Source organism: Cetorhinus maximus, chromosome 2 (assembly GCF_964194155.1).
Source record: "Cetorhinus maximus chromosome 2, sCetMax3.hap1.1, whole genome shotgun sequence".
In the NCBI taxonomy this organism is placed as follows: Eukaryota; Metazoa; Chordata; class Chondrichthyes; order Lamniformes; family Cetorhinidae; genus Cetorhinus; species Cetorhinus maximus.
In genome coordinates, this window is record NC_135880.1 from 138,236,522 (window position 1) to 138,380,700 (window position 144,179).

At 44.1% G+C, this 144,179-nt stretch overlaps 1 protein-coding gene across 6 annotated transcripts; it reads left to right on the forward strand.

Moving 5' to 3' along the window:
• The first annotated feature begins 3,064 nt into the window (after positions 1-3,064).
• On the forward strand, positions 3,065-99,805 carry mfhas1 (multifunctional ROCO family signaling regulator 1). Of its 6 annotated transcripts, none has more exons than XR_013580451.1 (5): positions 3,065-6,149; positions 85,448-85,570; positions 91,513-91,548; positions 93,067-93,214; positions 98,299-99,805. XR_013580451.1 is itself a non-coding variant. In XM_078570033.1 (4 exons), the coding sequence occupies exons 1-3, from the start codon at positions 3,308-3,310 to the stop codon at positions 91,524-91,526; spliced, it is 2,979 nt and encodes a 992-aa protein (XP_078426159.1). In that variant the 5' UTR covers positions 3,065-3,307; the 3' UTR covers positions 91,527-91,548; positions 98,299-99,805. The 6 variants fall into 6 exon arrangements, 2 of the variants coding, with proteins under 2 accessions (XP_078426159.1, XP_078426180.1); XR_013580455.1 differs by having other exon boundaries at positions 3,066-6,149; positions 85,448-85,671; XM_078570033.1 differs by lacking the exon at positions 93,067-93,214.
• The last annotated feature ends 44,374 nt before the right edge of the window (positions 99,806-144,179 follow it).

A 144,179-nucleotide genomic window follows, 5' to 3' on the forward strand; every position in this document is an offset into this window, starting at 1 on the left:
TTTAGCCACTTGCCTTTGCTCCCCTGTCAGCACAGCCTCTCGGATCCTCTGTTGTTGGTCTCACTACCTTACCAGCAGCCCCATTTTAACTTAATCCAGGCATAATTGTAATTCAAGATAGCATTGTTACTGAGCACCAAACTTCCTTCTCCCTCCTGTTATCATTGAATTAACTCAATGATCCTGAATTTTCTGCAATAGCGATCTTGGGTACAAGCACTATCAGTTGTGCTCCCCATTCATCCAGTGGCAAATTCTAACTTCAATTTGCTGGAAAAATAATTAGGATACACAGCACTGCACATAGAGGTGGAACAGCATGACTAATGTCTGACAACGCAATCTGAGATAAAAACAGAACTTGCTGGAAATACTCAGCATGTCAGGTAGCTTCCGTGGAGATAGATTCAGAGTTAACATTTTAGGTTAATGACCTTTCATCAGAACTGGAAAAAGTTGGAAACAAAGCAGGTTTTATGAACAAACTGGTGGTCTCACACATATGAGAAATTCCATGGAGCTGATCATAAACCTGTTACCTTTAATAAATATTTTGAAACTCTTTTTAAAAAAGTAATTACATATACTTGGATAACGTTTTGTTTATCCTTTATAATAAAGATATGAAAAGGTTTTGACAGCAATATGTCTGGCAAGTAACTTACATTATTACTATTTCAAACAACCATCATAAATACTACATGCAGAGCACCACATGCAGTCCAACATCTAGAGAGTTGTTAACTTGAAGAATGGTGAGAATGTGGAACATGCTACCACAAGGCACAGTTGAGGCAAAGAACAGATGCATTTAGGAGGAAGCTAGGTAAACACATGAGGGAGAAGTAATAGAAAGGTATGCTATAGTTTGCCTTTGTCACAGCCACATAGGATGTCATTTATGACTTTGATAAAAGCTGTTTCATCACTGTGGCAGGATGGAAACCTGATTGGAAGGATTCAAACATGAAGTTCCGGGTAAGATTGGCATTCATTTTTGGGAGATGACAACATTTCCAAGGAATTCGAAGAGAATAGGAGATTGGAGATAGAGCAGTAGTTTGGAAGGACGATGGGGTCATGGGTATCTTCTTTGAGAAGGGAGTTGATGACAGCAGTTGAAGGAGAGAGAGACAAAACCTGAGGAGAGAGAACCATTAACAATGCCAGCTAACATGGGAGTCAGGAAGAAAAGTTGGGTTGTTAGTAGTTCACTGTGAATAGGATCGGGTGGATAGGAGGTGAGTCTCATGGACAAGATGAGCTTGGAGAGGGCATGAGGGAAGATAGGAGAAAAACTAGAGAAAGATACAAGTTCAGGGCTAGAAGAAGTTTGGCATGGTGGGCTTGGAAAAGGGAGGGAAGTGACAGGGCCAGATGATCATATGGTCTCAGTCTTGGTGAAAAATCCATAGCTCTTTACACCCATTGATGCAGGACGCAAGGGAGAGGGGTTTAAGAGGACAAGTTGTCATACAGGAAAGAAGCCAGTGGTTATCTTTGCATTCCAACAACAATAGAAACTGATGTTTATATAACATCTTTAACATTATAAAATGTCCCAAGGCTCTTTACAGGAGCATTATGAAAACAAAATATGACAACAACAATAACTGATATTTATATAACCCCTTTAATGTAATAAAACATCTGAAGGCACTTAACAGGAGCAATGTAAAACAAACTATGACACTGAGCCATATAGGGAGATATTAGATCAAATGACGAAATACTTGGTCAAAGGGGTACATTTTAAGAAATACCTTAAGGGAGGAAAGTAAGGTAGAGAGACGGAGCGGTATAGGGAGAGAATTCTAGAGCTTGGGGTCTAGCCAACAGAAAGCATCGCCACTGATGCTGGAGCAATTGAATTCCGGAACATTCAAGTGGCCAGAATTAGATGAGCACAGATATCTCAGAGGGCTGTGGGGTTGGAGGAGATTACAAATTTAGGGAGGGGCCAAGGCCATGGAGGGATTGGAAAACAAGGATGAGAATTTTAAAATCAAGACATTGCTTGGGCAGCAGAGTTTTGGGGGGCCTCAAGTTTAAGGAGGGTAGAATGTGGGAGACCAACCAAGAGTGTGTTGGAATAGTCGAGTCTAGAGGTAATAAAAGCACGAGTAACGGTTTCAGCAGCAGATGAGCTGAGACAAGTGTGAAGTTGGGTGATGTAACGGAGGAGGAAATAGGTGGTCATAGTGATGCCGTGAATATGAGTACCTATGCTCATTTTTAAAATTCATTCACGGGTTGTGGGTGTCTCTGGCTGGGCCAGCATTTATTGCCCATCCTTAATTGTCCTCGAGAGGTGGTGGTGAATTGCCTTCTTGAACCGCTGCAGTCCATGTGGCATAGGTACACCCACAGTGCTGTTAGGAATGTAGTTCCAGGATTTTGACCCAGCGACAGTGAAGGAACGGTGATATATTTCCAAGTCAGGATGGTGAGTGGCTTGGAGGGGAACTTCCAAATGGTGGTGTTCCCATGCGTCAGGACGGTCCTGGAACAATGAGCAGTTTTAGTCAGCAAGAACAGGAACAGAAAGTGCTTTATGTGGTCCAGCTAGATCTGGTGTTGAATGACTATATATGTTCAAATCTTCAGTGCTTAGGCTTAAGGGAACGGAAATAAGGGCTGTGCCAGGGTGAAGGGCTAAGGTTAGAGAGAGTAATGGTTTAATGGGGGCAAAGTCATTGAAGGTGGAGGCGAGGTGGAACAGCAAAAGAGTATAATTATAATATGGCAAAGAGGAAATCGGTGTATGAATGATCAGATTATTTGAAAGGGAATTTGCTGTTCTACAGTTGTTCTATTTCACTACAGTCAATTGCAAACCGAGACAGCTATGCTCTCCAGACAGGGCAGGAGGTGTTCCCAGGTTGAGAGAATGCTTATTCCCCAGTCCAGATTGCTCTTTGTTACTGCCGGCTGGCTTTGGCCAAGAGGGGGGTGGGGGCAAAGGAGGCTGAGGAGGGGCGGCGGCTCCTCCCAGGGCCCCGAGGCTGGCCAGACGCGCTGTGTTATTGGCTGCGGCTTTCAGCCGGTGTCAGAGGGAGGAGGAGGAGGAGGAGGCGGTGGTGGGGAAGAGCTGCAGCCTCTGTCTCCGCCCCGGGTAGACGGCGAGAGGGGAACAGAGAGGGCTGCTCCTCTCTCCCCCTCTCACCATCCATGACTCCCGGTGGAAGATGCGGCGGCCGCCGGGGACTCGGTGCTCAGAGCCTCCAGTGGAGAGGGGGAGGGAGCGGCTGAACATGTAGGGAAGCCGGGGGAGGAAAGGAGAAAGGTCTGTGTCCCCCGCCTCAACATGGCTGAGAACCCTGGCAGCGTCAAGACGGCGAAAGTGTGGCGGGAGGCAGCGCTGCGCTGCAGGAAACTCCGCAGCAACTTGCGGCAGCTGACCGTGTCCAGCCAGAGCAGCCAGAGCCTGACCCTGCCGGAGAACATCAGGCAGGTCCACATCCTCAACCTGGCCAACAACTCGCTGCAGGAGCTCCCCGAGGGGCTGGACAGCTCGCTCACCAACCTGCGGGCGCTCATCCTGCGGAGGAACCGCTTCTGCCGCCTGCCGCCGCCCCTCCCGGCCCTCCGGCACCTGGACGAGCTGGACCTGGGCCACAACTGCCTGGCCCAGCTGGCCGGCGAGCTGGGCGGCCTGCAGCGACTCCGCAAGCTCTGCCTGAGCCACAACAAGCTGCAGCTCCTGCCGCCCGAGATCGGCGACCTGGGCGGCCTGGAGGAGCTGGACGTCAGCTTCAACGAGCTGGGCCAGCTGCCCAGCACCTTCGGCCGGCTCCAGCGGCTCCGCACCCTGGACGTGGACCACAACAAGCTGACCCACTTCCCCCCGCAGATCCTGCACCTCGGCGAGCTGGAAGAGCTGGACTTCTCCGGCAACAGCATCCGCGCCCTGCCCCAGGAGATCCTGATGCTGCGCTCGGTGAAGATCCTCTGGCTCAGCGGCCTCAAGCTGTCGTGCCTGCCGGACACCTTCTGCCGGCTCACCGCCCTGGAGAGCCTCATGCTGGACAGCAACGCCTTGCACTCCCTGCCGCCCAGCTTCGGCGACCTGGGGCGCCTCAAGATGATCAACCTGTCCTCCAACCGCTTCGAGGACTTCCCGGCTGTCCTCCTGGAGCTGGCGAATTTGGAGGAGCTGTACCTGAGCCGCAACCGGCTGTCCGCCATCCCGCCCAAGATCTCCAACATCAGCCGGCTGGCCACCCTGTGGCTGGACAACAACAGGGTGAGGTACCTGCCCGACTCCATCGTGGAGCTGGTCCACCTGGAAGAACTGGTCCTGCAGGGGAACCAGATCGCTATCCTCCCCGATTCGTTTGGGAAGCTCTCCAAAGTCAGCCTGTGGAAAATCAAGGACAACCCTTTGATCCAGCCGCCCTATGAAGTCTGTATGAAGGGGATCCCCTACATAGCGGCCTATCAGAAAGAGCTAGCCCTGTCCCAGCCTGCGGTAAAACCCAGGTTGAAACTGGTACTGATGGGCTCTAAATGCGCTGGCAAGACCTCACTCAGACAGTGTCTGGTCGGAAACCTGTCGAGTCTCCCTGCAATCCATGGCAAAGGGATCGAGGTGACTCAGTGGGTGGCTGATGCTGAGAAGAATTTAACCTTCATTGTCTACGATTTGGCTGGGGACCAGAACTATGATCTTATCCAGCCGTTCTTTCTCTCTCCTGGCGCTCTTTATGTCCTTGTAGTTAGTTTGAAAGCTTATGTCTCTGGTCGGTTTTATGAATTGGTTGGGTATTTCTTGCACCTACTTGGGGCCAGGGTCCCTCATGGCGTTGTGTGTGTGGTGGGCGCACATGTGGACCAGTGCAATGAGAAAGAAGTGGAGGAAAAATGCCTGGACATTCATCATCAAATTGCCCTCCAAGAGAAGCGAGACGTTGAGGTCATGCAGGCTGTGGCCGAGAAGGTGGACGGGGCTCTAGGGCAGGAGTTTGACCTGCGAGCTGCTAACCCACATGCACCTTTTTATGGAGTCTCTGATAAGAATCTGAGGAGGAAGAAGGCTCAGGTACAATACCTATTGAACAACCGCCTTCAGATACTATCCCCGGTTATTACCGTGAGCTGTCAGGAAGACCACATTGGAATTAACCGCTTGAAGGACAAGTTGCTTTCGGTGGCTGAGCACCGGGAGATTTTCCCTAATCTGCACCGGATCTTGCCCAAATCCTGGCAAAGGTTGGAAGAGCTGCATTATAAACCCCAGGAGCTCTGGCTTTCCTGGTGGGACTCGGCCAGACTGGGATTACAAGCTGGTCTTACCGAAGACCGACTCCAAAGCGCCCTGTCCTACCTACACGAAAGTGGTAAGCTGCTGTATTTTGAGGACAGTTTGACTCTCAAAGAGTGTGTCTTTCACAACTTGACCAAGCTGATCGACATCCTGAATGTCTTCTTCCAGCGCGATGCCTCAGTTCTGCTCCAGAAGCTCTTGGCAGATGCCAATATTGATGAGCTGAGGGCCACACAACTCCACCATTATGTGGAGGGGTTCCTGCTTCATGGACTGCTCCCTCTGCACATTATTCGACTGCTTCTGAAGCCACACATCAAAACTCAGCAGGATCTCCACCTGATTCTGGAACTACTGGAGAAGATGGGACTCTGTTATTGCCTCAATAAACCCAAAATTACACCTCTAAACGGTGCGGCGGTTTGGTTCAAATTCCCCTGTTATGTGAAAAATGAAGTTCCTCATGCAGAAGCCTGGATCAATGGGTCTAACCTCTCTGGGCAACCGTTTGCAATTGAACAGCTCCAAGTGGAATACAGTTTCCCTTTTTTGTTCCCGCCAGGCCTATTTGCCAGATATAGCGTCCAGATCAACTCTCATGTTGTACAGCGGTCAGATGGCAAGTACCAGATCTTTGCTTACAGGGGCAAGGTTCCAGTGGTGATCAGTTACAGACCAACCCAAAGTAGTTTGCAAGCAGACACCTTATCTATTGCTAGTCATGCTTCATTGCCAAATATTTGGACAGCATGGCAAGCCATAATCCCTCTGGTGGAAGAACTAAACGTGCTCCTCCAGGAATGGCCGGGGTTATACTTCACTGTGCATGTCCTGTGCTCCAAGTGCCTTAAAAGAGGGTCCTCAAATCCTCATACCTTTCCAGGTAAGATAATTAGATGCAACTGTCTCAACACCTCCACATATGTGAGATTGAGTAAGCCTTCACTTGTATGTTTTATTCGTGCTTTAGATTCATTAGATCTTTCAATTTTATGTTCAGAACTGGAAATTCATATTTGAAATTGTGAAAGTTGTAGCTCTTGAACCCCTTGCTGACTTTATAACCACGCAATCATGTTTGCTAATGCTACTGTCAATGATTCTCCATATATGTGGTCTGCGGATCATTGGTGGTCCTGAGGGTCCTACATGTGGTCCACAGACTGGTCCAAAATGCCAGTCACTTTCTAGCAACGCCACAGTTGAGGCCATATGAGGGAGAGCAGAACCCTCAACCCCGCCACCTGGGAGATGACATACAACCAGAGCGACTCCCATGTGTGCAGCATGAGTAGCAATAAGCAAAAGCAACAGCAATGTAGTTTTATATGCAAGATTTATGTCACCGTTACAACATTCAGCTGCAAGATTGGATTTTCAACACTTGTGGAGCTGAAAACAAAAGGAACCAACTGAACATGAAGCCCAACATGAGACTGAAGTTCTCTAGCTTGGAACCAAAACATCGCCTCATTGTCTCATCAAAAGCAGCCTCATTTTTCCCATTAATTCTGATGAGGGTTTTTTGCATTGGGAAGTAAAAGAGGTAGGACCAGTAGGTAATTGCAGATCTTGCCCCACTTAAGGTGGCCCGTGGACAAAAACGTTAGGTGGCACAGAAGGGAGCAGAATGTTTCAAAATGACACTGATAGACTAAGTCAGAGGTTCGCAGTATTTTTGCTTCTGAGGCCTCTCACTCCATTTTATAAAAGTTCCATGGACCACCTATAACCTGACACAAGCATTTTTCTATGTTTTAAAAAAAAAATTCCCTCCGTTCCCACTTGCGCCGTGTTACTACTGCTGCCACTGTTATCCCGATTCCCTCACTGACTGCTCTTTGCACATAGGTCAGTCCTGGTTCTCTGTTTCAGCCAAATGCCCTTCTTCCCCTCCTCTCTCTCTCTCTCTCTCTCTCTCTCTCTCTCTTTCCCCCCCCCCCCCCCCATATCAAATATTTTTACAATAGTAAACAATGAAAGTGAAAAAGACAGTTGCTCACACCAGTGCCCAGAAGGTCATAGGAGGGTTAAGGAGGTTATAGCGGGGCACTTATAAAATTTCAATACAGAGTCAACATGGATTTGTGAAAGGGAAATCATATTTGACTAATTTATTGGAGTTCTTTAAGGAAGTAACAAGCAACGTGGATAAAAGGAAACCTGTGGATGTGCTATACTTGGATTTCCAGAAGGCATTTGACAAGGTGCCACATCAAAGATTACTATGCAAATAGTGTAGGGGTAACACATTAGTATAGCTAGAGGATTGGTTAGCTAACAGAAAATAAAGAGCAGGCATAAATGGATCATTTTCGGGTTGGCAGGATGTGACGAGGGAGCACCAGAGGGATCAACGATGGGACCTCAACTATTTACAATTATATCCATGACTTGAATGAAGGGACCGAATGTACGGTTGCTAAATTTGTTGATGACACAAAGATAGGTAAAATAGTAAGTTGTGAAGAGGACATAAGGAGCTTGCAAAGGGATACAGATAGGTTAAGTGAGTGGGCAAAAATATGACAGATGGAGCATAATGTGGAAAAATGTGAACTTGTCCACTCTGACAGGAAAAATAGAAAAGCTGAATATTATTCAAATGGAGAGAGATTGCAGAACTCTTGAGGGATTTGGATGTCTGGGTACATGAATCGTTAGTCTGCAGGTACAGCAAGTGATTAGGAAGGCAATTGGGAATGTTGTTTATTGCAAGGGGAATGGAACATAAAAGTAGAGATGTTTTGATACAGTTGTACAGGGCTTTGGTGAGACTGCATCTGGACTACTGTGTACGGTTTTGGTCTCTTTCATTAAACTATATAAATGCGTTAGATGCAGTTCAGGGAAGGTTTACTTGACTGATACCTGGAGAAGGAGGGGCGGTTATCTTATGAGGAAAGGTTGAATAGGCTGGGCCTGTATCCATTGGCGTTTAGAAGAATGAGAGAGAACCTTATTGAAACATATAAGATCCTGAGCGGACTTGACAGGGAGGATGCTGAAAGGATGTTACGACTTGTGGGAGAGACTAGAACTAGGAGACACAGCTTAAAATAAGGCGTCTCCCATTTAAGACGGAAATGAGGAGAAATGTTTTCTGAGGGTTGAGTCTTTGGAATTCTCTTGCCCAGTTTTCTAAAAAAGTGTCCTATTTCTCTAAGACTTGTTGAATCCAGGGCACAATTAGTCATTAACATACTTCAATGTTCATTAAATTATTTTTGAATTTTGGGTGAGGTGCAGATTTAATCTATAAACCGGAAACTATCTTCTGTTTGCTCACCTGAACCTGGGGTTTAAACCCCTGGAATCCTGGCGTTTAGCGAGGAGTTTGAAATTATAGGCTGTGATTTTACCAGCCCTTTGGGTATGGGCTGGGTGGTAAGTAAATGGCAGCGGAAGGCATTGGGAGAGATGTGAATGCCAATTAAGGTAACTGGCCCATTAATGGCCATTTTTATGCCTCTGCCAGCTTCCCACTGTGTGGGCAGGTCACCTGGTACATTGAGGCAGCCTCTCAGCGGCTTCCCAGAAGTGTCTTTCTTTAATGATGTATGATGGTCTACAGAGGAGCCGCCCTGCCACCCCCTACCCCAGTGGCAATGGCCTCCCTGCAGCCCCAACGCCACCGCTGAGCCCTTCCAATCACCGGGCCTGCTTGCCTGCCTGGCCCGAGCACATCAAAAAAATTAACCCCAGTCCCCTCTCTTCCCTGCAGCCTTAGCAGTGGCTGCCAAGCTTGGCCCTCCAATTGGGTCAGCAACTCAGAAAGGCAGACCACCATCCTTAACAGGGGTACCAGAGACCTATTACTTGGCTGGCTTTGGTCAGCATATCAGTGAAATTCCAGCCATCGTGATTACAACACAGGAGTTGTGCTAAGTGACAAGTAGCTTGGGAGGTGATGGGGTATTGTTTGTATGGCATCACTTACTTAAGTTACTGATAAAGGGCAGCACTGAGGAGAAGTAATCAATAACCTGGTCTTCAGTTTTATTGAGAAACTGTCCAATAAAACTTAATTTTCACTTCAGCCTGAGGGACATGGTAGTTAAAGTCTGGATGTGGCAGAGGAGAGATGAGCAGAGAATCAAATGTTAGAAGAGATTAAGAAAAATGTTGTGTTGGGTGTGTAGGGAGAGACGACTTGCACTGAGCTAATTGTTGAATGGAACTTTCTGACACTGGTCTGTGATGTTGAAGACCTCTTTGCAGTTAGAATACATTTGTGAGAGCTTTGCACTGGAGGATATCTGCAGCAGTGAGCCATAGATGTCTACAGCACAGAAAGAGACCATTCAGTCCATTTTGCCTGTGCCAGTTGTTACAGCAATCCAAAACGAATCCCAATGCCCTGTTCTCCTGCCATAGCCCAGTGTCCTTTTACACTTCAAATATTTATCCATTTTTTCTTCATTGGACTCTAGCATGCCATGCTCCATGTCTGCATAATTTCCCCTAATCTCACTCCTCTCTCTTGTGGCCATTTTAAATTAATGACTCCTCATCAATGTCACCCCAACCAGGAGAAATTAGTCTTTCTTCTGTCAAAACCTCATTATTTTTATCAAATCAATTCTTATGCTTTGCTGCCCAAGCGGAAATAGTCGCACTGTCTGTTCTGAGGAAGGGTCATTGCAACCTTAACTCGCATTTTCTCTCCACAGATACTGCCTAATCTGCTGAGTATTTTCAGCATTTTATCTTTTTATTCCCACAATCTCAAGCCTCTCTTCATAATTATAGTCTTGCCGCTCTAGCAACAACTATGCTCTAAGCTCCTTTCGCTTTGAAGTCCTTTCTAGCAAATGGGCATCCAGAACTATACCCAGTACTCTGGGTTGGAGTAGTTTTCTGATGGTGTGCACTGTTTCTATAATCTATAGTAAGGGCATAGCTATAGTAACTGTGCACTGTCTGCTTCTAATTAACCTTTTGATGAAAGTGGAGTATGTGATTAGATTCAATAACTTCTTTGCTCTACTAACTGGATTGGATTGCAAGCAACATTAATGGCTCAGATTCTTGATTTCTTTTAGTTACTGTTCATGGTTTAAAGGAGTTTCGAATGTACAGATTAGATTGATTGGCGGTAATTGAGAGCAGATTATCCTTTTGTGTCTTTGTACTGAAAGGAAAGCACTGCATTTATCCCGAGCCCCAAAATTTGATGCAACCTTCAGTAGAATTAGTACCCCCCACCTTGGAGGCTTAATGAGTTTATCCAGATAATTGCTGAAACCTGCTGACCAAAAAGGTTGCAGATTCAATCTTGGCCTGTGCTGGGGAAAGTGATTTCAATTGGTGAAAAGGGTGTTTACAATTAACCTCGGTCCCTATAAAGAGGAGAGTTACCTGAGGTTCTCAGCCCTGACAGCTTTCAAAGTCACTCCCTGTTAAAACTGCGAGATGGAGCTCCATGGTTATCTCCCCTTTAGGAGAGCAAAATCCTGCACACTCATTCCTGTATCTGATGGCCTCTGCTCAACCTGCTGATTGGGGGGAGGGGTAGAATTAAGATTAGCCCCTGTGCTTTTAGGGAAGATGAGGATCAGCCCACCCCACCATTGCTGATCACTATCCAGGCTCACAGATAAAGGGAGATTCAACATGTGCCCGGGGAACCAGTGAAACGACAGACTTTAGAGTGCAGATTGGAAAATTTGGGGTGAGGAAATTTTTCTGTGCTCTTATTTTGTAACTCTCTTTATTTTCATCCCTGCCCAATGCAGAAATTCCTTGGGCTGGGTACAGGAAGAGGATACTTTTCCAGTTCAGTCTGTCACTGCTGATGCATATTCCAGGAAGTGTGGGAGCAGCTCTGATGATTCATCTGCTCTGGGATCTTTTTATACTTCTGTGGAAGAACTGATCTTCTGCTTGGAGCTTTTCTTTACAGCTCCTCTGTTTTATGTGTGTATATGTATGCAATTTTACAACACCTTTCCTATTCTCATGATGTCCCAAAGTGTTTCTCGGCTAATGAATTATTTTGAGCAGCCACTGTACAAAATGAATTAAAGCTACTGCATTAAGATCCTACAAAGTGTAATGAGATGAATGACTGGTTGATCTGTTTAAGATGCTGTTGCTACAGGGAGCAATGGTGACCCAGGAACAACCTGCTGTACATCTACAACTGGTAGGAACCCGTAGACCCATCTGAAGTGGTGGCTGGGACCTTGTTTCAATGTCAAGCAAAAGACAGCACCTCCTGCCAGTACAGCATACCCTCAACACTTCACTGAAGTGTCAGCCTTGATTATGTGACCAAACCCTAGAATGGGGGCTTGAAGCCATGATCTTCTGACTCCGGTGAGTGTGTTGCTGCTGCAGGGACGCTGCTAGGATCTGGAAGGTGCAAGATACAGGTGAATGGGCATAGGGCCTCCTGTATATAAGTTTACTTGCTCGCTGCTCAATCTTTAGAAAATAACCCACAGTTCAATCAGAAGAGCATGAAAAATAAAAGCTGCGTGGAAGAGAGGAGTAGGGAATTGGATGGAGTACAAATTTGCAAGTGCAATACTGAAGGTGGAAGGAGAGAGAGGAAGTGATGTTATTTAAAGGGAGGTGGAGTTTTGCTCATTGAATTTGCAGTGACTTCATCTGAGTTACAGCCTTTCTAGTCCTGATATGTGATGTTGCAGACCTTTTTAAGCTGTAGCACATTTGCAGATAGAACACAACTGAGTGACAGCACCAGCAGAATGGCGTGGATCTCATGCACATTCTATATGATTAAGGAAGGCAGTATATAAAGCCTTATTTAAATTTTGCATTACAGCTAGACCCTAACTTCCTCCTCATTCCCAACACACGCAAACACTGCATTTGGATGGTCCCAATCCTCCTCATCCCAGGACTCTCCCACCATATCTCACACCAAGCCATGAAATGCTCCACTATCCAGCCCTACCTCACCTCAAGGCTGCCTGGCATTTGTGTACATTTACCCAGGACCTTGTGCCCTTCCCATGCTCTAGTATTGTAGGATCCCTCTCCAAGTCATTCCAGGTCCCTGAATTGACTCCATTGCTCCTTTCTTTAAACCCTTGTATAAACTTTCAAGTGTGTGAGTGCCTTAATGGCAGCACAAGCTCAGATTCTTAGCTGCCGTGCACAAACGCTCGTCGCCTGGCCCAGCATAATTATTGCAGGTTGTGAGAAGGGAGCTTGACAGGTCCAAAGTCCCACTTTGGCCAGGCAGAAAGGATGGGCTTATTCCCGTTACGCTGCCTGATGACCTCAGTTTAATGGTTAACTGATCCAGATAGGACACATCTTGTGAAGGTTGATAGTTTCATTTTTAGTTCTAGTGTGTTTCATTGTTCAGCAATGGTGCGTTTTGCAGTTAATGGCCCAAAACAGGTCTATGCTGCAGTGTTTTCCCTTTCACTGTTTAACCTTTGCTGTTGTGAATTGCAATGCACTGGGTGAGTTGTCACTTTACAGAGGCTCCCCAGTGATTTTCAAGTGAAGTGACCATGTTGTTAATACCAAGTAGTATTCAGTAAGTAGCCTTTCTACAAAGTCCTGTCTGTACTACACAATACTAAGTATGTAATTCCTTATACTGCCTCATTGCAAGCATACTTTTCTCTTGAGCTGTGTGGCCAGTTTCCTTTCTTTCCCCTCCCCCACTGCACTGCTGCCAACATCCATTACTTTGCTATATTGTTCTTTTTGGTGTCTGGCTTTGTTTTCTTCTGAGGAATTTATTAGGGAGGCACCGACTGAGCAGACATTCCTGTGGAAAAATTATCAGGGGGTTCGCTGCATTTAATAAGAATCAGAGTTTTCCAGCTAAATGTCGGCCTTTGTTGAAAGCTTTGATCAGGAATTTATTGTTTGTGGTCACTGGGTCAGAACCAGGTGCAAAGTCGCATTAAACAGGCTGTAAATTACAATACAGTGGCATTTCTGAAGGTCGTGGGTTCAAGCCCCATTCCTGAGACTTGAATGAATGGCTTCAGGTTTTACTGAAAAGATAATGATGTCTATAGGATGCAAGCTGTTATTAATACGTAAATTGGGCAGTGAACCATTTTGAGGAAGAGATACTCTGAATTGTGAATTACCACAAGTTGCTGGCACATTTGCACTGCACTGCCATAAGCTTCACAAAAATGGCTTAACCACTTAATGGTTTTCATGAATTTGCAGTTGCTACTAAATTGGCCATTGAACCCGGGTACAAAGTAAAGTCTTGTAATTAACAGCAAGTACTTTGTTGATATGATAATTCTTGATTGTCAATCAATTTCTCTTGCCTAGAAAGTCAACAGTTATAAGTGTGGAGTCTCAGTCTTTCAAGATATGAATGGTTTGTTTTAGATTTTTAAAATATCAAACTTTAAAAAAACTTTTACTTTTCTGTCTTTCTTAACCTCTATTTCTTGTCACCTAATTTGACTTTCACCCTTCTTCTCAGTCCTTCCTCTGTTCGTTTCTCAATCTGTAAAACTCATTAAGCAGATATATTGTTTGTTCCATGGTTCACCAAGATCCCAGATGCCCTGTTCACCTTACTGCATCATTATCAGTTCACCCTTCCAACAACTTTGTTAGCAAAAGATTTATAAAACATAAATATACATTGACAAGTCTAACAGGTAATGGGGGCATGCCACCAGATGCTGTGCTCCAACAACATCTAAGCCAAAATCTTGACAGTTGTATTTTTTGATTCTTTCATGGGATGTGGGCATCACTGGCAAGGCCAGAATTTGTTGCTCATTCCTCATTGCCCTTGAGGAGGTGACAGTGAGCCACCTTCTTGGACCACTGCAGTCCATCTGGTGTAAGTATACCCACTTTGACTATTCTGTAGCAGATTGGGCAACTAAGTGGCTTGCTAGGCCATTCCTGAGGATAGTTGAGGGTCAACCACATTGTGTGTGTGTCTTGAGTCACATGTAGACCAGACAGCAGAGTTCCTTCCCTAAAGGACATTAATAAGCCATAGGATCATAGAATGGTTACAGCACACAAGGAGACCATTCAGCCTGTCATGTCTGTGCTGGCCCTCTGAGCAATTCACCTAGTGCCACTCCACTCCCTTTTCCCCATAGCCCTGCAAATGTTTCCTTTTCAAATAATGATCCAATTCCCTTTTGAAGGCCTCAATTGACCCTGCCTGCACCAGATGAGTTTTTACGCCAATCTTGATAGTTTAATGGAAACCATTACTAATGCTAGCTTTTAATTCCAGATTTATTAATTAATTGAATTCAAATTCCACCAGTGGGATTTGAACCCACGTCCTCAAAATTAGCTAGGCCTGTGGAGTACTAGACCAGTAACATTATCGCCAAGCCACCATCCACCTCCACCTGCCCCCAATATTTAAGCACACAGGGTGTGCTGCACTGGTTAGAGTTGCTCTTTTGGATGAGTTGGTAAACTGCCTACCCTTTCAGGTCGATGTAAAAGATCCCATTTAAATAAGAACATATGAACACGGAGCAGAAGTAGGCCATTCAGCTCCTTGAGCCTGCTCTGCCATTAAAAAGATCATGGCTGATCTGATAGTAACCTGAAACCTGCATCCCCCCCTAGCGCTGATAACCTATCACCCCCTTGCTTACCAAGAATCTGTCTACCTCTGCCTTAAAATATTCAAAGACTCTGCTTCCATCACCTTTTCAGGAAGAGAGTTCCAAAGACACTCAACCCTCAGTGAAAAAATTTCGCCTCATCTCCATTTTAAATGGGCGACCCCTTATTTTTAAACAGTGGCTTTCTCGTTCTAGATTCTTCCACAAGAAGAAACATCCTCTCCACATCCACCCTGTCAAGACCCCGCAGGATCTTATATGTTTTAATCAAGTCACCTCTTACTCTTCTAAACTCCAGTGTATACAAGCCTAGTCTGTCCAACCTTTCCTCAGAAGATCACCCACCCATTCCAGGTATTAGTCTGGTAAACCTCTGAACAGCTTCCAATGTATTTACATCCTTCCTAAGGTGACCAATACTGTACGCAGTACTCCAAATGTGGTCTCACTACTGCCTTGTACAACTGAAGCATTACTTCCCTACTTCTGTATTCAATTCCCCTCGCAATAAATGATAACATTCTATTAGCTTTCCTAATTACTTGCTGTATCTGCATACTAGCCTTTTGTGATTCATGCACTAGGACACCCAGACCCATCTGCACCTCAGAGCTCTGCAATCTCTCACCATTTAGATAATATGCTTCTCTTTTATTCTTCCTGCCAAAATGGACAATTTCACATTTTCCCACATTATACTCTATCTGCCAGATCTTAGCCCACACACTTAACCTATCTATATCTGTTTGTAGCTTCCATATGTCCTTTTCACAACTGACTTTCCTACCTATCTTTGTGTCATCAGCAAATTTGGCAACCATCCCTTCAATCTCTTCACTCAAATCATTTCATATAAATCGCAAACAGTTGAGGCCCCGGCACTGATCCCTGTGGCACGCCACTGGTTACATCTTGCCAACCTGAAAAAAACCCATTTATGGTTTACTCTCTGCTTCCTGTTAGCCAGCCAATCTTCTATCTATGCCAATATGTTACCCCCATACCATGAGCTTTTATTTCCTGCAATAACCTTTGATGTGGCACTTTATCAAATGCCTTCTCGAAATGTAAGTACAGTACATCCGCTGGTTCCCCTTAATCCACAGCACCTGTCACTTTCTCAAAGAATTCCAATAAGTTGGTTAAACACGATTTCCCTGGCAGAAAAAGACTCTGCCTGATGACCTTTGGCTTATCCAACTGCCCTGCTATAACTTTAATAATAGCTTCTAACATTTTCCCTATGACAGATGTTAAGCTAAATGGCCTGTAGTTTCCTGCTTTCTGTCTCCCTTTTTGAATAATGGAGTTACATTTGCTATCTTCCAATCTAATGGGACCCTCCCCGAATATAGGGAGTTTGGAAAATTAAAACCAATGTATCAACTATCTCACTGGCCACTCCTTTTAAGACCCTAGGATGAAGTCCATCAGGACCCAGGGTTTTGTCAGCCCGCAGCTCCAACAATTTACTCAGTATCACTTCTCTGGTGACTGTAATTTTCCTAACTTCCTTACCCACTTCCATTTCCTGGTTTATAGCTGCTTCTGGGATGTTACTTGTATCCTCTATAGTGTGAACTGATGCAAATAACCTGTTCAATTCACCTGCCATCTCCTTGTTTCCATTATCAATTCTCCAGACTCACTTTCTATAGGACCAACACTCACTTTGTTAACATTTTTTTCTTTTTTAAATATTTATAAAAACCCTTACTATCTGTCTTTATATTTCTGGCTAGTTTTCTCTCATACTCTAATTTTTTCTTCCTTGTTAGTCTTTTAGTCATTATCTGTTCTCCTTATATTCTGTTCAACCTTCAGGCCTCCTACCCATCTTTGCACAATTGTGTGCTTTTTCTTTAAGTTTGATACTATCTTTAACCTCCCTAGTTTGCCACGGATAGTGTGTCTGTCCCGTGGACTATTTTTGACTCATTGGAATGTATCTATTTTGTGCATTCTGAAATGTCCCCTTAAATATTAGCCACTGCATCTCTATTAACCTATCCCTTAACCTAATTTGCCAATTCTCTTTAGCCAGCTCAGCTTTCATGTCCTCATAATTGCTCTTATTTAAGTTTAAAAACTTAGTCTCAGACCCACTCCTCTCTCCCTCAAACTGAATGTGAAATTCACTCATATTATGGTCGCTGCTACCTAGGGGCACCTTCACTATGAGATCATTAATTACTCCCAGCTCATTGCACAATACCAGGTCTAGTATAGCCTGTCCTCTGGTTGGCTCCAGGACATGCTGTTTTAAGAAACTATCCTGAAAACATTCAATGTACTCCTCAGCTAGGCTATCTTTGCCCACCTGACTTTTCCAGTCTGTATGTAAATTAAAATCTCCCATGATTATCACCATGCCTTTCTGACAAGCTCCAATTATTTCTTCCTTTATGATCAACCCTACCATGTGGCTACTGTTGGGGGGCCTGTACACAACTCTCACAAGTGACTTCTCGCCTTTACCATTTCTCATCTCTACCCAAACCATTTACACATCCTGGCTTCCTGAACTAAGGTCATCCCTCTCTATCATGCTAATACTATCATTAACTAACAGAGCCACCCCTCCACCTTTTCCTCACTTCCTGTCCTTCCTAAATATCATGTACCTTTCAATATTCAGGTCCCAATCCATGTCCTCCTGCAGCCATGTCTCCATAATGGCTATCAAATTGTCAAATTGTAAGTGTTTATTTCTATGCGCACTCTCAGTTCATCTGATTTGCTTCAGATGCTACGTGCATTCAGATACAGAGCTTTTAGTTTTATCCTTTTATTCTTTTTATATTTATTTATTATCTTTTTATTCTCCTATTAGGGAACCAGATAGGTCAGGTGACAGAAGTATGTGTAGGCGAACATTTTGGGTCCAGTGACCACAATGTCATTAGTTTTAAGCTAATTATGGATAAGGATAGGTCTGGTCCTCGAGTTGAGATTCTAAATTGGAGAAAGGCCAATTTTGTGGAAATGAGAAAGGATCTAGGAAGAGTGGATTGCCATAAGTTGTTTTCTGGCAAGGATGTGTTCAGTAAGTGGAAGGCATTCAAAGGCGAAATTTTGAGAGTGCAGAGTTTGCATGTTCCTGTCAGGATTAAAGGCAAAGTTAACAGGCATAGGGAACCTTGGTTTTCAAGGGATATTGGCGATCTGGTTAAGAAGAAGAGAGAGGTGTATAGCAGGTATAGGCAATAAGGAGCAAATGAGGTACTTGTAGAGTATAGAAAATGTTAGAAAATACTAAAGAAGGAAATCAGGAAGGCAAAAAGAAGACATGAGGTTGCTTTGGCAGATAATGTGAAGGTAAACCCGAAGGGTTTCTACAAGTATATTAAGAGTAAAAGGATAGTAAGGGACACAATTGGTCCCCTTGAGGATCAGAGTGGTCATCTATGTGTGGAGCCTCACGAGATGGGGGAGATCTTAAATAGTTTTTTTGCATCAGTATTTACTCAGGAAACTGGCATTGTGTATAAGGAAGGAAGGGAAACAAGCAGTAGTTTCATGGAACATATAGAGATTAAAGAGGAGGAGGTGCTTGCTGCCTTACAGCGAATAAAGGTAGATAAATCCCCCGGGCCTGACATGATATTCCCTCGGACCTTGAGGGAGACTAGTATAGAAATTGCAGGGGCCCTGGCAGAAATATTTAAAATGTCCTTAGCCACGGGTGAGGTGCCGGAGGATTGGAGGGTAGCTCATGTTGTTCCGTTGTTTAAAAAAGGCTCCAAAAGTAAACCAGGTAATTACAGGCCAGTGAGCCTGGCGTCAGTAGTAGGTAAATTATTGGACGGTGTTCTGAGAGATTGGATGTATAATTATTTGGACAGCCAAGGGCTGATTAAGGATAGTCAGCATGGCTTTGTGCGTGGTAGGTCATGTTTAACGAACCTTGTAGAGTTTTTCGAGGAGGTTACCAAGAAAGTAGATGAAGGAAAGGCTGTGAATGTTGTCTACATGGACTTTAGTAAGGCCTTTGACAAGGTCCCACATGGGAGGTTAGTTCAGAAGGTTCAGACACTTGGTATCCATGGAGAGGTTGTAAACTGGATTCGAAATTGGCTGTGTGGGAGAAGACAGAGAGTGGTAGTGGGTGATTGCTTCTCAGACTGGAGGTCTGTGACTAGTGGTGTGCCTCAGGGATCTGTACTGGGACCATTGTTGTTTGTTGTCTATATCAATGATTTGGATGATAATGTGGTGAATTGGATCAGCAAGTTTGCTGATGACACTAAGATTGGAGGCGTTGTGGACAGCGAGGAAGGCTTTCAAAGCTTGCAGAGAGATCTGGACCAACTGGAAAAATGGGCCAGAAAATGGCAGATGGAATTTAATGCGGAAAAGTGTGAGGTGTTACATTTTGGAAGGTCAAACCAAGGTAGGACATACACAGTAAATGGTAGGGCACTGAGGAGTGCGGAGGAACAAAGGGATCTGGGAGTTCAGATACATAATTCCCTGAAAGTGGCATCACAGGTAGACAAGGTTGTAAAGAAAGTTTTTGGCATACTGGCCTTCATAAATCAAAGTATTGAGTATAGGAGTTGGGATGTTATGGTGAGGTTGTATAAGACATTGGTGAGGCCAACTTTGGAGTATTGTGTGCAGTTCTGGTCGCCTAACTACAGGAAGGATATCAGTAAGATTGAGAGAGTGCAGAGAAGATTTACTAGGATGTTGCCGGGTCTTAAGGAGTTGAGTTACAAGGAAAGATTAAACAGGTTAGAGCTTTGTTCCTTGGAGCGTAGAAGAATGAGGGGTGATTTGATAGAAGTTTACAAAATTGTGAGGGGCATAGACAGAGTAAATGCGAGTAGGCTCTTTCCACTTAGATTAGGAGAAATAAACACGAGAGGACATGGCTTTAGGGTGAAAGGGGAAAGGTTTAGGGGGAACATTAGGGGGAACCTCTTCACTCAGAGAGTGGTGAGAGTGTGGAACGAGCTACCATCTGACGTGGTAAATGCGGGCTCACTCTTAAGTTTTAAGAATAAATTAGATAGATACATGGACGGGAGAGGTCTGGAGGGTTATGGACTAGGTGCAGGTCAATGGGACTAGCTGAATAATATTTTGGCACAGACTAGAAGGGCCGAATGGCCGGTTTTCTGTGCTGTAGTGTTCTATGGTTCTCTTATAACCTCTGGTTTCGTCTGTTGATTTACTGTTATATTTGTACTCTCTATCCCTTCCTGTCACGGTCTGTTTTTCATTTCCCATAATAATACTTCTTTCTTTTGTCTTGTCTCTGCTCTTTGATTTCCCACATCTTCTCAAATTTGATCCCTTGCTCCCACTATTTAGTTTAAAACCCTCTCCACTTCCCTAGTTTTGCAGCTCGCAAGAACACCAGTCCCAGCACGGTTCAGGTGTAGACCATCCCAACTTTCCCCAGTACTGGTGCCACTGCCCCATGAACTGGAACCCGCTTCTCCCACACCAGTCTTTGAGCCATACATTCATCTCCCTAATCTGATTTGTCCTATGCCAATTTGCACATGGCTCAGGTACTAATCCAGAAAAGTAGAACCTTTGAGGTTCTACTTCTTAATTTGGTGCCTAGGTTCTCATACTGACTATGCAGAACCTCCTCCTTTGTCTTGTCTATGTCATTGGTACCTACATGGACCACGACGACTGGGTCTTCCCCCTTCCCACTGCAAGTACCTCTCCAGCCCTGAGCATATGTCCTGCACCCTGGCACCAGGCAGGCAACACAGTCGTCTGGACTCATGCTCTTTGTTGCAGAGAACGGTGTCAATCCCTCTGACAATGCTGTCCCTTACTACCTCTACATTCCTTTTTGTTCTCCCCACTTGAATGCCTTCTTGTACCTTGGTGCCATGGTCAGTTTGCTCATCAACCCTGCAGTCCCCACTCTCATCCAAACAAGCGGAAAAAACCTCAAACCTGTTGGACAGTTGCAGAGGCTCACACTCCTGTCCCCTGAGTCCCCTACCCTGCCTCACTCACAGTCACACACTCCTGTCCCTGACCATTGACCAAATCAGAAGACCTGTCTTAAGAAACAGGACTGCCTCCTGGTATAAAGAATCCAGGTCACTTCCCCCCTCCCTGATGCGTTGCAGTGACAGTAGTTCCGCCTGCAGCTCATAAACTCTGAGCTGAAGCTGCTCAAACTTCAAACACTTACCGCAGATGTGATCGCCCTGGATCAAACTGGCATCCAGGAGCACCCACATGCTGTAGCTGTGACACATCACCTATCCTGACATCCTTAATATGTTCTAATTAACTAATTAATTATTTTGTTTAATTATGTAGAGCAGTTATATAGAGCAATTATTGTAGAGCAGGGGAGTTCTCCCCAACTATCTTGGCCAACATTTATCCCTCAACCAACATCATTAAAACAGATTAACTGGTTATTTACAAAAGCAAAATACAGTATTGCAGACTCATGTTATTTTTCATTGCTGTATGTGGGACCTTGCTGTGCATATATTGATTGCTGTGTTTTCCTACCTTGCAACAGCTTCAAAACACACGTTAAAAAGAATTATTTGGCTGTGAAGTGCTTTAGGACATCCTGAGTATGTGAAAGACTGTCAATGAATGCAAATTTATTTTATCTTGCATTTTAGCTCTTGTAAACTTGGTAGTTGGTAGGCACTTCATTTGAAAAGCACCAGGTTATAAAGGGCACCGATGGAGTAGGCTGGCACAGCAGTGTCAATATTGCCTCCCAAGATGGGTGTGAGTGTGCTCTGTCATACTCAATGGCTGGGTGATGCATCGGAGTTGGCGAAAAAAGAAAGCTGCTGAGGAGAGAAACAATTGCACCTAAAGGTGCCCAACTGTGTTTAAAACATCAGAACTAATCAACACATCTCTTTTTAAAACAATGGTTAGGTGTAATGAAATTTTTAATTGGAATGTTTGTTAAACAAGGTTTGAAGTTACTAACTAATTTTTGTGTTCTTCTAGTCTCCTTGGTGCTTTGCAATGTCTCTAAATTGTACATTCAGTTGCATGGAGACACTCAATGCAACTAGAAATAAAAATTAAACACCATAGCAACTTGCATTTTATAGCATCTTTAACATAGTAAAATATCCCATGGCACTTCACATGAGCTTCACACTTCATTTCAAATAATCAAACCAAATATTACTGAGCCAAAGAAGGAAATATTCAAACAGGTAAAAAGATTGGTCAAAGAGGTAGGCTTTAAGGAGCGTCTTAAAAAGAGGAGGGGGAAGTGAAAAGTTTTAGGGAGCAAATTGCAAGGCTTGCAGCCTAGACAGCTGAAGGCTTGGCCACCAATGGTAGGGTGAAGAGAGAGAGGGATGAACAAGAGGCTGGAATTGGAGGAATGCAGAGTTGCCGGAGGGTTGTAGGGCTGGACGAGACCATGAAGGGATTAGAACACTGAGATTAGAATTTTCAAATTGAGTCGTTGGTCGACTGGAAGCTGATGTAGCGAGGTGATGGGTCAGTGGGATTTGCTTTGAAGTAGAATATGGGCAGCAAAGTTTCAGATGAGCTCACTGGTTTACAACAGTAGCAGAGCAAGTATCCCATTGCTAATAATTGCTCAATTCTACTGATCTTATTGGTTATTGTGTATCAGCCTGGTGCAAAGTTCCAAGGGAGGAGATCCACATTTAAGTCAAATTTACTTTGATTCAGGATGTAGACTAATTTTCATTTCTGTTCATGGCTGAACTCCAAGCTTTTTTTACTCTGTTGCTGAACCCTTGAGGTGTTTTACCGTGTTATGTATGTATATGGAAGTTGTCGTTGCTATTTATTACTTGGGTGACAATGAAGTCTGCAGTCTCATTCCAATTGTAGCAACAGGGCAGAACAGTTCTGTTCCATACCAGCACTACAGATGGGGGAGACGGTGGCGTAGCAGTAATCTAACTAGACTAGTATTCCAGAGGCCCAGGCTGATGCCATGGGGACATGGGTTCAAATCCCATCGTGACAGCTGGTGGAATTTGAATTCAATTGACAAATCTGGAATTGAAAGCTAGCCTCAGTGGTGACCATGGAGCTATCATTGATTGGTTTTTAAGACGATCTAGTTCACTTATGCCCTTTAGGGAAGGAAATCGACCATCATTACCTGGTTTGGTCTATATATCACTCCAGACCCAAAGCAATATGGTTGACTCTTAACTGCCCTCTGAAGTGGTGCAGCAAGCCACTCAATTCGCCAGTGATGCTTACACCCCAGGAAAGAAGAAAAATGCAGTTGCTGTGCAGATGCAGTCCGCAACAGGAACCAGAGCCTGTGGCAAAGTGGAGTGACACTGTCTGGGGAATGAGTCCAGGGTGAAGTGGAATAAGGCTGTAAAGGTGAACTTTACAGTGGACAAATCAATCATTGATGCAAAGCCAAAAACCTGTTTAATGAGAGCACTAAGTACTGAGGTAAAGTTCATACCTCCCCCATACACAGTGTAGTGTTCCAACATTGTGTTCTCCATAAAACTACATCCAACAATAGTGCACCAAAAGCAAGTGTGCTTTGTCTGAAGACCAGAACACTCCTGATGACACTGTAGTTGAATGCATTTTCAGTAGATTGAGTGCTGGCCAATTTCCATTAGTGAATTACCATATTCCAGATGTCCTCTTTTATGCAGCTGGCAACCAGCTGCAGTTCCACAGGTGCAAGCACCAGAAACCAGACTTTGAATCAACACATATGTGAAAGCTGTAGCAAGACAGCAAAGAAAAGCTGTCCCTGAGGGTTGGGAGGGGTCTTGACGCTTTGCTTGTTACTGACATCTTGTTATTGAGGATTAGGATAGGGCAGCAGAACTGGCCTTTCTGTCATGTATTTATAATGGAACGTCCTGCCTGCACAAGCCAACTAAATTGATTCTATGATGTATGGATACTTGGGCCTGGCGGTAGAGGGATGTTAGCAGCCTTTAAAAGAAAACTGTTCTCTTTCCCTACTCCTTCACTCCTGAGTCCAATGACACCGAGGTGAAATGTAGCCTGATTGAGATTAGCTGACTCAGCATGGAGTGTAACAACCTGTGATCTGATTTGTGTGACTCCGTACCATGTGATGCAATTTGCCCATGCACAGTTTCCAATCTCTAGTATAAAAACCACTGACTGTTTCCAGGGGGACTTCCTATTGACAAATACCCAGGATCATCTGTCTTAGTCTCGGCTGAGTCCTTTTCTATTTGCATTAGTCCAAATGGTTTCAGGCAATGCACCAGGCCAGAGCATAGGAATTGCTGGGCCAGAAAAAGACCATGTTCCATATAGTTAGCCTTTTACCATCCTGGTTGTCACATGATACAATGATAATGAAGTTGTTGACTAATTATAACAATCTCTATCTACAGTCTACAACAGACTCAGACATGAGGTGAGGAAAATCCTGATGGTGGAGAGCTTTGGGAACCATATGTCCAAAGTCACCTGCCCCGTGCCACATGTCATGTCTCAGATTACTCAGATACTGTATCCCAAAATATTATTTTCTGAAAGAAATCTATCTAATTTGAATATGAGTGAATCAATGCTAACTGCTTTTGCCATTTCCCTCAGGTGCCTGTTCTGCAGATTGACTATCCGTTCGCTAAAATATTTCTGTATGTTGATTTGAATTTTCCTTGTTTCAAGCACAAGCCATGTCATCTAGGTATTTTTTTTTGTCCTGGACAAGCTGAAACAGCTTAACTGCATTATTGTCCTTTTAGTCTCTTTAGAATCCTAAAATAGCAACCATAAAATCACCTTTCAACATTCTCTTTTCCAGTGAGAACTTGTCAAATTTACATAATCGTTCCCCATAATCCAGTCTCTTCATACCCTCAATCATTTCTGGGTGCTCTCTTATTTTAATCATAGAGTCATAGAGGTCTACAGCACAGGAAAAGGCCCTTCAGCCCATCGAGTCTGCGCTGGTCAAACAAGTACCTAACTATTCTAATCCCATTTTCCAGAACTAGGCCCACAGCCTTGTATGCCATGGCATCACAAGTGATAGAGAAGTAAAGAACTTATCCTTTGCTGCTGCTATTCTGTCCCAAGGTGCCATCTAACCTTAATGTACTGAGTAGTCTACATCTACAACATGTGCTGAGATTGATCTTAAGCCCTCAGTATCAGTCGTACGACAATGGCCTTTCATGTCACAAAGCTCAAAACTTTACCAGCAAAAAGTTAATATTTGTACTAAGTTTGGAAAATCCCTTATGCAATCAATTTCAGAACTGGTTATACAACATACGAGCAAGGAGCAGGAGTAGGCAATTCGGCCTCTCAAACCTGCTCCACCATTTAATAAGATCATGGCTGATCTGATAGTAACCTCAAATCTGCATCCTACCTACCCCAGATAACCCTTCACCCCCTTGCTTATACGAACAGTTATCCCCACTATGACCAGAGCAATTTAATATCCATGTAATCGCGGCAGGTGACTAGAAGTTGCTTATAACCCTTATCCTCGAGGGAAATTCTTTTTGGCTTCTATTCAGTTGCTTCAGGTTGGAGATGGCACTCTTGCTTTCTAAGGTTGCACTTTTTATTGTCTATGTGGCAACTTTGTAAAGTGGTTCTCGTGTGTGAGGGTCTGATCTGCCTCTGGAGTGAAGCGGAGTCAAACTGTGCTTCGGTTTGACACTGCATGAAGTATAAATCTAATTCAGTTTTAAACCAGTTGTATAAAATGCTCAGCTGTCCCTTAGATTCTTGGGTAATGTTCTTAGTCTACCTGACCTCCACATAAATTGTTTATGGGGTTGTTACTCCCCATTGCTAGTGGCTGAGCATTTGCACTTCAGTTTATTGGGAGAGAGACCTGCTTATTGTGGATACAATCTTACACACAGCGCCCTCCAAAACAGGAAGGTTAGTTCAAGCCAACCAGGAGCCACCAAAGTAAACAAGCTCCAACCTAACTGAAACCCAAACTGTAGCTACAGGTTTCAGTTGAATAAATGCAGTGTGAACGCACCTTAACATTCTTCAGTTTACTGGTGCTCAATATCTGATGACTAAAACAGAGTAAGAGTTTTTATAAATATTTAAAAAAGGAAAGAGTTAAAGTGGGCGTTGTTCCTATAGAAAGTGAGTCTGAACTATTGATAATGGAAAACAAGTAGATGGCAGATGAATTGAACAGGTTATTTGCATCAGTTTTTACTATTGAGGATATAAGTAACATCCCAGAAGCAGCTGTAAACCAGGAAATGGAAGTGGGGAAGGAAGTCAGGAAAATTACAGCCACCAGAGAAGTGGTACTGAGTAAATTGTTGGAACTACGGGCTGACAAGAGCCCAGGTCCTGGTGGACTTCATCCTAGAGTCTTAAAAGAGGTGTCCAGTGAGATAGTTGATGCATTGGTTTTAATTTTCCAAACCCTTTAGAATCAGGGAAGGTCCCATTAGATTGGAAGATAGCAAATGTAACTCCATTATTCAAAAAGGGAGGGAGACATAAAGGGAAACTACAGGCCATTTACTTAACATCTGTTGTGGGGAAAATTTTAGAAGCTATTATTAAAGAAGTTAAAGCAGGGCAGTTGGATAAGCTAAAGGTCATTAGACAGAGTCAACATGGTTTTGTGAAAGGGAAATCGTGTTTAACCAACTTATTGGAATTCTTCGAGGAAGTAACATGTACTGTGGATCAAGGGGAACTGGTGGATGTACCATACTTAGATTTCCAGAAGGCATTTGATAAAGTGCCACATCAAAGGTTATTGCAGAAAATAAAAGCTCATGGTATGGGAGTAACATATTGGCATAGATAGAAAATTGGCTGGCTAACAGGAAGCAGAGAGTAAACATAAATGGGTCTTTTTCAGGTTGTTAAGATGTAACGAGTGGCATGCCATAGGGAGCAGTACAGGGACCTCTACTGTTTGCAATTTATATAAAACGACTTGGATGAAGGGATTGAAGGGATGGTTGTCATGAAGCTATTAATGTATAAAATATTATTGGAAATTTTTTTTTTTATAAAGAGGTTTAGTCTGTGGGTGTCATTAACTTCCTTTGATTTAGATGACCTTAAATCCTTGCACACTTGGGACATGCTGAAGAAAGGAGTTAGGGCATCCTTCCATCTGGGATCTGGCATTGAGTCCATCATTGAATAATGCAACAGTAACTTTGTTTTTCAGTCCATTATGGAGTTTTACTTGGAGCTGGTGTACTTGGTCACTGCCTTTGTCCCTTCCAACACGGCGTGCTTGGCCAGTTCCCTGGGCAGCAGCAAGCGCATGGCAGTCTGGATCTCCCGGGAGCTGATGGTGCTGCACTTGTTGTAATGGGCCAGACAGGAAGCCTCACTCACGATGCACTTGAAAATATCATTCATGAACTTGGAGGAGATGCTGGTACCGGGGGTGAACCTGCTTCATCACTTTATAAATGTAGATGGAGTAACTCTCCTTCCTTGACCTTCGCCGCTTCTTGCCGCCCTTTGTTGGCGGTTTCTTTCAGGCTTTCTTGACTCCCTTCTTGGGAGCTGGTTTCTTCTCATCAACCATCTTCAGTTTCAGACACGGGCGCACTCAATCAATTATCTAGAGAAAACAGCGGCCCACAGCACAGTCCAACAAACGCCAATGAGATGAATGACCAGATAATCTGCTCTTGATGTTTTTGTTTGAAGGAGAAACATTGGCCAGGACACTAGGAGAAATTTCCTGTTGTTTGAGTGGTGCCTTGGGATTTTTCATGTCCAACTGAGAAAGCAAATAAGCTTCATTTTACTGTCTTGTTCGAAAGAGAGCACCTCTGACAGTACAGCACTCCCTCAGTATTGCATCGAAATGTCAGCCTGCATTATGTGTTTAAATCTCTGGTGTGGGACTTAAACCCATTGACTCAGAGGCAAGAGAGCTACCACTGAGATAAGAATCATACTGGTGCAGTACACAGTCCCTCAGGTAGTTAGGCTTCAGAGTAAAGAGTAGAGGGATCATGGCTTCCTTTTACTATGCCTGACCTGAGATGGTGATGCTGAGATTCAGTGATACTGGTGGAGGAAGGAGGTTGCTCAGATGGAGGAAGGAGGTTGCTCAGAATTGAAAATCCACAATTTTATTGAGCTCAGAAATGCAGTCACATACATCCTTATTCTTGCATGCAAAACTCCAGCTTAATTTGGTTTCAGGTAATTAGTACTAATATGTCCCTTTGGATGTTTCAGCTTTGAACTGAAGGATAGGAGATATATGAAAGTATACGGCCAATGATGACCCTCTGCTACTGGGATGAACAGGTTGGCAGCAGGAAGAGATTGTGGCGTTTTGCCTTGAGAGAGGTCCTTTTCTGACATTGGTACCACACAGTCCCTTCCATATAGACAGCAATTGCTAGGATTAAGGAGCAATAATGTAATATTGTGGGTCATAGACCAGAAGAGTGTATTTTAAGTGTTTTACAAGGGTTATGTGAACCTGGAAATCCTGCTTCCGCCTGTATTTCCCTCATACTTATTATGTAAAACTTAGAGTGGTTGGGAGCATTACTATTCAGGCTTTGTATTAGCAATGACACTGGGATTGAGATAAAATGATGAACTGCTAGAAGATGATGTGTACATTGTGCACACAGCTAAAATGTTTTGATTAACAGATGCAGCCTCCATCCATCTGGGTCTCTGACACATTATGCAAAAGTTGATGGTTTCTGGCAGTTTGACGTACAGGGAAGGGACATCTCTGCTTTGAGCTGATGCTTGGTAAGATGGCAGGTTAATGGGATGACCACCATTTGTATAACTGTTCATTTTAATATCAGAAACTAGAACTTCTGCTGATGGAAAGCTACTTCCTGAAGTGCCTGAATTGTTGCATCTCAGCTGTGTGGAAATTTTGAGGAATAATGATAAATTTACCAAAATGTTAGACATAACATTCAAGGCTATGGGCCAAGTGCTGGTAAATGGGATTAGGTAGGTAGGTCAGGTGTTTCTCACGTGTCGGTGCAGACTCGATGGGCCGAAGGGCCTCTTCTGCACTGTGAGATTCTGTGATTCTGGTTTGTTATTGCTAGGGTCTTTTAGTTTTGAGTGGTCCTATATTCTATTTTATTTATATCATAGAATCATACAACACAGAAGGAGGCCAGTCAGCCCATCATGCTTGTCCCAGCTCTTTGAAAGAACTATCGAGTTAGTTCCACTCCCTGCGCTTTCCCAGTAGCCCTACAATTTTTTGCCCTTCAAGTATTTATCTTCTCTTACTCTTCCTGTAAGTCACAAATGTCAAAGAGACATAGATTTAGGATGAAGCATAGAATATTTATGATAGAGAGCAAGAGAGGCATTGCTAGAGAAAGTCCGTGGAATGCATTACTGGAGTTATAAAATGGAACAGAGACCATAGCATTGTTTTGGTTAGATGGATAATTGAAGGAAAGGGTAATAGGATGAGCATCTGGATTAGTATTACTCATGTGGAGGACAAACACCAACATTTGATTTATTGAGCCATCTGGTAATTTCTGTGGAATTACAATCAAGTTTTTCATAAAATCATATAGAAAAGAAGGAAAATGTTCATCTCATTCTGCTAGCACCCTGAAAGAAATATTCCCTTCCTCTACTTTGCCTGTTCTTTTCCCAGACCCCATTAAATTTTTATTTTTCAAGTAACAATCCACTTTTAGAAGGTTCTATGTTCTCTAAGTCCCCTCTGAAAAGAGGCCATGGATTGGATTTTATGTTCCCCTGCCAGTAGAGTTGAATGGTGGCGGAGGGACACATAAAATCCAGTGGCTGCTTTTCCCATTGTCTACTTGCCCGCCCCCAACCTGCAGAGGGGAATGGAGGAAGCGGCAGTAAGGCCTTTTGAGTCCTTTAAGTGACCAATTAATGCCCACTTAGTGGGAGACGGTGGCGTAGTGGTAATGTCACTAGACCAGTCACCCAGAGGTCCAGGCTAATGCCCTGGGGACAAGGGTTCAAATCCCATCATTGCACCTGGTATTTAAATTAATTTAATAAATCTGGAATTGAAAGCTAGCCTCAGTAATGGTGACGTGAAACTATCAGTTCAAGGGTAATTAGGGATGGACAACAAGTGCTGGCCTTTTCAGCAACACTCACATTCCATGAAAGAATTTAAAAAAAAACTTAAAGGCCTTATCCTACTTCTGGTATCTTATCCATGCTGGTTTGGGGTGGGGGAGAAGGCCCATGCCATGCAGTAAGCCGGCAGCTTTGCGGGCCCCTAGACCCATCGGAGGCACCCCTCCCTCGATGTCATCCCCCACTTTAAACCCCCACCCAACCCCCCTGGCCTCTTGAACCCAGCCCCCCTCCCACTTCGCTGAGAACCCCCAACCCTGGACTTACCTGGACTCTTTGTTGTGTGGGACAGCCTGTAGTTCCAGCAGTGGCCACTGCTCCCAAGTGGTGCTGCTGGGACTACGGAGCTGCAAGGCGTCCAATTGGCTGGCAGCTCACCAAAGCAGGACTTCCTCCTGAGAAAATCAGTTATTGCTGCTCCCAACGTTAAATTATTGTGAGGCTGCCATTGGGGTTATGGGTGGGGGTTCCCACCGACTTTTTATCTAGGAGTGCGGGGACCACAGAGCCCAGTAAAATCAAGCCCTAAGTCTCTTCTCATGATGTTGAATCACAGCTGTGAGGTTGAAGCCGGTACATGACATGATTTTGAACTAAACTAAATTAGCTCTAAAGCAACAATGAAATGCTTAGCCCATGACAAAAATGCTAATCGTAAATCGCATTTTACAGTGGATTAACTAATTTGCATGGCAATTATGAAATGGCCACGCTTTCAACAACAACAACAATGCTTTTAACGTAATAAAACTTTGCAAAGCACTTCACAGGAGAATTATAAAACAAAATAATATACTAAGCTACGAGGGTTAGAGCAGTGCAGCTATTTCGGAGGCACATGGGGTTGGAGGAGATTAGAGTTAGGGAGGGACAAGGCCATGGAGGTTTTTGAAAATCAGTTTGAGAATTTTAAAATCAAGATGACCAGAAAGCAATGGAGGTCAGCAGGCACAGGAGTGATGGATGAGGTTGGGCGAGTTAAGACACAGGTAGCAGAGTTTTGGATGACCTCCAGTTTATGGAGTGTAGAATGTGGGAAATCAGCCAGGACTATGTTGGAATAGTCGAGTCTAGAGGTAACAAAGGCATTAGTGTGGTTTTGAGCAGCAGCAGAGGAGCTGAGACGGGCAAAGCCGAGCAGTGTTACGGAGGTGGAAGTAGGCGGTCTTTGTGATGGCATGAATGTGAGATCGGAAGCTCATCTCGGGGTCAAATATGATATCAAGGTTGCAAACTATCTGGCTTAATCTGCTGATAGGCAGAGGGATGGATTCGGTAGCTAAGGAATGGAGTTTGGACTGGGGACTGAAAACAACGGCTACAATCTCCACAATATTTAATTAGAGGAAATTCTGCATATTCAGCACTGAAAGTTGGATAAGCAGTCTGATGATTTAGCAACAGTGGAGGAGTCGAGAGATGTGGTGAGATAGAGCTGGGTGTTGTCAGTGTATATGTGAAAACTTTTGGGTGGTGTCGCTGAGAGGGAGCATTTAGATGAGAAATTGCAGGAGACCAAGGATAGATCCTTGGAGGACATCAGAGCTAAAATAGCAGGAGCAGGAAGAGAAGCCATTGTAATTGATACTCTGGTTACAATTGGATAGCTAAGAATGGAACAGAGTGAGAGCAGTACCACCTAGTTGGACGACAATGGGGAGGCATTGGAGGAGGTGGTGTGGTCAACTGTGTCAATGGCTGCAGACAGGTTGAGAAGGACAAGGAAGGATAGTTTACCTCTGTCACAGTCACATAAAATATCATTTGTGACTTTGATAAGAGGCATTTTGGTGCTGTGGCAGGAACATAAATCTGATTGGAGAGATTCAAACATGGAGTTCCAGGAAAGATGGGCATGAGTTTTTGGGAGGTGACAAATTGTTCCAATGAATTTGGAGAGGAAAGGAAGGTTGGAGGTGGGGTGATAATTTGCAAGGACAGTGGGCTCAAGGGCTGATTTTTCAAGGGGTGTGTGAGATGCCAAATTTAAAGGAGAGAGGAACAACACCTGAAGAGAGAGAACAATTAACGATATTGGCAACAAAGAGACCAGGTAGAGAAGTTGGGCCATGAGCAGTTTCATGCAAATAGTGTCAAGGGAGCTGAAAGTGGGTCTGGTGGACAAGATGAGCTCGGAGACGGGGCAAGAGAGAAACTAGAGAAAGATGCAAGTTTAGGGCTAGGGCAGGGGAAGCTTTAAAGGAAGTTTGGCCTGGAAGGGAGGCTCATGGCAGAGGCAGCTCATTAGATTGTTTCAATCTTAGTGGCAGTCACACTCACTCTTTCTGTAAAATGCATAGGCTCATATACTGCCACCTAGGCCAGGATTTTCTGGTCCTGCCAGCGGCAGGAATTGTTGTGGATGGCACTGGAAAATTTGGAGAGTAGCCGTTGACTTGGCAGGAATGGGACCAGAAAATCCAACTCCTAGACTCAAATACGAACATGCTCTCTCAAGCACATGTTGGCACTCTCTCAAACATTCTGTCTCACACAAATACTCACATTCTCACACTAATTCTCACTCACATCCACTAACATCGCATACACGCTCACACAAATGCCATAGAATTCATAACCTTGTCGAGCTGTGGATACTTAAACCTCTTCAAAGCTGTTGTCTTCTCCATCCGAAAGGAGTCTTTTTGTCTGCTACTAGTTTTCCTGGAGACTGAAATTCTGTCTATGATTTTTATAATTCACTGAACGTAGAGCAGCTTTCATGTTGGCCTTGTCTATTTTTTAAATAACACATGAAATGAAGTCAGAAATTCTGCCCTTGACATGCTGGTGGTGCTGATAATCAGATGGTACAAGTCGTGCATGAAGCTTATTAGTCCCCTGGCAACTCTACAAATTAGGGGCCAGCTACACCCCTTGCCCTGGGTGTGTCACCTCTTCCTCGTTTGGAGAAAATCAGGCCCCCAGTATCCTATCTTTTGCTCCCCTGGCCAATCTCAGGAAATGAACCAGGGAATGAATTGTTTTGATCTGGAATGCACTGCCCGAAAGGGTGGTGGAAGCACATCCAATAATGGCAATCAAAATGAAAATGGATAAATATGTGAAAAGCAACACATTGCAAGGTTATGGGGAAAGAGGAAAGTAATGGGACTAATTGGATTGGTTTTTCAAAGGACTGGCACAGACACGGTGGGCCAAATGGTCTCCTGCAATGGATTCTATCATTCCAATAAGTGATGGTTGTGTATTTCAAGTGTGTGTCTTTGCCATAATTGGTGTTTTTCTACTGGGCAATGTACTGTAGGATCACTGAACATAATCAGGCAGTCATTTCTTTTCTGAAATTCCTTGCATGCATTCTGTTAAATTGTAAAGATTGTACTTTTTATCTTTTAAATCTCTTATGACCATAATTACTGTCTCCACAAATGAGTATTCCTTGAATCTTCAAAGTAAACGTTACTTCAAGATTTCCCTTGCGGAAATATGCTGCCTTTTTGTTTTGTTCAGTATTTCTTCCCACTGAATGTCTGGAATTCCAAGGGCAAAGGGTTTACGGAGTTGATGCTTGTCATGAAGGCATTTTAACAGTTTTGTTCTCTGTTAGTAATAATCCTGTTCTTTATTAATCTTTAATGGGTGAGGGGTTGCTAAGCACCAGTACTTGAGAGGATTTCATGATTGACTTTTGAAGCTGTACTTTGTTACCAAATACTCTGCTTTATGAGTTAAGATGTGCAATGCTCCACACTGCTATTGGTTTGCCAATTATAAAATTGTTTGAAAAGAAAACAGACTAGCATTTATGTAGCCCCTTTTATGACATCAACTTGTCCTACAACTCTTTCCAGATAATGAGCTACGTTTTCCACTGTTGTGATGTAGGAAAAATGGTAGCTAATTTGCACCCAGCAAGATCCCACAAACAGCAATGAGCAGGCAATCTGTTTGAGAGATGTTAATTGAGCAATACAATTGGCCAGGGCACAAAGAGCTTCCATACTCTGCGAAATCGTGCCATGGGACCTGTTGCGTCCACTGAAGAGGGTAGACAATATCTTGATTCCTGAACCATCCAAAAAATGGCACTTCTGACAAGTGCAGCACTGCCTCAGCACTGTTGAAGCGTCAACCTGGATTATGTGCTCAAATCTCTGGAGTGGAACTCAAATCCACTACCTTCTGGTTCAGAAGAGTAATGCCGATTACCATTTCAGCTTCAATATTTCATAGATTTAACAGCTGTGTTATCAAACCATATTCACCTGTGTCGGATGCCATTGTTCAGGCTGCACACACTGCATTTCTTGCCGTCGAGCTCTCCCACGCAGCATCATCTCTCCACCTCTCAGCCAACTGATGCCCGCATACCCTAATTATAGTAATCCTGTGCCAAAAATCAAGAGAACATCAAGTTTCACTGTGAACACAATTTTAGCTGATTATTTTTGAAATCCCTAGTGTTTCTCTAATTTTAAAAGAAAAAATAGTCTTGCCTTTTACATAGAACCCTTCCTGATCACACGACGCCCGAGAGTGCTTTACTGTCCTTTAAGTCTTATGAAGTGTAGTCACTATTGTAATGCAGGTTTTTGGTTAAGTTTTTAGCCCCATTTGTGAAACCGATGCCAATTAATTTCCTGGGAGGGGATGTAACTGGTTCCTCCAGCTGCACAAAATTGAACAGATTCTTTGCAGCATCCTAGGTTTCAGTAAGGTTTACTTTTATTGAATACAGGCCTTAAAATTGTTTGTTAATCAAGTGTAAATAGTTACAATGGTATTAATTGTTCCAAGCCTATGCATATCCTGCTGAATCAGCATGTGGAAGAGCCTGACACCATTAGCACAAAAGCTGACCTGAAGTTAAGGAAATCTCACACATAAATTAAAACTAATCTCTGGCACGCATCCAAGGCAGTGATGTGACTTGAGTGATGTTTAGGAAAATTATAAACTGAGGCTTATTCTTACAGGTCAACATTTCAGATGATTTTCCTGAATTGAATGTCGCTGTGGTACAAAAAAAAGACTTTCATTTATTTTGTGTTTTTCGCAACCTCTTGATATCCTGCAGCACCTTAACAACCAATGAAACGCTTTTTAAGTGTCGTTGCTGTTGTGATGTCAGAAACATGGCGCTCAATTTGTGCACAGCAAGTCCCCACAAACAGCACTGAGTTAAAATGATCAATTTTTTTTTCTTAACGTTGGCAGAGGGATAAACATTGGCCCCTGCTCATTGAATAATTCCACAGGATCTTTTGCAGCTACCTGAGAGGGCAGGCGGGACTCAGTTTAACATCTCATCTGAATGGCACCTTTGAACATCAACCTCGGTTATGCTCTGCACTGGGTCTTCAGCCAACAACTTCTGACTTGGAGACAAGAAAGATACTCCTGAGCCACAGCTAAACCTGTAGTATCCGTTTGATATCTTGCAAATGCCCCGTCTTGCATAGCTGTCAGCTTGCCCTGTGATAGCAGTCTTGGTACAAGAGCAGCACAAACCTGACAGCTTTCCACTCTTCTTATGTAGCCAATTCCCTGCTCAAAATAACAGGCATTTATTAAAAGAAAATATACGTTAATTTTCATTGAGGTGTTTCTCTCTTTATAAATTGCTTCCCTCCCGTCACCTTCTCCACCCACTGCCTTTTTATTGTGCCCTTTGAACTGAGGGATTTCAGTTAAAAATAACTTCAAAGAAAAAAATTACCATGGATTATATCTGATGGGCTGTGACTTGCAGTGGAGCCTTTTTTGAAAAGGGCAATAACCCGGGACAAGCAAAGGACTAGCCTGGGCAAAATGTATCACACTGGCCACAGGGGCACTGCAGCGAGACTTCAAAGAAGGTTTGATGCATCTGAGCTATGTACAGGTAGGCGGGTGGCGTCAGTGTGACAAGCAGGTTGGCAGCTTTACTGAAAACAAGTAAAACTGCACACATTGCACAGAAATGACTGTCTTATTGGGCAGTGTAGGGAACATCGCTTTCTCATCTAGTCCACTGTTATCATTAAATTTATACCTGATTGTTCAGCCTTTGGTTGTCACATACAGTGATGAGTTCCTCCCACATATCAGCAGTGACAGAGTGGTAGAACTCTCACCTTTACGTCAGAAAATTGTGGGTTCAAATCCTACTCTAGAGAGTGACATAATTGAGGCTGACACCTCACTGCAATACTGAGGGAAAGTACAGCTCTATCGGAGGCACTGGCTTTTGGATGAGATGTTAAACCAAGAGGACGTAAAGGATCCCACATTATTATTCAAAGAGATGCATTTATTTAAATTTTAGAGCTGTCAGTGTCAAATAATTTGGCAATAGCTTTGCATTCAGAGCTTTAAATCCAGAGTTTGTCCACATGGAGGGAAGTTTTCCCAATAGGGGTATGACAATCCAACAACTTCAAAGCACACAAGTAATGTATAAATGGAGATATCCAGCTTTGGTTTTGAGCCCTGAAGACTGCATCCTAGCACTGATTGCACACTGCAGTTTTACCAACTTGAAGACCAACTTGATTAGGCCTCTGTGGCTGGAATCAGTTGGCACAGCCTTCTTTCTCTAAGGGCACTTCATTTCACTCTCCTCCTGCACTCCTTCAATCTCCCCCTTCTCCTTCACTCTTTCCATCCTCCTGCATGTTGAAGAAGGGACTGCATTTGCAGGCCGAGCTTCAGCAAGGTTCTTTGCTTCCTGGATGAATCAAAGGAGTTATTGTCCTGTTGGGGCTGGAGGAGCTTTTCACTTGATTGGTTCAAACCTTCCCAACGTTGGTCAAGACTCCTTGACCTTTTTAAAACTCCTGCCATTTCCTTCAATGCCTTTCAAACTTTGGTATTCAGCAGTTCCTGTTAACGTTGGCAATCTTTTGACTCATTGTAATAACCCATTCATTTCCAACCCAATTACTTGCAGCACCTCTACACCAAAAGATGATTCATTACCAGTGATTCCTCAAACTCATGCTGGGAATTGATCAAGAATGCTGGGTATTTTTTTCTAGCTGATGGCCATCAAATAAATCTTAATTTTGGAGATTATTGGCTGATGCTGAGGTACAATTCCATGGATTTTAAACTGGGGCCCCGTCTGCCCTCTTGGGTGAACATTTAAAAAATTCTATACCACTATTTCAAAGAAGAACAAGGCAGTTCTGTCTGGTGTCCTGGCCAACATTTGTCCCTCAATCAACACGGAAAACAGATGATCTGGTCATTATCATGTTGTTGATTGTGGGAGTTTGCTGTATGCAGTGACTACACTCCAAACTGCTTCATTGTTTGTAAAGTGCTTTGGGATGTCCTGAGGTGGTGAAAGGCACTATTTAAATGCAAGCCTGTCTTTCTTTCCTTTAAAAGGTGCAACAAATATCTAACCACTGTATGCTGAGCCTGTCCTTTTCTCACAGTTCACAGTTCCTATTCTGTTTGTATGTGGGGCACTAGTGATGGTACTGTACAGGCACTTTGAACAATGCATAACATTGCTTGCTGCTTACTCTGATGTTGCCAGTTTATGACCTAGTTACAGTGACCCAATTTTCAGGGAGTCGATCGTGTCTTGGAAGAACCTGCTGTGCACCTTTTAGTTTCCATGGTCTCGAAAGGAAGTAGGAGTGTCAGGTTTAACACAACGGGTTGTAGTTACTACAGCAGTGGTTTGGAGGTTTTCATGACTGCAGGCCAAATATTCTGGCAAGGCCAGTTTTACAGTGTGAAAGCAGTGTTAACAGGCATTTATTTAGCTGCAGGGAGTGGATGCCACAGTTAGGAAACCATTTGGGACTTGAATTTCAGCCCAGTAGAGATGAAGGCCTGCTGGATGCATAGGTCCTATAGCACCTGAACCCAGTCCCTAATGGATATTTTCTTTTTCCTCCTTCACCGTTTTGCTCCTTGCCCGGTTTCCTCGGGGATGCTCTCAGCCCTCCCGCCTCTGGTTCACCTTCCTGCCTCCGAATGGATATTTGTGCGCAGCACAAAGCTGATGCTAAATTGTCAATCCTATGCTGACGTATTTGAAGGCAGGGGGAGGGCATGTAAAATAAATCAAGTGGCCAGCTCTCTGCCTTCCCGCCCACCCCTGACCCGTCCCCCCACCTTACGGGGCAGGTAAAGCTACAGCGGCCTGCCTACCCTTAGGCCTATTGAGGCCTTTTAAGTGACCAATTAATGGCCACTTAGGGATCTCATTCCATCTCCGCCACTATTGGAAGGGTGAAGGAAAGATTTCACTGAAGGGCTAAAGGTGAGCAGGAAGGGCAGGGTACTTCCTTTGGTTGTCGGGGCGGGGGAACCTTCTGTGCCTGGGTCCACCAGACCATTACCCTGGGTCTCTGGATTCCAGATCCAGTGGCAATATCACTACACCACCCCCTCCCCATGTGACGGAAGTCCCACTCTAATCTCATTTAGACCGCCCGCAGCATATTATTGTCGAGGGGCAGCCGGATTTAAAGTTGTCGTGGTGTTGACTGACTTTTTGACCAGGGAGGTCAAATAAAATCCCCCCCACCACCCCTCCACATAAAGTTCACTCCCACGTGTGTGGAACAGAAATATCCTACTTGTGCCATGTGAGGCAATCTTCTGAGATTAATATTTAGGTGCATTGTTAGGGCACAGAAAATAGAGTTGATTCCAGCATATCTAGTGAACTCAGAAATCTTGATACCTGAAGTTAGAAACCATTTGATTCCGCAGTACTGCTGTCCTTCCAACCGGGTGGGAAAATTTCATCACCTGCTCTATTAAAAAATTATTAAAAATTGGAAGAGGTATAGTTGGGAAATCCTGAGTTTGAAGCCAAGTATTGTTGGTATTCAGGGCCTGCCTAGTCCTAGGAGACGTGTTTCCCCATCTTAGTTGGCCATGGAGCAACTTGGTATGAAAGCATTGCTCCTTATGAATCAAAGGGTACAAGATTTCATTTCTTCTACCTCTTTGATTTGCTTATGGATGGTGCTGCTTAGAAATGAGTGCGTTACACCACAAGGGTGTAATTGAGACATTGCGATACTTTAATTGCTTCTTTCTTAGGAAAACAGGAAGTAGACCATTTAGTCCCTTGAACCTGTTTTGCCATTCAGTTAGACCTTGGCTCATCAGATCCCACATCGCTCCATTTCCCTTTATATTCTTAGTTAATACAAATCTAATGTTTTTGCTTGAAAATTTCGGTTCACCCACAGTTTTTTGCAGAAGAAATGTTCAGATTTCCACTCCCCTTTGTACGCTTCCTAATTTCACTCTTAAATGGCCTAGCTTGGATTTTATGTCCCCTTGTTCTGGATTTCTCAACTTGGGCAAATAGGTTCCCTCTACATACCTATTAAAATCCCTTTATCATTTTAAAGACATCGGGCAGAATCATCCCCGATTTGCACAAAGTGCGGTAGCAGGCTGGAAAAAAACATTTTACCTGCTGGCCGCAATGGTGGTTTTTCACGCCATATCTTTCCAAACCTGCTGTATTAATAATGCATTCCCAGGAAGCATAGCGAGCAGGCTCTCATTCACCCGCCACACCATCACCTTGCTGCTTCATTATGCCGGGCGCAATATTTAAAGTGCAGCCACATGCACACTTCTCAGTGCTTCCAGCCTACGACTGCTGCAAAGAAGACATGGCCCCGAAAGGCAAGAAGACTGCAGTCCGCAGGTTCAATGACGCGCCCCTTGAGCACCTTCTGGATGCAATGGAGGCCTGCCATGATAGCCCCAACCCCCGCTCTGGCCTTAGGATGGGCAGCAACATCACCAATCTGGCTAGGGAGGCGATGGCAGCGCTGGTCAGCACCAATGCCCTGCAAAAGAGGACAGCCACCCAGTGCCACAAGAGGATGAATGATCGCCTCTGTTCTGCCAGGGTAAGCCACTCATCTCATCACTCTCAACTCACACACTCACAAACCCATCACACATCCACAGGGTCCTCACTCACTGCCAGTTCAAGAGATATCACCATTCACTTTCTCTCTCACACCTTCATTGTCCTCACCTCCTCCATGGGACCACTCACCGCCCACACATGCCCGGCATACTTATCATCTGGCCTGGCAGGCATCCTGCTTACGCTCTCTTCACCTCTATTTATGCAGGACAAGCTGGCACACAACAAGAGGGAGAGGTCGCAGACCGATGGGGGAACACCTGAAATCAAGGTCCTCAAGGGCTTTGAAAACAGAGCCATCCAGCTGGTCGGCGAGGATCTGGACCGGTCCTGTGCTGACGGTGAGGTCAGTGCTGCTCTACCAAGTGAGGATCCAGCAGTGCAACATTCATCAGACAACCATGCTGTGAGTGATGTGTCCTGTTTTGCAGGCCACTGCCATGCACGAATTATCCCTCCTTGCTTCCACAGGCACATCTGCCAAACAGCCAAGAGAGTCCACGACCCAGGGCCTCCAAACAAGCCCCTAAGAAACCTCTGAAGAGGAATCTGAAAGCACCCTCCCTGAAGTCCCGTCACAGCGCTCACCCACACCCCCCACCAGCGCAGAGAGAGACATCTCGGTGGGACCTAGCTTTAGAGTAGTCTCAGAATCACAATCTGGTGAGCAGATCGCACTGTCTGATCCACAGCAGGTGGCAGCAGGGACTTCCCAGGTCCCCAGCACTCTGAGGACTGCTGGAGGCCAGAAATTTGCTGAGTCTGAGACAGATGATGAGCCCCTGGTCTCAGTCATACCTCAGTTGCTGGAGTTGCAAATGCAAGCTCGGCAACATCAGGAAGGGATGTCTGCTGCACTCCTCAGATTGCAAGGCACAATGGAGGAGTCCTTCTGCCTTCAGGCTGAAGTAATAGTGCCGGCACGCCAATGTACCGAGGTCAACACTAGTAGGATGGCGGCCGCCATGGAGACTTTGGTTCAGGACGTCGCTCCTGCACTGCTGCGCGGGCTGAACTCTATCACTGATGCTATAGTTGGCCTCCAACAGTGGGTATGCGAGAGGGGTGCGGGGCAGCCCGATCTCATCCCAGTTCCCCTCCTCAAGGAGTCAGCCAGAGGCCCTTGGGCGCCCAGTGGGAGGAGGATGAGCAGGTGCACCCTCCTGGAGCCATCCATTCAGGTGACTCCGGGAGTGTCCGGCACATCCGAATCCCCTCTTCCTGTGACCTCAGCAGCTCCACAGAGCAAGGAGGGTGCCACTGTCACACAGCTGGACCCTGAAAGCAGGCTGGGTCCTTCCATACCTCAGCCCTCCAGTGGACGCCTGTCAAAGTCATCACAGGGCATGGCGGCCAGCAGGCTGCCTCCACCTTATCTGTGGATGTCCAGGGAGCACCAAGAGGTAGCGGCAGGGTTAGGAAAGTTAAGATGTAGTTGCACAGCCTGGGCATGGGTGTTAATCATTTATACAAAATGATCACTACTGTAAATAAACTCCCAAGAGTGTCTCCCTGCCTATGACTCCTTGTTCTGATGAGCACTGTTCGTGTCACTCAGATGTGAACCCTTTCTGCACAAGATAAAGGCAGTTGTCTCAGTCCAAGGGCCTCTTCCCTGTGCTTTGTGCAGCCTTCAGACCAAAGTGATGGTCCGGTCTCTCACTCCATGGACATCTTACTGATGCCTGCACCTCGATGGTGCTGGTCAATGCTGCCAGAATGTTGTGGGCAGGTGTCACAGAGATCCGTCATTCTCTCTGTGTGCTCTCAGCTCCTTTAAGGTGGGGCTGACCCCCATCTCCTCAGCATCTGTGACCAGTGACGCTGTGCTCCTGAAGGGGTCAGGGGCTGAAGGCTGATAAAGGATCAGGTGCCTTCAAAGTTTCATAGCTGCATCTCTATGATATGACCCTGATCACAGAGAGCAAGTGAGCTGCCCTCAGCCAGACAGGAGTCAGACATTCTGAGAGGCTATGTGAAGATCTATGGAGTGTCCTCACTGCATGTCGTCATCATCCTCCTGCAATTGAGCGACTATTAGGGCCTCCACTGTGTCTCAATGACAGGAACATTCTCACAGAGGGTATGTGCACTGCCATAAGCCAGACTGGAGTCAAATGTTCATAGATGCAATGCGAGGATCTACGGTGTCTCCTCACTGCATGTTGTCATCATCCTCCACAAATCTAGCAGTTATTAGGGCCTCCTGAGCACGCCTGCCTCGTCTGGCCAATGTGAGGGCCTCATCACCGTGATCGTAACCTTCGAGGACCTCCTCACCCTCATCACCGTCGACGTTCTCCTCGTCAGAGGAGACCTCCAGCTCCTGCATATGCTCCTCAGCCAGCTCCTCTACCTGTTGCAGTGCCAGGTTGTAAAGGGAGCAGCAGATGACGACGATGCGTGACACCCTCTGTGGACTATATTGCAAGGCTCCACCAGACAGGTCCAGGCACCAGAACCTCATTTTCAGTGTCCCGATGGTTTGCTCTCCCGAGGTGCGAGATGCAGCGTGAGCCTCATTATACCTTCACACTGATGCATCCTGAGGCTGCACACGGGTGTCATCAGCCACGTCCTCTGTGGGTAGCCCTTGTCCCCGAGGAGCCATCGCTGCAGCCTCCGTGAACCCTGGAAGCTGTCAGGGATCTGTGACCGACTGAGAATGTAGGAGTGTTGTACACTCCCTGGAAACTGTGCACAGACCTGCAGGATGTGTTTGTGGTGATTGCACACCAGCTGGAATCCCTTCTGGTTGACATAGTTGACCGTGTGTTGTGATGGAGATCTGAGTGACATGTGAGTGCAGTCGATGATGCCCTGCGCCAGTGGGAAACCTGAGATCTGGGCAAATCCAATTGCTCTTGCACCCTGGCTCTCCTGGTCCCAGGCGAAATGCACAAAGTTGTGTGCCCTCGCGAAGATGGCATCCGTGACCTCATGAATGCATGTGTGGGTGGAGGCTTGTGATATCCCACAGAGGTCACCTGTGGAGCCCTGAAAGGAGCCACAAGCGTCGAAATTGAGTGCCGCTGTCATTTTCACGTCCACTGGCAGTGGATGCCCTCCATGTCCGCGTGGTGCCAAATCCTGCAGTAGTTGGCAGATGTGACCAACTAGTTCCCTAGATGTGCACAGTCTTCGGCGACCGGTTCTCGGTCATATGCAGGAATGAAAGGCAGCGCCTAAAGACCATGAATCTAGCTAGAGGTCGACCAGCGACGGATCGCTGTGGCTCTTTGGTGCCGTGTGTGGGACCCCCAGCTGCCTTTTCTTCCAGAAGGTGGTGGTGCTCCCTCTACACAACCAGGCACCTCAGTCATTGTCTTCTCTGTCATCTTTGCTCTCTGTATGCCAAGAGGCATACAGCTAGGTCACCATGCTCCATGATCGTGGGTTAGCATGGGTGTACTAAGAATCACTCTTGGTTAAGTCTGAAGACCCCTTAACGCATCCCGGAGAGTGCTGGCCACCACTTGGATGGCCAGAGATTAGTGCGCTGCTTGGCTGCCCGAAACCCCACCCACTTCTGCCCCACTCCACTTGATCGATTGGCGGCAGCTTTGCCCATTGGACTGCATGCTGTGCTCTCAGCTCGGGTATAGGCATTCCCCTAACCCACACTGCAAGGCTGCACTGTTAGCTTGAACCATGGGGGAGACTGGTCCAAACCGGGATGGTGACATTGCAGGGGGCTATGAGCGCCTCCACCAGTGACTGCTCCATGTCCAGCTTCAGCAAAGAGATTGTACAACGTGCCCAGTTATCCAATTGTTCTGCAGTCCACTAAAATGCTTATTAGTTTGCAGTCTGTGTCTGAGGGGTAAAAAGCTCTGGAGCACTTGGTGGCACTTTGATGCCTCTGCTTTGCTTGAGTGGGCGGATAAGCTAGAGAACCGACTCCAATCCTGTCCCTGTGGCTGTGTCTGAACTGTCTCAGCTGCAGAGCAATGGTAACTTTATACAAGGTGTCCCCAATGCGTGGCCTCTTCCGTTGCCCACAGCCCCCCCCACCCCACACATGTTAATGCGCTACCTTCAATCGCAAGGCAGCCTCCCCACCCCCGCCCCGCCAATGCGCCTCAACCTTTATGTCCAGCAGGTGCCCCTCACAAGTGCTGCACAACATTACTGTGCACCCACCTCTGAGTTCCCCTCAAAGTGCAGCCCACCAAGTGCACGCCTTTTATATGCTGTGAAACAAGTTGGCGTGTAGTCCAGTGTGGAGTGGGGTGGGGAGGATGAATCTGGTGGGATAACCTGACAATGATATGCAGATGTATTACATTGAGGTTCCTGACGTCCGATGGCGGGAAACACGGTCCCCCCAATGGGCTGAGCGGACAGTTGCAAGCTAGTTTCACGATGTTGTGAAACCGATTTTTGGCCTTCTCGCCACATTGTCCATTCACGCCATTGAACACACCCGACACCAGTGGACATGATTCAATCACCCCTTCTTCTACAATTGTGACTTGTTAATCGAAAGCAGTGTTTCAGACCCAGTGTGTTGACTATAAGGAGCCATGTTTATCCTTCATTCCAAATGAGGAACACTTTCAGTTTGTATTGAATTCTTCAAGTTCTGCTCTGATAAGCAATCCAAGCCCTAGTATGGAGACTTACTAAATATGGTTATAAAACAGCCCATATTTGGTTTGATCAGTGATTGTTGCCTTCAGGTGGAAGTGAGAGAGTGCGAGTGTTAAGAATGATAGTGATAATATTGGCATGTTACACCAAGGATTTTGTTTTAACCATTTTTGGTAGCTTTCTGGCATTTTCCTGTGCAAATATTCTGGCTGCTTTACAGGCACAGGGTGTACTGAAGCCCTGAGTCTCTAATTAATCATTTCTGAACATTGGCTTTCATAGGTTCCAGATTGCAGCCAGTGATCAATAAACACATTGTAATTGTGGTAGCCTGTCCCTGCTTTCTGCTCCAGGCAAGTTCGTTTAAGACTTTTAAAGATAATCACTTTTACACACACCTCTTATTTTTAAACACCTTGTGTAAACTGCTGGTTGAATATGGCATGGTAGTGTTGTGGACTGGTAAACCAGAGATCAAGCAATCCAATCTCGCTACGGCAAGATGTGAAACAGAATTCAATAAATCTAGTTCTCTGTGGGCTGGCACCAGGGAAAAATGATCACAAAAGCTGCTGAGTTGTCATAAAAATCCAGTTATTTCACTAATATACTTTGGGACAGTTAGTCCATGTGGCTGACCCTTAATGCCCACCTGGACAACTAAAGAGCAATAAATGCATCCCAAGAACAAAAAAAAGCAGCTAGCAAGAAAGCTGAACACTTTGATGTATTTGTGAGACCTGAGCAAAGGCAACTCATTTTTTCATTATGCCTGTACAGTTCCAAGTAGCAAATAAAATAATGAGATGAATGGCAGGAATGTTGGTGCCAAAAATTCTTACAATGTGCAGTCAATATATCGTAACCTGTATTAGGCTAAGGTCATGCACAATATGAACAGTAACAATAGTTGGAGGGAGGCGATGGTGGCGAAGGGTGATGTTAACCTACACCCTTGGAAGGATTGCATATTGGACCTTTTGGAGCTCTCTGTCAGCAGTGGTTAGCCCCACCAGAAGTGAAAGAACCATCAGACAGTAAGTCTTTTCTGTGTGGCAGTTGTGTCTGAGAGAGAATGGTTGGCATATATTGGTCAAAAGCCTGCCCCTTCTCCACCAATAGCTCCATGTCCATTGCACCATGAATACTACACCTTATATTCCCCCCTTGTGTTCTCTGGGCAGGGGAAATCTACACCATGGTGCCATGGTAAGCCAGAAGGGACTAGTTAAGTGCGTCCACCCACTCGTGCATCCTGTCAACATTGCAGCTTAAAGAGCGGCAGCAGGCAGTTGTGTTGCTGACCAGTGGAGTCTCTGCAGATGCCTTGGAATAAAGGCTTTTGGAATATGTGGGTATGGAAAGGTCACTTTCTCCATGGAGCAAGTCTCCATGCTGCAAACAGGACATAAACCAAACATTACATCCTGGGTCTCTGAGGGAATGGCTGCAGGAGCTGCGAGCTTAAGTGCCTGCACAAATGGCTGATCTGGACTTCCAAGCTATCAACTCAAGAAGCTGACAAGATCAGCTTTACCTCTGAGAGCAAGAACCACAGAGGGAATGTAGCAGCTTGCACAGCTCTGAGGTTCCTGCTGACTTAGGCCTTGGGGCTGGTCAAGCTTCTGTACGATGATTTACAGAGAGCACTGCCTGCACTCAGGATGGCCCAGTCGCCACTCCTGATGAGTGATCTGTACAGCCACAGAATTCCCAGTGACCATCTACTTTTCATATTGGGTCCATTCTTACAATGTTTCAATCACCTCGGGTCCGCCCTACAACTGGCACATGCTCTCATCGCCTCAGGCTATTAGTGTCACTGGTGTGTGACCCCAGCATCTCAGACCAATCAGGCAAGGTCTTCTGAGTCATTTATTGATAGTGTAGGATGTTGGCCAAGTTCTAACATCTGTTGACATGTTCTGTGAGAGGCCCATCATGGGATTTAGTTCACAGCCTGTGTCTGGATCTATATTGGCTAGACGTCAGATAAAAGCCAGACAGAACACTTATAAGCAACTGAAGCACAAATGATAGCGGAGCAGCATCAAATGCAAAGTGTTTTCATCAGCATTTTATCCTATTAAATAAAAATTCTGAGCTAACTTTATTGGGGGGTGAGATTATTTTTTGTGCTGTTGATGTTCACTGCCGCAGCCAAAATCTTGGAACTTCCTACTTAACAGGACTGGGAGCACGTTTGCAACGCGGACTGCAGCGGTTTAAGAAGAAGGTTCCCCACCACCTTTTGTTTTGAGCTGTATGGATGAGTAATAACTGCCGGATTTGCCAGCATCACCCACATTCCAAGAATGATGTTTTTCTCTAAAACCAAAGGGAGTTGCTTTGATGCTGAGTTAGGTTGTGGTCAGTCACTGCCTGAAGTGTGGCTAATGACCCCTTGTTCAAACTGCTGATTCTTGGAGCTTTACCAATGGCATGAGCTTTTTCTGGTCAGTATTTCATAGTCACTGTGGGAAGTAAAGGAGGAGGAAGGAAATAAAAGCAGAAAATGCTGGACATACTCGGCAGGTCTGGCAGTACCTGTGGAGAGAGCAACAGAGTTAACGTTTCAGGCCTGAGAACTGTTGAAAGATTACCGAGCTGAAATGTTAACTCTGTGTCTCTCTCCACAGATTTGTTGAGTATTTCCAGCATTTTTTGTTTTTATTTCTGATGTCCAGCATCTGCCATATTTTACTTTTTGAGGAGGGAGGATGTATCTTTTTATAATAGTGTAAAACTGAGAAAAATAAATGTTTTCTTTTAGAAGGAAGAATGAACAAGGCATTTGTGTCTTAAACAAATATTCCAAATCGCCATGGAAGGTAAAGCAAGAGAAATATTGAATGTAAATTTTTGGAGATCAGAGGTATTGAGCACCTTCTTCTTTGATTTAGTGTCCTTTTTCTTTTTCTCTCGTGTCTTTATGATTGTATACATCTTTTGTACAGTTTTCTTTGTATTGAAGGTACAATGTCGATGCAAGTTGTTGGTTCTTAAACAAATTTTTCTGAGTTAATGGGAATGTACCATAATGTCAGTTCGTAAGTTCTTCTCTCTCTGGGTAGATGGCTACATCAAGACAGACCAACGGTAAGAGGGACCGTTTTTGTAATTAACATCAAACCTTTTTGGTGATAAGTTGGTGTGGGAAGAAGAGTGCTGAAATTAAGGCAGCTAGCAGGAGGTCTTGAGATCTCTGCTGCCTTAGATGCTCCATTTCTAGCTGGTTGTCACCATCCCTGAGGGGACAGAACTGCGGCAGTTTTGAAAAAGCTGCAGTCGTTGTGTAGAGCATTTCAGAGAAATGAGAATGGAGAGCAAGAAGGACAGGATTCCATCGTAGAGGATCAGTATCCAAAATGAGCATGGGAGAGAAACCTGAGAAGAGGAAGCCAGATGAAACAGAAATTAATCATTCTAGATAATAGGGGTTGGGGCATGCATTCTGACTGGAAAAAGTACTGCTGCTTAGTGTCTGAGGTCATATTAGGCAAGCAACTGTTGCGAATTGCAATACGGGTGGCCGGAAAAGTGTTGAATATAATACAATTGCTGTAGAGTGCCTCTCTGTATTAGATGCGTCTCTCTCATGGGAGCTTGGCATGCTATTGCAATGCAGTTATTGGCCATGTTTAACAGTTCTGCAATGTGTTATAGACCAAGTTATTCCTTCCTTTTATAGGAAGCTCTAGGCCTCCTTTTTATTAACCTCTGCAAACTGATGAGACTTGCTGCTTGTAAGCATTGGCAGAATTAGGAAGCTAAATATAAACCCAACTCTGGCTGTCAACAGTGCCAATGACAAGATCGTCTTTCATTTTGTTTTTGAATGGGTGCCGATGTTTCAAAGCAGTACATATTATTTGTAAAATACTTAGGCTGTTTTATTATATGTATATCAATATATACTATATTAAAAATCTCACATCAATATGCACTTCTTGCCAATAACACCCCCCTTATAAATTCCCGTCTCCATTTATAATGAAAACTGCCTATGTAAACTGGTCATACTGTAACCCCTTCCATCAGGAGACATGCTAAAGTGTCATCGCTGGCAGGAGAGTATAATTACAACATGACCAATTTACAAGAGTACCTTAAATCTATGGCCCCTGGTTATTGATCCCTCCACCAAGGGGAAAAGTTCCTTTCTGTCTAACCTATCTATGCCCCTAAATCATGTCCCCCCTCAATCTCCTCTGCTCCAGGGAAAATAACCCCAGTCCATCCAATCTCTCCTCATAACTAAAACTCTCCAGCCCAGGCAACATCCTGGTTTAAGGTAAAGGGCAGGAGGTTTAGAGGGGATGTGAGGAAGAAGTTTTTCACCCAGAGGGTGGTGGGAATCTGGAACTCTCTGCCTGAAAGGGTGGTAGAGGCAGAAACCCTCATAACTCTCTCTAGTGCAATCAATTCCTTCCTATGATGCAGATCCCAGTACTGCACGCAATACTCTAGCTGTGGCTTAACCAGCGTTTTATGCAGTTCCAGCATAACCTCAGCCATGGGCCATGATCATACCCAAGTAAGAGAGAGGATATTTAAAACTTTTTTGTACAGTATTTTCAGATGCAGTAATATAGCCTTTGTAAAGCTCTCTGGCCCGTTGGAGATGAAATAAGCTGCTGTTGAAGTTTATAAGCCATCTGTCAATCTATATTGGATGGTACTTTGGGGGGAAAAAAGCAATATACCAAATTCTGATTTTTAAGAGTCTGCCTCACGATTTATGAAACACTGAGGTTGACATTACTGAGCAATAATCTGAGTAAAACATTCCATACTACTATTCAAAGAGGTGCTGAGGATTTCTGCCCTACCCAAGATCTATCACGTTGCTAATATGACTAGCACAGCCTAACTGGTCATTCATCTCATTGTTGATTGTGGGCCCTTGCTCTGCACAACTTGACTGCTCTGTTTCCCTGCACTACAACAGTGAGTACTCACCAAAAGCACTTAAGTGGCCGGGAGTACAAATTTGTTCTTGGTTTTCTAAAAATAACATTACAGGTTCATCAATATTTATATTCTGTCGACTTTCCACAAAAAAAAACATGGATTTCTCAGCCCCTTCCTACTCTCCAAACTGTTGCTAAGTTTCTAGAGCTCCATTACTTTCATCTGAAATTAGGTACTTGGATACTGGAGTGCGACTGGGCACTTGACTGGCTTTCGTTAGAGGGAAAAAAACAGAATTGTAATTCGAATGCCAATTTGTGTTTCTTTCTGTTTAAATAATTACTTTTTGAGACATTATTAGTTGGAAGAGTTTACAGATTTTTTGAGAGTGTGAGCGAGCTACATTAACATTGACCTGTTACTAGAACAAACCCAAGGTTGTAGCAGCTTTTAGAATGGGGCTATTCAGTTTCCTCGCAGGGAGCATTGAGCTTAGGTATTTGCCAGTAGCTCTCCCAGCTATTTTACGAGCACCATGCTTTAACAAAAAGGCGACTTTATAAATGGATGTAACAAAAAGAAGTTAATATCAATCAGAATCTCCTGTCACTGATATTGAGAAAAGGCTTTGATGGCAAACAGTCCCTCTCTTTAAGTGCCTGTGTCTGTTCGGCATTACTTCTCCATTCATCTCTTGGTAGAACAGTGCTGAGACTGCTGGGAGCACTGGTGGCCAGTGCCTCATTACCATTGGATGCCCTGAGTAAACCTGATCCCCTCACAGCAAGTTACAGCAACTCAAAACCATTTCAAGGCATTTTTATTACAATGTTGTACTCCTTTAGGAAATCTGGCACAGGAAATTGCTGTCCATTTGTAGGTGACTCCAGGAGCAAGCCTCCGATTAACAGAGTGTCCAGTTTCTCATTTAAGCTAATAGCGCTCTCACTTTAATAGCAATTGGAGCCTGACATCAATGAAAGTTGTTTCATTGCAATCTCACGCCCTGTGTGTCACTCGCCAAAGCTGAAGCCTCTTTCTCAGGGTTAATCTGTCAGACTGACTTTATTGTTTCCTGTCAGACTTTGCTGACAGAGCAGTCTTTGTAACGAGTACAATATAAGGAAGATTTGAGACCAATTTGTTTTTCATTGATTTCCTTGCGATTCTATGGATTTTCTGATACAGTGCACCATTGGAGCAAAAGGGGATGACTGGCACTTCCTATGAGAAACCTCCACATCTCTGGTTGGGGAGCAGCAGTGGAAGTAGGCGGATAACCTACCATCTGAATAGATGGTGAATAGTGTTGGGAGAAGGTAACCTCTCAGACTTGGGTTGCGAGTGATTAAGATTTTAAAAAAATTTTATTCCCACAAAACACCAGGTATGTAGACTAGTCTAGACTCGACAAGGTAGATCGTTGAGTCCACCTTGGTGCATCCCTCCAGAGAGAACCCACAGTCTCACCATTTCAGCATCCAATTGTTTCTTAATTAATTGCCATGGTTTTTGCTTATCCTGGAGTCCACTCCATTGGTTGATCACATATCAGACGAAGTAAAATGGCCAGATATCAGGCCTAGATTAAGTTTCCACTGTGCCATTGTAACTTCACTGGAAGCAAATTCATGTACTGTGAAGCAATGGTCTGGAGTGGGTGGGGTACAAGGTGATTCTGAGGCTGACTGATTCTGTTCTCCTATGTCTCTTCTAGACTTATCTAGAATGACTTTGGTCTTCCTTCCTTTCAAGACTGGAAGGAAGGGTGGAGAAGCAACTGTTTGTATTCATCTCTCTGATCAAGCAAATCACTGTTGCAGTCTGGCTCCGGAAGGATGTGGTCTGGGAGGATCCTTCACATTATAAATTTTTCAATTTTTTGACATCTCGCAAAATAACACCCTATTGGAAATCAGAGTCCTTCATGAGACATACAAAGCTTTATACCGTCTCTGGTTGGACACATTCCTAGGGGTTTCTTCTCATGATCTCCCGCTTCCAACTGTCCCACCCAGTCAAACAGCTTTTTTATTGGGGCCCATCTGAAATGTTTTTTATACCTAATAAATGGAAGTGGTCAAAGAAAGTGGGGGTAAACAGGTGTTTTGTTTAATGCACCAATGATTTTTCTCCTGGGCTGCTCGCAGCACTGTCCAAGAGATTAATTCCTGGAGATGACGGGGGAATTCTGGAGGGTTTGTTGATTAAATTTAAAACACTGCTCCGGAAATCAAAGCCTTCAATTGCTTTATAGCTAAGAATCTTGTTATTGATGGGGTTGTTTTTGTATCTGCTCTCTCTATTTTCCCAGGGAAGAGTGTGAGGTAGTGGAAGGATTTGTAGGCTGATTGACAGACCATGACATGAATGTTCTTTGCATAGCTGTGACCATCTTTTATCAGCCGCTAGGGCAGTTAGTCCTGTATGGCAGGAGAGTTTTATGGGCTCGTACAGCCCACACAAGAGGCAAGGACACACACACCCACCGGATGCAAGTATCATGCTGAAACTCTGCTCTTCACTCATTGGGACTGTCTGGAGTGGGATTTGAACCCTGCATATTCTGACTCCGAGGAATACTAACACTGATTAACCACCTTAATGATGTAATGCAATAAAAAGCGGAAGGAACCTGCGTACAAATTAAAATTTGTTCTTGTCGGACATTCTGGTTGGAGCCCTTTATAATAATATAAAGGACTGAGTTCAAGAAAGGGTGATTTAAGTTGCAGTAAAACTGATTATATTGCAGTTTGTAAATTCTGCCAAATAAATCGTACAGATCCCAATAGGATAATTGTGAGGTTAAATATTTGCATCTTTTTATGTACTTTATGTTTTCTGGATATGGGCGATATTGGCAAGGCTGTTATGAAAGTAATAGTTCACTGAATTCTGTTATTGTATTTTTCACCCTGTCCAGTGGATTCACACGAAGGCCCGACTAAGTAGAGCTGTCAGGTTCCCTTCTCTGTAGCACACTAATGAACCAATAAGGTTTTTATAATAATCCAGTAGTTTTAACAGCCATTTTTTTTCTGGTGCCTACCACAAATTACCAAATTTATTGAGTACAGCTTGACATATGAACATATGAATTAGGAGCAGGAGTAGGCCACTCGGCCCCTCGAGCCTGCTCCACCATTCAATAAGATCATGGCTGATCTGAATGTAACCGCAACCTGCATTCTTGCCTACCCCTGGCAACCTTTCACCCCCTTGTTAATCAAGAATCTATCCAGCTCTGCCGTAAAAATATTCGAAGACTCTGCTTCCATCGCCTTTTGAGGAAGAGTTCCAAAGACTCATTACTCTCTGCAAGAAGAAGTTTCTCCTCATCTCTGTCTTAAATGAGTGATCCCTTATTTTTAAACAGTGACCCCTGGTTCTAGATTCTCCCACAAGGAAACATCCTCTCCACATCCACCCTGTCAAGACCTCTCAGGATCTTAAAAATTTCAATCAAGTTGTCTGTTACTCTTCTAAATTCCAGTGAATACAAGCCTAACCTGTCCAACCTTTCCTCATAAGACAATCTGCCCATTCCTGGTATTAACCTAGTAACCTTCTCTGAACTGCTTTTAATGCATTTACATCTTTCTTTAAATAAGGAGACTAGTACTGTACACAATACTCCAGATGTGGTCTCACTGGTGCCCTCTACAACTGAAGCATAACCTCACTACCTTTATAATCAATTCCCTCTCACAATAAATGATAACATTCTGTTAGTTTTGCTAATTACTTGCTGTGCCTGCACACCTGCCTTTTGTGATTCACTACTTGCCCATCGTGGGATTTGAGCTCTCACCTTTTGGATTACTAATCTGGTACCATGACCGCTGGGCCCTTGTACCATGTTTAAATTGCCATTAACAATTCTGTATAAAGATGCCTCATTCAAGAATGTTCATTGTGTATCTATTTGTCTTTTAACAGCACAATAAGGACATAAAAAGCATTCCTTATTTAAACATTAATTTTTAGCTTAAAATAACATTGAGCCTGTATTCCAGGGTCTTGGCTCATTTGATTATATCCTCTCTCAGGGAACATCAGTAATGGAAATTTCCTCAATCCTGTGTCCAATTAAATCAAAAATTGGCAACAGTGCAGAGTCCCTTAATGTACTCGCTGGCTGCTTGCAAGTCGCATTAATTTAATGTGACTTTTTACCTACATTCCCAGTTAATGGGCAATACACACAATTTAAATGTCAGTCAGGAATTTCTAGCCACTGTTCTCAAAACATTCTGGATTTAAATTTACTGCATTGTTTGCTACACTTACTAAAATGGCATGATTGTGGTTTTTAAAGTTTTGTTTTAATCTTATAAAGGAACGTACGTTTATATAGCGCCTTTCATGACTTCAGAATATCCTAAAGTGCTTGATAGCCAATGATGTACTGGTGAAGTGTTATCACAATTGTAATGTAGGAAACGCCGGAGCTGCCAGTTTGGACAACAACTATCTCTATGTGATGTAAGGGTTAAATCTCCAGGATAATAAACCTGAGAGAAAAATCATAGGGTTTTCATTTTTCATTTGCATGAAACACTTTTATTTATTGTTATAAAAATATTGATGATGATGGCAGGGATGGGAAACTGACCTGTAATGTTTGACTAACAATCAACAGTCATCCAATCAGGTAAGAGGCTGTTCGCTTTCCAATCAGTGTGGGAAGGTGGTGCGCTGTGAGGATGGATGTGACAAGCAGCTAGTGGTGGGTACAGCTGTTGGAGGCAGGAGGCCATGTGATGAAACCTCCCGGGCTACACCCAACCACAGTTAGCAATCCTCCTGATGCACAACAGAAACCCAATATTTCTCCCCCAGTCCTGTCTCCAGTTGTAGCAGGGTCCCCCCTCTTAATTTGCAGCATTTTGTGCATGTGTTTTTAAATCTGTTGACTATGTCAATCCCTGGCTTTGTGATCCCAGTAATAATGAGTTTTTGTGACTCGTCTCAGACTGCAGTGAACTGTTCTTGTTGAAACTCCTTGGGCAGCAGTGGTTGGATTTAGTTTCTGGACTGTTTGAAAGATCTCCTCCCAAATTACATCTTGTCCTAAGTCGGTAATTGCCAGAAAATTTGTTCGGAGTTTCTCCTGCCAAATGTCAATCAAACATGACCTTTGCCCTCCAAGGAATGTACTTCAGGAAGGCTGGTCTGTTTGTTTAGCTTGAAGGAGGGTAATGAGAGCTGCTGCTGAGCACCTTCCCAGTAATGTGGGCCCACTTTCAGGCCTTTCTGAAAGTTGACCTTTAGGACTGACCTTGAATGGTGCTGGTGACTGCAAATGCCTAATATGGCTAATCGAGAATAGGCTGTCCCCTCTCTTGTTCAGGGACAGATTTGTTGCACTTTGAATTAATTCTTTTTTGTTTAAACCCTGTAAGATTAACACAACCCAATGCGCAATATAAGGTTTAGGGGCTCTAGAACATATTACTGTAAGCACGTCTGGTATTTTCCAAATCCAACCCATACAGTATCCACAACGGAAAATACCCACATTTAAAATGAGCAGTTGCTTACATTGGATTACATAGGATATGCAGTACAGAAACAGACTATTCGGCCCAGCCAGTCCATGCCAGTGTTTATGCCCCACTTGAGCCTTCTCCCATCTTTCCTCCTCTAAATCTATGATTGTAACCCTCTATTCACTTCTCCCTCATTTGCTTATCTAGCTTCCTCTTTGGGTAAAGAAGTTTCTCCTGAATTCCCCGTTGGATTTCTTGGTGACTACCTTATATTGATGGCCTCTAGTTATGCTCTTCCTCACAAGAGGAAGCATTCTCTTTATATCCGTTCCAAAAAAAGACTTTCATGCTTTTAAAGATCTCAATTAGCATTCTTTTTCAAGAGAAAAGAGACCCAGCCTGTCAATCCTTTCCTGATATTTATAGGCACGCATTTCTGGTATCATCCTTGTAAATCTTCTCTGCACCCTCACCGGTGCCTTTATACCCTTTGTATAGACGATTGGAACTGCGCACCTCTCCCGGAATCAGCATCCTTCTCCTGCAAGCCAAAGAAAGCAATCTAGGATATTTTAAAATAACATTTTAAACAAATCAGCCCCATAATTCGTCATGTGCAACCACCAAGAAGGGGAAGAAGCTACAACTCCCATCTTGAGGCATTGTCACACGGTGACATCACATCCGACACAGCACCGCCCAATCAAATTCAAACCATAAGCCAAAGAAAGAGTCAGGAGGGCTCCGATTGGTTGGGATTTTAGAGGTTACGATGGGATTGCTGGGATTTGAATTTCACTGAGGGGTTAGGCGCGAGCAGCAAGTATTAGCCCAAGTGCACTGGGTGCGAGTGGGGGGGGGTTTAATTTCATTAAAAACACAGAGATGGAGAGAGAAAAACATTATTTGCTCCTTGGTTTTAGCAGTTTTTAATATCCATGTTTGAAACCATGGTGTTGGAACTCGCATCAAGCCCCTTAAGAGTGAGCAAAGCTTCTTTTCCCTCTAAATCTTAATCATTATTCACCCTTGCTGTAAACTTGTTCCGTTTGCCTAATTAAAGTTGATTTGTTTTCCTCTCGCGCACTCCCTTAGAACCCATTCGCGCCACGCTGCCGGCTTTCCGTGACTTCACCTCCGCCGACATCTCCCGGCATGTGTCCAGCCAGCGTTGTGGCCTAACCAAGGTTCAGTACAGGTTTAGCATAACTTTTTTACTTTTCGATTGTATCCCTCGAGAAATAAAGTGCTTGCTTTGCTTTTTATTTAATGGTCTTGCTAACCTGTAGCATTATTGTCAGTGATAATGATTAGTGAGATCCCTTTGTTCCTCTACTCCACCTAGACTCTACTCCTCCCTATACTTCCCACCAAAATGTACTACCTCACGTCTATCTGTGTTGAACTTTATTTCCCACTTATTTGCCCATTCTGCAAGTTTATTAATGCCCTCCTGTAATTTATTGCAGTCCACCTCAGTATTGACTATCCCTCCCAAACAGGGATTGCCATTATCCATTTGCATTAATGCCAATTTCAAAGTTGCCAGTTATCGCATCTTAAGCGTTCTATTTGTTTTGGGTTTACTCACTAATTCGCAACTTGTTAAGATGCACAGCGTGTTAAAATAGTATCATGTAGGCTGGGGTTGTCAGAAAATAGGGATGCTTCCTCGTAAATCCTGAACATCTCATCACTCATTTAAAATCAGAAAATGCTGGAAACACTCAGCATCTGTGGAGAGAGAGAAACAGTTAATGTTTCATGTCAATCACCCTTATGGGGAGGCAGTGGCATAGTGATATAGTCCCTAGACTAGTATTCCAGAGACCCAGCGTAATGCTCTGGGGACCTGGGTTTGAATCCCACCACGACAGATGGTGAAATTTGAATCCAATAAAAATCTGGAATTAATCGTCTAATGGTGACCATGAAATCATTGCCAATTGTTGTAAAAACCCATCTGGTTCAGGAAATCTGCCGTCCTTACCTGGTCTGTGACTTCAGACCCACAGCAATGTGTGGGAGGAGGCCAAGGACAGAAAGGTTCGAGTGGGAGCAAAATGGAGGATTAAAATGACAGGCAACCAAAAATTCATTGTCATGCTTGTGTTCTGCAAAGCGATTATGTCAGGTGTCACTAGGTTGTGTCCTAATGCCTGAACGGTTTAAGTCTCAAAAGAACAAATTACTGTTGAGTGAGTGCAGACTCGTGGATTTGGGACTTAAAAACCCTCAAAAAAACTTTACAGTGTGACTCCAATCAGTGTTCCCCTGAATCTCATTAATTTCAAATTTGCCCATGACAACTATAAAAAAAAGCCATCTGGTTCACCAGTATCCTTTAGGGAAGAAAATCTGGCCTAGATATGACTACATAACTACCAGGTCTAACCGCAGCAATGTAGTTGACTCTTAACTGCCCTCTGAAATGTTCAGTTCAAGGGCAAATAGGAATGGGCAACAAATGCCGGCCTTGCCAGCAATGCCCATATCCCGTGAAAGAATGAAGAAAAAAAAATGTTCATAACTTTTAGGAGCACGCATGAAATACAGAGCTCCCAAAAGTCCGACTGCATTGTGAGATCAAAGATTAACATGGTGCAAGACTAAGAACAATAGCCAAATCAATGCATGACCTAATGAAATTGAAGCGTTTGTTCAACTTAACTGTTTTCACCTTTTGGTTGGACAGACCCTCCTACAGAACTGTTTTGTATTATTTTGAATTTTCTCATTGTAATTTGACAGATATTCAATATGGGGTGGTAACGCTCACCATAAAGCCTGTAAAATGTTATACCAGCCATCATGGATAGCAGGCAAATCACATTCACACTAACACACACACTATTAGAGGTGGAGACTATAGACTGTGGAGACTGTGAAAGGAGATACTTGCCATAGAGAGAGTGCAGCGAAGGTTCACCAGGCTGATTCCTGGGATAGCAGGATTGTTGTTTGAGGAGAAATTAGGCCGACTAGGCCTGTATTCACTGGAGTTTAGAAGAATGAGAGGAGATCTCATTGAAACATATAAAATTTTGACAGGGATGGACAGACTGGATGCAGGGATGATGCTCCCTCTGGCTGGGGATTCTAGAACAAGGGGTCACAGTCTCAGGATACAGGGTAGACCATTTAGAACTGAGATGAGGAACTTCTTCACTCAGAGGGTGGTGTACCTATGGAATTCTCTACCACAGAAGGTTGTCGAGGTCAAGTCACTGAATATGTTTAAGGAGGAAATAGTTAAATTCCTGGACTCTTAAAAACGTCAAGGGGTAGCATGGGAGTATGGCGTTGAGATAATGGATCAGCCATGATCATATTGAATGGCAGAGCAGACTCGAAGGGCCGAATGACCTACTCCTCCTATTTTCTATGTTTCTATATGTGTGATATATTTTACGCAAAGTTATTGTATGTAATGCAATCCATGGATGTCGTATGTTGTGCACGTGAGTGCCTGTATGCAGCATAACATTTGGTGTTTTTTAAGATTAGCCTCGTGCTATGTGCGTGGTATCTCCTAAATACAGTGTCCATATGCTGTACACTGCATGGTATTTTGTGTACAGTCTCTGTGTAGTGAATGCATTTAGTACTTTGTGGACACAGCCCTTGTATGCAGGAATACGTTTGTGTGTTTTTGTGCGTGTATATATTCTCTAGACAACTGTTGCATTACATAGAGGAGTTGGGGCATGGTGGGAAGGGTTAATCCAGATGAGGAGACCTTGCAATTATGCAGTCCTTCAAACTGCACTGCCTGAATTTCATTGATTACAACCCAGCATATGCAGACTGATTTAGTCAGTTGAAATGAGAAAACTGCCTAGCATGTAACAAATAACAGTCTGAGAATAAATATTTCTTTAGTAAAGCTTTCATTAAAAAACAGAGTAGTCCTGCACTGGTTTTTACACTGATTACGCTAGCAGTGTATATTCTCAAAGCTCTCCTCACTCGAGGCTACAGTGACAGTCTATCTTTGGTAATTTAACATGTTTCAGGTGAAGATGAACAATGGCCATTGCAACTAATTAGGGGGAATTAATCTCAGTTGGATCATTTTTTTCTGTACAGCAGAGAACTATTCCTCATTTGCATCAATCTTCCATTGTACCTTGGTTCTTCTGATTGAAAGAAGATGGTTTGTTCCATCGTGAACATCTGTATGTTTGCTGGTGTGCTAAGTGCTTATGTCTTCCTGGATATTAGCCATTGCTATAAGACATTTTATCTGTATTAATGCAAATGCTAGCAGTGTAATGACTGAGCTGTGTTTTGCTTTAAGGCTTTGCATTCTTCTGATGAATCATGGGCAGATTAGAGCAGAGCTCTGCGTAAATTGGATTGACAGGTTAATTTGGAATTGGCAGTGATTGTGGAACAGATACGTTGGAGAAGGAGCTGATGAAGCACAGAACATTTGAAGATTGTTTTACAACTATAAAGAGAGCGCAGTCACAGGTGGTAGAAAGTGTAGATTATCCTAATTATAAGAATCAGTGTTGACAATTTTAAACTTTTCTATGTTTACAGCTAGCTTGAAGCTGTTCCATTATTTTTGATTTATTTTACAGACCTTGGCCTGTAGCTTGCAGCATTTGAGAAAATATGAGTCAATTATTTGCACAAACAGACAAATTGAAGAGATTTGGAAAGATTGGGATAGTTGTACTAAACCAGACAAGGACTACGAATGACTGAAAAGTGCGGCACTTTCCAGAAGTTTATTATGAGTTGGTTTCTATAGTATTACAAAGGTGAAATTGGCACAAAGCGTAGACCTTTGTAAGTGGGATTATAGGGCAAGGGATCATTGGACCATGTGCAAGATGTTGTTCACATCCTGACTTTTATAGAATACTTTTGAATTGTGAAGGTTCACTTGTGTCAATTTGAGAAGTAGAAAGTAGAGAAGTGGAGCTGTGAAGTACCTCTGCAGAAGCTGAGAGATACCAAAGTGAGGTGGTGGGAGTGGATTGGGATAGGTTAGTTGTTTGACTTTTTTTTTGTTAAATTTCAATCTAAGTTGGCTTTGAGGGACATGGTATGTTACTGAACTAGTAATTCCAAGAGGCCTAGACTAATAATCCAGAAAATGAGAGATCAGAACTTGAATTCAGTTTTTAAAAATCTGGAAATAAAAAGCAGGTATCATTATAAAAGTGACCATGAAGTTGTCAGATTGTTATAAAAACCCAATGCCTTTCAAAGAAGGAAACCTGTACCTCTTATCCCATCGGGTATATGTCAACATGGTTGACTCTAAACTACCCTTTGAACTGCCCACTGTGTTGCATCAAATTGCTGCAAGAAGGCAGCCCACCACCACATTCCTGAGGGCAATTAGAGAAGGGCAATAAATGCTAGCCTTGCCAGGGCACCCACATCCTAAGAACTTTGTTCCCCAGCAGCTGTGTGTTAATTCCATCTGTGACTTAACATTAGGAGTTGCACAGTTTATGCAAAGTTTATTATTTTCAGTAAAACATATCGCCCTGAAGCTGCTCACTCTTTTTTTCACTGTTTTTATGAATTTAATGCCTCAGACAGGAGTGCCGCTGTGGTAGATCACATAACCCAGTTCCTGGCAACCCGGTCACGTACGTTTACAGTAAGAGCCCAAGGAGCTTCCAGAAGATTCTTGCATGTTCCGAATTCTTTGGCTGAGCTCCCAGACAAGAGCAGGATGTCAGTGGAGCTCATGGTTACAGTAGTGGAACCCAGCGTCACGTCCACAATCTAGAATCTGGCGTCTCGAATGGAACATTCCAGTCAACTATAAGGACAAGTTCACTGTAATTCAAACAATGTGTGCCTCTTCCCGTTCCACTTTCACAAAACTTCTCAGAAGCCATAAATTTTGCCCAAGGTTCGGATCACCTATCTGCTCCCTTGACCTGTTCTGCCTGAGAATTCAGCTTAAGCAGGAATCTTCTGGGAAGGTCTTGGGCCTTTACTGTAAACAAATTTGACAGGTTGCCACAAACTTGGAATATGCGATTAATGGTTTGCCCCACTAAAACACCCCTGAATTATGACATCTGTGAAAGATTTTCTGTGTTAAAGTCACGACACAAACAAGAACGGTTGTCATGATTCCATTGTTAGTTTTGGCACCAGATGAAAGTTAGATAAGGTGGCAAGCTCACTATGTTCCAGCTCCCTTTTCTTGCCCCACTCTCTGGTGCTGTGGTAAGAACATACAGAATAGGAGGAGAAGTAGGCCATAGGGCTCCTCAAGCCTTCCTCTGCCGCTCAAGTGAGATTCTGAATGATCTTGGACCTCAGTTTTACTCTTCTGCCCAATTTCAATATCCATTGATTCCCCTAGAGTTCCCCTTGGCTTTGAATATGCTCAATGACTGAGCATCCACAGCTCTATGCGGTGGAGAATTCCAAAGATTCACAACACTTTAAGTGAAGAAATTTCTCCTCATCTCAGTCTTAAATGACCGACCTCTTGTAATGAGACTGTGACTCCTAGCTCTAGACCCTCCAGTCAGGCGAAATTGCCTCTCTACATCTATCCTGTCAAGCCCCTCAGAACCTTGTCTGTTTCATTTTTTCTAAACTTCAGAGAGTATAGATCCAATTTACTCAGCATACTCTCATCATAGGACAGCCCTCTCATCTCAGGACCCAATGTGGTGAACCTCCAAGGCAAGTAGATCCTTCCTTATCTGAGGAGATCAAAACTATGCACAGTGTTCCAGTGTCTTATCACCCATACAATTACAATAAGACTTCCTTAGAATTGTACTCCAATCCATTGCAATAAAGGCCAACATACCATTTGCCTTCCTCATTGCTTGCTGTACCTGCAGCTAACTTTGTGTTTCTTGTACGAGTTCATCCAAGCCTCTCTTAACATCAACATATAGAAGCTCCTCACCATTTAATATATATTCTGATTTTTTAAATTCTTCCTATCAACGTCAGTAACCCCACATATCCCCACATCATACTCTATCTGTCATCTTATTGCCAACTCACTTTAAAAAGTCCGCAGAGGGATTTAGATGGGTTGAGTGCTTCTCACAGATCAATGCCCCAATAAGCTTTGTATTGTCAGCAAAATCAGACACATTACTCCTGGTCCCTTCATCTAAGTCATTAATCTAGATAGTAAATAGCTGAGGCGCCAGCACTGAACCTTGTGCCACTCCACTATTTACAGCCTGCCAGCGTGAAAATGCCCTGATTTTTCCTACCCTCTTCTTTGTGTCCAGTAGCTAAATCCTCTATTCGTGCTAATACATTAACCCAACTCCATGTGTCCTGTCTTGTATGTTATCCTTTTATGTGCACCTTGTTGAATGCCTTTTGGAAATCCAAATATACCACATCCACTGGTTCCTCTTTATTTACCCTGCTAGTTACATTCCTAAGAAACATTTTATTAATGGGTTCCAGCATTTTCTTGACGACTGGTCGGCTGAACTGACCTGAAATCCTCTGTTATATCTCTCCCTGCTTTCTTGAATAGTCATGTGGCATTTGCTACTTTCTGATCCGCTGAGAACTCCCTCTCCCCCACTCCCAGTCAGAGCCTCACGTACTGCCTCATCTCCCAATGACCAGGTATGCTGCCACACAGGCACAGGTGGAGCACTCTTTGCTGGGGCTCTCAGGGGGTCCAAAACCCAGAGGGGGTTGGCAAAGAGCAATTCTGCAGCCAGAGCAGGGATCTGAACAGGCTGCCTCTACCTCTGCTGAAACTACAGAGGCTAAACCATGCAGAAGTGCTAGGAAGAAAACAGTGAAGATTTGTATACTAACATCAACCTGGATTTTATGTTCAAGTCTCTGGAGTGGGACTTGAATCACAACCTTGAACTTGTACATGGGTGTGTTACACAACGTTAGAAGGTTAAGTTTCTGTTTAATTTTTGAACCATGTAATTGTTTACATTAGTTTACACCACTTGCCCGATTTGCTCATTTTTGCCTTGCACGGCATGAGGCCTTTTCATTTATGATGAATGTTAAGACCAGCATTAACACTGAGCAATGAGTAGGGTGGTGGAGAGGTTTGTGACAGGGATGCTTGGTTTTTAGATTTCAAGATGGCTGCTCAGTGCCATCCCGTTGTTGGATGGCATTTATTGTATCACTCCTGGGTGTCATTGGTTGGGTTCTTCATGAGTGTCACCAGCTCTGATTTCAGTGGGTACTCCTTGTCTTTGAGCAGCTAGGTTTAAGTCTGGTTCGAGGTGTGACCAGATCAGGGAGAATGAACTGGTGCAGGATGAAAGCATCATGGCAGCTTCCTGAGAATCTTACGCATACTTGCCTAAACATCTCTAATCTCTCCTGTCTTCCACCCAACACAGACCATCCCTTTTGTTCTTTTCATCCCCTCCCAACTTCCACTGCCTCTGTGCTTAAGACCTGATACTTCTCTATTTTTTCCCTGTTCTGGTAAAAGGTCACAGATCTGAAAAGTTAACTCTGTTTCTCTCTCCACAGATGTTCCTAGACCTGCTGAGCGTTCTCAGCATTTTCCTTCTGTATTTCGGATTTCTGCAGCAGTTTACTTTTACCTAAACATCTCTATGTGGCTTTGTGCTAGCTGCACATTGATAGAGTGGAAACACTTGAGGTTAATGAGTACTCCTGGGTAATCTGGGGGCTGTCTTAATTGCCCCATGCGTACAGATGGTGACGCCTGCACCTGTGGGAAGCCCCACAAACCTGAGCACCAGCTCATTCTGATTGGCATCCCCAGTGGCAAAGTGTACAAAATCGCCTGCCCAGGCAAACATGGCACCAGTCACCTGCTTTATGCATTTGTGTGCCACTGAGTGTGCTGAGTTCCTGCGAATGTCTCCGACACAGCCCTGGAAGAGGCCAGAGGCGAAGAAGTTGAGAGCAGTGGTGACTTTGACAGTTACTGGTAAAGTGTGTTCACCAGGTCATCTTCCAGCAGCCTGCAAAATGTCTGTCACCACCTGCCTTGAGAACCTGAGCCTCCTGAGACATTGCGGCCTTCTGTGCAGGAAACAGAAATCTTATAACTTCCCCCTTCTAGTTAAGCCGCGTCACCTTAAAAGACGGAAGTATTTCAGAGATGCAATTTTGACTTTGTGAATAGGGACGATAGATATTAATTGCTCTTGTGGTTTCAGATGACCTATGGATCCCTTGATGAGAGAGTGGCCTTGTAATCATTTCTGGGTATCTGTAATTCATGGGTAGACATTGTTTATCCTATAATCTGTCCCGATTTCACAGTCTCTCTATGTTTCCTCGTACGCTTTTCATTATAAATTGGTTAGTCTGGTTAGTCCCCAGCTAGACTATTGTATAGAACATCTTACTTTAGGGAGGCTATAAAGACCATGGAGAGGGTGCAGGGGAGATTCACCTTAAGATGATACAGGGATGGAGAAGCTTTAGATACAGGGACAGACTGGAGAAACTTGATATTCTTTTATTAGAACAGATGGTCAAGAGATCTTATAGTGTTCGTAATTATGAGGGGTATTGATGAGATATAAGTGATGAAAAATGCTTTCCACCGGTTGGGGAGTCAGGAACTTGAGGGCATAAACTTAACATCATCGAAATAATGAAGTTAAGGGGTTGATTTTTTTTTCTTACACCCAGGGGCAGAATCATCCCAGATTTCCATTAAGTGCAGTAGCGGGTGGATAAAATGACGTTTTACCCGCCAGCTGTGATGGCGAGTTTTCATGCCCTATTGTCCCAAACTCCCCGCATTACTTATGCATTCCTGGGAAATGCACCGTTTCCATGGCAGGCGGGCTCTCATTCTCCCGTCACACCATATTTAAACTCCAGCCGCATGCACATGTCTCAATGCTTTCAGCCCACAACTACTGCAGGGAAGATATCCACAAAAGGCAAAAAGACTGCAAACCCCAGGTTTAATGATGCGTCACTGGAATGCCATTAGGATGCCATGGAGGCCTGCAGTGATGTCCTCTACCCCTGTTCTGGCCACAGGATGGGCAGCAGCATCACCAATCCAATATGGCAGCGGTGGTCAGTGCCAATGCTGCACAGAAGAGGTTGGCCATCCAAAGCAGATAGAGGATGAATGATCTCATCTGTGCAGCCAGGGTATGGCAACCATCTCATCACTCTAAACTCTCACACTCAAGCCCATCACACATTCACTGTCATCTCACTCACTGCTGCCAGCTCAAGGGACATCACCACCCATTCTCACACACACACCCTCACATGTCCATCTGGCCTCATCTCCTCTGTAGACTGCCTCCTCAGCCCTCACCATCTTGAGGCAACTTGCACAAATCACCATGTACCTCCACACACATCCTGGGATACCCCCCTTCCCCAGTACAGCCCTCGTCCTGCAGCCTCTGTCCCTTGCCTGAGGCCACTTCTCCCCCTTCCCCAAGCAAGACCTTGCCCTGCAGCCATTGAAAAGCCACCTACACATGGCTGATCTAGAAGGTAGAGACCTGCCTGTGAGCCCCCCCTAAAAGTGATGCGGTTCTGTCTGTGAAGCCTGGCGCTGATGACTGCGAGTGCTGCCCGAAGCAAGGTAGGCAAACAATCCTTGAAGTCCCGAGCGAAGTGCAGCTCGCCAGGTGCACATCTCTTACATGCTGTTGTGAAACACTTCGGCGTGTTTTCCCACCAACGTGGGCGGACAATCCAGCGGGGGTGGGGGGATGAGTCCGGTGGGTTGGCCTTATAATGATATGCTGGTGTATGACAGAGGTTCCCAAAGTCTGATGGCGGGAAACACGGCCCACCATTGGCGGGTTGAGCGGATGATCGCAAACTGGTTTCACTCCTTTGTGAAACTGATCATGCCATATTGTCTGCTCGCGCCATCGAACATGCCCGATGCCAGCGGGCACGGAAAATCCCGGCCTAAGAGTTGATAAGACATGGATTACCAAAACCAACAGTGGAAGCAAAATATATATTGGCTTTCAAAAGGGAAGTGAATCAATATTTGAAAAAGAAAAACTGGAGGGTATGGGGAAAATGTAGGAGACCGGAACTAAGTGGGTACCTCATTGACAGAGCCAGCACAAGTGTAATGGGCTGAATGGGCTTTTTCATTTTGTAAAGAATTTATGTTCTTACAATGCTAACAAAGGTCATTTCCTGTTAATGGTTCAAATGTCAATAGTTCATGGCTCAAACTAAATTAGTAGTAAGGTCACTCAAGGAACATTTTTTGAAGCGATTATAGCACAAGACTAAAAACTAGGAGAAGGAAAATGACATTGGGTTGGGAGATTCTACAAGACCATGAAAGGATTGAAAAAGGAGTGTTCCTGTTTCTCCAACAAAAATGTGCTCATAACCAACTATTGGTCTCAGCTTCTCCTTTTTCTGCCTCAATGCGAACTCCCTGCCCCCTTCCCCCACCACCACCACCCCAACAAAAAATCTAAACTTGGTGACTGTGGGAAAACAGAACAGTCAGGGCCAGCAAAACTTCCACAAGCGTAGCTGAGACAGAGAATAGACCAGGCTACCGAGTCTAGAGATTGGCTAGTGTATATTGTCACAGCAACATATGTAGCCAAAATAACTGATCCAGTACGAACAAGACAGGCCCATTCTGCTGTCACTGCAGGATATGGGAAATGTAGCTTGTTTTTCCTAATTTTAGTGCACAATATGGGGAAGTGCTGTGGGCTGAGAATTGCTTTATTTTTCACTCTAATAACCCTTTGAAAAGATGAAAGCTGTGTCTGTGAATGAAACCATGTCTCACCACAGCCTTGAGCTCTGTGGCCCAAGTGATTAATTTGTTGACAAATGGAAGTCAAGGGCAATTTGTTTTTTTTAAAAAAAGGAACTGGCAGAGTAGTGTCTCTGATTTGGCAATTTTATTTAGAGTTGATTGTCTAATAATTCGTAGAGATGTTTTGATTTACTTCAAAAGTCAAAGCGTTTGATTTCTTGATTTAACAACAATATTCCTTTCACATTAAAAACACTTGTTCGCACTGTTATATCATTTTTGTGCAGCATACACAAATGGAGAGTTATTATCTTCCAAAATATGAACTGTCTTTGACATAGAAAACATTAAAGTACCAGGGGTAAGGAATTATTACAGTCAGGGAGAGGGGCAGTTGTTTTTCACTTGAGTTGAGGGGTGATCTGATGGAGGCTTTTGAGTTCATGAACGGTTTGGTTTAAGTAAACCATGAGCAATTGTTTCCACTGCTCACTGAGATGGTAATGAGAAGGAGTACATTTAAAATAATCAGGGGAAAAAATTAAAGGGGAGGTTAGAAAACATTTTATATACATAGGATGGCTAGATTGGAATCCTCTGCCTCAAACCATTGCTGAAGTAGTCAATAATTATTTTTTTTTAAAAGGAATTGGGTGACTTGAAAAAGGAATAATATTAAACAAACTGGGAGCGAGCAGGAGAGTGGAATATTAAAAGGTATGGGCTGCAATCAGCAGAGTGAGATATAGACTGGGTGGAATATTAAAAGGAGTGAATGTAATGAAGAAATTGGGAATAAACTGGGGAGAATATTAAACTGTGTGGGTTCAATCAAGAAAGTAGAATTAAATTGGATGGCTTGAAAAAGAATAATATTAAACAGTACTGGGAATGAGCAGGAGAGTGGAATTAAACTAGGTAGAATATTAAAGGGCATTGCAAGTGAGGAGGAAACTCTTTCGAGTTACCAACAGTCACAGATTGCAACTTCTTTCGAGTACAATCACAGTTCTTGGTTTTCCGGGAGTGGGACATGAACCCACAACCCTCTGATTCAAAGGCGAGGGTGCTATGAACTGAGCCACAGCTGACATCTCAAAGACATTGTCCGTGTATTCTAAACCTCTTTTGAGTTATCAACAGTCACAGATTGTAACTCTTTCGAGTACATTCACAGTTCTTGGTTTCCGGGAGTGGGACAAGAACCCACAACCTTCTGATTCAAAGGTGAGGGTGCTATGGACTGAGCCACAGCTGACACCTAAGTGAGGAGGAAACTCTTTCGAGTTATCAACAGTCACAGATTGCAACTCTTTCGAGTACAATCACAGTTCTTGGTTTCTGGGAGTGGGACATGAACCCACAACCCTCTGATTCAAAGGCGAGGGTGCTATGAACTGAACCACAGCTGACACCAAAGTGGAATCAGACAAGGTAGGATATTAAAAGGTAGGAGGAGTAGAGTGGGATTAGACTAGATTGCCCTATTTAGGAGCTAAATTGAAAAGCAAGGGCCGGGATTTCCTGGTCCCGCCTGCTACGGCACTGGAAATTCCCGCCCAAAGTCAACAGATCTTTAGCTGGTCCATCAAATTTTCCATCCCACCCGTGACAAATCCTACCACAGACAGGACTGGAAAATCCCGGCCAGAATTAAGCAGTTAGTAATCTTGGTACAATTACTCAAGCCATGTGCAAATTGGCATAGGGACAAACCGATTAGGAAAGTCAATATGTGGCAACAGGAGTGGCATGGGAAAGAGGCGCTCTATATCATGTGACACTGGCAGCAGTATTGGGAGGGAAAGGAGCTGTACCATTGGGGCCGATTGCACCTGAACCAGGCTGGGATCAAGATCCTAGTGGAAAAGGTAACTGGGACTGTAAATAAAACTTTAAACTAATACATGGGAGGGAACTGCTAGAAATGACAGAAGCCTTACAATAAAAGGATCAGGGAAGGAGAGTAAAGGACAAACTAAAGGGATAAGGATAACTCTAATGGCTAGAGATTGGAGTCAGAGTGTAAAGGTAAAATAACAAAGAGGAATAAAGTGTACAGAACTGAAAAGGTATATAAACCAAAATAGATGAATGGGTGCAATTGCTTGTAGAGGTGATCTGGATATCGTAGGAATGACTGGAACATGGCTATATAGAGAAGAGGATTGACAACTAAATATTGCATGTTTAGCAAGGAAGAAGGGGAGGTAGAATAGCCGGACTTGTTAAAAAGAATTTTATGGTGGTCGACAAAAGGATGTAACTATCAGTAAAATCAATATAGAATCCATATGGGTTACTTTAGACCAAATAATTGAAGGGAAATGGAGGAATAAATATGTCGGCAAATCTACAAGATGAATAGTAGGCACAGAATAATAAGCATGAGAGATTTCAATTACTTCCAGATAAATTGGTAGGGCATAGTAGCAAAAGGAGAAAAAGGAAATCAAGCTTTTAGTGTATTTAGAACTCCTTAGTATATAAGTCCAAAGGGAAAAGTCACTGCTGGGTTTTACAATGGGTAATCAGCCAGAACAGATCAGGAGGGTATCTTAGTAGTAGCGATCGCTGCATTGTAAGGTTCAAGATTAGGATTGAGAGTGACGTAAATAGGACAAAGGTTAAGATAATAGAAAAAAGCAAGCTAAGAGGGAATGAGGCTGGAACTAAAGAAGGTAAACTGGGAAAAAAATCTTGAAAAACAAAGAGATTTTAAAAAAGTGAGAAATCTTTAAAAAGGTAATCAATAGAGTTCAAAAGAAATTAATCATAAAACGGTTACAGTACAGAAGGAGGCCATTTGGCCCATCGTGTCTGTGCTGGCTCTCTGAAGGAGCAGTTTATCTAGTGTCATTCCTTTGCCTTCTCCCCATACCCCTGCACATTCTCTACCTTCAGAATTTATCCTATGTATTCCACTAAAAGCCAAAAGCAAGTGGGCTAGGAGATGTGAATAAATAAAGAATGAAAGGGAAAATTTAATTTTAAAGGAAAAAAGCATATGCAAAATACATAAATGCTAAAAGGGGAAGGACAAAAAGGAATACAAAGAAGTTAGATAAAACCATCAGGAATTAGGCAAAGAGAAATTACAAAATCAAATTATGATGGAATAGAAAAAAATAGGAAGGCATTCTCTGGACATGAATAACATAAAAATGAAAATAGGGATATTGCTACTAAATGCTGAATAAGGTAAACTCTTGGGAAATGATAAAGAAATGGCAGTGTAACTACTTTACCGCATTTTTCACTAAAGAGGATAACAAAATGGCCACTTCACTAGAGGATGATTTTAAAAATGTAGGAATACAGTTTGGATAGAAAGGGAGGAAATAATTCACAAACTAGCAAAATTAAAAAAGGTAAAACCCCAGGTCTGGAGACAACAGAAAATATATTCAGAAATATTCTGTGTGGATTATGAAAGGCTAAGCCATGCTTAGCTAGCCTGATAGAATTCTTTAAAAAGGCAATAGAAAGAACAAACAAGGGTAATGTGGTAGATGTCACCAGCTTAGATTTTTAAAATGCCTTTGTTCAGATATGACATGGTTGGGCCCATGACAAAGGTTAGAGCATGTGGAGTTAGGAGACAGGTAGCTGAATTGATAGAAAATCGGTTAAAAGATAGAAAGCAGAGAGAAAAGGTGAAGTGTAGTTATGCAAATTGGAGGCCGGTAGAAAGTGGTACCCCATTAGAATCGGTGCTGGGTCCATTTATTCATAATTTCCATTAATGATGTGAATTTAGGAACAAGTAACTCAATATCAAGATGTGCAGATGATACCAAGTTGGGAGGTATAACTAGCCCTGAGGAAGGAACATGATACAAGAAGGGGTTAAAAACTTGCAGACCATACATTTAAGCAGCAAATTAACTTTAACATAGATAAATGTGAGCTGATGCACTTTGGTAGGAAAATAAAAAAAATCATCTATACCTTAGAAAAGAAGGATCTGAATGGAGTAGAAGAATAAAGAGATCTTGGATACAGGTGAACAAATCATTAAAAGTATCATTGCAGTCAACAAAGCAATCAAAAATACTGGGATTTATTTCATGGGGGATAAAATTCAAAAGTAGTGAAGTTATGTTAAACTTGTATAGGATCCTTGGAGTACTGTGCACAGTTCTAGTCTCCATACTGTAAAAAGAACATGGAAGCACTCAAGAAAGTGCAACTAAATCTCTCAGGGATAGTACCAGAACTGAGCGATTACAATTATTGAACAGATTGAAGATCTTTTTTCTACAGAAAGGAGAAAACTTCGAGGAGATGAGGGAAGTCCTTAAAATTTTGAGTGAGTTGGATGGGGTAGGTGTGGAGAGAATATTTCCATGTGTGGGTAAAATCTAAAACTAGGGGCCAAAATTCAAGATGGCTACTAATAAATGTAATAGGAAAATAAGGAGAAATGTTTTTACTCAGAGTTGTTAGAACATGGATATTGCTACCACAGGAAGTGGTTGAGGGCAAATAGCTTAGATGCTTTCAAAGCAAAACTAGACAAGTACATGAGGGAAGAGGGGATAGCAAGATATGCTGAGGTGGGGTAGATGGAATGGGAGGAGACTCATGTGAAGTAGTTGGACCAAATGGCCTGCTTCTGTGTTGTAGATTCTTTGCAATATAGATAGGTATAGGATTGAGGAGGAAAGTGGGATTCAACTGGATGACTCGTGCTGAAAAACTCCATTTTAACATGATGGGCTAATTGACCCTTTGCAGTCCTGGAGCATGTTATCATTCTACTGTATTCGCTATGATTTAGAGAACTAACTGAAGTGTGGGGTTTGGCATCTTAAAGGTTCAAGTTGGGAGTTTAAAAAATCTTTCCGTTCTTTTAGAGATCAATTGCTTGATTCATATGAGAGATCTCAGCAGCAAGCCCTGTTTGATGGTAAACAGAGATTCAAATAGAAGCGGACAAAGGCAGATGGAATTCACCCAGTCTCCTTCTATGATTCTATACCAGTCCAGTTTATTGGACGCTGACTGCATTGCACTTTCTGAAAACTGGTGAGGAGCAAAGTCATCTGGAAAGGAGATTCTAGTTGCCCAGGATTATTATAGAAGCTGACTCACAGTTCAAGACAGTAGGTATATTCAGGTGCAGGCAGAGCTATTGACTCAATAATGATGTTTGACGTAAGCAACCAGCAGAGTCCCTTCGGGTATAAGTAGCCAATAGCTAGGGATGTAGCACTCCCATGATTGTCAACTCCATCTGACGCTGGCTGCAATTCAAATTGTGATGGGCTCATGTTCCTGACTGAGGCTTGAGGGCCAGGAAACCAAAGCTTCCAGCTGGGAAGTTTGCATCGTCCAGCATAGTTATCCCACAGGTTTAGCTGGCATTGGTGCAGAACCTTGAGCTCATCTGAAATGGTGGCCCATTACTGTTTGCAGTGTCGATGCTCTGGGATGCTGCCCATAGCGAGGCCTTGGGGAGGCAGGAGATTCTACATGAGGGTCCCCTTGGTGCTTGAAAAAGCTGTTATGTTTTCTCACAAGTTGACCTTGGCAAGAAAACCAAAAAATGCTTCCTCTACATTTCCTCTTTTATGACTTGACATTGCCATTATAGTTTTGTTGGATTGTGCTTTCATTCAGGAGATGTGACCCTTGGGAATCGTGGCTCCTTTACATGACACTGCCACCCATAAAAGCACAGTGATAAATTCCCAAAATTCAAGGAAGCTTGAATGAGACAGTGAGTAGGGATAGAGTTTGAAAAAAGAACCAAAGATGACGTGAAGAAAAACTTTAACGTAATGAGTGGTTACAATCTGGAATGCACTGTCTGAAAGGCTGGTCAAGGCAGATTGAATTGTGGCTTTCAAAAGGAAATTGGATACGCACCAGAAGGGAAAAAAATTACAGCTCTACGGGCAAAGGGCATGGATGTGGGAATAGGTAAATTGCTCCTGCACAGAGCCAGCAGAGGCTCAATGGGCCGAATAGTCTGCTCCTGTGCTGTAACCATTAAATGATTCTATAATGGGAACATTCTCTGGCAATTAAGATGTGTAAGTGGTGTTCCCAGGGATCTATCTTGGGGCCACAGCTTTTCACCATCTATAATTAACAACTTGGATGAAGGAATAGAGAATTGTACATCTAACTTTGCAAATGACATTAAGTTAGAAGCACATTAAGTTGTAAAGATGGGAGCAGGAAGTTACAAAGGAGCATTGATAGATGAAGTTAATGGGGAAAAACTATGGCAGATGGGGTTCAATGTTGAGAAGTGTGAGGTCATCCACTTTGGATCTGAGAAAGATAAATCGGAATATTTTCTTAATGGTGAGGCACTAAGAACTGTGAAGGAGCATAGGAATGTAGGTGTCAGTGTACACGTTGCTAAAAACTAGTACGTAGGCACTAAAAACTAGTGCATAGATGCAAAAAGCATTCAAAAAGACTGATGGAATGTTTATCTCAGAAAGGAGCTGGAATGCAAAAGTGAGGAGGTGATGCTTCCATTGGTCAGATCTGTGATGGTGAGAGTACAGCACAGATTCACCAGAATGATGACAGGACCTACGTGGTTAAATTATGAAGACAGGTTGCATAAACTTGGTCATTAATCCCTTGAGTTTAGGAGATTGAGGGGTCACATCTCATGTGATTACCTTGCAGTTGGGACTTTCAAAAAAAGGCATTTTAGTACTCATACAGCCTCGAAGCCTCTTAAGCTTCACTTATTTTAGTTTGAAAAAAAAGTGACCTCTTTTACTAAGCTCCTAGAATCCAAACACATCTCCATTTTTTAAACATGATTTTGTAATGGCAACAATATCATACAGAGGGAAGAAAGATTCACTGAAGTTTCTAGAGCAGGATCCCCCAAATTCACTCAACCAAGACTGTGCCAAAGCCAGGGATTATGTGATTATAGCTCTCAAATATTTCAAATTGGAAAGTCTGTGGCACTTCTTGGTCTTGAAGTTCAGATGGTGCTTGCATCCCAAAGCCCTGTGAGTCCCTCTAGATTCATTGTTTGCAGGGTTTTCAAGCCCCCTGTGACTGCTCCCCTAACATGGATTCAATTGCTTGGATATATTGGCACGCTAGTGATGCTCCTCTTAGAGAAGAGAGGTTGAAAGGTGATTTGATAGAGGTGTTTTGAAATCATGAGAGGTTTGCACAGAGTAGATGAGGAAAAACTGCTCCCATTGGCAGAAGGGTTGAGAACCAGAGGCCACCGATTTAGGGTGATAGGCTAAAGAAGCAACGGCGACATGAGGAAAAACCTCTTTACTGAGAGAGGGGTTCGGATCTGGAATGCACTGCCTGAGTGTGTGATGGAGGCAGATTCAATTGTGTCTTTCTGAGGGGAATTGGATAAGCACCTGAAGCCAAAGCAAATTGCTGAGCTATGGGAAAAAGGCAAGAGGAGTGGAACTAACTGAGTTACTCTTGCAGAGAGACACACAGACACAAAGGGCTGAATGACTTCCTCCTGTGCTGTGTAACCATTCTATCATTCCACTGGCACACCCCTCTGTTTACTTCCATATAAACATTAAATCCTCAGGAAATGTCAAGGCAATCTGCTTGGTATAAAAATAGGAATGCAAAGGTAGCAAAAACGAGGGGTGGGCTAGAGTGTTTTTCTTGCTCAGTACATTTAAAGACATTGACCTACCAGTACATATTGTCTCATTATAAGTTTTGCATTTCCCACAGTGCACACGGTTACTTTTTAAAAGCATAGTCAGCTGTTCTTATGTAGATAGCAAAGCAATTAAATAGCTCACAGGAAGATCCTACAGTCAATGAATTAGGTCAGTTAATGTTTCCAAAAGCATTTCTTGAAGGGAATTTGTTTTATTCACTCATGGGATGTAGGCATCGTTTTCAAGCGCAGCATTTATTGTCCATCTCTAATTCCCCTTGAGAAAGTGGTGGTGAGCTGCTGCCTTGAACTGCTGCAGTCCATCTGGTGTAGGTACACCCACAGTGCTGTTAGGGAGGGAGTTCTAGGATTTTAACCCAGCGACAGTGAAGGAACAGTGATATATTTCTAAGTCAGGATGGTGAGCGGCTTGGAGGGGAACTTCTAGGTGGTGATGTTCCCATGGCCTGGATTTTACGGCCAGTCCCGCCAAACTGAATGAAGGTTTAAATGGCTCGCCGTATCTGCTGAGGGAGAACACACCACGGTGGGGCCGTAAAATCCTGCTCCATGTGTCTGCTATCCTTGTTCTTCTGGGTGGGAAAAGATGGTGGGAAGCAATGAATGTTTAAGGTGGTGGATGAGGTGCTGATCAACCAGGCTGCTTTGTCGTGGGTGGTGTCAAGCTTATTGAGTAATGTGCACTTATCCAGGCAGGAGGGAAGTATTCCATCACACTCCTGATTTGTCACTTGTAGATGGTGGACAGGCTTTGCTCTTATAGCCACAGTATTTATATGGCTGGTCCACTTAAGTTTTGGGTCAATGATAACATTGTTGGTAGGGGATTGAGCAATGGTAATGTCATTGAATGTCAAAGGCAGTTGGTTAGATTTTCTCTTGTTGGAGATGGTTGTTGCCATTACCTGAGGATTTGCGAGCAGTGCTGAACATTGTGCAATCATCAATGAAGATCCCCACTTCTGACCTTATGATGGAAGGAAGATCATTGATAAAGCAGCTGAAAATGGTTGGGCCTAGGACACTGCATTGAGGAACTCCTGCAGTGATGTTCTGAGCCAAGATGACTGACCTCCAACAGCCACAACCACCTTTCTTTGTGTAGGTATGACTCCAACCGGTGGAGCGGTTTCCATGATTCCCGTTGACTTGAGTTTTACTAGGGCTTCTTGGTGCCACACAATCAAATGCTGCCTTGATAGCACTCTCATTTCCTCCCTGGAATTCTGCTGTTTTGTCCATTTTTGGCCAAGACCATAATGAGGCCTGGAGCCAGTTGGTCCTTGCGGAACCTAAACTAAGCATCGGTGAACAGGTTATTGCTGGGTAAGTGCTGCTTGATCGCACTGTCAACTCTTTCGAGTTATCAACAGTCACAGATTGCAACTCTTTCGAGTACAATCACAGTTCTTGGTTTCCGGGAGTGGGACATGAACCCACAACCCTCTGATTCAAAGGCGAGGGTGCTATGAACTGAGCCACAGCTGACACCTCGATCACACTGTCAATGACCCCTTCCCCTTTGCTGATGATTGAGCTAAGACTTATGGGGTGATAATTGGCTGGGGATTAGATTTGTCCTGGTTTTTGTGAATAGGACATACCTGGGCAATTTCCACATGGTCAGGTCGATGCCGGTTTGTAGCTGTAACTAAAATGACTCTGCTTTGCTCTGTCAATCGTATGCTGCTTCCCCTGTCTAGTATGCACATGGCCCTGTGTTGTAGCCTGACCTGGTTGTCATCTCATTTTTAGATATGTCTGGTGCTGTAGATCGGGGATAAAGAGAGAGCTGCTGCTCCTCTTCAAATTCTTAAATGGGCCGTGGAAATAACTACCAAAGATCATAGAATCTTGCAGCATAAGGAAAAGGCCATTCTGCCCATCGTGCCTGTGCTGGCTCTTTGTCCAGACAGGGCGACAGATTCACATTGGTGCAGGTATATTTGTGAAAAGAAAATTTGATTTATACAGTGCATTTCATGACTTCTGGGCTTCCAAAGTGCTTCAGAACCAATTATTAAGTGTAATCACTGATGTAATAAAGGAAACATGGCAGCCAATCTGAGCACAGCAAGGCCCACAAAAAGCAATGAGGTAAATGACCAGGTAATCTGTTTTTGTGGTGTTGGTTGAGTGATACATATTGGCTAAGGTACCAGGAAGAACTCTCCTCTTCAAATAGTGCAATTGAATCTTTTATGAGAGAGCAGATGAGGCCTTGTAAGTTTATAAGGTTTAAAAGTAGGAGGAGTATCCTAACTTGCATAATGTCCCATTCACCCACTTCCCCTGTGCTCACTGACCGAGATTGACTCCCGGTCTAACAACTCCTTGAATTTAAAATTCTAACCTAGTGTTCAGATCTTTCCATGGCCTCACCTGTCCCTTCTTTGTAACCTCCTCCAGCCCTTCAGCCTTCCAAGATTTTAACGTTCACCCAATTCTGGCCTCATGTTTCCACAGTTTCCATTATCCCACCTTTGGCAGCTGTGCCTTCAGCTACCTATGCCCAAAGCTCTGGAATTTCTCCCATCAATAACCTGGCAATCATTGTACTGAAAACAAAAATCAATTGTATGGAAACACTCATTGTAACTGAATTTATTCAGTTCTATTAATCAACATAGTTGGCATTTTATTGGATTGTTGGTCAATGAATTTAGCAAGAAGAAGTCAATAAAAACCGCATCAGCTCACTGCAATAAGACAGACTATTAACACACAAAGTAGGTTGAGCAAGCCCCAGCTTGTTTGGGTTATGCCTCATTCCAGCTAATGTGGTGGAGCTTGTTAATAAATAGAAGATCAAAAGACTTCAGGAGAGTTTTGTAGCTGGTTCTTGAGCTTACTGGAGCTTAAAGCTCAAATTCAGATGTGTAAGCAGGAATCTAGCAAACTCCTGAACTTTCTATAGAGCAATGGTGAGCAGGCTATCGACATTGCAATACCCCTCAGTAATACACTGAAGTATCAGCCTAGGTTACATGTTCAAATCCCTGAGAGTAACGTTTGAACCACAACTTCCTACCTCACATACTGCTTGTATGGCCCATTGAACCATGACCCACACCCACACCCAAGTCCTATAATTGGGCGAGACTTGTCTCTGTTGTAATCCTTGTAATGAAGTTAGGAATGGGGAGTTGGAGCAATGGCAGTTGACCATTTCTGGTGCATCCCATGAGATGTATGTGACCATGGTAATGCCTGGTGTCATTGGTCATGGGACACAAACATCCATTCTTATGAAATCATTTGGAAGAGTTGGCTGCCTCCATTTTAAAGATGAGGGATGTGAGTATTCTTCAGTGAATAAAATGTCTCTTGCAAGTGCCGAGAGCTGATTAGGTGTGGTCCCCTGTTGCAGCATGCTATGAGCTGTATTTCATGCAGAGCTTTTTCAATAGGTATTCTGTTGCCTCGCAATGTGAATGTTGCACCAATGTGGGATGAGATTATGGGGATAATGTTGCGAGTGTCCACTGCAGCTGGAAAACTCTGCTAGCTGGGAGCACCAACGGAGATGGCGCTGTTACACTATGGGGTTGAGGTTGGCAACTCTGGTTGAGTGTATTCCTGGAGGTTTCATTACATGATCTCCGACCTCAAACTACTCCATCCCCACAATCCCGGTATCGTTCTCCATCCTACAGGCGCACAACCTTGCCACACCAAGTGGAAAGGGCATAATCTCTTCGTTATCTAATTGGATTAATCTTGACTGTTAATGAAACAGCCTTTTTCTCTACCAACAATGGTTGTGTAACTAATACATTGAGCAGTTCAAAAAGCAAAACACCATTTTGTTTAATGCCCCTGGGAGTTTTCTACTGGGTTGCTTGCAGCAGTATCCTGGATACTATTATTCAATTCCTGGGGCAGAATTTTTACCTCGTTGGGTGGGCGCAGCAGGAAGGCCCGGGAGCGGACGCGCAATGGACCGCCGCCCGTGATTAACAGCCAGCCAGCGTGAAACGCATGCTGATAACCTCAGCACTGCCAGGGTGGTGGGGGGGGGGCGGGTGGAAGAGGGCGAGCGCAGAAGTTAGCGCATGCACGCAGGTGCGCTCGCAGAAAGCTCCTTGAAGGCACAGCGCTGCCTTGGAGCCGAAGATTTTTCACATGAAAAATAAAGTTTTCAAAAAAAAGGAAAGCATTTCCCCTCATGTGACTGTCACATGAGCAGGGACATGTTGACATTGAGTTCTAAAAATTTTTATTTTATTGTTAATTCACATCGGAAACCTCACCCCGACAGTGGATGAGGGTTCTTTAAAAATCCAAAGGCCGCTTGGCCGATTGGCCCACCCGCCAACCATAAGGTTGGACAGGGCAGGGAAAAATTCTATTTAATGAATTGATTAATGGGCTTAACTGCTCTCTTAATTGTCGGCGGGCGCACTGCCAACTCGCGTGCACAACCACTGACTGAAATATTGTGCGGGTGCACAATGATGACGGGACGCTTGCCCAAAGTCATCACGCACTATTTTACTCCTGTTCAGGTTGGGCGTGTGCCTGCCCAACAAGGGAGAAGTTCTGTCCCTGGAGATTCCAGGACAATCCTGGAGGGTTTACAACCCATATAGGATTTATCCTGTGATCAGCTAAGTCCTAGAGAGCGTTACTGGGAACCAGTCACCTAAATTTCAATCTGATGGGTGATTTGAGGAGGCCCATCTTTTAACTTTGCTTAAAAGGAAATATCTGTGGTTAAGTTCTATAGATTATGAAGGAATTATTAAATCAACATGGGCTGTATTGCCCAAGCAAAAAGTTGTGAAGTATTTGATATGTGGGTGGCAGGCTGAGGCAACAGGTGTCAGCTGTGGCTCAGTGCTAGCACTCTCGCCCAAGTCAGAAGTTTGTGGGTTCCAGCTCCATTCCTGAGACTTTAGCACATAGCCTTGGCTGACCTTTCAGTGCTTTATTGAGAGAGTGCTGCACTGTTAGAGTTGTCATCTTTCTGATGCGACAATAAATACAAGTCAGCCCTCCTAGATGAACAGAAACGTTCCCACAGTGCTATTGTAACAAGAGCTGAGAAGCTTGGCCAGTGCACTGGCCCATATTCATCCCTCAACTAACAACTAAAACAGATGACATTTTCACTTTTTCCGTTTTTGGGATCTTGTGTGGAAATTGGCTATGACGTTTCCTAATTACAATAGGGACCATCCTTCTAAGATAATTAATTGGCTTTGGGGCGTCCTGAGGTTGTAAATGGTGCTAGAAAAGTGCAATGACTAAAGAATGTATATTAGTGATGTTGGTTGAAGGCTAGCTATTGCCCAGCAAACCAGGAGAAACCCCCTGCTCTTCTTTGAATAGTGCTATGAAATCTTTGACATTCAACTGAGAGGGCAGTTGGGTTCTCAGTTTAATGATATATCAAAAAGATGGCACCTCCAACAGTTTAGCATTCCCTCAGTACTGCATTAAAGTGCCAACATGAATTATGTGCTCATGTTTCTGGAGTTCCTCATATTAGTGCTATTTAGTTGCCACTTCCAGGTTTAGTGATTGTTTGATTATTTGGATGCTGACCCATTTAACCGATTACACCATAGACGCCTATGGGGTTTGGAAAAATGTCAGATTCCAGCCAGTTAGAACTTGTCCAGTCTGTACGTGTAAAGAAGCATTTCTATTGACCCTAATCAGTGCTGATAAATCAGACGTGTTTAAAGCTTTCATGCACTGAATCCCATAGTTTCTGACTCTCTGTTTGTAGATGTGGAGATATGATATGAACTCTGGAACACACCCATTATTGAAGGGAAATTTATTTTAAACTCTGTTACCATTGTGAAATGAGCTGTGACTTGTGATGTGCCTTAACTTATGGGGAAAGAACATGAGGGTGGAGGAAGTATTCACTTTTCCTTCCCCTGAATAAATGTCCTGACAAAATATTTCTAACAGCCATTTAGAGAAACTCCATGTTGGGTAATTGCATCTAGACCTTCTCCATTACTGAGTGAGGTAGGTATGTCAGTGATTGCTGTCGTTGCTTGGCGCAGGCATCAGTGTTCAATTCCTTGACATTGACTGGGCCATTACATTGTTCAATACAAGCCAGGAGTTCAGTGAAGAATGTTTAGGGATATGATTCTAGCTGACATTGAACTATCTTCGTATTAAAATTGAGGGTGTTGATCCCTAGTCATCAACTGTGACTCCTGCCTCTTAAACTGGAAGGTCGTGCGTTCCCCCTCTCTGGATGTGAGCAGATGACTTAGACTGACACAGCAAGGTTTAGGCTTTGAATTTATAAAAATTGGGTAAATGCAGCCTTAGGTTGGAATTATGTCCACTAAGAGGTGCCATTTTTCAGCTAAGACCTTAAACCGAGACTCTGCCTGCCCTTTCAGATCTCAGGGTACTATTAGAAGAGCAGGGGAGTTCTCCTGGCATCCTGACCAACATCTATCCTCAATTGTCATCACTAAAACAGATTATTTGTTTATTGGGACCTTGCAGTGGAAAACTCAGCTGCTGAATTTCCGTACAGTTGCTACACTTCAAAAGAAAATGTTTCAGAGGCTGTGAAGTGCTTTAGGATGCCTGAAATTATGAAAGGCTCTGTGTAAATGTAATTCTTTCTCTCAAAAAGTGAGAGCAGAATTCTGGTAGATCCTCCCATAGATCAAAGAGGGACCCACCTTCTCCGACTGAGACATCTGATGTGACAGGCAGATTGCTGTTAAGTATTCAAGTATTTGTGTTAGAAGCGTTATATAGGTATCTTTTCCTTTTTAGCCGGTGTGTTTTTGTTCCTATGTTTAAATTAAAGAAGTAAAACCTACCATCCTTACCTGATGTAGCTGTATCTGATTCCAGTCCCACACCAACATGGTTGACTGGCCACTCGAGTGTATCAAATCACTAGAAAGTTCTTGCAGTAAAAGTTTAGATTAAAATTATTTTTTTCGCCACAGTTTGCACCTTCCTAATGAGAAATAATCAACATGACATTGCAGATTATTATGTTTAAGCCCTCTGTGAGAATACTGGCACAGACACAATTAACCTAATACAGACTCCCAACATGTGTAGGTAGAGAGGCTGACTAGAGCTAAGACATGAAATATGCCACAGTCTACTGGAATCCAGCATGGACTCGGTGGGCTGAATGGTCATCTTCCGTGCCGTAATAACTGTATGACTCCTGGATAAGTGGAAGTAATACATCCATCTGGTGTCCTGTTCTAATAGGAGAGGAGCCTTTGCTTTGAATGGGAGTGGGCTCCTGCTGCTGAGACCGGTTTGGTTTTATTGTTCCATGTGCAGGAAAATCTCTGTTAACCTTCAGGCAATTTGAGTTGTATTGCTCCGTCACGTATCAATTTTACTTCAATCTGCTTGCCCTACTGAGAATCATTAGTTTTCATTTGCTTATGAACCTACATTAATGATTTAGGCCCTTTAGGAAGCTCCTTTTGCTGAAGGTTGAAGATCCCTAATTAATTATCTCAGCTGCCAAGTGTTAGTCTGCTCTGTTATTCTAATTCATCTTTTTGCTTTAAGCACCAAAATATACACACCTGCTATTGCAAAATTACAAGATCAGGACTTTATCATATTTCACAATTCCAGTATGAGTGCAAAATACAGAGCTTGACTCTCCTTTCTTATACAAATAATACCTTTGATCTCTATATTCCTATCCATGCATACTATCAATAAATCATAGTATATCAAAAATGCATAAAACTGACAACAGAATAACAACATGGAACCAGCCAATGCACTTGGTCCTGCAAAATCAACTCTTAAGCTCTTCCTATCATTTTATTAACATAAACACAAGTGACCAAATTAACATATTCCAAATCATCATGAACATAGTTGAGTCACTTTTACACATTCCATCCTCTTCCTTTAATGAAAAGACACCTTTGCCTTAGGCCCACTTACCCAATGCACTCCAAGTGCAAAAGAAAGTTGGTTTAAATCATTGTATGCTGATCTGATAGACAACCCAGACCAATAAGGTTCTCATGTAGTGTGAACGCTCACACCCACACTGAGTAGGTCTACATAAATGAGCTAGTTAGTGACTTCCATCCAAATTCACATTCACGGCTGTCAGCCACTGGTTTTCCACCTTCCCGGTTAGACCCCTCATCAGAGAGGGTTTTATCTCGATGCCCTAGGTCATGGTAATTTTATGAGGACCTTAACTTCTGTGAAATTTAAGTGCCAATATTTTTATATATTTTTTAAAATATTGTACATTTGTTTACTTCCTCTCCACAAACTTAACTTCCTGGAACATCTATCATGTCAGTATTTATAATGAAAACTGCGTATGTAAACAGTTATAATGGCATTCTGTATATAAATAACTTCTAATTTCCCATGTAAACAGTTTCTGTCACAATATGATACCGTATCGGGAGCACTGGTTAGGTTCAGAATTGTTCATTGCAATCACTAGTTAGGTCCTTGGTTTTATAATATTGAAACCGTACAGTTGCTCCATGCTATCTTTAAATAAACATATAGCATTGAGAGTTCTGGGACTATTATATTGAATCATGGTTGAACCAGGTTCTTAATAAGTGTGTCATTTCTGTTCAGTCGCTCCTGTATCTGCATCATTTAGTTGACATTGGTTAATTTGAAAGGTTTGTTGGTTCCATACACTCTAATTTATGCAGGTGAGGCCTCTGAAAATTAAGTGCTAAGATTGTTAGGTGAGATTACACTGGAATTTAATTGCAAAGCAATAGAATTTGTCCTGACAGAAGATTTTTAACAGTTTACCTTATTAATAAGAACACTTTATAGTAAAAACAAATATTAAAATATGTGGGCAGGTTTCCATTCAAACAAAAAACAAACAAGAAATTGGAATCATTTTATTTCCAGTATCAGATTGCCATATTTAGTGTTGGAGTTCCCTGTATAGTGTAAGTTTGACAAATTATACTCTTCATTATACTTTATCTGCTGGGCAAATCCAGGGAAAGGACTATCTCCTGGGGCTGACCAACTTTTAAGCTTTCACCATGGCATGGAGACAGACTAAAACTACAGAAATAAAGTTATCAAAGGGGTTTGCTTTGTATCTGTAACATTACAATTGGATTATTTTGGGAGCAAGAAAAGGCCTTTAAATCCAAAATACCAATTTCCTTCATGAATAGCCACATCCACCCAAGATTTTCCCAATAGTACCAAATCTAACCTTGTCTTTCTGTCCTAGCCTTTCTAGCTCTCCTGTTGCCTTCTGTTTCCTCCCAGCTCCCACTGACTTAGCTTCCTTCTAGGCTGACATCTTGGTGCCATATGAGGGAGTGCTGTCTTTTATATGCTCATTAAGCCAAGATCATCATCTGTGCAGGTTCATGTAAAATGTGAGGTGTCAGCTGTGGCTCAGTTCATAGCACCCTCGCCTTTGAATCAGAGGGTTGTGGGTTCATGTCCCACTCCCGGAAACCAAAAACTGTGATTGTACTCGAAAGAGTTGCAATCTGTGACTGTTGATAACTCGAAAGAGTTTCATGTAAAATGTGGCATCACGCTATCCTGTGAAGAGTAGGTTAACTCTCCCAATGTGCTGGTCAGCATTCACCCCCAGTTCAACACTACCAAAGCAGACCAAAGTATCATTCATCTTATTTCCTATTTGTGAGACAATGCTGTGCACAATTGTGACTGCACTTCAAAAGTGATTAATTGGTTGTGATATGCTCTAGCATATCTTGAAAATGTGGAAGATGCTATACAAATGCAGGTCTTTCTTCCCTCTGTCTGTCGTGAGAAGGAGGGGAAACTTGAGTTGAGTATTTAACCTGGTGATCAAATTGAGAGGGACCAGGCCAGGGACGTGCTAAAAACTGTCAGCATGACTGATCAACTGGTGAGAGAAGAGATTCATTCATCCGATTCTCTTGTGTTCTCAGAAAGTGGCACCATTGTAGCCTACGTTCATTGACCATTCTCAGTTGCCCTGAGAATGTGGTGGGCCTTCTCCTTGAACCACTGCAGCCCTTGTGATGATGGTGCTCACACAATGGTGCTCAGTAAGGAATTCCAGGGTCCTAACCTGGCAACAGCAATGGAATATATGTCCAACAGGGTGTATGCGAATTGGGTGATGGTTGTTCTCATAACACTGCTTCTCTTGTTTGTGTTTTTGATGGTAGAGATCACAGCAGAGGAGATGACAAGAGAGGAATAAAATTAATTCAAGGACATAAATCGAACATATTTTTACATCATAATAGTCATTGTATATAACAGGATTAATTGAAGACTGCTCATAAGAATAAAAGCCTTTCATTTATATAGCACCTTTCACAATTTCAGGATGTCCCAAAGAGCTTTACAATCAATGAAGCGCTCAATGTTTTAATGTAGGAAACATAAATATGCATATAAATCTTCAAGTACAGCTTTATGCATTTTTATTGGATGAGGGAGAATGAAGAAGGTTGAAGTTAATTAAAAGTCAAACCTGAGCCTTGTCTGTAATCTTTAATGATATGGGGTTTGTGGTGTTTGGTACTTGCCATTTGTCAATCTAAAGAAACCATTTTGTTTGATTATAATCGCCTGGACCCCTTTAATATTGTTAGGCTGGATTTTGAATGAATTTAAGACTAATGAATAGCTTTATACACTCTCTCATATATCCAGCTGACATAGCTTTTTGCAGGGAATTCTCACATTAAGATATAAATGCAAACATTAAAGTATCATGCCAGTTATGATATTTGGAAAGCCGACACCTGTTGGAGCTGTAATTTAATAAGTCTATTCGGTAACTAGAGAAAAAACAATTTACTTCAAGGTGTTTGCATCTGTAAATACCCCATAAAAGAGTCGTGTTTCTACTCATTGACAATTACTTGTCCCAGAGGGGGAAATTTTAATTTTCACCACAGGAGCCGATTCCTTTGAAGACAATGAGAAGGACGGTTGAGCAGGATGTATAATGGTTGGCCAATCCAATATTACCTGTTTGACACAATGATCCAAAGTTAGGATTACTCCCAAAATGGGAATCACAATCCAAATTCAGAAACAATTAGTTAATTTTTCAGTGTTTTGAAGGTTGTTACTTTCCCAAGCTGGCCGTGAGGGGAACTTAAAAATTGGTGTGTTTTGCTTAAAGCTACAATGCTGTCAATCAGTAGGAGCTTCATGCGCTGTCCCTGCCCAACTCTTTGTCGAGCTTGGGATTATTCATTTATTAATTGTTCAAATGAAAACTGCTAACAGGAGTCTAAAATAAAGGGATTAAACTACTTTCATTAATGAACTTTTTTCTTTCTCTCTCTCCCATTTATCCGCAGGGGAGCTATTGACCCAATCCAGGCCGGAAGGAGTGACTGAGATCATCTGTCCCAAAAATGGGAGTGAGCGTGTGGATGTGGCTCTGGTTTATCCCCCGACTCCCACTGTGATCAGTCCCTGCTGTAAGTGAGCAGTGGGCCTCCCTGCTAGTCCTCATCAGAAACGATACCTTTAAAATTCTGTTCAAATATTTGGCAGACAACAAGGTTTTGGCAAGAATAAGGTAGGGTATGCGCGCTTAAAATGATGGATTTTGTAGCGTGCTCTTCAATCACCATTAAAGATTCAGCATGGCAGCCCCCATGAATCTTAAGTCTAAATCACAAACAAAACCGATTTGAGTTTTTATTTGAGTGGATCTTCCAATTGAAACGCAATCCAATGATTTGACTTTTTATGTACCAGATGAATTTAAAAACAATCAAACACAAGAAAAAGGGCAACAAAAGAACAGCTGGTCAAAGCTGTCTTATGATACAAGCACCATTGAAGCCCCCTTGCCATACAGTCATTCAATTCTAATCTTCCCGCAGAGGCAAAGCAAAAAGAGAAAAGTGCCACATTAGGAAAATAAAAATCCAGGCAAGTTTCTTTATGACCTCCCAGAGGCAATCAGACTAGAATCTAGGGCTCCACAGTTACTGGCCTAGTTAACTCACACCTCTTCTATAACTTGCAGGAACACATCCAGCTACCTTATGAACATTTGCATTAAGTTACTACATTTCATGGCAACTCAAGGTCCTGCCATCTAAGTTGACTTTCCGCTTTAATAACGTTTACTGATGCCTCTAGTTCTTCCCGCCCACCTAGCCCAAATAATCCACTCACTCAGACAGAATATAATACCTGAATTGTTTTAAAACACTTCATCACAGACTAATGAAAGTCTACCTCTACCAGGTGAAAAACCTGGTCTATAAGCATTTTCACATTCATTAATAGTTAACTGTCAAGTGCAGAGTTCCAAGATTTTGATCCAGTAACGGTGAAGGAATGGTGATATATTTCTAATTCTGGAATGGAGTGTGGCTTGAAGAGGAACTTGCAGGGAGTGGTGTTCCTATGCGCCTGCTGCCCTTGTCCTTCCAGATTGTGGAGATCGCAAGTTTTGGAAATGCTTTCTTGATAATGAAAGGCTTTCAATCTAGGTACCAATTGAACAATCCTCTTCAAGGCCTCAATATCCCCAAGCATGGAGGTGATCAAAACCTGACACTGTGCTAGGCATTGCCAGACTAAGGCCTTGTACAAGGAAAGAATTTTATTTAGGAACCATAGGATCATGCAGCACAGAAAGATGCTGTCCACCTCATTTAACGTGTGCTGCTTTCTGAAAGAGCTATCCAATTAGTTCCATTCTCCCACCCTTTCCCTGTATCACTGCAAATTTTTCCTTTTCAAATATATATCCCATTCTCCTTTTGAAAATTACTATTGAATGTACTTCCACATTGCTGTCAGGCAATGCAATCCAGATCATCATATTTCAGTGCATAAAAAATTCTCACCTCCCTTCTTGCTCTTTTGCCAGTTATCTTAAATCTATGTTTTTGCAATTTTTTTTAATGAATCCAGCATAAAGAAGATGCTTGCAGTTGATGCTTGTGCTGATTTAATCTCCTCGGTTTGATCACTGTTCACTCAAAGTAATGGTCACAACAGTCCACTGACATCAGGAAATATTGACAGACACTGGTATTGTTCTAGTGCCATGCCAGGCTCCCACTGCCCCCAGTGAAGCTGGCTGCAGAAGAACCAAACCAAAGGGCAGAAAGGGTAGGTAAAATTAATGCAGTGGATGTATATATTTGGACGTCCAAAAGTCCTTTTGATAAGGTGCTGCATGGTATACTCGTGACTAAGGTCAGGATTTGTGGAGTCCAGGGGCAAGGGAGACAATGGATAGCAAACTGGTACAAAACAGAGAGCAGTAGTTAATAGTTACTCAGATTGGCAAACGTTGGGAAGTAGTGTTCCACATGGATAAGTGCTGGGACTGCAGTTTTCCATTTACTTGAATTAAAGTAAATCTTTAAATCAGAATTACAATTCAAAATATGCATATGACATCAAATTGGGAGAACGTGTGATATAGGGAAATGACTGACAAAATACTGGGAAACTTTAATAAACAAAATATTATGTTAAACTTCTATAGAACTTTGGTTAAACCACACTTGGAGTACTTTCAACAGTTCTGGTTTTGATATAATGAAAGAGATATAGAAGATGCAAAAATGATTTACTAGAATGATACCAGAATTAAAAGGTTATACACATCAGGAAAGATTGAACAAGCTGGGGCTCTTTTCTCTAGCAAATAGAGAAGACTGAGGGGCAATCTGATAGTGGTCTTGTTAAGATTATGAAAGGGTTTGATAGAGTAGATGTCGCGAAGATGTTTCCACTTGTATGAGAGATCAGAATTAGGGGCCATAAATATAAAATAGTCACTAATAAATCTAATAGTGAACTCAAGAGGAACTAACTCACTAGCTAGCATGAGGTGAGTGGGATAGATGCATTTAAGGGAAGCTAGATAAGCACATAAGGGAGAAAGGAATAGAAGGATAGATGATGGGCTTAGATGAAGAAGGTTGAGAGGAGGCTTTGCGTGGATCTGTTGGGCTGAATGGCCTGTTTCTATGATGTAAGTACTTTGTAAAACCTTGGAATCAACACCATGCACTGCAACATAAGAAAATCAACTCCTTTAAGGAAGATAGAGGCAAAATTAAACTCTCTCTTGCCCTTTGCCCCCGCAATTACAATCTGTTTATATTCTCAACAGGAATTGGATATTCCCTTCTGGTTTTACATTTAATTGTTCTAGCTACACATCCTAATACCCAATGAGCTTTCAATGGCTTCACAGCACTGGTCATGGTTCTTCAATGACTCCTGAACTATGAGCTCCAGAACTCCCACCCTGGTCCTTCTCCTACTCAGCAGCCTTGCATCCTTGACTTTGCATGATGCATGCATGCCTGGAATTATCCCAAGCCCTAAAGCATTATACTGCACTCATATTACAAAATATCTCTGTTACCTCTTGGCCCATTTCTCCAATTTATTTACATCTACCTGCAGAATATTGGCCCAGATCTTCTGATCTCTAGATAATTGGAGACCAGAAATATCCCCCCAAGATGCACCATGAGAATCCTTGGAAGTCCCAATGCATTGACTCCGTGAGAATTGCCCATAAGATTGAACTTCCCCTGCTCCCCGGGAAGTTCCAAAAAATCCTCCAACTCTGAGTTAGAGCCAGAGACTTTGAACAGTTGTGATTTACTTACCCGGGTGGTCACCCAAGAAACCCTAGACAGAAAAACCCACCAGCCGCCTAACTCCGTAACCCAACCTGACTAACCCGATCTGACCTGACTTGCCCCTGACATGACGACCCCTCCTGACCCAATCCAACTCCCCGTCCCCCTCACCAACTCACCTCACCCACCTATCCACCTGCCAACTGACCTCACCCACTTTCAGACTCCCCATTTACCCACTCACTCACACATTCACTCATACACTCTAATACGCTGAGAAGCTTTGGGACCTTTAAACACTTACCAGAATATGACTGCTAGTGCTGTAAAAAGAGGGTGTAGCTTATCTTCCCCCGACGATCTAGTTCTGCGAGGAAGCAGTGGATTTGAAGTTACTTGAAGGCATTTCTAAAGAAGCCAGAATTGTCCCAGCCAGAAATACAGAGCTCTGGTGTGGTGCAGAAAAGGAATGGACTGACTGCCACTCCTCGCAAGATTCAGGCCATTTATTTTCAACCAAGAACGTAATATATCTTTGTGTAATATGGAAACTTGTGAACTTGCCTTCATCCAAATCACTGACGAAAGTTTTGAAAACCAACACTGATCCTAGGAGCGTTTCTAGTGACCATCCCTCACCCAGAACTGCTACCAATAGTAACTACCCTCTGGCTAGGCTAATACATCTAATTCATTATCCAACACCCAAGTCACATTGACAAGACAAAAGAGAGGGAGGAACTTAAAACAATCACTATCACTCCAGGAAAAGCACTAGGAAAACTAATGTGACTAAAGGCTGACAAGCCTCCTGGACCTGATCACCTGCATCCTAGGCTCTTAAAGGAAGTGGCTGCAGAGATAGCGGATGCATTTATTGGAATCTTCTAAAATACCCTAGGTTCTGGAAAAGTCCGAGTGGATTGGAAAACTGCAATGTAACAAGATTCAAGAAAGGAGGGAGACACAAAGCTATAGGTCAGTTAGTCTAACATCTGTCATAGGGAAATGCTAGAATCCATTATTAAGGACGTAGTAGCAGAACATTTAGAAAAAATATAATGCAATCAGGCAGAGTCAACATGGCTTTGCGGAAGGGAAATTATGTTTGACTAATTTATTAGAGTTCTTTGAGGATGTAACAAGCAGGGTAATAAAAGGGAACCAGTAGATATGGTGTATTTGAATTTCCAAAAGGTATTCGATAAGGTGCTGCATAAAAGATTTCTGCGCAAGATTAGAGCTCATGGTGGTGGGAGTGATATGTCATTATGGATAGAGGATTAGCTAACTAACAGGAAACAGAGTTGAGATAAATGGATCATTTTCTGGTTAGCAATCTGTAACTAGTGAAGTGCCATAGGGATCAGTGCTGGGGCCTCAACTATTTATGATCTACATCAATGGCTTTGATAAAGGGACTGACTAACTGTATTGTAGCCAAATTTGCTGATGTTGCAAAGGTAGGTAGGAAAGCAAGTTGTGACAAGGGTACAAAGAGTCTGCAAAGGGGTTTAGACAGGCTAAATGAGTGGGCAAAAAAATTAGCAAATGTAGTATAATGTGGAAAGGTTTAAGGTTGACCACTTTGGCAGGAAGAATAGAAAAGCAGAATATTATTTAAATGGCGATAAACCACAGAATGTTGCGGCAAAAAGGGATCTGGGTGTCCTTTTACATGAATCACAAAGTTAACATGCAGGTACATAAATAATTAGGAAAGCAATTGGACTGTTGGCCTCTATTGCAAGGGGAGTCGAGCATAAAAGTAGGAAAGTCTTGCTACAAATATATAGGGCATTGGTGAGGTTGCATCTAGAGTACTGTGAACAATTTTGGTCCCTTTACTTAAGAAAGGGTGTACTTGCTTTGGAAGAAGTTCAGAGAAGGTTCACCCAGCTGATTCCTGGAATGAAGGGGTTGTCTTATGATGAAAGGTTGAGCAGGTTGGGCCTTTAATCATTGGAGTTTAGAAGAATGAGAGGTGATCTTATTGAAACATGTAAGTTTCTGAGGATGCTTGACACGGTGGATGCTAAGAGGATGTTTCCCCTCATGGGAGAATCTGGAATCAGGGGACATGGTTTAAAAGTAAATGATGCCCCATTCAAGACAGAGATTAGGAAGAATTTCTCTTCTCGGAGAGTGGTTAATCGTTGGAATTCTCTTCCAAAGAGAGCAGTGGAGGCTGGGCCATTGAATGTATTCAAGGCTGTTAGATTTTTGATTGACAAGAGAGTCAAGGATTATGGGGGACAGACAGGAAAGTGGAGGTAAGGCCACAATCAGATCAGCCATGATCTTATTGAATGGCACTATAGGCTTAATGGGCCAAATGGATCCTGTTTCTATTTTTTATGATCCCTTCTAATAATTTGCTCATAACTGAAGTTAAACAAACAGAACTATAATTTGCTTGTTCTGACATACTACCCTTTTGAAATCTAGGAACCAAGTGCACCTTTCTCCAGTCAATGGGAAGATTCCCAAAACTGAGCAAGTTGTGCAATGCGAATCAGTGATTTCCATAACGCAGCCTGCTTTTCTCTCAGCTAGTTATTGGTTTGCAGGATACTCTATTGCAATGTAAATATCGAGGTTCTTGTAGGAAGCTGTCATGAATAGACATTGGTGCAAGGGTGATGAGGCTGATTATCTATATCCATGGAGGTCATGACCACTGTAGGTTATTTCACTGGAGAATGCCTTGAAATTTCTGGACTGTAGGAAACTTACTTTGTTTTCCTTCAAATTATGGATATTTAATTTGATTAGTTTTTATATTGCAGGCTTGTGTCAGTAGAGGACTCCACTCTAAAGTGAAGGTATGTTCTTCCCCATTGTATTGTATTATATTGGCATCTGCTCCATAGACTGGCCCTTAGCTCTGTCCCAGAGTCTTTAAAGAGGCACCATAAGAGTTCATGAGTATTGGTGTTACCAGGAGACTAGCTTTATCGCCATCTAACCATGTGGATAGATAGTAATTATTCTTGGTTTGAGTGAGATTTTTAGGACCTCTTCATTTATTCAGTAAACATACTTATCGCCTTTGTGACTGATTCAATAACTTAGTCTTTGCATCTGTGAACATACTGGGCGTTACTGTGAGCTTGGACTATGAGCTTACCCTGTCAATAGTGCCTCAGTGACTCATACTGGTTTCACGCTGACTAAATTCCCTACTTTTATCATTGTACACTCCACGATGTACAAACATGCAAATATATCTTGCAGGATATCTTATCATAAACTGTGTGTACAGAGTACATAATGACCAGCAGTGGGATGATATGCAAGTATCACGTCTGGTGCTGCAAGTTATCTTTTCTGAAGTTTATTTTCAATTTAAAATGAAACAACAAATGAAAACCTATATGGCAAAGCTCATGCTGCATCAGTTGGCGCTTGAAGCTATAACCTTTTTCAAAGTCCCACAATCCCAAAGATCTTTGCTCCATTCAATCTCCACAGCATTGCCCCTTCGATGGTTACATTTAAATCATTCAGACAAAGTTTAATAAACGCAATGCTTAGCTGCTGGAAAGTGTAAGCGGATTGGTGATCCAGTATGCTGTACCTTGCAGTGTATCACAGACTAGGAAGGGCACAAGTTCCTTCATGGTAGGGGTGTCTCAAGTTTCTGTCTTCAGGAGCTACACAGATTTGTAATGTCAAGCTTACATAAAAAGCTTAAACCCTTGTCCCTCTTAACTTGTTGTGACTTCATGTTACTGATGATTGGTGTTCTGATTGAGGATGTATCCACCAATCAGGAAAAGATCCAAGAGCAGACCTTTCCAATCTGCCAGGCCCATAAGGTATACAGGACAGGTCAGTGAATAAAGAATATTAGTGCAAAGAGGGCTGACTCAACAGGGCTTATGTGGCCCGCAGACTGCACATTGGACTGACCAAAACGAAACATGGGAAGAGTGAACTGTGCTTACAGAAATGCTAACTATTTTTACACAGAGCAAGCATCCTAGCCAACATTTATATATCAACATCACTGAAACAGATCATAGAATTACACAGCACACAGGTGGAGGCCATTTGATCCTTTGTGCCTGTGTCAGCTCTTTGAAAAAAACTATCCAATTTGTTCCACTCATCTGCTTTTCCCTTGGAGTCCTCCAAATCTATTCCTTTTCAATCTTAACTTGTTATTTTTCCTCATTGTTTTGTGTGGGATCTTGCTGAGTTCAATTTGCTGTCACTGCCTATATAACAATAGTGACTGCGTTTCAAATGCTTAATTGGCTGTGAAGTACTTTGAAATACTCTAATGATGTTGGAAGGTGCTATGTAAATGCAAGTTTGTTCTTGCACCTGTTTTCAAGGTTGTAATGTCCCACTGACTCAAGTTAGGTTGATAGATACTCCAGGGTTTCTGTCTACCATGATTGTGCATCAGAAAGCTCTACGCATGGAAAGGATTTTTACTTGGCCTGAAATTCTTTAAACTTCCAGCAAAGTGGATGCATTCTGGTGAGAGCAATCACTCCTCATTTTAGCATAAAACTCAAGGGCCGGGATTTTCTGTGAAATCGGCAAAGTCCGAAAGTGGGTGGGGAAATTGGCATTTGACCTGCCAATGGCAATGGCGACTTTTCACCCCTTGCCGTGCGCAACTTGGTGGAAAAAATTGAGAGGCACAGGTTTCATGTTGAATCGCTGGTGGGGTGGCCTCTGATTCGCCAGGCCTTCTGTAATCTGAGTGCCATATTTAAAGAGTTCCTTTCCCAGAGCTCTCACTCCCTAAGAGATCAAAAGATGGTGGAAAATCATGGCTTCCAAAGGATGGAAACATTCTGCTCCCAAATTCAGTGACACCTCTCTCGAGCGCTTATTGGACGTAGTGGAGGCCCACCGCAAAGTCCTCTAGACCCGGTCTGAGCAAAGAACCTCATCCCAGGTGACAAAGCCAGCATGAGAAGCGGTGGTGAGTGCCAATACCCTACAAAAGAGGACAGCCACCCAGCGCAGGAAGTGGATGAATGATCTCTTCTGTTCCGCCAGGGTAAGTTACCCTTCTCATCACTCTTAACTCTCACACGTTCAAACCCATCACACATCCACAGGGATCTCACTCACTGCCGGCACAAGGGACATCACCATTCACTCTCTCACATACACCTTCATCTGTCCTGCGGATCGTGTCCTCATCCCATCCATGGGATGCCAGGTATCCTCCTCATCTGGTCTGGCAGGTGTCCTGCTGACACTGTCTTCATGCAGGACAAGCTGGCACACAACAAAAGGGAAAGGTGTCAGACCGGGGATGGAATGACCGAACTGAAGGTCCTGACCGACTTTGAAAACCGAGCCATCCAGCTGGCCAGCGAGGATGTGGACCATTCCTGTGCTGACGGTGAGGTCGGCGGCGCTCAACCAAGTGAGGACCCTGCACTGCAACATCCATTAGAAAATCATACTGTGGGTGATGTTTTCTGTTTCACAGTCCCCTGCCATGCATTAATTACCTCTCCTGCCTTTTGCAGGCACATCTGGGAAGCATCTGAGAGCGTCCACGAGCCAGGCCCTTGACTCAATGCCGAAGACACCTCAGAAGAAGAATCTGATGAAACCCTAATTGAAGACCCATCAACAGCCTACCCACACCCTCCACCAGTGCAGAGACACACACCTCGGTGGGACCTAGTTCGAGAGTAGCCTCGGGGTCACAATCTGGTGAGCACATCGCACTGTCTGCTCCACAGCAGGCGGAGGCAGGGACATTCCAGAGTACTGGCACTTGGACAGCTGGAGGCCAGGAATCTGCTGAGTCTGAGTCAGATGATGAGCCTCTGGACATGGTTTTACATCAGTAGCTGGAGCTGCAAAGCCAAGCTTGGGAACATCAGGAGGGGTGTCCGCTGCACCTCTCAGATTGCAAGGCACGATGGACGAGTCCATCTACCTTCAGTCCGAGGTGATAGTGCCGACATGCCATTGCATCAAGGTTAACACTGATAGGATGGCGGCCTCCATGGAGACCTTGGTCCAGGACATCAGTCCTGCACTGCTGCAGGAGCTGCACTCCACCGCTGAGGCACTTGCTAGCATCCATCAGTGTCAATGAGAGAGGAGGGTGGGGCATCTCGGTCTCACTGCAGTTGCCCCTTCTCCTCAAGGAGTCAGCCAGAGGTGGTTGGGCACCCAGAGGGAAGGTGACTAGCAGGTGCACACCTGGGGCCATCCACCTTGGTCATGCCAGGAGTTACCAGCCGATCCGAATCCCCTCTTCATGTGATCCCATCAGCACCAGCTCTACAGGCTGAAGAGGGTGCAACTGCCACACAGCCGGACTTCGAAAGCAGGGTCTCAGCTCTCCAGAGGACACCAGCCAATGTCATCACAGACAACAGGCTGCCTCCACTTGCGCTGTGGATGCCTGGGGAGCACCAAGATGTAGTGGCAAGGTTAGAAAGGTTAAGAAGATGTAGTTGCACAACGTGGGCATGGGTGTTAATCACTTGTACAGAATGTTGACAATCGTAAATGCACTCCCAATTGTGTCTCCTTGTCTATGGCTCCTTGTTATGAAGAGCACTGTTTGTGGAAATCAAATGTAAAACCTTGGCTCCTGCACACACTGAAGGCAAGTGTGTAACCTTTTGGTCACAGTGATTGTCCTATTCCAAAGTCACTCTCCAGATCAGTGATGCCTGCACCTTGATGTGGTTTGTTTTTGCTGCAAGAGTCTCGTATCCAAGCGACGCAGGGCTCTGTGATGTTCTCGGTGTGCTCTCAGAACCTTAGAGGTGGGGCTGCCCCCCCCCAATCTTGTCACCATTCCTGACAGGTGAAGGTGTGGTGCTGAAGGGAACAGGTGATGAAGCTTGCCAAAGGATCAAGTGCTGTTAAAGTCCATGTGTCCGTTGCATCTCAGCAGTGCCTCCATAAGAGCCTCTTCACAGAGCATATGTGCACTGCCCTCAGCCAATCAGCTGTCAGATGTTCCCAGATGCAATGTGAAGATCTCAGGATTGTACCCACTGCATCTCATCATCATCCTTCTGGAATCTTATGGCAATGAGGCCCTCACAAACATGCCTGACCAGTGTGATGGCCTCTTCATTTGCATCCTCACTTTCCAGAACTTCATCACCTCCATCCCCTTCTGCTTCCTCCTCTTCGGATAATATGTGCAGCTCTTCCATCTCCTCATTATCCAGGTCCTCCCCACTTTGCATCGCCAGGTTGTGTAGTGCACAATAAGCCACGATGATGTGTGACACCCTCTGGGGAGCGTACTGGAGTGCTCCGCCAGATCTGTCGAGACACTGGAACCTCATTTTCAGGATCCCTATGGTGTGCTCCACCAACCTCCAGGTTGTGGCATGAACCTTGTACCTTCTCTCCAAAGCAATCTGAGGCTGACACACGGGTGTCATTAGCCACTTGTGGGGAGCCCCTGCCCTTGAGGAACCAACCCTGCAGCCTGTGTGGACCCTCAAAGATGTCAAGGATCTGAGACCTGCTGAGGATGTACGAGTGGTGGAGGCTTTCAGGGTTTCTTGCGTGTACCTGCATGAACCGTTTGTTACGGTCGCAAACGAGCTGAACGTTGAGCGAGTGGAAACCTTTGCGGTTCACATACTGGTCTGCATGATGCCAGGGAGATTTTAGAGCCACACGAGTGCAGTCAATGGCACCTTGCACCTGTGGGAGACCGAAATCTCAGCAAATCCCAGTGCTGTTGCTTCCTGGCTTGTCTGATCTCTGTCCAAGTTGTGGGCCTTGGCAAAAATGGCGTCCGTGACCTCCTGGATATATTTGCGGGTGGAAGCTTGCAAGATCCTGCACAGGCCCCAAGTGGAGCCCTGGGAAGAGCCACTGCCGTAGAAATTGAGCACAGCGGTTACTTTCACCGCCACTGGCTATAGACCCCAGGTCCAACGAGGTGCCCATGAACAATGGCTCTGACGATCACCCTGTGTGTGTGGAGAAGGCCCAGTACCCCACCCCCCCCATAGTCTTGAAGATTCTGCACCTCCCTTTGCAGAGCCAGGCGCCTCTGTCACATTCTCCTCCTCCTCTCCTCCCTATAGGCAATCAGGCAGACAGCGAGCTCACCAGGCTCCATGTTCCTGATGGTCTCCTCATTGCAGCATCAAAGAGAGAGATGCGAGGATCAGCAATTGTCTCCTAAGGGCCGCTCTTGGTCAAGTCATTGCCTTCAGCTGTGTCTCAAGGCCCCTTCACGCATGCTGGAGAGTCGTGGCCACCAAATGGATGCCCAGTGTTTAGTGCACATGAAGGTTCACCACAACCCCACCCACCTCCGCCCCACACCACATGATTGGGTGATGACAGCTTCAGCGACTCGATTGCATCCTGCATTCTCAGGCACCAGCATTGTCCTAACCTGCGCTCTCAAGGCTGTGAGATTTCGTTGGACCATGAGGGTGAATGTTCAATGCCTACATAACATTAATGCTAGGGATTCAGAGCACTACGCTCAGTGCATGTTCCATGCCCACTTCTCCCAAGGGAATCCTCAGGATTGCCCAGTTGCCCAATGGTTCTGCTGCTCCATAACACTCCATTGATTTTGAAGTCTGCACCTGAGGTGTTAAATCGTTCGCTCTCTCAGGAATTAGTATTGCTTGAGTGGGCAAAATTGCTTCACTCTGGAATGCAATTCTCCGTTCATGCCGACGGGGCATTTGAATTTGATGTGGGCAGGTGATTCCAGCGTGTGGCCACAATACTGAGATGCAAATGCATGCTAAAGACATTCACGGCGTTCAGCAGTGGGAAACGTGGTCCGCCATTGGTGGGACGAGGGGACAATCGCTTCCTGGTTTTACGCCGCCAGGAAACGTGTCTAGAGCCTTCTCTCGGTATTTTGTGATTTCACAGCCAAACATGCCCATCCCGATCAAACGTGGAAAATCCCAGTCAATGTTTTAAAGGTATATGAAGCTTTCTATGTTTTAATTGCTGCTGTGGAAGTTGAGTGGGATTAATGAGTTTTCACTGGACAGACATGTAAATGCTATTGACAACTTTTTCTACAGTGTTCGATTACCTTCATACAGCAGGTTTCATGCTAGTGCAACGTGGTTAGCAAATGTTAAAGGTTTCATGTTGTATAAATCTAGAGTTGAGGTCTGATCTGATGACATCTGAGCAAGGCTCCCTCCTGCAGTCTCGCATTGGTATAAGTCAGAGGAAGTAGCGATCAAACTGTACCAAATCTTTCACTACCTTGGACACTATCCAATTCTGGTCGCAGTCACACAAGCACTGGGAGGGGGGCAGTGCAGAGAAGAGCTGCTTGGATTGAACCTCTGGAGGGAATAGTGAAGGCAAAAACTCTGAAATCATTTAAAACCCCAATTGGATGCGATAGTAAGGGGACTTTAGGCCCTTTTTGCATAGGTACTCTAAGATGGCTGAATGGCCTTCTTTCCTCCACAATTATTTTGTGTTGTCAGGTTGAAAATTACTTTTAACCAATGCTGCATCTGTGGTGTAAATGCAGACAAGAGCTGTTCTCTGGTGTTAGACACAAGGCTGTGTTATGTTAAGACTTTTAATTTCCTTTTTGTTCTTTTAATTAGGTTGATATTGAGCTGAAGTGTTTGTGACCAGTCGTGGAATGTCTATTTTCCTTGGATATGTGGAAGGAAAGAGCTAACCTGCAGAAGCTCTAAAACAATGGATTCAAAGCAGCTCCATGATGGGCACAGGACATTGGAAGTATTGCACCTGACTGACTGAACGACTAATTGTCTATACAAAGCATAGAGAGAGGTTTTCTCGTCCATTCTAAGCAGTCCTCAATTGGATGTGGAGCAAGGGATTTTCATCATTTGAAAGCAAGTTGACCTGATACACCTATTCTTCCAACGAAAAGTGCAGACGCAGGGTGTTCCACCACTTATTTTTGGAACCGGTGGCTCCTCAGGGATTTTCTTTTGCAGTGTTTTTCTAAAGCCATACTTTCAGTGTTGTCTAAAGGCTGTAGGAATTAAATGCCAAACGCGATTGTTCTGCCCTTGAGTCTGAGGCACAGATGTCACTGAGTCTGTGTAAGCACATCAGCACTATTTTCTTCTTTAAACCCACTGAAACATTTAATTTAGAGCTTTCAAGGAACTGTTTGTGCAATACTCGGTGTGACAAAGCAATCCTATTCACTTTGTGTTATATTCATCCTTCTCCTGAATCACAGTTGAGCGAGACCTCCAATTGATCCTGATCTATCCGTCAGATCTCCTTACGGACAAAGGATTAGGTTAAAGCTGCAAGCTCCCACTGTTTCTATATATTTGTTCAGGGGTATTCATTAAAATAGAGTCCTGGGGAACAAGAACTGTTTGGAAGATGCATTGTTTTTTTACAAAAAGTATCTCAACCAGCACATACAAAATCTACATTATTCTTTCAGCCCTTCTGTACCCTATCAATGTATGCTCTGCCCTTCTCTGTGGGAGCACACTCATCCCTGTGTCAGTAGGTTGTGTGTTCACGCCCCACTGCAGACCTTGAGCACATAATCCAGGCTGACACTTCAGTGTAGTGCCGAGGGAGTACTACACTGTCAGTTCATCTTTCCGATAAGGTGTTAAACCGAGGCCCTTTCTGCGCTCCCTATTGAAGAGATGTGAAAGCACTATTTGAAGAAGAGCAGGGATGTTCTCTTGCTGTTCTGGGCAACATTCACCCCTTAGTCAACACCACCAAAAAAATTAACCTTGTCGTTCTTTTAATTGTGGGATCTTGCTGTGTGGCAAAATATTGGCTGTTTTTGCACACAAAACAGTGACTATATTTCTGAAAGTATTCCATTGAATGTGAACCATGTTGGGACATTAAGCATGATAAGGCAATTTAGAAAGACAAGAAGACAATTACTTTCTGCTGCAAAGGGCTTTTCAAAGTTGTGCATCTTCAAAGCCATTTTTTAAAAAATGAATACATCTGGAAGGAAGAAGGAAAATCCATGCAGCTTACAAATATTTTATTTTTTGTGTTGCTAATAAGCGTATTGTGATGGAACTGAAACATTTGCACATCAAGTCACCTTGGATAAATGACACTTATTAAAAAGATCAGTGGAAAATTTTTATGCTTCCATTTTGTGATCCCAACTACACAAACACACAATAATGTGCAACGGTTGAATGATGTTTATAAGTTTGCCAGTGATGTAGAAAGTTGCTTTGGTAAACATTGTTTTAAATATTTGTTCCCAGGATGTAATGAGATTCGCAAGGCAATATTTCTTACCCATCCCTAGTTACCCTGAAGACATAGCTTTTACAACTGAGGTGCTTGTAAGGGCATTTAATAGGATATTGAGTCATCCATGTAGTGTATCTCATATAGGCCTGATGGAGTAACTTTAATGAGCCAGTTGTATTGTTGTAAAAATCCCAACAGTTTTTTGCAAGGTCATTTTTATCCTCTAATGCCAGCCCACATTCACGGATTTAATAAACTGAATTTTGCCCCCATTTTACTATGTTGTCACCAAGAACCATGAATGAAGACGCCATTGAACATGCTGTAGCATGTTCTGTCAAACTCCTCCCCAAATAGGAATTGGTAGCAGGGTTGGGGGGGAGATTCTTCTACATAGTAGAAATTTGTTGGAAGCATGTATATACTCCAAAACTTGATGACCAAGGAAGGTGCATACATAATGTGGCCAAGCAGGTTGATTGTCAACCTGCAAATCCTTCCAAGATGCCTATGGCAGGCGGTAAGGATGCGAGTGTTTCCTGGCCAGCCAGAACTTGAAGAAGGTAACAGCTAATCATTGCAATACCTTACCAAGCATAACCATGGACCAACACATGGAAATCCATGGCAGCTAATGCCTTGTCATGGTACCTGAGAACCAAAGTATTGGACAACACTGCTACAGTGCAACATGTTCATTAATCAGTAGTGTAGCATACAAGGGTGAGAGGTAACAACAACAACCCACAACTAGCAACTGTACTGCCTAACACAGCCAAGCAGCCTATTTTTATGCTGAAGTTTCAGTGTAATTCTATTAAGCCACCAAAGCCGCAATACAGTCCTTGCTTTCCACCCTTTATCAGGGGGTCAGTCACGTGTTGGCCATTTATCAAACGACGAGCTTGACTCCTCATGAAGTGGACAGTGGGTATCAGCAAATCTTCACAACTCCATGGTGGGCACCACAAAGCACATATGTGTAATGCTAGAATGCTTCTGACTACAGCATAAACATAAACCAATACCTCTTCAAATGGTAGTTTTACCAAGTGCAGCTTCCTAATTGCAACCCAATCGTGGCTGGCACCGAACCCTGATTCCATGAGCACTTGTTTTAATATCCAGTCTGTGGTTTTCTGTTTAATTCACCCTCAGGATGTGGGTGTCGTTAGCATAGCCAACATCTATACCCCATCCCTAACGTTGCCCTCAGAAGGTGATGGTGGCTGCCTTTTTGAAGTGCTGGTCAAGGTTTGATACACTGAGCTGTTTGCTGGGCCACTTCAGAGAACAGTTAAGAGGTAGCCAAATTGATGGAGGGTCTGTAGCCGTGTGTTGGCCAGACTGACAAAGGATGGTAGGTTTCTTTCCCTAAAGGACATTAGTGAGTCGGTTATATTTTTAATGATAATCTGGTTTACTCGTCACCAGTGTTAGGAAGAAAATAAATGAGAATTTATTGTAAGGGAGAATTCATTATAAGGGAATGAATTACTTAAATTAGAATCTACAGGCAGGCCAGCGCAAACCAGTAAATCAACAGTTAAACCAGATAAGCTTTGTACACCCTCAGGGCTTGCAATCACCAGCAAGGTCCTTGGAGCTAGACTGGACATGAAGGAATTAAAAATAAGATAGATTGGGTGTCCTTGGAGTCAGGCTGGAGACTTAGGTTAGAAAACAACTAAGATTAAGTGTGCTCTTCAACATATAGGGGAAGGACAGATGGTTCCAGCTTAGATAGGAGGGAAGGTCTCTGCGTGGGTGAAAAGTGGGATGTACCTGATGCCAGAGATGTACGTGATCAGTAAAGTATAAATATGCTGAACACTTGTAATTTAGCAGAGTGCTATCTCAAGCGGCCTTGAGATGGTTCTCTCCTTGCAATTGCTCGAATAAACGATCGTGACCTGTACCTGAGCCTCCTGTGGTCCGTTTGTCAAAAGATACCACAACACCAGCTACTTAATCCAGGCCCTAACATCATTAATCCAAGCCCTTGGCAAAGAGGCATCCCTGTGGTGAAGCTGATTTCCCCCTCCTTTTGTGATGCTCAGTTTCTTGCTGCAACTGTTTCTCCATTTTGCCATTTGCTCATCTTACCTGTTGATCCTGGTTCTAGATTCAAGCAAGTAAATGAAAGGAGCCCCATCTATCGCGTGACAAAGACTTCTGCAATTGGTGGCAAACCAGAAACAATTTCTTAGCTTTTTCCAGATGCTGGGCGATCTCCTGTGTATTCCCAGTGTTTCCTGTTTTAATAGTTTTGTTGACACTGTCCATTTAATCCCATTAATCTTTGATGGGTTCTGGACTTGATCTTTATCTCTGTACAGATTCTGTGTGACATGCTGAGATTTTTCAACATTTTCTGTTTTTATTTTAATTGTTTCTGGTTGCTCCAGCTACTGTAGGCACTAAATCGTCAAATCATAGACTCATACAGCATAGAAGGAGGCCATTCAGCCCATTGTGCCCTTACCAATTATTTGAAAGCAATCCAATGACTCCCACCCCCACCCCCGCTCTTTTTCCATTGCCTTGTAAACCTTTGCTTTCCAAGTATATATTTGGTTCTGTTTTTACTATTGAGTGTACACAATTGTAATAAATTCATTATGTGTGAATTTGGTTAACTTTTGCCCATGCCTATTTGAGCTTGGATGCTACAAAAGGCCTAACACCAACTTTCTTGCTGACCCTGCACCAGCAGTGTTTTTGATTGTTAAGGAAAGACTTCTCCTTAAATTTCCCAAGGATGACTAATAATGGAAAAAAGCAATATTGATTGTTGTTCAGAGATGATGGGCTGAATTTCACTGGGACTGCAGAGGCCCCAGCACAGGGGCTGAAAGTAGGCGGCCATATTCCAATTAAGGATGGTGGCTTGCCCGCAAGAGCTGCTGGCCCCAATCAGGGGGACGCTAGCTCAGCAGCGCTACCGCTGACAGTGGCCATTGCTGAAGCTGCAGGGAGAGGGCACCTCAGTGACCTGGCACCCTTGAAGAGGGGTAAGTGGGGTTTGGGGGATGCCAAGCAAAATGCCCTCAAAGGTGGGAAATAGCCTTTAATTAACCATTTAATTGGCTCAGTTGGTCCCTTGGTGGCTGGCTGATGTGCCAACTGGGGCACCATTAGCAAAATGGCATAGCAGTGGGAAGATGGGCACCGCCAATGTCTTCCCGCACCATTTTTCCAGCCTTTCGGCTTCCCAGCCTGTCATTTAAAGGGCTGGTGAAATTCCAGCCAATGTTACAGCAAGGGAAGGATCTGGAAGCCCCTTGAACTGATATGAAATAGCGATTGCCTGCATAGGCCGGTGAGGAAGCCGAAACAAATCACGAGAATGATGGGGAAAACCTCAAGGGAAAATATTTAATGGGTCATGACCATTCATATGTATGTGTTAACACGGATGTCAAAGCCCTTGTTGTTTGCTGTGATATATGCTTGTCCTTGAGAAATGAGAGTTATAGAATAGCAGTAGGAAATTCTGTTAAAATGTGAACACTATTGTTAATGATTATATATTTAGAATCAATATGTTCCTAACATTCCTCCAACTGTTAAGCATGGTATGATGGAATTTGTTTGACAATTTTTGTGCTGATAGAAGACTTTGGGATTCCCCTTTATGTTGGCTGCCAGTCTTGTCTCATAATCCCTCTTTGTTTCTCTTATTTGCTTTATCACCTGCCCTCTGAACCTTCTGTATTGGTTCTCAATTGTGTTTTCTACCTGACACCTGTCATAGGCACACTTTTTCTTCTTTATCTTAATTTATATCTCCTTTTTCATCCAGGGAGCTCTGGCTTTGTTTGCCCTACCTTTCCCTTTTGAGGGAAAATACATTGACTGTGCCCAAACCATTTCTTATTTGAAGGTAACCCCTTGTTCAGCTACAGCTTTTCCCGCCAACCTTTGGTCGCAGCCTATCCGGCCCAGCTCCGTTCTTTCCCCATTCATGTCTGCTCTCGCCAGTTAATTATTCTTACCCTGGAATGCACATTGTCCTTTTTTACCATCATCCTAAACCTTATGATACAAAGATCACTGTCTCCTAAATGTTTCCCCACTGACACTTGGAAATGATGTGGACCAAGTAGACCAAAAACTAGGTCCAACAGTGCACCCTTTCTTAACAAAAACAGAAATACCTGGAAAAACTATAAGCTTATATTTCACCCTTCTCCTATTTTTACTTAGTTCTGTTGAAGGGTCATGAGGACTCGAAACGTCAACTTTGTTCTTCTCCGCCGATGCTGCCAGACCTGCTGAGTTTTTCCAGATATTTCTGTTTTTGTTCTGGATTTCCAGCAGTGTATCCTTTCTTGTTGGACTGTACGCATACTGCTGTAGAAAATTCTCCTAACTTCAATCTAGGAACTCTTTCCCCTCTCCGCCCTTTGCACTACCACTGTTCCAGTCTACATTTGGTAATTGAAGTCCCCCATTATAACTACTCTATAATGTCTGCACCTGTCTGTAATTTCCTTGCAGATTTGTTTCTCTACATCCTTCCCACTAGTTGGTGGTCTATAGACTACACCCAGCAATGTAATTGCACCCTTTTTGTTCCTTAGCTCTAGCCAAATTGATTCTGTCCTTGAACCCTCTGGGACATCTTCTTTCTCCAGCACTGCAATGCTCTCCTTAACCAATAGCCCTCCTCCTTTTCTTCCTTTCCTATCTTTTCTGAACACCTTGTACCTGGGAATATTTAACACCCAGTCCTGCCCTTGCTTGAGCCAGGTCTCTGTTATCACCACAACATCATATTTCCACATGGCAACTTGTACCTGTAACTCCCCAACCTTATTTACTATACTCCATGCATTCACACACATGCACAATAACCCTGATTTAGACTTCATGACTTTCTCCCTTACTCCGACTCCATCTATTAACTTACTATTCTCTATACTAGTGCTGTCTCTCCCAGTATTTTGTGCACCCTGGTATTCCTCTCTATTCTCTCCTGGTTCCCACGCCCCTGCTGAGTTAGTTTAAAGCCTTCCCAACAGCACTAGCAAAACGCCCCACAAGGAACTCTGCCCTGGCTCTGTTCAGGTGCTACCCGTCTGGCTTGTACAGGTGCCATCTTCCCCAGAGCCAGTCCCAGTGTCCGAGGAATCTAAAGTCCTCCGCCCTGCACCATCTTCCCAGCCATGCATCCAAAATCACAGAATCACACAGTGCAGAAGAGGCCCTTCGGCCCATCGAGTCTGCACCGACACGTGAGAAACACCGGACCTACCTACCTAATCCCATTTACCAGCACTTGGCCCATCGCCTTGAACGTTATGACGTGCCAAGTGCTCATCCAGGTACTTTTTAAAGGATGTGAGGCATCCCGCCTCCACCACCCTCCCAAGCAGCGCATTCCAGACCGTCACCACCCTCTGGGTAAAAAAGTTTATCCTCACATCTTCCCTAAACCTCCTGGCCCTCACCTTGAACCCATTTCCCCTCGTGACTGACCCTTCAACTAAGGGGAACAGCTGCTCCCTATCCACCCTGTCCATGCCCCTCATAATCTTGTACACCTCGATCAGGTCGCCCCTCAGTCTTCTCTGCTCCAACGAAAACAAACCAAGTCTATCCAATCTCTCTTCATAACTTAAATGTTTCACCCCAGGCAACATCCTGGTGAATCTCCTCTGCACCCCCTCCAGTGCAATCACATCCTTCCTATAATGTGGCGACCAGAACTGCACAGAGTACTCCAGCTGTGGCCTCACCAAGGTTCTATACAACTCCAACATGACCTCCCTACTTTAGTAATTTATGCCTCGATTGATAAAAGCAAGTGTCCCATATGCCTTTTTCACCACCCCACTAACATGCCCCTCCACCTTCAGAGATCTATGGACACACACGCCAAGGTCCCTTTGTTCCTCAGAACTTCCTAGCGTCATGTCGTTCATTGAAATCCATCTGCCTTATCCTCCTATCTCTGTACTCACTTGCACTTGGCACTGGGAGTAATCTGGAGATTACTACATTTGAGGTCCTGCTTGCTAATTTTCAACCTAACTCCCTAAATTCTGACCGCTTCCTACCTAAGTCTTTGGTACCAATGTGGATCATGACCTCTGGCTGTTCACCCTCCCCCAGAAGAATGTCCTGCAGCTGTTCTGTGAAATCCTTGACCTTGGTACCAGGGAGGCAACATATCATCCTGGAGTCATGTCCACAGCCACAGAAACACCTGTCTGCTGCCCTAACTAATGAATCCCCTATCACTTTGCTCTTCCTTTCTTCTTCCTCCCCTACTGTACAGCCAAGCCGCAGGTGGTGCCACAAGCTTGGCTCTGACTGCACTCCACTAAGGACCCAGCACCTTCACCAGCTTCCAAAAAGGAAAACCGATTTGTGAGTGGGGCCCCAGGGCACTCCTACACCACCTGCCTAGTTCTCTTGCACTGCCTGGCGGTCACCCATTCCTCCTCTGTCTCCAGGCCTTTAATCTACCATGTGACCACAACTCTGAATGTGCTATCCACATATATATGACCTAGACCTTGGTGTACAGGGCACAATTCCAAAGTTTGCAAATGATACAAAACGTGGAAGCATTGTAAACTATGAGGAGGAGAGTGTAGAACTTCAAAGGGACATAGATAAATTGGTGGAATGGGCAGACAGGTGACAGCTGAAGTTCAATGCAGAGAACGGTGAGGTGATGCATTTTTGGTAGGAAGAACATGGAGAGACAATATAAAATAAAGGGTACAACTCTGAAGCTGGTGCAGGAGTAGAGGGACCTGGGTGTATTTGTGCATAAATCATTGAAGGTGGCAGGACAGGTTGAGAGAGCGGTTAATAAAGCAAACAGTATCCTGGGCTTTATTAATAGGAGCATAGAGTACAAGACCAAGGAGGTGATGCTGAATTCATATAAGTCACTAGTTCTGCCTCAGCTAGAGTATTGCGTCCAATTCCGAGCACTACACATAAGGAAAGAAGTGAAAGCATTAGAGAGGGTGCAGAAAATAATCACGAGAATGGTTCCAGGAATAAGGAACTTCAGTTACAAAGATAGATTGGAGAAGTTAGGACTATTTTTGTTAGAGGAAGAAGGTTGAGAGGAGATTTGGTGGAAGTGTCTAAAACCATGAGAGGCCTGGACAAAGTAGATAAGGAGAACCTGTTCCCACTCGTGAAAGAATTGAGGACGAAAGGGCCCAGATTTAAAGTAATTCATAAAATAAGCAAAAGTGATACGAGGAAAAATTTTTTGATGCAGTGAGTGGTTAGGATCTGGAATGCAGTGCCTAAGGTGGTGGAGGCACGTTAAATTGAAGGATTCAAAAGGGAGCTAGACTGTGATCTGAAAAGGAAGAATGTGCAGGGTTACGGGGAGAAGGCGGGGGAATGGAACTAGGTGAGTTGTTCATTCAGAGAGCTGGTGCAGACACGATGGGCCGAATGGCCTCCTTCTGCACTGTAACAATTCAGTGATTCTGTGCTGCAGTCCTTGTGGAGATGGGAGTTCCAGGATTTTGACCCAGCAACTGTGAAGGAACAGCGGTATATTTCCAGATCAGGATGGAGTGTGGCTTGGAGGGAATTTGCAACTGATGATGGTGCTCCCAATGTGGCTGTTGCCCTTGTTCTCTAGGTGGTAGAGGTTGTGAGATTGGGAAATGCTGTCAAAGGATGCTTGGTGAGTTACTGCAGTCCACCTACATACTGCAGGCCACTGTGCACTGGTGATGGAAGCAGTGAATACTTAAGGGGTGCCATCACCCTTCCCAAGCTGTTGCTGTGCAGCTATGACCCTAGCATTTACCCAAGAATGTGAGAAATTACTTAGCTATGTTCTAGTCATAAATCTAATCGGGCTTCCTCTAACTAATGAGCAAAATGTTGGAGGACTAGAAAAACTTGCATCTGAATGTGCGTAGCATTCAGACAAAAGTAAACGAATTAATAGCTCACATTGAAGTAAATAAATATGATCTGATAGCCATTATGGAGACATGGCTGCAGGATGACAAGGATTGGGTCCTGAATATTATGGGGTATATGATCTTCAAGAGGAATAGGAAGCTAGGTAAAAGTGGAGGGGTAGTATTTTTAATCAGGGATAGCATTTATGCAATAATTAGAAATGACCTTGGTTCAGGAGATCAAGATATAGAATCGGTTTGGGTGGAGATGAGAAATAGTAATGGAAAGAAGTTACTAGTGGGAGTGGTCTACAAGGCCCCTAATAGTAACCACAATGTAGGAAAAGAAGAAACATTGGGTGCTTGTGATAAAGTGATGGCAATAATCATGGCTGACTTTGATCTACATATAAACTGAAAAAATGAGATTGGCAGTAGCAGCCTGGATGAGGAGTTCATAGAATGCTTTCGAGTTAGTTTCTTAAAGCAGCATGTTCTGGAACCAACCAGAGAGCAGGTTATATTAGACTTGCTGTTCTGTAACGTGACAGGACTAATTAATGATCTCAGGGTAAAGGCACCCCTTGGCAGCAGTGACCACAATATGATTAAATTTTACATCCAGTATGAAAGGGAGAAGAGTGGGTCTAACACTAGTATTTTAAGCTTAAAATAAGGGCAACTATGTGGGCATGAAAGCTGAGCTAGCTTAAGTTAATGGGATGCTAACCTAGGGGATAGATCAATAGAGAAGCAATAGTAGACATTTCAGGGGATTTTTCAGGATACTCAGAATAAGTATATTCCTACTATAAAGAAAAATATTAAAGGGAGGGCCCACTGTAGTAATTATGGTTTTATTTAGTGTGCAATGTACCTTTAAGAATAACATTTGTTAAGGAAGATCACATGATTTGTAGTAACCAATAGGAGAGTAGCACAGGCTACCTCCACAGGCAGTACAGAGATGGAGTTGGAGTTAAAAGCACACGTGTAGTTGATGCTAAGTATATTGTAAATAAACTTAATGTTTCCACCCAAAAAGTGTCTGCAGATCAACTCTATCACTAATAGTACAACTCAGCCACCCTACAACAAACTGGCGATGAAGATAAATCAGATCCGGTACTGTCCCTCACCCAGCAATTGTGAGTATCTAAGATATTTAAAAAGAAAGGAGGATATACTCACCAGGTATGCTGTCGCTTTAAGTTAAAGAAAAAACAGCCCCTGATCCAAATGGCTGAGAAATTTCCTGGAGTACTCCCGACATTTAAAAAAATACCAAAATTGCAAGACCCCAGAGTGAGAATCCAAAAGACGGGGTGAGCGAAGCATTAAAAAAAAGGAAAAAAAATGGCAGAATTGCCCACAAAAGGGAGAAGAAATCACTGCTGTGCTTTATATCCGAACAGGAACTAAGTTTTAAAAGTTAAATGAGAAGAAGGCCCACGACCGTGGGGATCCTGCCAAAACTCGAAAAACGCGGAAAACACAACACGGAAATGCCAACAGCTGCAGAGAAGGCTCGAGTTAATAAAACAGTGACTGCTCTTAAAGCAGCAATACATTTAAAGTGGTAAATACAAGAAAAATGGCTATGGACAGAAAATTGGAAGAGATCCCAGAGAGTGGGCAACTCTGCAGAAGGCAACAAGAGACCCCAGAGGGAGGGCAATTCTGCCGAAGGGAACAAGAGATCCCAGAGAGAGGGCAACTCTGCCAAAGGCAACAGGAGATCCCAGAGGGAGGGCAACAAGAAATTAGACAGCTGAAAGGACAGTTGATTGTCCTTTAAGATCAAATGCAAAAGGAATGCGTAACCATTCAGCAACATGAAGAAATGAAGGCTGTCTCAAACAGTAGAGTAGAAGAACAGCAGAAGAAATGCAAAGAGGGCTCAGGAGGAGCCCTGGTAATTGGAGAGGGCTCACAAGAAGTCCTGGGAGTCGTGTATAGCTGGATACAGCCGGGAGACAGGAGTTTGGATAAACTCCAAGGCTGTGCCAGCGCAGTGAAGCTCGCTGTCTGGCAAAGAACTGAAGAATCAGCTAAATGAAGCCAAAGAAGTTTTAGAAGCGAAAGTCGCGTAATTTTCCAAGGAGCAGACAGGTAATGAAATTTTGGGGGACTCAGCAACTGAGCTCAAACAAGTTGAGCTGGCATCAGAGAGAAGTCTGACTAACAGTGAAGTCATAAAGAAAGCCGAGGTTTAAGTCTGCACTGGAAAGAAAAGTGCACTTTCCAAGCGAGGGAGGTAATCTATTTGGGTCATCGGGTAGATTCACAGGGCCTCCACCCAGCTGAGGAGAAAGTGAGAACCGTAAGAGAGGCACCTGCGCCAAAGAACACCTCAGAGCTCAAATCATTTCTAGGAATGATCAACTAATATGGGCGGTTCCTACCCAATTTGTCTACAGTGCTGGCTCCCTGCATTCTCTACTCAAAAAGAACCAACATTGGTTTTGGGAGGTGCCCCAGAAAGAAGCTTTCATAAAGGTGAAACAATTGGTGCACTCATCCAACCTATTAGTGCATTATGACCAGATGAAAGAATTGGTGCTGACATGGGATGCATCTCCCTCTGGATTAGCCCATAGGTTACATATCAAGAACGCTCATCACAGTGGAAAAGGGATACTTGCAGATAGAAACAGAAAGCCTGCCCATCATCTTTGGTGTCAAAAAATTTCACCAGTACGTATATGGCTGCCATTTTACAATCATTTCAAACCACAAACTATTGTTAGGCTTATTTAGTGAGGACAAGGCTATACCATCCATAGCCTCAGCAAAAATATAATGATGGGCTAATTCTGGCAGCATATGAATACACTTTCGTACATAGGCCTGGCAATTGAATTGCAAACACCGGTGCCCTTAGTTGTTTGCCTTTACAAGAAAATGATGAGCATGTCCCAGTTCCACAGGAACATTTTTTACTGTTAAATTTCTTAGATTCCTCATCAGTATGTGCTCGACAGATCAAAAACTGGACAAGTTGGGACCCAGTCCTATCTCAGGTACAAGAACAAGTGCTACATGGCTGGTCACAGGAACCCGAATCTGATGAAATGAAACCGTGTTTCATCAGAAGACATGAAATAACCAGGCAGGCTGGCATCTTATTGTGGGGACCTGAGTGATATTTCCTCCAAAGCCACTTTTAATTGAGCTACACAGTGCCCATCCAGGAATTTCCCGAATGAAGACGATAGCACGCAGCTATCTATGGCGGCCTGGGCTGGATGGCGAAATAGAAAGCTGTGCAATGTCAGCAATTGCAAAAGTTGCCAGTGACGGCTCCATTACACCCATGGGAGTGGCCAGGTAGACCCTTGGTACAGTTATATGGCGCAATCGGTTTCATGACGGTGGGAAGGCAGGTTGCAATCTTCCGCTCAGCCTGCCGATGGCGGGCTGTGTTTCCAGCCGATGGTTGTTGGGGAGCTCATTGTAATACATCAGCATGTCATTAAAAGGCCATCCTGCCAGGCTCTTGGACCACCGTTGGATCGTCTGTCCATGTCAGCAGGAAAGCACGTCGATGTGTTTCACCACAGCACACAGGTGATGTGCACTTGGCGGCCTTCACTTTGGGGGAACTGAGGTGAGTGAACAGCAACATTCTCCATAGCTCGCCAGGGTCGCCTGTTGCTTTGCAGGCTTCAGGGGCACCAGGGAGCCTGGGTGAAGCACCGCCCTGCCTCAGAGGCGACAGTCTATGGTGGTGTCCAGGGGAAACTGCTGACCAGCCTCGGAGGTGACTGTTGCTGTTGTCGGTGGTGGCGGTAGGAGGGGGGGAGCAACTGCTGCCCTGGCATTGGATCCTGTACACAAGAAATCGAGGTGGGGGGGCAGGGTAAGCGAGGGAAGTGGCCATGTATTATGGGCACCTGTATAAACTCACTATTCCTCTGCAACTGAGACAGATCAGGCGCAGCCACAGTGATATGATTGGGGTCGGGCTCCTACCCTGCCCACCCATGCAAGCAACGTGGAGGCACCAAAGGGCCACCGAGCGCTCCATACCTTACACCACCCACCCGCCACCCCCCTACCCACCCCCCATCCCCCGGCACAGAAAACAAGCCTGCGACCACTTTATTGGACTGCGGAGCAGTTGGACTGCATACGTTGCACAATCTCCTTGCCAACGCTGGCCATGTAGCAGTCACTGCTGGAGGCACTCAAAGCCCCTTGCAACCTCAGCAACCCAGTTAGAAGCTATCTCCCCCATGTCGCAGGTTGACAGGGCAGCCATGCAGCGCACTGACCTCTGGCCATCCGAGGGGTGACCAGCACTCTCCGGGAAGCATTAAGGGGCGGTCACACAGGGCCAGGAAAGGTGCTAAGTGCAGCCATGATAACCACGTCTCTCTCTCTTTCATGCTGCAGGAGGACCACATCAGGATCATGGATCTTGGTGACCTAGCTGTGTGCCTGATGGCCTACAGAGACTCTAGAAGACAGAGGAGAGCGTGACTGAGGCTCCTGGCCACACAAAGGCAGGAGCAGCAACCTCATGAAGAAGGGGCAGCAGGGGCTCCCGCACACGCTGCCCAGGAGCGACAGCGAGCCGTGGCTGGTCGGCGCCTAGTGATACCCAGGGTCTATAGACGCTGCCTACCATTCCTGCAGATGACTGAGAGCCAGTGTCACTGATGGCTGCGCATGTCCAGGGATCTGGTGGCTCACACCTGCCCCTTACTGCAGGACTTGGCGCCAAGGGGACATGGAGGGCATCCACTGCCAGTGGTTGTGAAAGTGACTGCGGTGCTCAATTTCTACACCAGTGGCTCCTTTCAGGGCTCCACAGGTGACCTCTGTGGGATTTCACAATCCACTACCCACAAATACATCCATGAGGTCATGGATGCCATCTTCTTCATGACACACAACTTTGTGCATTTCGCTCGGGACTGGGACAGCCAGGATGCAAGGGCCATTGGATTCGCCCTGATCTCAGGATTCCCACAGGTGCAGGATGTGATTGACAGCACTCACGTGGTGCTCAGATCTCCGTCACTACACTCAGTGGACTTCATCAACCGCAAGGGATTCCACTCACTGAATGTGCAGCTGGTGTGTGACCACCAGAAACACATCCTGCAGGTATGCACACGGTTTCCAGGGAGTGTACATGACGCCTACATCCTCAGTCGGTCACAGATCCCTGGAGTCTTCCAGGGTCCACAGAGGCTGCAGGGTTGGCTCCTTGGGGACAAGGGCTACCCACAGAGGCCGTGGCTGATGACACCTGTACGACGGCCTCAGACTGCAGCAGAGCGACGGTATAATGAGGCTCATGCTACAGCTCACAACTTGGTGGAGCAGACCATTGGGATGCTGAAAATGAGGTTCCGGTTCCTGGGCTGGTCTGGTGGAGCCCTGCAATACAGTTCACAGAGGGTGTCACACATCATCGTCATCTGCTGTGCCCTTTACAACCTGGAGCTCCAACGGGGTGAGGAGCTGACTGAGGAGGAAATGGAAGAGCTGGACGTCTCCTTGGCTGAGGAGGACACCGGCAGGGATGAGGGTGAGGAAGTCCTCGGAGGCGACAATGACAGGGATGAGGCCCTCGCACGGACTAGACGAGGCAGGCACACTTGTGAGTCCACTGTAGCTGCTAGATTTGTGGAGGATGATGACGTCATGCAGTGAGGAGACACCATAGATCCTCACATCACATTTGTGAATATTTGACTCCAGTTTGGCTAATGGCAGTGTGAATACCCTCTGTGATAATGCTTCTGCCATGGAGATGCAGTGGAGGCCCTAATATTCACTCGATTGCAGGAGGATGATGATGACATGCAGTGAGGACGCCCCATAGATCTTCACACAGCCTCTGAGAATGTCTGACTCCTGTATGGCCGAGGGCAGCTCGCTTGCGTTCCGTGATTGGGGTCATATCATGGAGATGCAGCCAAGAATCTTTTGAAGCATCTGGTGCTTTGTCCACCTTCAATACCTGAGCCCTTCAGGAGCTGGAGCACAGCATCAGTGGTCACAGATGCTGAAGAGATGGGGGCCAGCCCCACCTTAAAGGTGCTGAGAGTACACAGAGAGAATGACAGAACCCTGTGGCACCTGCCCACTACATTCTGGAAGCAATGACCAGCACCGTCGAGGTGCAGACATCACTAATGTTTCCAAGGAGTGTGAGGATGGACCATCGCTTTGGTCTGAAGGCTGCACAAAGCACAGAAGAGGCCCTGGACTGAGGCACCTGCCTTTATCTTGTACAGAAAGGTTTCACATCTGAGTGACACGAACACTGCTCATCAGAACAAGGAGCCATAGGCAGGGAGACACTCTTGGGAGTTTATTGACAATAGTGAACAGTGTGTACAAGTGATTAACATCCGTGCACAGGCTGTGCAACTAGTTCTCCTTAACTTTCCTAACCCTGCTTCTACGTCTTGGTGCTCCCCGGACATCCACAGCGGAGGTGGAGGCAGCCTGCTGACTGCGACACCCTGTCTGTGATGCCTTTGGCAGGCGTCCTCTGGAGGACCAAGACTTGGAGGGCCCCGGACTGCTTTTGGGGTTCTGCTGTATGGCAGTGGCACCCTCCTCGGCCTGTGAAGCTGGAGCTGCTGAGGTCACAGGAAGAGGGGAGTCAGATGGGTGGGACACTCCCGGAGTCACTTGGGTGGATGGCCAGGGGTGTGGACCTGCTGATCCTCCTCCCCATGGGTGCCCATGGGCCCCTGGCTGATTCCTTGAGGGGAAGGGGTAGCTGGAGTGAGACCGAGCTGCCGCACACCCCTCTCATGTGCACACTGTTGTAGTCCAACTATGGTGTCAGCAATGGAGTTGAGCCTGTGCAACAGTGCAGGAGCGACGTCCTGGACCAAGGTCACCATGGCGGCCGCCATCCTACCAGTGTTGACCTCGGTGCGTTGGCATGCCGGCACTATCACCTTGGCCTGAAGGCGGACGGATTCCTCCATTGTGCCTTGCAATCTGAGGAGTGCAGCGGACATCTCTTTCTGATGTTCCCGAGCTTGCCTTTGCAGCTCCAGGAGCTGTGACATGACCGAGATAATTAGTGCATGGCAGTGGTCTGTGAAACAGGACACATCACTCACAGCATGGTTGTCTGATGGATGTTGTACTGCTGGATCCTCCCTTGGTAGAGCAGCACCGACCTCACCGTCAGCACAGGAATGGTCCAGATCCTCACTGGCCAGCTGGATGGCTCTGTTTTCAAGGTCCATGAGGACCTTGATTTCAGTCATTCCACCACTGGTCTGCAACCTCTCTGTGTGCTAGCTGGGGTCCTGCATGGATAGAGATGGAGAAAGTGTAAGCAGGACGCCTGTCAGGCCAGATGATAGATGTGCCTGGCTTGTGCAGGTGGTGAGTGGTCCCATGAATGGGCTGAGGACAATGATAGTGAGTGTGAGAGAGTGAATGGTGATGTCCCCTGAATTGGCAGTGAGTGAGGGCCCTGTGGATGTGTGATGAGTTTGTGAGTGTGAGAGTTGAGAGTGATGACAAGAGTGACTTACCCTGGTGGAACGGAGGAGATCATTCATCCTCTTGTGGCACTGGGTGGCTGTCCTCTTCTGAAAGGCATTGGCACTGACCACTGCTGCCACCGCCTCACGTTGCTGCCCAACCTGCAGCCAGAGCGCGGGTACAGGACATCCCAGTGGGCCTCCATGGCATCCAGCAGTCACTTGAGGGACCTGTCATTAAACCGGGGGGCTGCAGTCTTTTTTCCTTTGCTGGCCATGTCTCCTGGGCAGCGGTGGTGAGCTGGTAGTGATGAGCGGTGTGCTGGCGGCTGCCTTTTAAACATGGTGGCCATCGTGATGCAACGGCGGGTGATGGTGGGAGGGCAAATGAGAGCCCATCTGTCATGGAAACGGCATGTTTCCCGGGAACGCATAAGTAATGAGGCATGTTTGGGATGATACAGTGTGAAAACCTGCCATCGCGTCGTTTTACACGCCCGCTACTGCACTTAGTGAAAATCTGGGAAATTTCCGCCCAGAGAGTATGCATAAATGGGTCTTTATCTGATTGGCAGGATGTGACTAGTGGGGTCCCACAGGGGTCTGTACTGGGGCCTCAACTTCTTACAATTTACACCAATGACTTAGATGAGGGGATTGAAGACATGGTAGCTAAATTTGCAGATGACACAAAGATAGGTGGGAAAGTATGTTGTGAAGAAGACATAAGGAGTTTGAAAATGGATATAGATAAGTTGAGTGAGTGGACAAAAATCTGGCAGATGGAGTGTAATGTGGGAAAGTGTGAACTTGTTCACTTTGGCAGGAAGAATAAAAATACAGAGCATTACTTAAGTGGAGAACGACTGCAGAATTCTGAGGTGCAGAGGGATCTAGGTGTTCTTGTGCATGAGTCACAAAAATTTAGTATGCAGGTACAACATGTAATCAAGAAGGCTAATGGAATGTTATTCTTTATTACGAAAGGATTTGAATATAAGATGATGTTATGCTTCAGTTATACAGGGCATTGGTGAGACCACATCTCGAATACTGTGTGCAGTTTTGACCTCCTTAATTAAGGAAGGATGTAAATGCGTTGGTGGCAGTTCCTAGATTGATATGTAGGATGAGTGGGTGGTCTTATGAGGATAGGTTGGGCTTGTTTAGAAGAGTGAGCGGTGGCTGGAGTTTAGAAGAGTGAGCAGTGACTTGATTGAACTATATAAGATCCTGAACGGTCTCGACAAGGTGAACATGGAAAGATTATTTCCACTTGTGGGTGAGTCCAGAACTAGGAGGCACTTTTTAAAATTAGAGGTCACCCTTATAGGACAGAGGTGAGGAGAAATTTATTCTCTCAGGGGGTTGTGTGACTTTGGAACTCTCTGCCTCAGAAGGCAGTGGAAGTGGGGTCACTGAATATTTTTAAGGCAGAGGTAGTTAGGTCCTTATTAGGCAAGGGAATAAAAGGTTACTGGGGGTGGATGGGAATGTAGAACTCAAAAACAAACAAACCAGCCATGATCGTAATGAATGGCGGAGCACGCTCGAAAGGCTGAATGGCCTACTTCTGCTCCTATTTTGCATGTTTGTATTTGTAGTGCATTTTTCCTGACCCACAAGACATTCGAAAGCACTTCACAGTCAAATGAAGTACATTTTATGCATTGTTATTGCTGTAATGTATGAAACACAACAGCCAATAGGTGCACAGCTAGGTTCTATGAACAACAATGAGAGGACAACCAGACAACCTGTTCCTTTAATGATGTTAGTTGCGGGATAGACGTTAAGCAGGACACGGAGCAGAACCCCCTTATTCCTCTCTGAATGGTGCCATGGGAATTTTACATACATCTAGGAGAGCAGACAGGGCCTTGGCTTAGTGTCGCCTCCAAAAGATAGCCCCTCCGACAGTGCAGCACTCCCTTAGTACTGCACTGCAAGTGTCAGCCTGGATTATGCATTCAAGACTCAGGACTGCAGCTTGAACCCATGACTTTCTGTCTCAGAGGTAAGAGTGATGCCACTGAGCTAAAGCTGACAAGAAGTCATTAAGCAAACAATCAAGCAATGCCTGCTCACTGATGCTTAGTTTCAGAATCTACCAGAACCACTTGGCTCATCACAGTCTCAATCTGACATGGATGCAAGAGGTTGGGTGGGAATTGCTGCCCTGAATATCAAAGATGCTTTGGGTCCAGTACGGCGCCAAGCAGTGCTAGCAAAACTGAGATCAATGGAAAAGGCTTCCAGTGGCTAGACACTCAGGAAGGTGGTCAAGGTTGTCCTCAGCCTTATCATCTTCAACTGCGTCACTGTACCAAAACCGGGCTGTCCTCCACTATCTGTCCCCCGTCACACCCTTCTTTCTTCTTACTCTGACCTTCCATGCCTCCCTCCTTCTCATTGTTCCAATAATGGTGGCACATTCGCTCTACTTTGCTCCATCTTTAAAAACTTCTCAAGAAGTATTTTTTGGACCAAGGTTTGGTAATTTCCCCTAAATCTCACATCTTTATAATCAGTTTCTCTCCTTTCATCTATTTATTTTCTCTCTTCTGGGGAATCTTTCCCATCGTAAAAGCGCTATATAAGCGAGAGTTGTTGTCCAACCTGCAGCCCATGGGCCATATAAGGCCCACCCCAGCCCTGTCAAGCTGGCACCCAAAATCAGGTAATTCAATTCCATTTGTGCTTATATTTCTCATTTTCTGGTTGGTCATGCAAATTATGTGGGTTTGGAAAGGGCTGTTCTTAACACTGTTGCCTCATTGGTGGATAAATCTCAAATCAGAGCACTGATATCTGTTAGTATCAACAACTTGAGATATCTGCAGAAGGAGCGGGAACAGTGGTTTAAACTGTATATGCAGCCCCTGCACAAAGCAATAAGTCTCATTGACCATGTGGTTAGTGTTGGCATCCCTGGTTGGACGTATTCTGGGCAGTGACTTCCCATCAGTCATTTCCAGGCTGTTGAGGCCTGTTTATCAAAAGGAGCGATTTGTATACTCCATTTCTTTTATTGTTTGCTCATCAGTAATTTCCAACCAAGGGCATTGCTGGTGGCATAGGTATGATGGGCTGAATGGCCTCCTTCCATGCTGTAAGATTCTACTGTGCAATCTGCTGGGATGGGGAAGGTAAAGTTCTGGTGGGGCATTCAATGGCATTCAACAAGTCTGCGTTTTCAATCTCAGGTCTATGGAGGACACAGAGACCCACAGCGCAGAGCACCAAAGAAAAGTCCCAACCTGTATAAAAGCACTGTCCAACAAATAAACTGAGCCAATCTTCCTTGCTTAGGAATTGTGCATGCACTGTCAGGCATGGAGGAGACCAATGGTCAGTGTGAACTTCAATAAGAGAGCTCAGTTTTAGTTTTAATTAATCCCTTGATCTGGCTGGGCCAATAAGTCCAGCTAATAGTTGTTTGGTTGTGCAGCACTTGAGTGTTGCTGAAAAAAGACAAATGCTGTCGAAGTTTTTCATCTTGCACTCATTAGAACAATTCGCAAGAATACCAAATATAAAGAGAACAGCAATTTAGACTTCATGAGAAGTCCTCTCTTCTCATGAAATATAAATTGTTGATACCTTTACATTTGGTATTCTTGCTAATTGTCCTGATGAGTGCAAGATGAAAAGCTTCGACAACGTGTCTTTTTTTCAGCAACACTCAAGTCCAACTAATTTTCAGAGGTGGGGAGGAATGGAAAAGAAACTAAAATAAATCCCCATCCCTACAGTAACTGATTCTGAATATACGACTCTTGTGCTCATTTTAATAGATCTCTCCGGAATGCAGTGGGCAAACTAGCAGACAGTCTCCCAGGAGTTTAATCTCCAATTTCTTAGGGCTCTGGCAATTCTGGGGAGGTTAGGAAACCTTGGTCATTGCACTGAGTCAATTAAATTAAATTCCTATAGCACATCAAACAGCACAGGGCCATGTGGCCTGCTATGCCTGCACCCATCTGTATGATGGTGATACTGCACTGAATCTTCAAGTTAGCAAGGAGACCTCTGTCTTGGCATGTCTGCTTGTGTGTGTCCTTTCTTCCCCTAATCCCCCTTCCCATTTCCCACTCTGCCCCTTACAAATATGGATGGAATCCCCAGCCCCCAACATAAGGTACATACCTAAAATATCCCACAGCATATAACATGTAATCTCAGTGGTAGTTGAAAAAACAATCCTTCGTTGTGCAATTTTAATCAAATTATTGTTTATGGAAAGGAGAGGGGAGTCATGGGACTTTTGGCTGGAGTTGACTTGTCACAATTGTAACATGCTGCAGCAAGCGAGTGATTCAGAAAGATGCTGCCATGGAGATCATAACAAACCAAAGTAAGGCTGGGTTAATCATCCTTTCTGGGAGTCCCACGTTCTGTGAATGATTGCACAGTTTGGAGGAACGCTCTGGCGTCAGGCTGCATATCCAGGAAATCTGAGCCTATTCTGTAGGGCACAAGAGTCTGTGTACATCGACCATATGACTTGGAATGTAAACAATTAGCAGTTTTATATATGAATATATTTTAATTGTCTTGAGATGCCAATCTCTTCAGGAGCAGAAGGGCACATTGGAGTGGGTGTTGACACTTCAGTAAAATGGCTGCCTGATTCAGGTGAAGCTGTGGATTACTTTCCCAGAAGAAGAAACTCTTCGTACCTGCAGAGGTAAGGCTAGAAAATCAGATTTGCTCTGTGTCCATTACAACAACAACTTGCTTTATATAGCACCTTTAACGTAATAAAATGTCCCAAGGCAGTTCACAGGGGCATTACAAAACAAATTATGACACTGAACACATAAGGAAACATTAAAGTACGTGACCAAAAAGCTTGGTCAAAGAGATAGTATCTTAAAGGAAGGACGAGAAGTTGAGAGGCAGAGAGCTGTATGGAGGGAATTCAGAGCTTAGGGCGAGGCAACTGAAGGCATGGCCACCAATGGCAGAGCAAAATCGGAGATGGTTAGAGGGGTGCAGTTTTCTTGGAGGGTGCAAGGCTGGGGGAGATTCCAGAAATAGTGAGGGGCCAGGCTTTGCAGGGGTTTGAAAATTATGATATAAGTGTAGATGTAAGTTGGCGAGCACAGGAGTGATGGATGAATGAGATTTGGTGTGAGTTAGGACATGGGCAGCAAAGTTTTAGATAACCTCAATTTTCTAGAGAGTAGAACATAAGAAATAGGAGCAGGAGTAGGCCATTTGGCTCCTCAAGCCTGCCCCGCAATTCAATAAGATCATGGCTGAGGGGCCAATCAGGAGTGTGTTGGATTAGTCAAGACTGGGGATAACAAAGGCATGGATGAGGGTTTCGGCAGCAGATGAGCTGAGACGAGGGGAATTAAGTGATGTTACGGAGGTGGAAATAGGCAGTCTATTGATGGTGCGGATATGTGCTTGAAAGCTCACCTCAGGGTCAAATATGGCACCAAAGTTGCAAACAGTCTGGTTCATCTTCAGACAGTTGCCTGGGGGAGGATGGAGTTGATGGCTAGGAAGCAGAGTTTGTTCCTGATATCAAGGACAATGCCTTCAGCCTTCCTAATATTTAATAATTTTAGTGCGAGGATGAGCAAATCATGTCATCTATTGTCATGGAAACCACCAGTTGCTCTGGGGGAAAAAAAAAAATTTTGTGTGATGTGGGTGTCACTGGCAATCCCTAATTGCCCTTGGTGGTGAGCTGCCTTCTTGAACAACTGCAGTCCATCTGGTGCGGGTACACCCACAGTGATGGTAGGAAGGGAGATTCACGATCTTGATCCAGCAACAGTAAAGGAACAGCTATATAGTTCCAAGCGAGGGGAACTTGCAGGTGCTGGTGTTTCCTGCTGCCCTTCTCCATCTAGGTGGTGGAGATAGTGGGTTTGGAAGGTTCTGTCGAAGTGAGTTGCTGCAGTACATCTTGTATATGGTATACACTGCTGCTACTGAGTATCAGTGGTAGAGGGAGTGAATGTTTAGGTTAATGGATGGGGTGCAGATCAAGCAGATTGCTTTGTCCTGAATGGTGTTGAGCTTCTTGAGTATTTTTGGAGCTGCACTCATCCAGGCAAGTGGAGAATACTCCACCACACTCCTGACTTGTGCCTTGAGGACAGGCTTTGGAAAGCCAGGAGGTGAGTTACTCACCACAGGATTCCCAGCCTCTGACCTGCACTTATCGCCACAATATTTATATGACTTCTCCAGTCCAGTTCAGTTTCTGGTCAATGGTAACCCCCAGGATGTTGATAGTGGGGGATTCAGCAATGGTGATGCCATTGAATGGTTAGATTCTCTGTTGTTGGAGATGGCCATTGCCTGGCACTTATGTGGCGCGAATGTTACTTATCAGCCCAAGCCTGAATGTTGACCAGGTCTTGCTGCACATGGACATGGACTGCTTCAGTATCTGAGGAGTCACAAATGGTACTGAACATTGTGCAATCATCAGCTAACATCCCCTGACCTTATGATGGAGGGAAGGTCATTGATGAAGCAGCTGGAGATGGTTGGGCTGAGGACAACACCCTGAGGAACTCTTGTGGAGACATCCTGGGACTGGCCTCCAGCAACCACAATCATCTTCATTTTGTGTTAGGTATGACTCCAACCAGTAGAGAGTTTTCGGGCTCATTCCCATTGACTTCAGTTTTGCTAGGGCTCCTTGATGACACATTTGGTCAAATGCTCCCTTGATGTGAAGGGCAGTCACTCTCACCTCACCTCTTTTTTGTGCATGCTTGGACCAAGGCTGTAATGAGGTCTAGAGTCAAGTGGCCTTGGCAGGACCCAAACTGAGCATTGGTGAGCAGGTTATTGCTGTGTAAGTGCTGCTTGGTACCACTGTCGATGACACCTTCCTCTATCACTTTGCTGATGATCTAGAGGAGGATGATTGCTCGCATTGGATTTGTCCTGCTTTTTATGGACAGGACATACGTGGGAAATTGTCCATGTTGTCTGGTGGATACCAGTGTTGTAGCTGCACTGGAACAGCTTGGCTAGGGGCATGGCTAGTTCTGGACTACAAGTCTTAGTACTATTGCCGGGATGTTGTCAGGGCCCATAGCCTTTGCAGGATCCAGTACCTTCAGCCATTTCTTGATATGATGTAGAGTGAATTGAATTGGCTGAAGACTGGCATCTGTGATGCTGGGGACCTCCGGAGGAGGCCGAGACGGATTTGCCGCATTTTGCTACATTACAACAGTGACTGTACTTCAAAAGTACTTCACTGGCTGTGAAATTAACACTTTTGGATGTCCTGAAGTTATGGAAGTTGCTATATAAATGTTGGCCCTTTCCTTCCAAAGGCATGGCAGAAGGGGCATTTCCTGGCTGTAAGTACAGAACCAACTCTTTTACGCCAGGTGCCTTGTAGATCAAAAATTGTTACACTCAGCATTTTAATGTTGCAAAGACATCACAATATCTGAGTAACCAACCCCCGAAACAAGGCTGACAAATTGGACAGAATTCTCACTCTCCTCTCTCAGCTTAAACCAGGCCAAAAGTCCCAAAATTCTTCAGTCTTTCTTCCGACACTGGGAATCAGTCTAACGGCTCTGCCCTACTGCAATGCCTCCAGTATCCCTCTCATTTCTTGGTGACCAGAAATGCTCAAACTGAAGTCTGATCAGAGCACTGTGCAGTTGGGCCACTATCTCCTCTAATTTGTATTCCACTGTTTTATGGTGTAATTCAACATCCTATTGGCTTTGCTGGTTGTTGATCTGCTATGGATTGGCACAATTACTTAGATGCCTGGGTGTCATTTACTCCGCAGCAGGGCAAGCTGGATAGCGGGATTCTAGCCGGCCTCATAAAATAGATCATTATGTTCTCAAAGGGGATCATTGTTCAAACTAGTAATTAAATTCATGAAAGGGTTTTTAAAAAAGCAATTTCAGCCTTGTCCTTAAGGCCTTGCCATTGTCAACTACAATGAGCTTTAAATTGACAGTAAACATGGGAGATGTCCCTTTTATTTGGGTGGTGGTTTGGATCTATAAGAAGACATTTTAGCAATTGAAGTAAATTACATCAAGGAAGTTGTTTTTAACCTAGGCTGTTGTTTGTGCAGCATTAACTGAAGGCTGCAGGTGGGTAGGAAACCTAATTGTTTCCTCTGGCTGGGGAATCTAGAACATGGAGACAGCATCCTCAGGATAGGGGGTCGATCATTGAGGAAATTTCTTCACCCAGAGGGTTGTGAATCTTTGGAATTCTCTATTCCAGAGGGTTGTAGATGGTCTCGTGTTGAGCATATTCAAGGCTGGGATAGATAGATTTTTGGCCTCAGGGAATCAAGAGATGTGAGGAGCAAGTGGGAAAGTGGAATTGATAAGGAGATCAGCCATGATAGTGTTGCATGGCAGAACAGGCTCGTTGGGTATAGTAGACTCCTCCTGCTTCTATTTCTTATATTCTGCTGTCTTCTCCCAGTCTGGCCTATATCTAACTCCAGTCCCACACAACGAGGTTAACTCTTAGCTATCACTCTGAAGTGGCCTAGCAAATCACTCAGTTGTGGAAACTAGGGATGGGCAATATATGCTGGCCTAGCCAGTGACACCCTCATCCTGAGAATGAATCAGAACCAAAACTGCATTATGGGTAGCTGTAATAAGGAACTGGATTTCAACTGGGACCTGGAGTAATTGTCACTGCCATCAATATGATTCATTCATTTAAGATATGGTACAAACCACAAGGCAGATGTATACCTGGTGCAAAGAGAAACTTTATTTTTTTAAAAGTCAACAGAGATAGTCTGTTTAACTCCACACTGTCTGGTCCAAGTCTTTAACTTAATGGTAGCATTCCAACCTTTGAGTCAGACAGTCCTGGGTTCAAACCTCACTGCAGACAGTCCCAGCAAGTAACTAAGGTGTGGGAGCCCGTGAAACTCTCTTGCCGTAATCAACAGTTGGCCAGTACAAATATTGAAGGAGTGTTCATGTGTGGCCTATCAGTCTGTGAAGCCTTCCATCACTCACACTTATTCTCCAAGAGAAGAGTGAGAAGAGAAAGACAATGCCAAAAAAGTGTGTTCATCACCATTACTACAACAGTCACAATAGGGACCAGGCTACAGCTGGTTGAATACATTGTTGCTGAAGGGCAAATTCAGCAGCCCTGACAAAGCCTGGGAACTCCCCCCGTTAAAGTTGCCTGGAGGTTTCATCACATGGCCTCTCACTCCCGCCCATCCGATAATGATAAATAATCATTACACATAAATATTTTCAATGCCCCTACCATTTTTCTCTCAGATCGCTCGCAACAGTTCCAGGAGATTAACCCGTAACTCTTGCAGACTCCAGGAGTCTTCTGGAAGGTTGGTAACCCTACTTACTGTCTGATCTGAGGCACAAAGACCTCTGTCAGCTTCTCTGGCCTTTCACCACTCCATCCTTCTGCTGCGCTCCCAGTAGCAGAAGCTTTGCTTTGACCCACTCATTTTCTGAAACACGCTTCCAAAGCCCTTGCCCCTCACTGATTCTCCTTTACATTTGCTTCTCAAGGCCAAACCTTTCAGTCATGTTTTTTGTTTGATCCTCCTGTTGCTCAGGATCCTCTTCTCTCCTGTGATGTCTTTGGGATGTTTACAATGTTAAGGGTTCTATAAAATCTCAATCTTCGGTTTTCATTAAACAAAATGCAACAAAAAGAAATTGTAAATGGCGGAAATCCGAAAACAAAACAGGAAGTGTTGGTAAAACTTTGTTGGTCAGTCTGGATCTGTGAAGAGGGCGGCCCTGATAATGTGACACATTATCATGTAACATACAAAACCAATGGGAAGAAAGACCAGCTGGAATGTATTAGCGGTGCACCCATGCTTCAATTTTGAAGAAGGGTCCATATCCGAAACAAAGATTCTGCTTGATCTATTGTTTCCGGCTTCTTCCAATTTTGTTTGTGATTTTTATACTCTGGGTATGTCCCAGTAAGAACATAAATGCCTCAGAGAGTTGGTGGAACTATCCAGACCCCTTAAAATATGAACAGAGTAGTGTGCTAGAATCCCACTATAGGTTTGGTAGATTTGAGCTCTATCATCAGGCTGGGGACAGCAGCCAATGCTTTAGCTTCTCCCTTTAGTAAAGTACCCCACCTGGTGGTTTGATTAAATACTCACAGGACTACTTCAAATAATTCAGCACCATCCGCTGCAGCTACTGAACAGGCAAAATTCAGCAAAGAAGTCTCACTCCTAGCCACATCTCTCCCCACCCCTGCACCCATCTCTAATGATCATCAGCAATCAAACCAGTGGATGGCTGATGAGTTTTATATGTTTTATTTAACTATTGAGAACTACTGCCTTATAAAACTGAGTCTGTTGAACTTTTTGTAACATAATGTTTTATTGATGCCAAGTCATCATCAGTTACTCAATTAGTGATCATCACTGGAAGGGGACAGGCAGGTCCAGTAATTAAGCTGCACAGAATATACTGACACCCAGTCCCTTACACTGAAGGGATTCCAATATTTTTGCCTCTTTGGGCTAAATAGTCCATTCCATGCTGCTTTCAGTTCTGTATGTGAAGTTTGTATTGGTCTATGATTAAGTCATGCAATGTTCTGACTAGTTTCCATATGTTGGGATAAAATTAATACTCAGCCAGAAAGACATGGCCCAATTAATGACGGTCATGGACTGATAAAAAGTAAGTTGGTCTGACAAATTGAATTAAGAAAATAAAATATATAGATGAAGGACAACATCATGGAACCATAGAATGAGACAGCATAGCAGGAGTCTTTTCTGCCAACATTTGATTCCAACTCACTCGACTCAGGTGCATTCTCATCCAATCGAAGTTGGCTTTCCCCCAATTAATTATCTCTGCTCTGGGTTGTTCCTTTTCCATGATTAACCTAAACTTTATGATACAATGATCACTGTCCACTAGAGACACTCCCACCAGTTACCTTCTCTCTCACCTCGGCCTGGGTAGGGTCCTCTTCCTTTGTAAAGAGAGATGCAAAGTATTCGTTTAATACCTGCACTAGCCAGCCTCCACATGCAAGTCCCCTTTTTGTCTCTAATCAGCCCTACTCTTTCTTTTACCACGCTTTTATTATTTACATGCTTATAGAAGACCTTGGGATTCCCTTTTATTAGAGACTCTCAAGTGGATATTTGATCCACTTGAGCCAACTCATTCCCCAGAACCAGGTCCAAAAGTGCATGTCCTCTGGTTGGACTGGAAACATACTGTTGCAGAAAATTATCTTGAACGCATTGTCCCTCTTGTCCCTTTGTACTATTCCTATTGGATAATTGAAGTCCCTCATTATGATTATAATTCTTGCATCTCTCCGTACTTTCTTTGCAAATGTGTTTCTCCACATCCCTTCCACTAGTTGGTGGTCCATATACCACACCAATCAATGTTATTGCACATTTCCCATTCCTTACCTCTAGCCAGAGAGATTCCATTCTTAACCCCGCTGGAACATCCTCTCTCTCCAGTACTGTAATGCCATCTTTAATCAATAATGCCACTCCACCCTCTTTCCATCCTTTCCTGTCTCTCCTAAACACCTTGTACACAGGAATATTTAGCATCCAGTCCTGCCCTTCTTTGAGCCAGGTCTCTGTTAAAGTAATAATATCATTCCATTTGTCAGCCTGTGGCTGCAGTTCACCAATCTTATTACCCACACTCCGAGCATTCATATGCATGCACATTAGCCCTGATTTAGGCCCTTTTACTTTCCCCCTCATTCTGGCCCCATTTAATGACTTATTATTGCCTAATCTAATTCTATCAAACTCTGCAAGTATTCTGTCTACCTTGATGCTACTCTCTGGGCAGAATTTTGCCCTCGTCGGGCGGGCTCGGTAGGGGCAGGTCGGGAAGCTGACCGCCCCCCGCGATCGGGGCCGGACCGCGATTCCATGTTGGCAGGCCAATTAAGGCCCGTCCAGCATGGAACATGTGCTGCAGCGCCCAGCACTGCCTGTGTTGGTGGGGGGGGGGGGGGGGTGGTGGGGGGGGAGAGGGTGAGCGCGCAAGTTTGCGCATGCGCAAGGAAAAGCTCCCTGAGGTACAGAGCTGCCTCAGGGGGATGAAGAGTTTTGAAAATGAAAAATAAAGAGCAGGATTTTCTTTTCGGCGTGTGGGGGCAGGCCACCCTGCTCTCATGCCCACATGTCCGTCCTTGGCTTGCTGCATTGTTCCAGTGAAGCTCAACGCAAACTGGAGGAACAGCACCTCATCTTCCGACTAGGCACTTTACAGCCTTCCGGACTGAATATTGAGTTCAACAATTTTAGATCATGAACTCTCTCCTCCATCCCCAGCACCTTTCTGATTTCCCCCCACCGACTTTTTTTTCCATAATTTATATAGATTTTTCTTTTCCCACCTATTTCCATTATTTTTAAATGTATTTCCATCCATTATTTTATCTTTACCTTTTAGCCTTTTTTGATTCCTTCACCCCACCCCACCCCCACTAGGGCTATCTGTACCTTGCTTGTCCTGTTTTCTACCCTTAATTAGCACATTCCTCAGATAATATCACCACCTTCAACACCTCTTTGGCCTTTTGTCTGTGACATCTTTTGGCAATCTCCACCTATCACTGGCCCTCTATCCAGCTCTACCGCATCCCTCCCCCCCCCAAACCAGCTTATATTTCATCTCTTTTCTATTTTTACTTAGTTCTATTGAAGGGTCATTCAGACTCGAAACGTTAACTGTGTTCCTCTCCGCAGATGCTGCCAGACCTGCTGAGTTTTTTCAGGTATTTTTGTTTTTGTTTTGGATTTCCAGCACCTGCAGTTTTTTGCTTTTATCTATGCGAACAAATTTCTCCCCCCAGGGGATCTTAATAGACTTAAACCTCAACATGTCCAACCACTGCAAAGCGCCAATCAACAATTTGTATTCACATAGCACCTTTAAAGTAGCAAAACATCCCAAGGTGCTTCACAGCAGTGCTATCAAATAAAATTTGACACTGATCCATAGAAGGGGCAGAATTTTGAGGTCGGCGGGTGGGCGCGGTTGGCGGGCCTGGAAGCGGCGGGGAAATGACCCGCCACCTGCGATTGGTCCCCCACTGCGATTTCACACTGGCGGGCCAAATAAGGCCCGCCCAACATGAAACGCGGCCCCTCACTGGTTGGGAAGGGCAGGCAGGGGTGGGTGCCTGTCGGCCACCTGGTCCAAGGCAACTCGGCGGCCTGTTTAAAAGCGGCCCAGGCAGCCCCTGGAAGGCTGCCACAGAAGAACGTCTCCTCTGCATCTTCAACATTCAAGTTATGGAGTCGAGTGCGGCTGGAGACGGCAAGCAGGCGGGCAGGTAGGGTGGGCAATCCCCGCCCCCCCCCCCCCCCCCCCGCCCTGCTTTTCGGATGAGTACCTCACGGCCTCCTGGAGGAGGAGGCTGCCACGAGGGACACTCTGGTCCCCAGAGATGGGAGGAGGAGGCCATCGCCCCTCACAAAGAGGGCATGGGAGGGGGTTGCAGCGCTAGTTAGCAGCCATGATATGGTGCGGCACACATGGGTGCAGTGCCGGAAGAGGTTCAATGACCTGCTGCACTCAGGAAGGGTGAGAACCATGTTGGCGTGGGTCAGCGTGCGGAAGTGTTAAGGTGTGGCCATCCCCCCGTGGACCTCAGGGGTGTTAGAGTCTGAGTGCCAACTGTCAATAACGCCAAAGCTGGCCAAGGGGAAGAACCCTGGCTGCTTGGACTGAGTGCCCTGTGGCTCAAGGGCCACGACTCGGATGTGCCCTGCGAGGTGTTCCTCAGTTGGGGTTGGCCAGGCTGCAATGGCGCTGCAGGTTCAGAGTGGACTAATCAATGCATCTGTGTCCTTTTCAGAGAAGACAAGCCATAACCAATTGGAGAGGTCACAAACAGACGGAGGCCCACCCAATCTGCTGCTGCTCACCAAGTTCGAGCAGGACGCCCTTGAGCTGGAGAGCCGGCAGGCTCCACGTGCAACCGGGCGTGGAGAGGCGGGGGTGCCAGATGAAGGTAAGAGCACAGTGCACAGGGGTGAGAGTTTCAGATTGTGTGGCCATTCTAGTGTTGTCTCTACATTGATGGGAGCCTCAAACCTCAAGTCCCAATTGATCATTGAAAGACGATGGCACCATGGCAGATCTCCACTGTCTCACCAGGGTGCCTGGCATGCACAGTGACAGAGTGATGACTTAAACTAATGACATGTCTTTGTTCTCCCTTAGATTGGCCAGCATACAGTTGGACTCTGGACTCAAAAGGGCCACCTCTGATGCCAGAGGACCACTGGGCTTCATTTGCACCTGTGTCACATCCACTCTCTGAACCAGGCACCAGCGCAGATACCAGCACCTCGGTGGGAATTAGATTGGCAGCTACAATGTCAGTGCACATTGGTGAGGGCACTTCACACTCGCTTGAGGTGCAGGTGGAGGCAGAGAGTGCCCAGGGCACCGGCAGCCGGAGGACAGCTGGGGACCAGGACAATGCTCAGTGGAAGGCAGATGATGAGCCTCTGGAGTCGTCCATACGGCGGCAAATGCTGGATGTCCAGCGGGATGTACCGGGGGATCTGGCAGTGATCCATGAGAGTTTGCATGCCATGGGGAAGAATTTCCCAGTCGGCGAGTGGGGGCAGGGCCTGCTCGCCGACGCGTAAAATGACACGAATGACGTCGGGTGGAACTCCCGACATTTGCATTTTCAGGTTGGCGGGGGTGCGAGTCAGCTGTGCGCCCACCGACCTGTCAACGGCCTATTGAGGCCATTCAAAAATCAATTAAAGTAATTAGTGGACTTGCCCGTCCAACCTTAAGGTTGGCAGAGCAGGACGGGAACGCTGGTGGCCACCTGAAAAAGCATGAAACCTCATCCACAGGTGGGATGAGGTTTCATGGCTGAATTAAAAAATTAAGATTCACTTTTACTTAAAGTTACATCCATGTCCCAACTCATGTGACATTGTCACATGAGGGGACATGGATGGTAAATGAAATTTTCCACAGAATAACTTTTTCACTTTGGGAATCGATCTCCCTGAGGCAGCGCTTAGTCTCAGGGAGATCGGAGCGCTCCTTTGCATGCATGCGCGAAGAAGCGCACTTCCACATTTGCCATTCCACCCTAACAGGTAACAGAAGGCTGTCTGATACCTGGGAGGCTCCACATGGTCTGAATCCTCCCAGGGCCTTGCAGACACCAATAGGTCCTGAAATGAAGTCTGGAAATGCTAAGAATGAAGCCCCAAGCAGAGATGAAGCTGCCAAGTACCAATAAGCAATCAGCAGCAAACTATCTCCAAAACTCCTCACTACTCTCACTGGCAATGCTGCTGACCCTCTTTATCTTGCCCTTGGATGAGGTTTAACAAATTGTCGGCTGCCCGCCTGCCTGTTTTGCCCGTGCCATGAGCGTGAAACTGCACGGGCAATGTAAAATACAGCTTAATTGCCTTTTTAATGGCCTTAACTGGCTTGTAATTGATGGTGGATGTGGCTCTAACTCCCGCTCATACCCGCTGAGCAAAATATTGTGCGAGTGCGCGATGACGTTGGGATGTTCACTCAACATCAACACGCGCTATTTTACGCTCGTGCGTGTCGGGCACGTGTCCGCACGCTGAGTGAAAAATTCTGGCTAAGAAGATATTTGAGGAAATGCTCAAAAGCTTGTTTAAAGAGGTAGATTTAAAGTGCAACTTAAGGAGGCAAGAGAGATGGAGAGGCAGAGAGGTTTAGGGAGGGAATTCCAGGCTTAGATGCCAGGCCATTGAAGGCATGGCCACCAATGGTGAAGCGATTAAAATCGGGTATGCACAGGACGCTGGAACTGGAGGACTGTAGATATCTGGGATGTTTGTGGGGCTGGAGAAGTTTACAGAGGTGGGAAAGGGTGAGGCCATGGAGGGAGTTGAATTCTAAAATGAGATGTTGCTTAACTGGGAGCCAATGCAAGTCAGCAAGCACAGGAATGAATAGAACTTGCTGTGATTTAGGATACAGACAGCAGAGATTGGATGAGGTTAAGTTTACAGAGGGTAGAATGTGGGATACCAGCCATGAATGCATTGGAATAGTAACAAGGTTGAGAGTTTCAGCAGCAGAGAAGTAGATAAGGTGAAGCAGGAGTGGAGTCGGACGATTGAGTTGGGCAATGTTACATAGGTAAAATATGCAGTCTTAGTGATGGCACAAATATGTGATCAGAAGATCATTTCAGGGTCAAATACGGTACTAAGGATGTGGGTGGTCTAGTTCAGCATTAGACAGTTGCCAGGGAGAGAGCTGGATTTGGTGGCTAGGGAACTGAGATTATGGCAGGGATCAAAGACAATGGCCTGAATTGTAATGTAAAAAATTGGACAGGTTTGGGTTGGGTGAAGGGTTAAAGCCTCAGATATCTGTTTCCCAAGCCAAACCCCTTCCAAGCCATCCATTCTGCCTTTAACTGAGTCTGGAAAGTGGATGCTGACTAACTCGATCTAAGGAGGCAGGTTAGAACTTTAAATATGAAAATGAGGCTGTGAGCCTAACTGTCATGCAGCTTTTGAAATTTAACTGCTGTCAGCCTGGTTGCCTGAGTGTCAGGAATCCTGGCAGCTTCATTGCGGTGAGGACAGTGGATTCAGGAGGTGCCCTCATACCTACCTCTAGGTTCCAGGTGCCTGTCTGAGGGAGCCTCCGTGTTTGGGAACATAGAACCATAGAAAAGTTACAGCACAGAAGGAGGCCATTCGGTCCATCTTGTCCATGCCAGCCTGAGGACACTGAGGTGCCCTTTCTAATCCCACCTTCCTGCACCCAGCCCATTGCCCTGCAGCTTACAGCACCCACCACCCCCCCACCCCCCCACCCTCCCATCCACTCCCCAGAATTGGCAACCCCCACAATCAACCACACCAATCACCTCCCTCTGGTTAGGGTCAACCCTCCCCCCACTCCTGTTGACTCCCACCTTGTCGACTCCAAGTAGCCAGCATAGATTTAACTGCTGCTGTGGCCATCAGTGACCAGCTCCCTGCCTGACTGAAGGCCGAACCTGTCAATCGTGCTGACCTCTGGGCTGAGAACCTATCCATGTCATCAGAGACATGCTATGAAGTTTAAACCCCCATAGCATGTGGAAATCCCAAATTGTAAGTCCCCCTCCTTCGCCCATCCCCCAGCAGATCAGGTCAGTAAGAATTCTGCACAATTACTTCAGTCTTCCCAATATTTAGCTGGAGGAAATTTCTACTTATCTAGCACTTGAGTGGGAATACTGTCCCTGAGTCAGTGGTAACTTCTCCAGATAGAATGGTGGAGAAAAAAACCTTGAAAAACGAATGAACCTTACTTTTGGGGGGAGAGGTGTGGTGTGGGGGGCATTAGGTTCTCTATGGATAGATGAATGAAGATGGGCCGAATGTCCTTCTTCATCTGTGTTTACCTTGTGAAGGCACAAACTAGGCTGAGCTGTCCAGATTTTGATACCTGGATTGGGAGGCTCCAGGTCTGAATGTGTCCTTTGGGCTACAGGTTGAGTCTCTCCGGTTGGTTGGGTCTAAAATCCAAACACTTTTAATGTGATGGAAATTTAGTAAACAGGAGGATAGTAACAGAATTCAGGAGGAAGTAGACAGACTGCCAAATAGGCAGATACATAGCAGATGGAAGTTAACACAGAGAAGTGTGAAGTGATTCATTTTGATAGGAAGAATGAGAAGAGTCAATATAAGGTAAATGGTACAATTTTAAAAGGGGTCCAGGAACTGGGAATGTATATGCACACATCCTTGAAGTTGAGAAGTCTATTAAATTTTGGTTTATGAATAGAGGAGTAGAGCACAAATACATTGCAGCTAAACCTTTATAAAGCACTAGTCAGGCCCCTGCTCAAATATTGTGACCAACTCTGGGTACCACACTTTAGGAGATCTTAAGAAGCAGGGTGGATAAGGGGGACCCAGTAGATGCAGTGTATTTGGATTTTCAAAAGATGTTCAGTAGGATACCACATAAAAGATCACTACACAAGATAAGAGCTCAAGGTCTTGGGGCATAATATATACCCAGAACTAGGGGGCACTGTTTTAAATTTAGGGGGTTGCCCTTTTAGGACAGAGATGAGAATTTTTTTCTCTCAGAGGCTTGTGTGACTTTGGAACTCTCTGCCTCAGAAGGCAGTGGAGGTGGGGTCATTGAATATTTTTAAGGCAGAGGTATATAGATTCTTGTTAGGCAAGGGAATCAAAGGTTATTGGGGGTGGATGGGAATGTGGAATTTGAAACACAAACAGATCAGTCATGATCTTGTTGAATGGCTGAGCAGGCTTGAGGAGCCAAATGGCCTACTTCTGCTTCTAATTCATATGTTTTTATATTAACATGGATAGAGGATTGGCTAACGAACAGGAAAGAGAAAGTTGGGATAAATAGGTCATTTTAGGTTGGCAAAATGTAACTAGTGAAGCGCCAAAGGAATCAGTGTTAGGGCCTCAACTATTTACAATATTGTAGCCAAATTTGTGACATTACAAAGGTAGGAAAGAAAGTTGTAAGGAGGATACAAAGAGTCTGCAAAAGAATATAGATAGGTTAAGTGAGTTGGCAAAAATTTGGCAGATGGAATATAATATGGGAAAGTGTGAGGTTGTCCACTTTGGCAAAATAACCAGAGGCAACATGAGGAAAATAGTTTATGCAACAAGTTGCTCTGGATCTGGAAAGCGCTGCCTAAGGGGGTGTTGGAAGTAGACTTAATAATAACTTTCAAAGAGGAATTGGATAAATACTTGAAAATCAAAAATTGGTAGATATATGGGAGAAGAACTGCAAATTGGGTAGCTCTTTCAAACAGCTGACAAAGGCATGATGGGTTGAATGACCTCCCTCTGTGCTGTATCATTCTATGATTCTAATCAAACACTGTACATTATCTTGGATTTTTCTCCTTAGAGCAGAGAAGGCTTAATAAGATATTTAACAGAGCTATTCAAAATTAAGAGGGATTCTGAAAGGAGTACATAAGGAGAAACTGTCTTCAGGAGGGTCTGTAACCAGAGGATACACATTTGAGATAATTTGCAAAACATCTAGAGGGACGATGAGGAGAATTTTTTCATACAGCAAGTTATGATCTGGAATGCACTGACTGAAAAGGTAGTGGAAGCAGATTCAATAAAACTTTGAAAGGGAATTGGATATTTACTTGGAAAGGGAAAAGTTGTAGGGCTATGGTGAAAAGACAGGGGGAGTAGGACTAATTGGATAGCTCAGAGCTGGTACCAGCATGATGGGCCAAGTAGTCTCATTCTGTGTTATAAAATTCTAAGATTCTATGATTATTGCTAAAATACAATACATTGGTTGTGGGATTATTAATAGCCAAGTCTCAAAAAAAGAGGCTTTCAAATTTTCAGTTGGTTGCATTTTTCAGAAGTCATTCTCTGTTATATGACAGTATTCCAATGTAGATTAAATTGCAATGGGTAAGACAGCTCATCAGTTTATAAGAAATATTCAGCAGACTCTTTATTTTCTTGTTAGATATTTAGACACCCATCTATTTGCAAGAAGGAAATGGATTGTTGGCAATGAGGTGGTAAGTGACTTTCTAGCTGCTGTCAGTCACCCTGATAGAACTGACCCTTCTGAAAAAATGACTTTTTAAAATGTATTTATCTATCTAATTCTAAAATAATTTACACTCATTCACAATATCCTCCCCCGCTCAGGAAGGCAGTCTGGCCTTGAGATGCCAATAAAGAGACTTTCAACATAGCTCTGCAGTGAAGCCACCTGCAGCATTTGTTAGCTGTGAGGGAAGGCCCAACTGGCCCCATGGCTGATTATTTTATTAAGCATTGCCCTGAGCAACCTCACTAGGACTGGACAACCTCTGATAATCAGTGAAGACTGGGACTTGAACCTGAAAAAGTTAAATTGATGTTTATTGCAACTAATATCTAATAATACCCATGTAAAAATATTAACCTTGTGGCATTTCTTTTTGGTCATTCACTATTTAACTAACCATATTCTATTTGAGGTATTTGGCACTCACAATTTATCATTCACAATCTTTATTCATTCTCTCCCACACCATGAATAAGGACAAGTAACATGTTTTTGTTTGCTGCTTTGATATTCTCCCGTCAGCTATTAAAGAAGCAAGAAGTGAGAGTTGACTCTAATCCTGATCTTCCTTTTCTTCCTCCCTATCTGGAACTGCCTCCCTAAGTGAAGCGGCTAAGATTAGAAACACCTCAAGTGGTGTTACTGCTCCCTTCCCTCAAGTGTATGTGTACTACTGCTGTTCTCTGATCATTGTTCTCTCTACACTCTCTCTCTTTCTGATATGACGTTCACTTACCTATCTCTCTTCAGTATTCATTACAGATAGATCTATTCAGCCCTTACACTATACTTCCATATCCAGACTAATCAACACTGTTCCTTTCTTACATCCGCCTGCAGCACTTTGCTGATTCCTTCTTATCTCAACATGTAGAGGCTGATGTCACTCTTATTAACCCCTCCAACTGCCACAGATAGTTTTGTGTGTGTTAAATAATCTATATACTAAACTGTGTCTGCTCTTATAGCCACTCCCAGTCATTCGCAGCTACATAGGTCTCTCAATAGTTTAGAACTTTTTTGTATTGTAAATAGAATTGTTGCTTTAGAACACTGAATTTTCTTGCTCCTTTTTGGTACAGAAAAAAACAGAAGAGAAGCACTCAACAGGATCCACAAGCATTCCGGCAGCATTTAAAGTAAAGGGAATCAGCCTCAATAGCGAACATAAGATAAAAGAAGGTATGAGGTAGATTATCAGTTTGTTAAATATCTATCTGTCAGAGCTACACACTGCTCATTGGTTTATCACAGTCTCTGGTTTTCTCTGCACTGCCTAGTTTTATTATGACTTTTATTTAGGAAATTAATCTTAAAGTAACACATTTGGGATCGAAGGGAATATCAAATGGGCTGTGATGACCCCTGAAGATTTGTTTACTCCCTGATCTTCAGAGATATGCCAAGGATTCTTTTATGTGAATTTATATTGCACCTTTCTTGACCTCAGAATGTCCCAAAGTGTTTTGGTCAATTAGGTATTTTGGAAATATAGTTCCTGTCGTCATGTATGAATTGCCACATACCACCAATTCAAATGGGACAGACTGCACAAGAGTAAGAATAAACAGGCCATTCTCAGGTTGGCAGACTGTGACTAGTGGAATACCGAAAGGATCAGTACTTGAGCCCCAGCTGTTCACAATCTATGTCAATGATTTGGATGGGGGGGTGGGGGGGGACAAATATAACATTTCCAAGATTTGGACAGGCTTAGTGAGTGGGCAAGAACATGGCAGGTGGAATATGTGTGAAGTTATCTGCTTTGGCAGGAGGAGCGGAGGTACAGAGCATTTCTTAAATAGTGAGAGATTGGGGAGTTTTGATATCCGAAGAGACAGGGTGTCCTTGTTCATAAGTCACTGAAAGCTAACAGGCAGGTGCAGCAAGCAATTAGGAAGGCAAATTGTATGTTGGTCTTTATGGCAAGAGGATTTGAATACAGGAGTAATGATGTCTTGTTCCAACTGAACCTTGGTTAGACTGCACCTGGAGTATTGTGTACAGTTTTGATCCCCTTACATTAGGAGGGATATATTCGCCATAGAGGAGATCCACCAGACTAATTCCTGGGATGGCGGGACTGTCCTATGAGGTGAGATTAAGGAGACTGGGTCTATATTCTCTAAAGTTTAGAAGAATAAGAGGTGACCTCATTGAAATTTACAAAATTCTTAAAGGGCTGGACAGGCTGGATGCAGAAAGAATGTTTCCCCTGGCTGGGGTGGAGGGGTGGTCTAGAACAAGGGGACACAGTCTCAGAGTAAAAGGCAAGCTATTTAGGAACATCTGGACATACAAACATACGAATTAGGAACAAGAGTAGGCCACTTGGCCCTTTGAGCCTGTGCTGCCATTGAATACGATAATGGCTGATCTGACTGTAACCTCCCACCTACCCCTAATAGCCCTTCACCCCCTTGTTTATCAAGAATATATCCACCGCTGCCTTAAAAACATTCAAAGACTCTGCTTCCACTTAGTTTTGAGGAAGAGAGTTCCAAAGACTCACAACCCTTAGAGAGAAATAATTTCTTCTTATCTCTGTCTTAAATGGGCGACCCCTTATTTTTAAACAGTGACCCTTAGTTCTAGATTCTCCCACAAGAGGAAACATCCTCTCCACATCCATCCTGTCAAGACCCCTCAGGATCTTGTATATTTCAATCAAGTTGCCTCTTACACTTCTAAACTGCTGCAGATATAAGCCAGCCTGCCCAATCTTTCCTCATAAGATAACCTGCCCTTTCCTGGTATTAGTTTAGTGACTCTTCTATGAACTGCTTCTAATACTGAGATGAGGAGGAATTTCCTCACTCAGAGGGTAGTCAATCTTTGGAATTCTCTACCCCTGAGGGCTGTGAAAGCTCAGTCATTGAGTATGTTCAAGACAGAGATCGGTAGATTTCTAGATACTAATGGCATCAAGGGATATGGGGATAGTGCAGGAAAGTGGCACTGAGGTAAACGATCAGCCATGACCTAGTTGAATGGTGAAACGGGTTCAAGGAGCTGAATGGCCTCCTGCTCCTATGTTCCGATCTTCCTCCAACAGTGCAGCACCTTTTAGTATTGCAGTGGAGTGTGGGCTTAGGTTATGGGATCAAATCTCTTTAATAAAGCTTTGATCCCAAAACCTACTGATTCAGAGTTGAGAACGGATTCGAAGATGAATCAGTCCCCAGGCCAGATAACATTATCCCAGGGTACTGAGGAGACAAATGAAGAGATTTTTTCAGGACGCCGACTACAGTCAAGGCTCGCTGGAGGAGTGCCACGGTTTTCTATGTTCGAAAACCCTGACAAATTTTCAGAACCACAGAAAATGATGAAAACCCATGCCAAGGTCAACTCAATAAATAAAAGTCATATTTTGTGAAGGTTACAAGAGGCAAATTCAGTGAGGCTATGCTCCTGGAAAAGTGTTACGCTAGATGGAAGTACAAGGTAGAGTTAGATCTCGATTGGTGAATCTCTGCTCTGGAACTGCAGCCTCATTATATTTGCTGTAAAGTTCTTTGCTTTTGGTTTGTTGCAAAAGGTGTATGTTGTGAGTCAGCATTTGTTAATCTGTAAATACCTAAATGAAATGAACTTGATATACTGGGGAGGGAATGTTAAACTGCCATTTTAAGGTTTATCAATTTCTGGGTTAACCCAACAAAGCAAGCTTCCACGAGGTCACTGCTGTCTCACACAATTGATCTTGCAATGAAGGAGTCATTATATTGACTGCAGTTTCTATGGCAGCTGATAATGATGCTCCTATGTTGACTGAATGTGTGCAACAAGGATTTAATATTAACTTTTATGTTTGCATCTGTTAAGGGATAACTGATCTTTTATTTTCTTTCACTTAGGTGAAAATTCCAGTTGCCTTGAAGTCCAGGATAAAACTGGGTCAGACAGCCACCTCCCAGCAGTAAACAAGAGCAGCTCCCAAAACAGACTTGAACATTCATCTCTCTGCACAGTCCTGTAGAGTGTTGGAGACTCTCAGGTTAAGAGTCGAGTCTGAAATGATTTTCACTTCAAATCGCTCCAGAGTTAATTCAATTGTTAATTTAAGTAGACTCAATTAGTCTGAAATAGAAACTGCTGGCATGTGTATCTAACAATCAGGACTAAGATTAGGGTTAGGGCTAGAATTAGAAGTAGAGCCTAAAGAGTTAAGACTGAGGATATTATTAGAGGTAGAATTAGGTTTAATCAACAAATCCACTGAGCAACAAAGGAAAGAAATGCAGTGTCCATTGTCCTTTAAACAAGAAAAAAAATACTAGTCTGTTGTCACCTGAAAATTTATTTATAAACAATTGGGTAAAACATTTTCAATGAAAAACTTCTGAGAAACTAAAGGTGCAGCGAAAACTGAGAACGCAATGGAATGCAGAACCTGTAGTTGGATGTAATTTATTGGGTCAGTTGAAATAGCAGGTGGTGTTGTAAAAACATTTAAAGGACAAGGGGGTCTGCAGTGATTCCATTTATAGTCATCTGATTTCATTCCTACAGCATGCTCTTCATTATAAGTTCAGAAAGGGGAGGAGGGAGAAAGAATTTGCACTTATTTAGAGCCTTTCATGACTTCAGGAGCTTTACAGTCAATGAAGTACTTTTGAAGTAAAGTCACTGTTGTAATGTAGAGAAACGCAGCAGCCAAGATCCCACAACCAGCACTGAGATAAATGACTAGATAATCTTGTTTTGCAGTTGGTTGTGGGAAAAGTTGGCCAGGGTACTTCCTCGACTCTTCTGCGAATAGTACTTTTGGCTTATCCATCAGAACAGGCAGTTCAATTTAACATTGTGTCTGAAAAATGGCACCTCTGTAAATATAGCACTCCCTCAGTACTGCACTGAAGTGTCATCCTACATTACGTACTCAAGACATCAGAAAGAATCAGAACCCAAAGCCTTCTAACTAGAGAATGAAAAGTGCTACCACTGAGCCAAGCACATCTAGTTATATATAAAAGGCCTGGATTTGTGATAGGAATAAAGGCAAGACTATAGCACACATTGCTATTATGAAGTAAATCAGACAGCAACTTCCGGAATCTGCAAAGTTGAAAGCTGCAGTCTAGTTTGCCCTGCTCCTCCAGTACCTCGCCAATACATTTGGCATTGAAATACATGAACGGTGTGAAATTGTGATACTTACCCACTAATTCTGCACTAAACATGCCAGAAATAAAATTAGGGCTGGTGCATTCAGGCATAAGTGAATTTTTGATGATATGATTAGTCTTAATTATTGGCAAACAACATCTTTGGCCTGAAAATTTGATTTCCGAAGTATGGAATCTCATTCTTTCAGAATTTAATTATTGTTGGAGATTTAAAAAAATGAATGTAACCTTTTTAATCTTTTCTTTCTGTCTCTTTTAACTCTCCATCTGTTAATCCCATTCTTTTTTCCCTCCCTTTATTTTGCTTTCTGTGCATGATTTTCCAATGAATTAAATATTCCAATTTATACTTACTGGTTTAGATTCTGTGGATGGAATCTTAACAGAACAGACCAGCATGCAGCAGGGAGATTGGTGGTGGGTTGGGAACCCATTTGTTCTTTCAATGGGTTTTGCCGTTGCCCTTTAACTCAGGTAGGGCATTAATGTCCTGCTCCCAGGTCTCCTGATCACTTAGAGAGAGTGAGTGGGATGACACACCAAATCCCTTAAAGGAAAGATTTCTAATTTCAGCAAGGGTCAGAATGGCTGAGCTGTACATTGAACTGTACACTTCTCAAACCAAGCAGGCATGGATGGAAGTAACCAAGGAAATAAGCAGCAGGAGAATGGTGATTCAAATCTGGATACAGAGCATCAAGAAGTTCAAGGACCTCAGTAGGTCAGGGAAGGTGAGCGGTATACCATTTATAGCTGCCAACCCCACACTCTGACTTTCCCATAATTCTATTGCAGAGTACAACTTGCAGCTCCACTCATCCCTCTTTCTCCAAGTATCTCACATTCCCATCTGAACAGCTATGTTCATTCTCAGCTTTGTGCCATCATCCATGCCTCACAACCACCCTCCATAAATGTAGTCCTTCCCTCTTTGCTTATAAAATTAATTTCTCATATTCACAGCTCTCTACTTTCTCTCCTTGCAGAAGAGAATGCAGAATTCCAGGGAGAGGCAGAAGCCAGGGACATTGAGGGGAGGGGGAGCAGCCTTTAGTGAGAGCCATCTTGATAATCAGATGCACGCCGACCTGTGCCACTGGAAAGGAGGTCTTGTTTCAGGAGGCTGCAGATGTCTGCAATGACTTGACATGAAAGCCTGAGCTTCCTGAGGCACTGGTACTCACACAAGTTGAGGATCCTCTGCCTGTGGACTCTGTGTTGAGGGTCCCACCTCCTTTGGACTGTATCTCTGTGTCCATCCCCTCGGTCCAGTCAAGCGACATGTGGCTGAGGGGAAGGCAGCTGGTGCTGCTGCTGGTGTTAAGCCTACTGCTTCTGGTACTGTTGGTGTTGCTGCTCCTCTTCTTCATCAGAGCTATTCCCATGCCCCAGTGAAGGCTGACAGGGAAGTACAGGTAAAGGTGATTGAAGTCCAACAGATTAACTGACTTTCAAGAAGTTAGAAATCACCTGTTGAGCAGTAAAAGCACATTCTCAGAAGAGGTGCTGTGTGCAGTGGTCTCTCACCTTGGCATGGCTGCAACTCTTTGGTTTCACTGTTCGAAGGCTTCCTAGCCCTATAAGTTTCACTGATGAAGCACTCCTCAGAGTTTCCTCACCTTGTTGACCCTGGCAAGTTCTTCAGAGCTCAGGAAACCCATGCACTGGTTATTAGCCACAGGAGACTGGGTTCAATCCCCAGTGAGCTGCCTCTTTGTATAATTTAATTGCTATCTAACAGCTCAATGGAGGGTTCCCCATTCACCTGCAATGTCAACAGGATTATAGCAGTTAAAATTCTGCCCTGTGTGGCTCAGTGAGCATTTTTCAATCTGATTGGTTGAGGAGACATGCTGTTGCTTCATAGAATTATTACAGCGCAGAAGAGGGCCATTCGGCCCATTGTGTCTGCACTAGCTGTCTGGATGAGCAATTCATTTAGTGCTGTTCTCCTGCCTTCTCCCAGTAACCCTGCACATTGTTCATTTTCAAATAATCATCTAATTCCCTCTTGAATGCCTCGATTGAATCTGCCTGCACCACACACTCAGGCAGTGCATTCCAGACTCGAACCACTCGCTGTGTGAAAAAGTTTTTTTCTCATATCACTTTTGCTTCTTTTGCCAATTACTTTAAATCTCTGCCCTCTCGTTCTCGATCCATTCACGAGTGGGAACAATTTCTCTCTATCTACTCTGTCCAGACCCCTCATGATTTTGAATACTTCTATCAAATCCCTCTCAATCTTTTTTTCTCCAAGAAAAAAAGTCCCAACTTCATCAATCTATCTTCATGACTGAAGTTTCTCATTCCTGGAACCATTCTCATAAACCTCTTCTGCACTCTTTCCAACGCCTTCACATATTTCCTAAAGTGCAGTGTCCAGAACTGGACGTAATATTCCAGCTGAAGTCTAACTAGTGTCTTATACAAGTTCAAAATAATCTCCTTGGTCTTGTACTTAATGCCCCTATTAATAAAGCCGAGGATACTGTATGCTTTATTAGCTGCTCTTTCGACCTGTCCTGCCACGTTTAATGACTTATGCACATATACACCCAGGTCCCTCTGCTCCTGCACCCTCTTGAGAGTTGTGCCTTTTATTTTATACTGTCTCTCCATGTTCATTCTACCAAAATGTATCACTTCACATTTCTCCGCATTAAACTTCATCTGCTACCTGTCCATCCATTCCACCAACTTGTCAATGTCTTATTGAAGTTCTACACTGTCCTCCTCACAGTTTACAGTGCTTCCAGGTTTTGAATCATCCAAAAATTTTGAAATTGTTCCCTGTACACCAAGGTCTAGATCATTAATATATATAAGGAAAAGCAAGGGTCCCAATACCCAACCCCTGGGGAAATCCACAACAAACCTTCCTCCAGCCTGAAAAACATCCATTAACAATTACTCTCTTCCTGTCACTCAATCAATTTTGTATCCATGCTGCTACTGTCCTTTTTATTCCATGAGCCATAACTTTTCTCAAGTCTGTTGTGCAATACTGTATCAAATGCCTTTTTGGAAATCTATGTACACCACATCAACAGCATTGCCCTCATCAGCCTTCTCCATTACTTCTTTGAAAACTCAAGCAAGTTAGGTAAACACGATTTTCCCTTAAGAAATCCATGCTGGCTCTCCTTAATTAACCTGCATTTGTCCACGTGATTATTAATTCTGTCCCGAATTATAGTTTCTAGAAATTTCCCACCAATGAAATTAAACTGAGTGGTCTGTCGTTGCTGGATTATCTTTACACCCCTTTTTAAACAAGGACGTAATGTTTGCAATTCTCCAGTCCTCTGGCACTACCCCTCAGCCTAAGGAAGACTGAAAAAACTTGGCCACTGCCTCTGCAATTTTCACTCTCTCTTCCCTCAGTATCCTTGGATGCACCTCATCCAGTCCCAGTGCCTTATCAACTTTAAGTACAGACAGCCTACCCAATACCTCCTCCTCATCAATTCTAAACCATTCCAGTGTCCAAATTACCTCCTCTTTCACCAGGGCCTGGGCAGCATCATCTTCTTTGGTAAAGACAGATGCTCCATGCTTAAATCCCCTTGACCCACTCCTCCTTTTACCACCCTTTCTCTATTTATATGCCTATAGAAGACTTTGGGATTCCCTTTTATGTTAGCTACCAGTCTCTTTTCATACTCCCTCTTTGCTTCTCTTACTTGCTTTATATCACCTCTCCTCTGAACCTTCTGTTTTCAGCCTGGTTTTCAATTGTATTTTCTACCTGACACCTGTCATAAGCACACTTTTCCTCCTTTATCTTAATTTCTACCTTCTTTGTCTTCCAGGAAGCTCTGGATTTGTTTGCCCTGCCTTTTCCTTTTGAGGGGATATACCTTGACTTATATACTCCTGTCCAAATACACCACAGATCTCATGTAGAGGGCAATGTGCTGAAAAGGATGTCTAAGAGTCCTAAGTTGCCACTCAAAAGCTCACAAAAAGACCGGGAAGCTGTAAGTCTAATGAATGGCCAGTGGCATTCCTTCCCCATAGTCCATAAAATCCAGGCCAATAGATTCAGTCGAGTTCTGCATTCTAGAGTTTTAATAAAGCATTATTTAGATGTGAAAATTCACACAAAGCTTAGCTAAAATCTGGAGTTC

Bases quoted from the DNA above. Each gene is read 5' to 3' on its own strand.
- mfhas1 (XM_078570033.1), top strand. From the start codon at position 3,308: ATGGCTGAGAACCCTGGCAGCGTCAAGACGGCGAAAGTGTGGCGGGAG. The intron at 6,150-85,447 runs GTAAGATAATTA...ATTTATCCGCAG, and splicing joins AAATCCTCATACCTTTCCAG to GGGAGCTATTGACCCAATCC.